The 144,179-nt window shown below is 40.5% G+C and overlaps 2 protein-coding genes and 1 long non-coding RNA gene across 4 annotated transcripts; 1 reads left to right on the forward strand and 2 right to left on the reverse strand.

The window, feature by feature from the left end:
* Window positions 1–8,388: 8,388 nt before the first annotated feature.
* LOC138849868 (uncharacterized) lies at window positions 8,389–67,943 on the reverse strand. The gene is made up of 4 exons (XM_070074930.1): window positions 67,843–67,943; window positions 67,218–67,801; window positions 66,247–66,305; window positions 8,389–9,361 (listed from the first exon to the last, which is right to left on the reverse strand). The coding sequence occupies exons 1-4, from the start codon at window positions 67,941–67,943 to the stop codon at window positions 9,311–9,313; spliced, it is 795 nt and encodes a 264-aa protein (XP_069931031.1). The 3' UTR covers window positions 8,389–9,310.
* A 9,327-nt stretch (window positions 67,944–77,270) lies between these two features.
* TBX18 (T-box transcription factor 18) lies at window positions 77,271–107,907 on the forward strand. Its single transcript, XM_008263171.4, has 8 exons — window positions 77,271–77,997; window positions 79,107–79,311; window positions 81,518–81,619; window positions 84,389–84,560; window positions 93,973–94,140; window positions 97,260–97,324; window positions 103,612–103,706; window positions 104,983–107,907. The coding sequence occupies exons 1-8, from the start codon at window positions 77,682–77,684 to the stop codon at window positions 105,705–105,707; spliced, it is 1,848 nt and encodes a 615-aa protein (XP_008261393.4). The 5' UTR covers window positions 77,271–77,681; the 3' UTR covers window positions 105,708–107,907.
* On the reverse strand, window positions 90,841–94,417 carry LOC103349809 (uncharacterized). Of its 2 annotated transcripts, none has more exons than XR_011388969.1 (4): window positions 94,310–94,417; window positions 94,004–94,208; window positions 92,183–92,271; window positions 90,841–91,230 (listed from the first exon to the last, which is right to left on the reverse strand). It is a non-coding gene; the product is annotated as an uncharacterized lncRNA (long non-coding RNA). The 2 variants fall into 2 exon arrangements; XR_007922895.2 differs by having other exon boundaries at window positions 90,841–91,311.
* Window positions 107,908–144,179: the final 36,272 nt, after the last annotated feature.

Below are 144,179 nucleotides of genomic sequence, written 5' to 3' on the forward strand. Positions count from 1 at the left end.
AGAAAGGAGAGACAGAAAGAGAGAAAGAGAGCGATCTTTCATCGCTGGTTCACTCTCCAGATGGCCATAATGGCCAAAGCCAGGCCCTTTATCTGGATCTCCCACGTGGGTGGCAGGGTCCCAAGTAGTTGGGCCAGCTTCCACTCCTTTTTCCTGTCCATTAGCAGAGACCTGGATCAGAAGCAGAGCAGCTGGGATACCTACTGGTGGTCCATGTGGGATGCTGTTGCAAGTGGTAGTTTTATCCACTATGCCACAATAATGGCCCCCAGTCTCTTGTTTACTGACATTTGCTCTGTTTTTTCCTTTTTGAACTTATTTTGTCTCTCTTGTAAACCATAGCACAAGGAACATCTTTATAGATCCATGTCTGAACATATTTATAGTTATATTCTCGGATTAAATAAATTCTTAGAAGCAGAACTTCTAGAAGAAATTAATAAACATTTTCATTTAGATATGTTATCCAAAAACCAGCAAGATAAACATGAATGCTCGTGTTCCTGAATCTTCACTCAAACATAACGTTCATGATAAAAATAATAGTAATGATTTGCCTTAATAATAGCTTCTTGCTTTTATTAGCAATTAACATTTTATTGCTTCAGTATTTGAATATTTTCACATTGGGCATTTGCATTTAGTTTTTGAGTTATTCATTTATTCTCTTTGGAAGGTTGCTGTTCTTTAATAACTCTCAATGCTACTGATATTGTTTAATATGTAAGCTAAAGTAGGCCTCCATTTCTAAGCCTTATAATTGGGTTTTATGAGTTTCTTCCAACAATAACAAAAAAAAAGTGAATTGTACATTGTTAATGCGTCTGGAAGCCAGGTTCCATTCCCTGTGTGAGGCTTGTTTCAGCAAATCATCCTGGGCCAGCTATTTGAGCTCCCAATGAATCACAGTTTTCTGGCTGGGTCAGCATCTTTCCAGCAATATCTGTGTGAATATTTCCTCTCTTCTCATTGTTACACAGAGATAGCACCAGAGAGGTCAGATGGTAACCTTGCATGAAATTCAAGAGGCTTTTCTCTGCCCTCTATTTTCTAAGCTTCCAAATGGAGATTGTTTTAGTGGTTGAAACCTTTGAACCTACAACTTCAGAAAATAATGTTTCTTGGCATTTTCTTCTCCACAGTTGATATTTCTAGAATTTGTGAACTGGACTGGGATCCTGTATTCATTGTGTTCACCGATGTTCCTTTCTCCAAATCCTTTTCCCCTCACCCCTCACCAATATTTATGCATTCTCATTGGGCAAAGCTGTCAATGTAGATTTAATGTCCACTCATGCCTGTGTGCTAAGGACATGAAGATTTACAATAAAAATTAATTGTGTCAAGGCTATCATCTGCATTTTCTGCCTGAATCTTATTAAAATAACGATTCATGGATGTTTAATAACCACTTCAAGACAAAGGATGACTGCTCTTTCATAGAAGGTTCCCAGTATAATATTCACCTTTGCTCTCTGTTCTCATCACAAGCTGCCCATCTTGTTCCTATTAATATTTATTAGAGGTTTTGAGTGGCCATCATTTTTGTAGACAAATTAAATTCCTATAGACTAATATTTCTGTTTGAAAGTTTGTTGGGGGGCCTTGCGCTGTGTCATAGAGGGTAAAGTCGCTGCATGCAGTGCCAGCATCCCATATGGGTGACTGTTCAAGTCCTGGCTGCTCCACTTCCAACCCAGCTCTCTGCTAATGTCCTGGAAAAGCAGTAGAAGATGGCCCAAGTGTCGCTCCCCCTCTTCGTGGAGGAACGACACAGGACCCTGCGCTGTTCTCTCGTCTGCTCGGCCCTCCCCGGGTTTGCTGCTGGTTCTTCCCGGGTTGGCTACTATCCCTTCCACCTCCGTGGAAGGGCAGTTCCCCCTGGCCGCATTCCCCACTTCCGCAGGGGAGCGGCACACCGCCGGCCGGCTCTCTCGGGGGCTGCACGGGTTCCCTTAGATGTTCCCCATAGATGTTCCCGGTGCATGCCGTCTCTCTCCTCCTTTATAGTCCTCCTCCGCCAATCCCAACTCGGCTGCCCACACGCCGAGTACGCTGCTCTCCTCCAATCAGGAGCAAGTCCTACAGTTAATTGGTTGAACTGGAGGCAGCTGTGCGGAAGCTGTTTACTTCTCTCCCAGCGCCATATTGTGGGAGAGCAGATGCATAGAATAAGTCTTAATTCCAGTAACAGTCTAGTCCGAGCTGCTCCCCACACCAAGTCCTTGGGCCCCTGTACCCACGTGGGAGACCTGAAAGAAGCTTCTGGCTCCTGGCTCCTGGCTTCAGATCGGCACTGCTCCAGCCATTGCAGCCAATTGGAGAGTGAACCAGCAGTTGGAAGACCTCTCTCCCTCTATCTCTTTGCCTCTCCTTCTGTGAAACTCTTTCAAATAAATAATAAATCTTAAAAAAAAAGAAGAAAGCTTGTTGGTTTCTTTTCCTTTAAATGTTCTTCTTTTCAAAGTATTGCCAGAATCTTCCCAGTGTTTTCCACAACAATTTGACTTCGGGAAATTGGTTATATAAATTCCTGATACACAGGATGCAACTCATGGCTGCACCACCAACTGTCAATTGTTATTATGGTCATTTACGACTCTGGAGAATTTAAGTTTCTTAAGATCAACAGCACTTCTTCCATATCTTCAGATGCCTTTAATCCATCATTTTGCCAAGTGCAGTGTCTGCCATGTTATGGACACTCAATTTTTGTTTGTGGATGATCTAGTTAAAGAACAAACAAATGGTGGATGAATGGTGAGCTGACAATATAAAAATATAATCACTGGGTCTGGAAAAGGCTATGTAGGAGATTTGTCTATTTTCTTTCCTTAGCACCATGTTAAAACCAGTTACACTCTCAGAACACTGAAAAGCTTAACTATCCAGAACACATTCCACTCAAATTGTTATCAAATGCCTTAAAATAGAGTAAGCTTATTTATAGAAAGAATTTTATTGGAAGTCTGAAGTTGTGGATATTTTTCTCCTATGCCTAATTTGACATTGAGCAAGGAATTTAAACATGCTGGGCCCATATCATCCATCTATAAAATTCTTAACTGATAGTTAAGGGCTATGGGAAAATATTGGGAAATTTTTCTGAGATTGCCTTGAAACTACTGAGTTTATATAATAATATCATAAAAATGACAACCGACAACCATAACCATCATTAAAAATCAGTAACTATTTTCATTAAAACCATATATTTATGAAGAATTTGAAGAAAAATACATGACACAGTTCAGTTAATAAAATGTACAGTAATTAAATTTTTTAAATAGAAAGTTTCTATAATAATACATGTCTGGAAGCAGAAGAATTCTCTTGCTATAACCTAAAGTTTGATAAACAAAACTGAATAAAAATGAGAAGGATTGCCAAGAATAAAAACTGTTAGAATCTATTTCCTAGAAGTAAAAGTTGAGTTTTGGTGAAAAGTGCTTTAACTATGAGTCTTGAACATAATTCCAGGACCTAGATGACATGAAAAGAGCCTCCAGAAAGGTGATAAGCATTGTGAATCTGCAGATTAAGATGTTATTTGGAATACTTGCACTGAGTAAGATCAAGTTCTGTCTCAGCTTCCTTAGAGGCAGCCGATGGCAGCCCAAGTGCCTGGGTACTTGGCATCCATGTGGGAGACCTGGATGCAGTTCTTGGCTCCCAGCTTTGACTTAGCCCATTCCCAACAGTTGCAGGCATTTGGGAAGTGAAGCTGGGTACGAAAAATTCTCTCTCTCCCTACCTCTCCGTGCCTCTCTCTCTCTCTGACATTCTGCCTTTCAAATAAATAAACAAGTAAATAAATAAGTTTGTTTTAGAAATTCTCTGGATGGTACAGAATAGTATTTTTATAATACAATAATATTGTGCATATCATATAATGTTCTTGCCCTTAGATGGTTTATATTCTCTTTGAGATGAGAAAATTAAATAAAGAATAAGTATCTATTCTGGTTAAAACAGAGTGAACATATAAGTTGTGTTCTATAGGGTGTTATAACATCAGTTGAATAGGTCACAAATAGCACTTCTTTTAAAAAGCAAGTAAAAAAAAATAGAGTACACATGGAACAATGCTAGTGTTTGTGAAATTTTCTATAAATCATGTTTATATGTATTTCTGTATTATATTATCCATTTTTATTATACTGTCAGTTGTTTCCCAAAATGCTTGAAAACTCTTGAATTAAGAATACAGGGCAGATTTGTTTTAAGAACTAACATAATAAAAACCGAGACCTGCAGCACCACTTAGGAGGCCAGGCCTTTGCTACAAAGGTGTGAGCTGCCATTGTAGTTCCCATGTTATTCAGGAGTGGTATCAGCTGGCCCCAGATGCAAGGAGCATAGAGAATTCAGCACAGTCTTTGTGAACACAGCAGCAGGTGGTAATGTTGGGAAATTTCCTTCACCACTTTGGATGGGACAACCCAAGCACCACACTCACACTGAGAGAGAAAATGACAGAGCATATTAAAGTTTTAAGAGCCCTTTGGGACCATGGAGTCCACCCCCTCTTTTTCTATCTCAGACAAGTAAAGGGTGTGAACACCTCCTGGTGTCCAGGGATGGCTCCAGAGCTTCTCTCCCATTCCCTGACCTCCACTCCTCCAGTAGATAATCCTGCCTGACATGCGGGATTTGATGGGATAGAAGTGTGTTGGCATCCTCAAAACTGTGACCTCTCCACTTTACATAAAGCTAATCAGCATGAGGCCTTTCCCAAGCTAAAACTTGCCCATGATTACCAAATGATGTACAGTTGTTTGCAATATAGATAATGTTCCAATAGGGACCTCACTAAATATCCTCTAAAAACTCCTATTATCCAAGACCTCTGGCTGAACTTCAACCTTCTGCTAAGGAGTGAAAAGAGTGGTGCTGTATCCGCTAACTGACACCCCCCACCCCCGACCTGGCTCATATCAAAATTCTAGAATTTTTAGACAAATTGTCCTATTTCATTTGTAAAAAAAAAAAAATAGACAAGGTATGGCTCAACCACTTCAAGAGTGTAATTAATTAAAGATAACTGAGTTGGTTGAATTTAATCTTCAACTCTGCAGTGCCTATAAAAAAGACAGGGTGACCATCTCTTATTAACGTCTTAGTAGCTTTTGGCTTTCCTTATAACAGATGTTTTCCTGTGTTGGTCAGTGGTATCCTATGGATTATAAAATAAAGAAAGAAGTCTGAACAATTGATTGGCAAATTTCCCAAACTTAGGTCAGCTCCAAGTATATGAGAAATGGTGCTACATTAAGGGCAAACACAAAACGAAAATCAGTTTGGTTTTGCAAAACCTTTCTAGTTTGGCTGGATGCTGGCTGAACTCCCGCAGCAGAGAAGGACAAGCAGTCAGTGTGTAGTTCCAGAACTCAACACCAAAGATATGCTTGTGTGTTAGTTACAACACAGTCTCTTTAGATTTGCGATGGAGGTCGCTGTTAATCTAATGCAGTTTTTCTGTATTTGTCATTGGTATTTGCCCTTAGAGTTAAGTGCAATAGAAACAGACTCCAAATGCAAAATTCTCTTTAAACAATGACAAGACTTGTGGCGGGTGTTGTGGATCAGCAGGTTAAGCCACCACTTGAGTCCTATATCCAAGGGCTGGTTCAAGTCCTGACTGCTCTGCTTCTAATCCCGCTCTCTGCCTAATACACCTGGGAAGCAGCAGATGAAGGCCCATATACTTGTGTTCCTGCCACCCACATGAGAGGCCAGGATGGAGTTCCTGATTCCCAATTATGGTTGTTGCAGTTCTTCAGGGAGTAAAGCAGTGGATGGAAGACCTCTTTCTCTGTCTCCCCCTCTGCCTGTGACTCTGCCTTTCAAATACATCAGCCAATAAATCTTTTTTAAAAAGAATGAGAAGACTTAAAAATGCATGCTGACCAATGTTTATCAAATATTGAGTGTAATTGGAAAGTAGTAAAACTTTCTAAAAACCAGACATACAGCAACTCATAGATCTAATGAAGTGTTTGGAAGGTTGCAAATATCATTGACCTCTGCTTTGCAGAGTTTTCAGAACATAACAAGAACTCATTCTTTGGCTACATGTTATGTGTGTGCATTATCTTGGACAGGTTTTTTAAAGTCTGAGAGCTTCTAATTCCTTGTCAATGAAATGGGGATTTTTTTTTTCCTTACAGAAATATATCAGTTGAGTATGCGTGCAAAGTCGCAAAAAATGTTTTTTGAGGATTAAGTAAAATACACATACAGAGTTTCAAACACAGCAACTGGCTTATAAAAGGCCCTTAATACATGAAAGTTGTCACTATGCTTTATGTATATATGACTCTGTCTAAAACATAAACCTTTACTCTTTCTTCTGAAACATGCTGAGAAGCGAAAAGCAAATACAAATGTCATCATTCTTCCCCAGCCCCCAACGTTGTCCCCTTCTGCCTGCTCTCTGCACTCTAACCAGCTATGTTCTCATGGGTAGGGGAAATGTGCCTAATTTTTTGCTTGGGGATCTCTTCAACATGTTTTGCTTTTTGGATTCTTATTCATTTGGCCTCTGCACACCTTTCCAGTCCAATCCTCATGTTGAGAAATGCATCACCTGTGCATTATCTCATGCCTTTTTGGGTTTGAACACACTTTCCCATTGCTTGCAAGGTCTGTCCCTGATTCTCCATCCAACAACAGTTATATAGTACAAGAAGATTTGAAAAAGTCCATGGAAAATCAAATTAAAAGATCAGTTTATTTTGGCACAATATGGTATTGATACTCAAGGGATCACGTTTCAGCCTTTTGGCTAAGATCAAGTGAAACTCATGGGCAATTTTTTCATATTATACATTTCCTAGAGCTTTTTGAAGACTCTGAAAACCACCTGTTTTCCCCACCTCCGCAGCACACTGTCATTCTCTCCCTGAAACTGCAAGTGGTATCTCACAGTAGAGAACATGGGGCACTTACTGTGTGGTGATTAAGAGCACATACTCTGGAGTATAATAAATTCGGGCTCCTCCTTTTCCAGCTTGAGTGCATGACTTAACCACTTCGAGCCTCATCTAGAACACAACATTCTAGTAGTACCTCCTTCACAGTAACATAGGGTTACTGTGAAGACTAAGGAAAATGAGTGCTACTCAGAACTTCACATTCCATGACACGTCTAATAGCTGCTAGTTACTCTCTTTTTTCTTTCTTTGTTTTAGTTAAGCTTTTTTTTTCTTTTTTAAAAAGATTTTTGATCATTTATTTGAGGCAGAGTTAGAGAGAGAGAGAGAGAGAGAGAGAGAAAGGTCTTCCATCCACTGGTTCACTCCCCAAATGGCTGCAATGGCTAGAGCTGGGCCAATCTGAAGCCAGGAGCCAGCAGCTTACCCCAGGTCTCCAACACGGGTGTAGAGGCCCAGGCACCTGGGTCATCCTCCACTGTTTTTCCATACCATAAGCAAAGAGCTGGATTGGAAGAGGAGCAGTCAGGACATGAATCAGTGGCCATATGGGATACTGGCATCACAGGCAGAGGCTCAGCCTACTATACCACGGCACCAGCCCCATAGTTGCTCTCCTTATTTCATTCATTTTAATTTATTTGTTCTTTGATGCTTTATAGTAGCTACAGCCTAGAATGTAGTAGGTAAAAGAGTGAATGAACTGGCAACTCTAGCAAAATCTCAGAAATATATATTTAAGAAGATTTTTAATAACAATATCCTGTGATTCTCTCTAATAATTTACTGTAGCAGCTCATAATTCATACTATGAGATAAGTAAAAATTTTTGGAAGAAAAATGATTCATTTTAAAATGTATTCTTATTGGAATTCCTGTGTTTTGTCGAGTTGTATCTGGGAAAAAAAAAAAACCACAATACTTTTCTGAAAAGTTGCTCCTCTGTGAATTGTGAAATGAATGAATTATTCACATTGACTTCACAGAAAGAGATCTTTCCCTGAAAAAATGTGATTGCAAAAAATACTAAAAGGGATATCAGTTCAATCTTTAATGTTTAGAGCTAGAAGAAACATTCTCAGACTACTTGGTCTTTTTGCTGCCAGTATTTGAAGGTTGTAGGTACTGTGTGGTGCCTTAGTAGGAAGCCAGGTCACTGGACTCATAGACCCCTGGCCTGGGATTGTACTTGATAACTCTGATTTAAAGCTTTTATTGATATTTCCTGCAATGCCACAGGAGTGATGGAAGACAGGTGAGATAGAAAAGTCTCAATTCTTCTATTGCCTTTCATTATTCCAGGATTTCTGATAAAAATAAGAAAATATGGATCCATTCATATTTTATGTTTTATTATTTTACAGTGAGACTATATTATTACCATTTTTACAAAATTTCATTCTTAAATTTAAATGCATTGTCTTTTTGACTGTTTTTAAGTGGTTTATTCTATCCCTGTGACTCCTACTTTAGCATCTCTGAAATGTTCAAACTTGTTTCTTCACCGGCAGATGAGTAGGTGGTTTTGCCTTTGTTTCATGTATGCAGGAGATGAAGGTTTCATTATGTTAAAGATTTGTGTTCTGAACCTTTCTGCAGTAATATATTTCAGGGGAAAATCTGCATTCTTTATGAGTCTGGCCCTAAAACTTCATAGATGTGAATTATCCTCAAAGTCTGGTTATGCATCAAAAGATCTCATTTTTTCAAAATATGGTGTCTAAAATGAAAAGCTGCTAGGGTGTTCATACACTGTGCTTTGAGGAATAGCTTTTCACAGATGGAAGGGCATAAAAATGATGGGCTGTTATCTTGTAGCCCAAAACTTCACTCTCTGAACACATGAAATATTGATATTAAATCAAGCTGTACCTGGTTTTCCCCATATGAATCCTTCCAAGTTCTTGACCTCTGTTCTGTTGCTGTTTCATTTTAGGCAGAATTCCAGTGGCAGGGTGGGGATTTGCTGGGGCAGGGAAGTATGTGGACATCAGTGAAAGACAAATTGAAATCGTATTAGCCTGTTTGCAGATTTTAGTGAATTCAAGGATGGAAAAGAATAGCAAAGATAAGAGTCAGACAACACAGTCAGACAAATAAACGTTTATGCAATGTGAGTTTTTCACTCATTTTCAGTAACATCGTTGACATCAATACTTCTAATATTTACAATTAACAAATTATGAAAGAAAATGAATTCTGTGCAAGATTCCATTAGACTGCAAATTATTTAAGATATCTGTGCTGCTGTAACAAGCAAATCCAAAGCTCATAATGGCTCAAACATTTATTTCTCACTCATGTACGGAAGAAATTAATAATCTTGATTCTCTCGGATTCCTGCAAACACCGAATCAGTCAGGGTCAGGGCTCCTTCAATCCGTGGCTCCATCAGCTTTAGCATGGTTTCCAAGGTTACCATCCTCCTTTGCATCAGTTCGTGTAAAGGGAAAGATCATAATTGATAATGTGAAGTTGTTACGCACCTGGCCCAGAAATGCTACACACCAATTCTATTCATATTGCACTGGCTTGAACTCAGTCACCTGGCTACACCCAGGTGTAAAGTAGTCTGGGATATGTCTGTCCTTTTTCAACCAAAAGGAAAGCTTTTATTAATCATCTAGAATGCCAAGCTAGCATATATATTTTTAAAGATTTATTTTATCATTTATTTGAAAGAGTTACAGAGATAGGTAGAGTTAGAGAGAGAGAGAAGTCTTCCATTCCACTGGTTCACTCCCCAAATGACCGCAACAGCCAGAGCTGAGCTGATCCGAAGCAAGGAGCCATGAGCTTCTTATGGGTCTCCCAAGTGAGTGCAGGGGCCCAAGGACTTGGGCCATCTTCTGCATTCCCAGGCAATAGCAGAGAGCTGGATCGGAAGTGGATCACCTGGGACTCGAACTGGTGCCCATATGGGATGCTGGCGCTGCAGGCTGAGGCTTTAATCCACTATGCCACAGAGCCAGTCCCAGCATACTTTCAATAAAATCATCTTTAGAAAGGTTCTTCAGGGGCAAACATTTGGCTTAGTGGTTAAGATATCAGGATGCCACAAAACAAAGGCAGAATTCAATTATCAGTTGGGGATTCTGATTCCAGCTTCCTGCTAATGTGGATCTTCGGAGGTAGTTGTGATGGCTCAAGGAACTGGCTTCCTGCCATCTATGTGGGAGGCCTGTATTGAGCTCCTGGCTCCAAGATTTAGCCTCAATCCAGTCCTAGCCACTGCAGGGATCTAGGGAGTGAACAAGCAAATGAGAATCCTCTCTGTCTTGCTGTTTCTTTTTCTCTGACTCTAAATCTACATTTAAAAATTTTTAATTAAAAAATTTAATTAATTAAATTAAAATTTTGAGATTGATTTGGAATTTAAATTTAAAATTAAATAATAATAACACATTTTTTTCATAGATAACCTGACAAGATCATTAAATAGGTGGACTATTGACTTGATCAGCCCTCACCCTGACTGCTGATGAGCAACTTAATATGTTATCCCTCTTAGTATTTTTGTTTGTTTGTTCTACTTAATAACTTTGGTTGAATACTGTAACCAATACACAATTCTTCTTAAGTGCTGAAACTTAACTGAAAAGTGATTACTGTTAAATATAAGAGTGGGAATAAGAGAGGGAAGAGATGTGCAATTCGGGACATTCTCAAGCTGACTTACCTCAAACGGTAGAGTTAGAAACATACCAGGGGATTCCAATTCAATCCCATCCAGGTGGCATGTACCAATGCCATCTCACTAGTCCCAGTGATCAATTTCTGTTCACAATTGATCATAATGATAGGACTAAGAACCAAAGGGATCACATAAACAAGAATAGTGTCTGCAAATACTAGCTGATAGAATCAAAAAGGGAGAGAATGATTCAACATGGGAAGTGAGATACACAGCAGACCCATAGAATGGCAGATGTCCTAAACAGCACTCTGGCCTCAGAATCAGCCCTTAAGGCATGCAGATCCGGCTGAAAAGCCCATGAGAGTATTTCAGGCATGGAAAGCCAAGGCACTCTGGTGAAAAAAAAAAAAAAAAAAAAAAAAAAAAAAAAAAAACCTAAATGACAGATCTCCATGAGTGAGATCCCAGTGGAAAGAACGGGTCATCAAAGAAGGAGGTACTTCCACTTTGAAGGGAGGAGAGAACTTCCACTTTGACCATGGCCTTGTCTAAATATGATCAGAGTCAGTGAACTCAGGGGGCTTCCATAGCCTTGGCAGCTCATGACAAGAGCCTAGGGTGATTACTGAGGCCATAAACAAGAGTGTCAATTTGTTAAGTCAACAACAGGAGTCACTGTGCACTTACTCCTATGTAGGATCTTTGTCCTTAGTGTGCTGTACATTGAGATTTAATGCTATAACTAGTACTCAAACAGTATTTTTCACTTTATGTTTCTGTGTGGGAGCAAACTGTTGAAATCTTTACTTAATGTATGCTAAACTGATCTTCTGTATATAAAGAGAAATGAAAATGAATCTTGATGTGAATGGAAGGGGAGAGGGAGTGGGAAAGGGTAGGGTTGCAGGTGGGAGGGATGTTATGGGGGGGAAGCCATTGTAACCCATAAGCTGTACTTTGGAAATTTATATTCATTAAATAAAAGTTTGAAAGCAAAAAAAAAAGATTTATTTATTTATTTGAAAGGCAGAGTTACACAGAGGCAGAGGCAGAGAGAGAGGTCTCCCATCTGCTGGTTCATTCCCCAAATGGCCGCAATGGCCGGAGCTGCACTGATCTGAAGCCAGGAGCCAGGAGCTTCTTCCAGGTCTCCCACAGTGGAAGGGCCCACAGACTTGGGCCATCCTCTACTTCTTTTCCAGGCCATAGCAGAGAGCTGGATCAGAAGTGGCACAGCCAGGACTTGAACCAACGCCCATATGGGATGCTGGCACTGCAGGCGGCATCTTTACTCGCTAAGCCAGTAATCTTTAAAGATTTATTTATTTATTTGAAAGGCAGAGTTACACAGAGAGGTAGAGAGAGAGAGAGAGAGAGAGAGAGAGGTCTTCCACCTACTGGTTCACCCCACAAAAGATCACAACAACTGGAGCTGGGCCAATCGGAAGCCAGTAGCCTGAAGCTTCCTCCAGGTCTCTCACATGGGCACGGGCCATCCTCTACTGCCTTCCCAGGCCATAACAGAAAGCTGGATTGGAAGTGGAGCAGATGAGACTTGAACCAGTGCCCCTATCGGATGCTGGCATTGCAGGGGGCAGTTTTACCCACTATGCCACAGTGTTGGCCCCCTGAAGTTTGATTCTGCCTTAGCAATATCTATAATGATCTTCCTATTTTGTTTAGAAGACATATGAAAAGTGGAACTATATAGACCTGGAAAGAACTTGGGTAAATTCCTCAGATATCTGATCCTTACTTTCCTTCTCTATAAAATTAGATAACAGGAGTGTCCAGATCATCAACTGTTGTGAGGTTCAATGTGATGGCTTCTTGACATGGACTCCACACAGGGCTTGGTCTATTGTGAATACTCAATATATATGAACTACCATCCTCATCCTTTAGGCTATTAATCATTAGAGTTTCTCTCTTATTCTCTGAATATATTCCCTGATTAGGCCTCCAATTATACCACAAGTTTTAGATTCCTATGGCTCTCTGGGTAGCTCTGTTTTTAAGATGTGGAGATACTCCAAGAACTAAGATTATTCACAGATTCAAATTTGCTTTTCTTCCCTCACTGTGTGGCATTAGACATTCTGTCTAATTTCTGTGATGGGATAGAACTCAAACTTTTAGATTAGTGCAAACCTAGCAAAAATACCAAGCAAATAAATTAAAGCAAATGTCCTATGAAGTTATCATATATGAAGACCAAATACTTTCACATTTAAACTTTGCAGTAATATGTGAGGCTGTTATTTTATCCCCATTGTATTTACAGGGAACTGAACTTCAGGGAATTCATATAATTTTCCAGCTTCACATAGATAGGAAAGCAGAGGCTAAAGACTCAAACCCATCAGTCTTTAAAGCCCAAATCATCAAGCTCTAAAAAATCTACATCACATTGGTTACACAGTCCAAACTTTGGTTCTTGACATCTGGTAGAATAGCTACACAGTCACATAGATGCAAAATAGAATGAAAAGGAAGGAAGATTTCTGGACTATTAGTCATGAAAACTTTCAGTGTCAATAACACAGGTAACTATTGACTCCTGTTTGTATGTATGTATTTAAAAGGCAGAGATACATACAGAGATCTCCCATCCACTGGTTCACTACCCAAGTCTACACCAGGAGCCAGAAAGTTCATCTGGGTCTCCCATATTGATGGCAGGGACCCAACTACTTGAGCCGGCACCTACCACCTCCAAGAATGCATATTAGCAGGAAAGTGGAATCAGGAGGAGAGCCAATACTTGAAATCAGGAGCTCTGATATGGGATGTGGGTGTTCCAAGTGGTAACTTAACCATTACGCCAACCACCAACCCCTCCAAGTCCTTTCAAATGATGGTCAACCAATTGCAGAGTACTTAATATCTATTTTGGGGATACACTGTGCTTTTGGAGCTTAATGCTTTCAAGACCTAACACATAATTTAGATGAAGAATTCACTAACTGGCTCCCAAGGGGTCCCAACCACGAACAAGAAACTACTTTATTTTCTAAGGTTGTATTTGCAACCGAATTCTATGTATGCAAGTTTTATAGCTGGATTTAAATTGTTATATTTTGGGCCAGCACCGTGGCTCACTTGGTTGATCCTCCACCTGCGGCGACAGCATCCCATGTGGGCGCCGGGTTCTGGTCATGGTTGCTCCTCTTCCAGTCCAGCTCTCTGCTGTGGCCCAGAAAGGCAATGGAGGATGGCCCAAGTGCTTGGGCACCTGCACCCACATGGGAGACCAGGAGGAAGCACCTGGCTACTGGCTTCGGATCAGCATAGTGCCGGCCTTGGCAGCCATTTGGGGGGTGAACCAACAGAAGGAAGACCTTTCTCTCTCTCTTTCTCACTGTCTAATTCTGCCTGTCAAAAAAATTGTTATATTTTAAAAGTAATTTTTTTAATATTCTTTGAAGTATGTTAGCACAATAAAATAAAATACAATACTGACACTTTCAGACTGAAATTCATTCAAGGTTTAACATCTACCCTCATATTGGCTTATATACAGAATGCTCATTCTTTCCCATGTTCTGTTGCATTAGTGTATCAATCTTTTTTTATTATAAACACTTTAATTTAGTAAATATAATTTTCCAAAGTACAGTTTATGGATTACAATGGCTTTTTACCTCCCAATAACTTCCTTCCCACCAACACCTTCCCATCTCCCGCTCCCTCTCCTATTCCATTCACATCAAGATTCATTTTCAATTATCTTTATATACAGAAGATCAATTTAGTATATAGTAAGTAAAGATTTCATCAGTTTGCACCACACAGAACATAAAGTGTAAAATACTACTTGATTACTAGTTATAGTATTAATTCACATTGGACAACACATTAAGGACAGAAATCCCACATGAGGAGTAAGTACACAGTGACTCCTGTTGTTGACTTAACAAATTGACACTCTTGTTTATGTATCCGAAATCTCCCTAGGCTCTAGTCATGAGTTTCCAAGGCTATGGAAGCCTTTTGAGTTCGCTGACTACGATCTTATTTAGACAAGATCATAGTCAAAGTGGAAGTTCTCTCCTCCCTTCAGAGAAAGGTACCTCCTTCTTTGATGGCCCCGTTCTTTCTACTGGGATCTCACTCACAGAGATCTTTCATTTGGGTTTTTTTTTTTTTTTGCCACAGTATCTTGGCTTTCCATGACTGAGAAACTCTCATGGGCTTTTTAGCCAAATCCAAATGCCTTAAGGGCTGATTCTGAGGCCAGAGTGCTGTTTAGGACATCTGCCATTCTATGAGTCTGCTGTGTATCCCACTTCCCATGTTGGATCATTCTCTCCCTTTTTTATTATATCAGTTAGTATTCATAGACACTAGTCTTGTTTGTGTGATCCCTTTGACTCTTAGACCTATTAGTGTGATCAATTGTGAACTGAAATTGATCACTTTGACTAGTGAGATGGCATTGGTACATGCAATCTTGAAGGGATTGTATTGGAATCCCCTGGCACATTTCTAACTCCACCATTTGGGGCAAGTCCGATTGAGCATCTTAAAAATCACTTAAGAAATCAGACAAATGTTCCAGTGTCACATGAAGCAATAAAAATATTTTGTCCAAACACAGGGTTTTTGTGACTCAATAATTGGGGGTTTTATTGAGAAAAATATTATGTGGTGGATTAAATACCTATCTTCAGCTTCCCACAAGTTTGTGAACATTTTTGAGTATCTATTAGATGAAGACGTCATAACACATGGGATATAAGCAGAAAAAATGGACATGTATTATGTCCGCACAGAGAAAAAGGTAAAGGGGTAATGTAAACACCCAATATGAACCAAAAATATTTACGAAGGAATAAATAATAAAATATAAACACTTTTATAAGTAAAATCTTAAAGAAATATTGCTATAAGGTTAGATTACAACATCTTGAAATTAGTTAATTGATGGGGCTGGTGGGGTGGCACAGTAGGTTAATCCTCCACCTGTGGTGCCAGCACCCCATATGGGTGCTTGTTCTAGTCCCAGCTGCTCCTCTTCCAAACCAGCTCTCTGCTGTGGCCTGGGAAAGCAGTATAAGATGGCCCAAGTCCTTGGCCCCTGTACCCATGTAGGAGACCAGGAAGAAGCACCTGGCTCCTGGCTTCAGATCAGCACAGCTCCAGCCATTGCGGCCATTTGGGGAGTGAACCAATGGGAAGAAGACCTTTCTCTCTGTCTTTCCCTCTCACTGTCTGTAACTCTACCTCTCAAATAAATAAATAAATAAAACTCTAAAAAATTAATTAATTAATTGAATTCATATGCCCTTTATGTATTATTAAATAAAATATTCAAGGAAACTAAAGAATAGTCTAATAATCTGATTTAATATTTAGGATTTCGGTCATTTACAACAAAATGGAGGAATCTGGAAAACATCATGCTGAGTGAAATATGCCAGTCCCAAAGGGACGAATATCATATGTTCTCCCTGATTGGTGACAACTAACTGAGCACCAAAAAGGAAATCTGTTGAAGTGAAAGGGACATTATGAGAAATAGTGACAAGATCAGCCCTTGTCCTAACCGTCGAGGAACAACTTAATACTTTATCACTTTTAGTATTTTTGTGTTCTATTTTATACTATTGGTTGAACTCTTTAATTAACACACAATTATTCTTAGGTGTTTAAATTTAACTGAAAAGTGATCCCTGTTAAATATAAGGGTGGGAATAAGAGAGGGAGGAGATGTACAGTTTGGGACATGCTAAATTGGACTTGCCCCAAATGGTAGAGTTAGAAACGTGCCAGGGGATTCCAATTCAATCCCATAAAGGTGGCATGTACCAATGCCATCTCACTAGTCAAAGTGATCAGTTTCAGTTCACAATTGATCATAATGAAAGGAATAAGAGTCAAAGGGATCACATAAACAACACTAGTGTCTGCTAATACTAACTGAAAGAATTAAAAAGGAGAGAACGATCCAACATGGGAAGTGAGATACACAGCAGACTCATAGAATGGCAGATGTCCTAAACAGCACTCTGGCCTCAGAATCAGCCCTTAAGGCATTCATATCTGGCTGAAGAGCCCATGAGAATATTTTAGGCATGGAAAGCCAAGACACTCTGGCAAAAAAAAAAAAAAAAAAAAAAAAAAAAAAAAAAAACCCAAATGAAAGATCTCTGTGAGTGATATCCCAGTGGAAAGAACAGGCCATCAAAAAAGGAGGTACCTTTCTCTGAAGGGAGGAGAGAACTTCCACTTTGACTATGACCTTGTCTAAATATGATCAGAGATGACAACTCAAAAGGCTTCCATAGCCTTCGCAACTCATAACAAGAGCCTAGGGAGATTTCTGACGCCATAAACAAGAGAGTCCGGCCAGCGCTGCGGCTCACTAGGCTAATGTCCACCTTGCGGGGCCAGCACACCGGGTTCTAGTCCCTGTCGGGGCACCTGATTCTGTCCCGGTTGCCCCTCTTCCAGGCCAGCTCTCTGCTGTGGCCAGGGAGTGCAGTGGAGGATGGCCCAAGAGCTTGGGCCCTGCACCCCATGGGAGACCAGGAGAAGTACCTGGCTCCTGCCATCGGATCAGCACGGTGCGCTGGCCGCAGTGCGGCGGCCATGGCGGCCATTGGAGGGTGAACCAACGGCAAAGGAAGACCTTTCTCTCTGTCTCTCTCTCACTGTCCACTCTGCCTGTCAAAAAAAAAAAAAAAAAAAAAAAAACCAAGAGTGTCAATTTGTTAAGTCAACAACAGGAGTCACAGTGCACTTACTCCACATGTAGGATCTCTGTCCTTAATGTGTTGTTCAATGTGAATTAACGGTATAACTAGTACTCAAACAGTACTTTACACTTTGTGTTTCTATGTTGGTGCAAACTGTTAAAATCTTTACTTAATATATACTAAATTGATCTTTTGTATATAAAGATAATTGAAAATGAATCTTGATGTTCATGGAATGGGAGAGGGAACAAGAGATGGGAGAGTTGCGGGTGGGAGGGAAGTTATTGGGGGGAAAAAGCCATTATAATCCAAAAACTGTATTTGGAAATTTATATTTATTAAATAAAAGTTTAAAAAATTAAGATTTATTAAGAAATAAGTAAATAAGGTAAAATTAAAATATAAAAAGTATTACATAAATACACATGTTAAAGAAGAGAAAATCCCATTAAAAATTATTCTCTTTCTGAGTTTTGACTACTAAAACTGTTTTCAAAAATAAGCTGATTTAGCAGGAGTGGGCAAAAAATTTCTGAGTAGCTTCAGTGTCTGTATGTTAATTGTTCTTGAGTGAGAAGAGGAAACCTACTGCTTGATCTTTTAGAGAAAAGGGTATTTTTCAGAAATGGCTCACAATGGAAGACCAAAGAAGCATACCACAAGGACCCAGAAAGGAAGAATCTTAAGGAAACTATTTCAGCAGGAAATTTCATGCAGTAATATGGTGTAGATGGTTTTGATTTTATTAGCCAATGTTTATAATCATTCATGTTACATATATAAACCAAAATGGAAAACTATAGATAACCCTTCAGTTAAAAATATATATTTTTCAAACCAATGGTTAAGAATGATATACTACTATGGTTTGAATGATCTGTGATTATTTTAAAATTTACTGTGTATGGATGGAAAAAAAAATTTCACCTAATGAATAAGGAAAACCTACGCCTAAGTTATATAGTAATCAGGATAGACCTAAACAAGAAATATGATGATCAAGGAAAGTTGTAAAGCAGCTGTACACTTGATCTAAAATCCCTCTCAAAATGTGACAGCACCAAACTACTGACAGAAAGTGTGTCTTGATTCCAGTGGCCCTGACTCTGCAGTTAATAATTCACACTCTAAATTTAAAATAATCAGGAGGAGTGTGTTGAGGACGACAGACTCCCGGACCTGGATTCCACATGTGTCAGCTATGGCTCCCCAGCTGTTGACCCTGCACACATCCCAAAGCATTATGCATTGCCCTGACACCACATATCCTGGAGTGTTCTCCATCCCACCTCCTGCTTCCTGCTGCCAATCATTCTGGTCTTGGGGTTCTGACAGGCTTACAATCCAGAGCTGCTGGCTAACTGTGGTAGAGCAAGCTTGGAAGATGGGTGGTCACAGAAGATGGCTCTGGGGAGTAGGGGGAAATTATGCTAGATGAAGTCTTTGAAAGTCTTTAGAAAAGACCGCTCTCATGCATTTCTAAAGTCATAAATTGTCACACCAAGCCAATGACCTCATTTTATTGATATTTGTTATTGAAAGAAATATGGATAACAACTTGTTTTAAAATCATTTCATGGTGTAGTAAACAATATCAAATCAGCCCAGAATTCTGGCATCTTACACTGCTTTTAAACATTAGGGAACAAGAAAAGGAGACCTCTTAATTTTCCTTGAACAGAAAATTAGATGGAAATGTACAACTGTCATATCTCTTTGAAAAAAAGGTACTTCCCATTTTTGTCATGAAGCACAATACAATGCGAGGTTATTTTTATTTTGTATGTACACTGTAGTGTTCAACATTTTAATTGCCACTTCCTCAATAAAATTATTGGAAATCTTCCATCTTGCCATTAGCACTTGCAAAATAACTGTTAACAATATGTTATCCAGACACAGAAACTTTATAATTAATGTTGGAATAGTCTTCAAAGTCTGGTGACTAAAATATATCCTATAAAAATTACTGGACTTCATTCAATGCTGTTCTGCTGTTTTAAAGTTCAATAAATGTGTTGAGGGGGAGATATTTGGCAAAGTAAGTTAGGCAGTCTGGCAGTGAGACCCGAGGTGCTGCACAGTTTGGTTTCTGTTGCATGGTAAATGTACAAAAGGCCTCCAGATCTTCAGCACAACCCCTGCATGGCTGAAGGAGATCTGACCAAATGCAACCCCCTGTGGGATTCTGAACAGTCATTTGGGGCTATATTCCCACCTTGTCAATGGATGAGGCGCTGGAGCAGGTTCCATTTAAGCAATAAAACACAACAGGCCATGTATATATCTGGGTGATTATAGCATAACTCAGATTATGTTATAAGTCATGAGGCTGAAGGCCAAGTGTCTTAACTCCGATGAGAAGTGCAATATTGGCCCCGAAACACACTGCCTGAAGTGTCTTATTGCTGTCAAGAAATGGAATTTCTACAGTACATTAAGAAAAGGAAAACACTTAGCACAGTGGATTTAAAATAACCATGGCTATGACATCACTGACAGCTAATCAAAACTCTAATTGCAAACAGAGTTCTGAGGCTATTGTATAAAGGGTCTTAACAGACTCAGGCATGGATACAAAGGAGAACAATGCCTTTGCTATGGGGGGAACTTCAGTAGCACAGAGCCCTGAAGCAAGGATGGGGTGTGCTGGCAGATCTGAGACAAGCTCATTATCAGTGAGTTAACTTTGCAGTTAAATCACCTTGAGCGATTAAGCCAAGAAAAAGCTAGATGCGAACGCTCCGGGATAATTTATTCTGCTTCAGTTGCCACCTTCATTTTCATACAGTGAAATATTTCTTTAAATTATTGAGAAATGAGACAGCATTCATTGAAAAAAAAAAGATTTCAGATGCCCTAGAAGAGATGAAAGGTTATAATGAACTGAGAAGAATTTGGGGGTCACATGTTGCTCATGATCCGTGCAAAGAATTTCTAGTGATATTAAGTTGAAGTTGTCCAAAAGAATTGAAGTCAGTATGTGGTCATAAGGATGCAGTTCGGATTTTATGTCTGAATCTGCCTAACACCACGGAGTAGAGCATGCATTTCAAGGTCCAGTTAACAGCTTCAATAAATTCAGCCATGGCAAAGCACACACTGAGAAGATATGTTCAGAAGGTGCCACAGGGAGGCACATAACATCATAAAGCAAAGCAGAGGCCCTGTCTCAGGAGGCAGAGGATTTGGATCTAATGATTTTCTGGGTCACCATGGATAAGTATTTAATTTTTGTGGGGTTTTTGTTTCTTTCAGGCAAGCTCTCCTGGACTCTGGTTACAGGCATTGTTTCCTCAGACCCCAAATGATGTTGCTGTGTGTTATTTCCTGAAAGTTCATTGGCAATACCATAAAGAGGTCAAGTGTAACTGGGAAATACTGCCTTTGACAGTTCATGGGACATATGCACGAAGTTGGAAAACAAAGTCACCATTTGTTTATGAGCTTATAGATAAGCTATTACTAATCCACTCTTACCAATGACACCTGATCAACAGATTTTCCTTGTTCTTATGGGACAAAACAAGCAGGAGTTTGTCCCATCAAAGAGCATGCTCAAGTTCTGAAATAAATGTGTTTCTCTCTCACTTCTCAATCTCTTTGTGAATATTTTTACATTTATATCCATCAACCATGGTTGTATTAATTTACTGGTAATAATTATACCCTAAGATGAAATATTTCTAATAATTTTAATTGTATATATCTAATAATCTCTAGAGGGCTTGGGTTCTTTAGCAACAATAAAAAGATTAAATGAGTAACTGAATAGAATTAAATAAAGTAAAATTTTAATCCTTAAAAATACTACACGATTTTTATGAACTAGGACAACTATTTTATTATGTCAAAACTTTATATTCTGGGGGCAGCATTGTGGCATAAGAGGTTAAGCTGCTTTCTGAGATGCCAGTATCCCATATGGGTGCATCAGTTCAAGTCCCGGCTGCTCCACTTAGAATCTAGCTCTCTGCTAATGTGCCTGGGAAAGCAATGGAAGATGGCCCAAATACCCAGGACCCTGCAGCCACAGGAAAGGCCCAGATGAAGATCATGGTTCCTGGCTTTGGCATAGTTCAGCCCTGATCATTTCAGCCATTTGGGGGAGTGAACCAGCTGATGGAAGATCTCTCTCTCTCTCTCTCTCTTTGTAACTCTGCATTTCATATAAATAAATAAATGTCTTAAAAATGTTTAGATACTAAGATTTTAAATTTTATTTATTTTCACCTTTATCTGAAAGGAAGAGAGACAAAAGGAGATCTTACATCCACTGGTTAGGCTGGGCCAAAGCCAGGAGCTTGAAGCTCCATCTAGGTCGCCAACACAGGAATCAGGGACTCAAATAGCTGAGCTCTCAGTGGCTGCCTCCCAGGTGCATTGTCAGGAAGCAGAGTAGCTAGAACTTGAACCAGGCACTCAATATGAAGTGCTGACATAAGCCTCTGTGTTGAATATCCACCCTCGGGATTTTAAAATTTAGTTTTGTTTAGCAGTCAATTAAAGATGGTTAAGAGTCTTGTCAGTTTTAATAGTATCTGAAATTCAATGTAGACTTTGATTTAATTTGAAATATGCCACATTTCCAAAGTTGGTTTTAATTAATAATCCTTTAATGCATCTTGAGTAAATTATAGTTAATTATAATCTTTTACAAACATAAGATGAAGAATTTTGATTCTAATATCCATCCAATTAATTACTTAGGATGTAAAATAGTGTCATAATCTCTAAGTTAGCTATGTTTGTACTACAACAGGTTAAGCCACCACTTGTGATACTCACATCCCATATTGGAATGCCAGTTTGAGACTCAGTTACTCTGCTACTGATCCAGCTTCTTGATAATGCATCTTGGGGAGCAGCGGATGGTGGTGCAAATGCTAAGGCTCCTGACACAGATGTGGGAGACCCAAATAGAGTTCTGGGCTCCTGGATTCACCCAGAATTTATTTATTAGATAAATGCAATAAGAAATATTCCACCAATATCACTTATTAACAATGTTGTGTCTATTAAAAATGAAGCATTATACAGAGATACAAGCATTAGGGCCAAAAGAACAGCTAGGAACGAAGAAGAGTTGGTAAGAAACTACATTCTCTTTTATTGTACAGCAATTCAATAAGTATAAAACTGCTTTCAAAGTGCATGCTTCAAATACTTTCCTTTTTTGAATTTTTTTAACTTTTATTTAATAAATATAAATTTCCAAAGTACAGTTTATGGATTACAATGGCTTGTTCCCCCCATAACCTCCCTCCCACCTGCAACCATCCCATCTCATGCTTCCTCTCCCATCCCATTGACATAAGATTCATTTTCAATTATCTTTATATACAGAAGATCAATTTAGTATACATTAAGTAAAGATTTCAACAGTTTGAACCCACACAGAAACACAAAGTGTAAAGTACTGTTTGAGTACTAGTTATAGCATTAATTCACATAGTACAACACATTAAGGACAGAGATCCTACATGTAGAGTAAGTGCACAGTGAAACCTGTTGAAAAGGAAACCTGTTGAAGTGAAATGGACATTATGAGAAATAGTGACAAGATCAGCCCTTGTCCTAACCGTCGAGGAACAACTTAATACTTTATCACTTTTAGTATTTTTGTGTTCTATTTTATACTATTGGTTGAACTCTTTAATTAACACACAATTATTCTTAGGTGTTTAAATTTAACTGAAAAGTGATCCCTGTTAAATATAAGGGTGGGAATAAGAGAGGGAGGAGATGTACAGTTTGGGACATGCTAAATTGGACTTGCCCCAAATGGTAGAGTTAGAAATGTGCCAGGGGATTCCAATTCAATCCCATCAAGGTGGCATGTACCAATGCCATCTCACTAGTCAAAGTGATCAGTTTCAGTTCACAATTGATCATAATGAAAGGATTAAGAGTAATAGGGACCAGATAAACAAGACTAGTGTCTGCTAATACTAACTGAAAGAATTAAAAAGGAGAGAACGATCCAACATGGGAAGCAGGATACACAGCAGACCCATAGAATGGCAGATGTCCTAAACAGCACTCTGGCCTCAGAATCAGCCCTTAAGGCATTCATATCTGGCTGAAGAGCCCATGAGAATATTTTAGGCATGGAAAGCCAAGACACTCTGGCAAAAAAAAAAAAAAAAAAAGACCCAAATGAAAGATCTCTGTGAGTGATATCCCAGGGGAAAGAACAGGCCATCAAAGAAGGAGGTACCTTTCTCTGAAGGGAGGAGAGAACTTCCACTTTGACTATGACCTTGTCTAAATAAGATCAGAGTTGGTGGGTGGGAGGAAAGTTGGGGGGGGCACTGTAATCCAAAAGCTTTGGGAATTTATATTTATTAAATGAAAGTTAAAAAAAATTGAGGCATGAAGACATAAAAAACCTGAACAAACCAGTAAGCAAGACTAATATTTAATCAGTAATAGAGAGCCACCCAACAAGAAAAGACCAGGACTGGATAACTTCACTGATGAATTCTACCAAAAGTTTAAGGAGGAAATAGTCCCACTTGTTCTTTAACTATTCAAAACAATTGAAAGGAAGGGAACACTTCCAAACTCATTGTGAGGCCAGTATTACTTTAATTCCAAAACTAGTGAAAGATACTATAGACCAACACACCTGATGAACATAAAGTAAAAAACCTCCAACAAATTACAGCTAATTGAATACAACACATCAAAAAATCATCCACCCAGACCAACTGGGATTTATCCAAAGAATGCAGGGATGGTTCAACATTCACAAATCAATAAACATGACATAAAAAAAGATATAGTAGACATAGATTTATATGTACAAGAATTATAAACTATTTAAGATGAAATAGTTTTGCTTATTCAAGTTGTAGTAGTACTTTTCATATGGTTAATTTTTTTCCTTTACCTTATGCTACTGATTAAGACTTCCTTCTCTAAATTAGTATAATTTGCATAAAGGACTACACAAACAGAAATAGTATTAATTTTGGGCTTATAAACTAACTCAGTAGTAATGATGATCAGAAATATCCTTCTGTGAGTTTTATTTATTACAGGAGTATTGGCAAAGATTGATTTTCTATATAATGGGCCTAATGGGACCCAACCTTTGCTTGCTCTTAGATATTGTCAAGTATTCTTACGGGAGTCAAAGTTTTGGTCAAAAGCCCAGTTCTTGGCATCCTTATCTCAGTCCCAATGACTGACCTGAATACAAATGATAATCAAAACAGTAAAAAGAATGTGAGCTCACATTCATGGAACACTTACTATCTTTTAAGTACTATGCAAAAAAGTACCTATATTATTTCAATTAGTATCACAACTCTATAATGTAATGCTATTACTGTCCTTGTTTTATAAATGAGGGAACAGATTAAGAGATGGGAGACAACTGTACTAGCTGGAATCCATCTTAGGGAATAGATGACATTTTCAGAGTTAAATACAGTCTTGATAAAGAGACTATTTACAAAATTGTAGATAAAGTTAAGGGAAACCATCCAGCAATGTTAAGGGATTAACACCATCAAGAGATTCCTAGTATCCAAGACTGGAACATTGGATGACTAGCCCAGAGTGGCTGACGTTTTTGATACAAGGACACAGATACTGCCAAACTGTGGCCTGGCAAGCAGTGAATGGAAGAATAAATACCCTGACCTCTCTCCCTACCTTGGATCTTCTGAAGCATTTCTCATTGACAAAAATCAACTGTAAACCAGAGGGAAAGGGAAGATACAGAACAGGGTGGAGAAGAGTATAGAATAGACTGTGAGGGGCCAACAAAATATAAGCAGACCAGTAATTTATCCAGGACATATGAGGGTGTCTTCAAAGAGTTTGTGAAAAATATGAACTATGAAAAAATTGTGCATGTATTTCAAAATTTTCGCACATTTATCTTTTAATTTCATTTTCCATGAACTTTATGAAATAGACTGCACAGCTGCTCTTTGGTGGGAGAAGCAAAATGCAATTGTAGGCAGGCCTCTCACTTTCATCCACTATAATGTCTACAGAGAAGAAAATTCTGAAAAAGAACCCAATGGTATTGAAAGGGATGATTTTTTTCCTTCTAAAAACCCACCACAGGTAGGGGCAATGTGATGCAGTAGGTTAAGCCTCTGCCTGAGGCACAGGCATCCTATATGGACACTAGTTTGAATCCCAGTTGCTCCTCTTTCCATCCAGCTCCCTGATTATGACCTGGGAAAGCAGTGAAAGATGGCTCAAGTGCTTGGGCCCTTGCACCCATGTGGGAGACCCGGAAATAAGCTTCTGATTTCAGATTTGCCCAGCTCAGGCCATTGCAGTGATTTGGAGAATTACCCAGCAGGTGGAAGACTTCTCTCTCTGTCTTTCCCTCTCTCTGTCTGTAACTCTGCCTCCCAAATAAACAAATAAATCTTTAAAAAAAAATCAAAGCCACCAAAGGCACCCTGTTCCAGATGAACCTCTAAACTTTGCAGAGAGCTCCTCCGATGCAGAGCAAGGATTTCTGCAGAAATGATGGAGCATACTTTCCCCACTAGAAGGTAAATTCTATTAGCATGAAGATTCTACTCAGTTTGTTTACTGCTATATCCCTAGAAATGCAATCACTGGGTTGCAAGGATTGTCTTTGACCAAGAGATACTGAGCTAACCAACTTAAAAAAAAAAAACAAAAAAACAAAAAAAAACAAAAAAACAAAAAAACAAAAAACTTCCTGGTAGCACAATGTGATCAATGAAATATTCTAAGTGCCTACTTATTTTCTTATTTCAATTCTCTCATTTCTTTGCTCTTTATAGTTGTGAAATGGTTCCAATCCTTAATCAACTGTTGAAATTTTCTTACAGTGCAGATCTATTGAGTACAATGTGTCATGCATTATAGGACATTGTGACTTTATGTATATTATCTTATTTTATATATATCACACATGCCTCCCAGAGAAGCACCATTGTTATCCAAATTTCACTGATAAGTAAACTAAGTCATATATCTAGGTGTATCTGATTCCCAAACTCTTTGCTCCATACTACCTTGCTGATTCTGATTCTCATCATCACTATTTAAAATTACTGACTCAGGGAATCAGGCCTTTGGCACAGCTGTTAAGATCCCACTAAGTATGCTTGTATCCCATACTGTAGAGCCTGGATTTGAAACCTGGCTCCACTGGTTCCAGCTTCCTGCTAATGCATACCTTGGGACGTAGAAGGTGGTGACTCATGTACTGGTTACCTGCCACCCATGTAGGAGACCTGAACTGAGTTACTGAGTTACTGGGTATGGACATTTGAGAAGTGAACTAGCTGTTAGGAGATTCAGATTCTCTTTATCTTTCACTCTTGCTTTCACTGTTTCTCCTCTTGTTCTCTCTTCCTCTCAAATAAATAAAAGCAGCAACTCAACTTGTGAGCCCCAGTCCCTGTGGGTGCTATGCCTTCATGTCCATCTTTGTTGACTTGTCAAACACCACTGATGTCATGACTGCCACTCATGACCTAACCCCAACTCTGTTGAGATAAGTCAAGACATTGTCATCCCTGTGTCCTGCTGAACTTCTGACTCTTCTCTATTATGTCTCCCACATAAACTGCTTTAAGCCCAAACATCTGCTATCTATCTCTTCATGAGTCCCTTGAGTAATCAACCACCTACTTGCTGAATGTTAGGAGGTTTCCTCTATGGTGCAGACTCCCAGAGGAAGCAACATGCTGCTCAGTTATACTACTTTGGTAGCATATTTGATTAATGTCCCTCTCCCCTACTGTGGCTTCTCTGGATCTATTTTCACATTGAGGCTGTATCTCCTACTGGCTGCTTTCAGATAGTGACCAAGCATGGCAGAAGCAAACGGGCCCAGACTGGCAAGATGTGGAGTTTCTCCAATGTGAGATATTGGCTTGAGGATTCCCCATTAGCCCAGATAAATCTTTCTTGCATTCCAGGACCCTGCTTTCCAAATTTCCTTTCCTTCTCTCTCACTTTCCATAGATATCAGACCTGTATTGTGGTTTGAAGCCTCATCCATCCTTCTCTATCTCCTTTCCCAACAACTTTTTACAAGGTTAATTTTATCTTGGCATCTTCTCCTCAATAGGCATAAACTAATGCAAGTGGTACTCAGGGTGGTCTGAGAAAAGAAGGATTACAATGAAACATGAGGGGCTGGCATTGTAGCTCAGTGGGTTAAACCACTGCTTACAAAGCCAGCATCCAAGTTTCCTACTGATGTGCCTGCAAAGGCATTGGAAGAAGGTCCGAGTACTTAGGCCCCAGCCGCCCATGTTGAAAGACCAAGATAAAGTTTCTTGCTCCTGGTTTCAGCCAGGTCTGCCTCTGAATGTTGCTGCCATTTGGAAACTGAACCAGCCAATGTAAGACATCTCACACTCTGCCTTTCAAAAAAATAAATGAATATTTTAGAAAAAATAGATGAGAACATAAGACTGGCTTACAAATCATTCAAAGGCAAAGAGGATGTCATTCTGAATGGTAGATGGGACATAAATCCCTGGCAAAAATTTTAAGTCCAAATGCCAAATATTTCACTGATGATTCCAGTGAAAATGCATGAGTGGAAGTAAACACATTTGAAAGATTTGGAGTAGCAATGACTATTAGAACTGGGGAGGTAATTAGTTATTTCCTAGTGAGTTTTAATGCCCTACAGGAGGATGATGAACAACTATGAATCATTTATGACAATTTAAAAGTTAAGAATACAAATCAGAACACCACTTTGGTAACCTCCAAAGAGGCCCTTATTTCCTGAAGTGGAAAAGCAGACACAGAGGACCAACAGATTGGAGTTCCAGTAGCTGGGACTCAGCTCTAGAGACTTGAATGCTTACCCAAGGCAAGTCTGTTATGCCAAAGCCCCTGGCTGGGAAAACCTGAGAACACAACAACACAATTCCTGGATAACATAGCATTCATGAAGGCCATGAAGAATGCATTGGTGAGAAAGGCATGAGCATCATAAGAAATTCATGGTGGCTCTCTTCTGCTGCCTATAAATGATTTTAAGGAAGGCAATCAAAGAGCCAGACTTGTTAATGCTCAGAGATGATGGAGCCACAGAGTAATAGAGGCTAGGTGGTATACTTAACCAACAAAAACCAAAATGCTGAAATTACTGTAATCACTGGAAAGATCAGAGGAATATCATGGGGTCTTCATCCACAGTGTGCTATGGAGACAATTAATAGAACATGGGATCTCCAGAGTGCAAAATACACCAATAACCAACAAGGGTGCTGCAACCAGAAGAAAAGATAATGGCCAGTGTTGTGGTGCAGAGTGGTAAGTCAACCCTTGCAACGTTGTCATTACAGAGTACCAGTTTGAACCCCAGTTGCCCTGCTAATGTGCCCTTCCATCCAATCCAGCTTCCTGTTAATGTGCCTGTGTAGGCAGCACATGATGGCCCAAGTACTTGGGCTCTTATTACCCACATGGGAGACCAGGATGGAGTTCCTGGCTCCTAGCTTTGACCTGGCCCAGGCCTGACCATTGCAGCCATTTAGAGAGTGAACAAGAGAATGGAAGATCTCTCTCTCTCTCTCTCTCTTTCTCTTTCTCTTTCTCTCATTATCTCTCTCTACCTCTTCCTCCTTCCCTCTCCTCCTCCCTCTGTGTCACTTTATCTTTCAAATAAATAAATAAATCTTTTTAAAAGTAATGATGGAAGAGCAAAAGGCTAAGGACAGTCACACCAATTAAAAGTTACAGTCTCTTAATAAATTTCTGGAGTTGAGCCAATTTTCAGATACAAACCCCTCATCTTGAAGGGTTCCTAGCAGAAAGAATACAGCAATAATTATATACTATAATGATTTACCCAGTCCTTTCCCAAAGGGATCTATGTCCCCATACTTGGGAGGCTGGATATATGAGGAAAAAGGAATGCCCAGATATATCAAGGACTATTAGACACAGGGTCTGAGTTAAAATTGATCCCTAGAGATCCAAAGCATCATCATAGCCCCACACTGTTATAGAAGGAACTTAGAGATTCAAGGTGATAAATGGAGGTCTGAGTAAAGTACGAGGTCCATAGACCCAGTGGTGAAATCTTCAGCTCCCTAGTTTGACGCAGGAATGGTTATACCAGGAAGTTGCAATTACCTCTGCATTGGGTCCTCAGCCAGTGTAGTAAGAGACATTATAGTGGAAAAAGGCACAGACTAAGATAGTAAATAAAAATAATATCACAAACTATGAGGGAAGGCAGAGATTAGTGCTACTAATCAAAAGATGCAGGGTGGTGGTTCCAATCACATTTCTGTTTAATTCTGCAGTCTTCTTCTTGTAGAAACCAGGTGATTTTCCCCAAACCTTAAGCTTCTTTATTCAGAAATAGAGCAGAGAGTTATTCTGTTGTCATGATTATTGCATACTCAAATTTCATCTTCTGGGCCCTGATTTATTACTCAATTATGGAAACTTGCAAATCACATCAGAGTAGATTCTCTCTCTCTCTCTCTCTCTCTCTCTCGTCTCTAGAGAGAGATCAGAATGGCTATTTTGGGCAGCAGAGATTACCTTCTGAACACACAATACTCATTTGACTATACTCCATCAACAGTAATTTCATGACATTCTCAAAAGTGGCACATTGCTGCTTGGTGCTTTAACTTCTCCGATTTCCTCTACACAGGCTTTTCCCCAACTATATTTGCCAGATATACAATAGCAACCATTTTAAAACTCCACGCATGAGCCATATCTTCCACGAAGCCTCTCCCAAACTATCCACACAACAGATTGGTTTAGTTTTTTCTGTCTTGACACTCCAGTAATATCCTCTGTGGTTATATAATTGCCAATAATACCCAAATTATTTTATAATTGTCCTTTAATACAATTGGGCTTCAAAAATGTCATAGGCTGCCACCGCAGCTCACTAGGCTAATCCTCCGCCTGCGGCACCAGCACCCCAGGTTCTAGTCCCAGTTAGGGTGCCGGATTCTGTCCCGGTTGCTCCTCTTCCAGTCCAGCTCTCTGCTGTGGCCCAGAAAGCAGTTCAGGATGGCCTAGGTGTTTGGGCCCTGCACCTGCGTGGGAGACCAGGAGAAGCACCTGGCTCCCGGCTTCGGATCGGTGCAGCACAGGCCATGGCGGCTATTTGGGGGGTGAAACAATGGAAGGAAGACCTTTCTCTCTGTCTCTCTCTCTCTCTCTCACTGTCTAACTCTGCCTGTCAAAAAACAAAACAAAACAAAACAAAATGTCACGGAAAATGGGATTAGGTGATTTAAAAATTTTGAAAGAGCTGTTTAAGAAAGATTCACTTATTTGAAAGGCATACAACAGAAAGAGATGGAAAGTCAGAGAGCGAGAGTGAGAGTGAGGGAGAGAGATTTTCCATCTACTGTTTCACTCTTCAAATGACTGCAACAGCCAAGTATGGGCCAAGTCAAAGCCAGAAGCTAGGAACTCCATCACAGTTTCCCACATGGGTAGCAGAGACCCAAGTACTTAGACCATTATCCACTGCCTTTCCATGAGTATTAGAAAGTAGCTGGATTGGAAACAGCTAGGACTAGAACTGATACTCCAATATGGGATTTTAGCATCACAAGAGGGCTGATTCTGAGGCCAGAGTGCTGTTTAGGACATCTACCATTCTTTGGGTCTGCTGTGTATCTCACTTCCCATGTTGGATCAAGTCACTGTTTCTCATAGTGTTCATTTCACTCTAACAGGTTTCCTTTTTGGTGCTCAGTTAGTTGTCACCTATCAGGGAGAACAAATGGTATTTGTCCCTTTGGGATTGGCTTATTAGATTAACTCACAGCACCGCAATAATGGCCCCTAAATAACTTTTAGTTCTCAATGTATGCTCCTTCAATTCACGACATTTCTGTAAGTAATGAAACCAGGCCTTTAGCTCGCCTTGCCAGCATCTGTTGTTTTGGTAGATTTCTGAATGTGAGCCATTCTAACTGGGGTGATGTGAAACCTCATTGTGGTTTTGATTTGCATTTCCCTGATTGCTAGTGATCCTGAACATTTTTTCATGTGTCTGTTGGCCCTTTGGATTTCCTCTTTTGAAAAATGTCTATTGAGGTCCTTGGCCCATCTCTTAAGTGGGTTGTTTGTTTTGATGTTGTGGAGTTTCTTGATATCTTTGTTGATTCTGGTTATTAATCCTTTATCAGTTGCATAGTTTGCAAATATTTTTTCCCATTCTGTCGGTTGCCTCTTCACTTTCCTGACTGTTTCTTTTGAAGTACAGAAACTTCTTAATTTGATAGAATCCCAATTGCTAATTTTGGCTTTGACTGCCTGTGCCTCTGGGTCTTTTCCAAGAAGCCTTTGCTTGTGTCTATACTTAAAGGGTTTCTCCAATGTTCTCTGATAATTTGATGGTGTCAGGTCATAGATTTAGATGTTTAATCCATGTTGAGTGGATTTTTGTATAAGGTGTAAGGTAGGGGTCTTGCTTCATGCTTCTGCACGTGCAAATCCAGTTTTCCCAGCACCATTTGTTGAACAGATTGTCCTTGCTCCAGGAATTGGTTTTGGATCCTTGATCAAATATGAGTTGGCTGTAGATGTTTGAATTGATTTCTGGTGTTTCTATTCTGTTCCATCAGTCTAAGCATCTGTTCCTGTACCAGTACCATGCTGTTTTGATTACAACTGCCCTGTAGTATGTCCTGAAATCTGGTATTGTGATGCCTCTGGCTTTGTTTTTGTTGTACAAGATTGCTTTAGCTATTCGAGGTCTCCTGTGCCTCCATATGAATTTTAGCATCATTTTTTCCAGATATGAGAACAATGTCTTTGGTATTTTGATTAGTATTGCATTGAATCTATAAATTGCTTTTGGGAGAATGGAGATTTTGATGATATTGATTCTTCCAATCCATGAGCATGGAAGATTTTTCCATTTTTTGGTATCCTCTTCTATTTCTTTCTTAAAGATTTTGTAATTCTCATCGCAGAGATCTTTGACACCCTTGGTTAAGTTTATTCCAAGGTATTTGATTGTTTTTGTAGCTATTGTGAGTGGGATTGATCTTAGAAGTTCTTTCTTAGCTGTGACATTGCCTGTGTATACAAAGGCTGTCGATTTTTGTGCATTGATTTTATATTCTGCTACTTTACCCAACTCTTCTATGAGTTCCAATAGTCTCTTAGTAGAGTTCTTTGGATTCCCTAAATAAAGAATCATATCATCTGCAATGAGGGATAGTTTGAGTTCTTCCTTCCCAATTTGTATCCCTTTAATTTCTTTTTCTTGCCTAATGGCTCTGGCTAAAACTTCCAGAACTATATTGAATAGCAGTGGTGAGAGTGGGCATCCCTGTCTGGTACCAGATCTCAGTGGAAATGCTTCCAACTTTTCCCCATTCAATAGGATCCTGGCCGTAGGTTTTTCATAAATTGTTTTGATTCTATTGAGGGGTGTTCCTTCTATACCCAATTTGCTTAGAATTTTCATCATGAAAGGGTATTGTATTTTATCAAATACTTTCTCTGCATCTATTGAGATAATCATATGGTTTTTCTTCTGCAGTCTGTTAATGTGGTGTATCACATTGATTGATTTGCACACATTGAACCATCCCTGCATACTAGGGACAAATCCCACTTGGTCTGGGTGGATGATCTTTCTGATGTGTTGTTCCATTCTATTGGCCAGAATTTTATTGAGGATTTTTGCATCTATGTTCATCGGGGATATTGGTCTGTAATTTTCTTTCAATGCTGCATCTTTTTCATGATCAGGTTTTAAGGTAATGCTGGCTTCATAGAAAGAGTTTGGGAGGATTCCCTGTTTTTCAAGTGTTCTGAATAGTTTGAGAAGAATTGGAGTTAGTTCTTCTTTAAATATCTGGTAGACTTCAGCGGTGAGTCCATCCGGTCCTGGGCTTTTCTTTGTTGGGAAGGACTTTATTACTGATTCAATTTCTGTCTCAATTATGGGTCTGTTTAGGTTTTCTATGTCTTCCTGGTTCAATTTAGGTAGGTTGCATGTGTCCAGGAATCTATCCATTTCTGATAGATTTCCCTGTTTGCTAGCATACAACTCTTTGTAGTAATTTCTGATGACTCTTTGTATTTCTGTGGTGTCTGTTGTTACATTTCCTTTTTCATCTCTGATTTTATTGATTTGGGTCATTTCTCTTCTTTTTTTAGTTAGTTGGGCTGATGGTGTGTCAATTTTGTTTATTTTTTCAAAAAACCAGCTCTTCGTTTGTCTGATCTTTTGTAATTTTTTTTTGATTCAATTCTGTTGATTTCTTCTCTAATTTTCATTATTTCTCTTCTCCTACTAGCTTTGGGTCTGGTTTGCTGCAGTTTTTGTGAGCACAGGAATACTCAGTGATTATTGCGCAGTATTTTAGTTCTAGAGGACTTCAAGATAATTGATACCAACTCATACTAAAAAATAAAGTCCTATTGATTTATACTTTTGCTGCTGCCTTGGTGGATAACATTTATCTAAACTTAATAGAAAGAATAGTATTCATTTCTAAAAATTTATTCCTCCAAGTGAAATGATACTACTTATTGTTTATGCATGGTTTCATGTATATCAACCTGAACTGAATTTTATAGCATTTTTCTGACTGAGCTTCTGTTTTTCTCATTCCTCCTAAAGTAGGTTATCAGATCTAATTTTGAAATATGAAAGCTATTATGCAAAATGTACCAGAATTTCCAGGTGCACTTTATGGAAGTGAAGAACTATTTCTCAGAAGCATAAAGCAGTTGCTGAAAAAGCTTTAAAGCACGAACAAATTAGGAGTCTTATGAGTTGAAGAGGGTCAAGCTCAGAAGAGTGGACACTCAAGGCCCATGGTTCTCAGTGTCATATTCATGATAAACTTCCTATTCAGACTTTTTGACAGTCTATGGTAAAAAAAGAATTATAATAAATTTTGTTTTGAATGTTAAAAGTATTATTTTATTCCATATAAACATTTAAAATACACCACTGTTATTTTAAATCCACTTGGCATTTCTTTATTGTTTAATATAACACCAGCATTAAAAATACTGTTAGCTCTCCCAAATTTATAGGAGACCAGGCAGAGAAAAAAGGCAGCATTTATATTCTAACATATTTGATCTGTGAAAACTTTCAGTTGGAACGTCAGTAATCAACTTCTTTAGTGATCAGACTTTTAGAAAACTCACTTCCACGACTGAAGGTCATGAGACTGATGTATAGCAAAACCCATACTAATGATTTGCTGTTAGAAGTCCAGTATATATCTTATGCACAGATGATAAGTGCATTCACATGAAGAACAGAAAAGACTTTAGGAAAGCCTGCTTAGGAACTCTGATCATACGTAGAAGCAGTTTACTGATTTTCTATCATTTATTTCTTTACCAAGCATTTGATAGAACTCCTAAGATGTTCTGGGTTATATGCCAGTTGCTGCTCAGACCAAAAAATAATAATAATTAATGTATGGAGCACTTACACTCTGCCAAACATCTCACAAATATGATCTCATTATCTTATTTAATTCTTACAAAAACACCAAAGGTTACAAGGCCCATTTGGACAAAGAGGGAAATTCAGGCTCAAAGAAATAAAGTAACTTGCACAGTTACACTCAGTATGAAGAAGTAGAACTAGGAATCAAATCCAGACCTATTATTTTTCTGCAAAACTCTAGCTCTTTCCATGACATCATGCTGCTTTTAATTTAATAAACAGGTCAGTAAACTATGGCCTACGTTCAAAATCCAGCTTTCCTGCTTTTGTAACTAAAGTTCTATTTGAATGCAGTTATGCCCCTCTTTGTGTCTGCATTGTCTGTGGCTGCCTTCTCACTACAACAGCAGAGCTGAGCAGTGCAACAGAGACCATATGGCCTACAAAGTCAAAAATATTTATCTGGCTCTTTCATAGACTAAATCTGTAGAACTCTGATTTAAGAAAGTATCTTTGTTCTTGAAAATACTACTCTAAAATTGAAAAGAGATAGGAAAACAAAAAGTTTAAAGCTTTCCTATTATACATTATAACAAAGCCTGAGGCAACATGTCTATCCAGTACTTTATTAGTAAGTGCACTCCCTAGCAAGCAGAGGTGAAAAGAAAAGGGAAGGGAGGGAGGAAAAGGAAGTCGGTAGTAAGTAGAACATTACTAAGGTCAGCCACAGTTTCTGAAGAAAAAATAGCTGGCTGTCAGTTATGTAGGATGTCTCCAAAGATGTTGTTTGGAACAAGTACGTCTCAGAACAGTCCACAGCCCTTAGAGGAAGCTGAGGCAGTCCGTGTAAGAAAACAACAGGAAAGCTTTTATAACTGTACAGATGACATGAGCCATCACTGTGACTGCTCACCTGACACATGCGGCACAAGAAATGGGGAGCAAATCAGGACTGGTGCATAATCTGGCCAAACACAATCCCCTTTTTATTACTATTTTATCATAACAGATCTCTATATTAAAAGTTGAATTTATTTTGGTACAAAGACACTTTTGATAATACATGAAAAAGTGCATTATGAAAAAAACCTATGCATGAATTTCCACTTTTTTGGCATCCACCAAAGTAAACTCATAATTTTAATGCTACTTTTTCACAAACTTTTGAAAGTACTGTTGCAAAAAAAAAAAAAAAAAAAAAAGTCCTCACTTCTTTCCTGAGATAACAGGTACAATTCCCAACCCTGAAAATAGTGGTCAGTTATAAACTTCTAAAAAGACTTCAGTAAAATTGTCAGTCTATGCTCTGATCCTTGATTGTGTGATTGCTCTTGGAGCCACAGTTCAATGCTATCATACCCTACCCTATCCCATTATAGACTTCTTTCACCTCTGGTTAGCATTGTGCTGACTCAGTGGAATTGTATAGACTCTCAGTGCCAAGGGACATGAATCATAAATTGTCTTGCAATAATTGATGAAATTGCCCATACACACTTATCACTGACCACAGAAGCACTGACAGATAGTGTAGTGACTCCCAGAGCTGTCAGACATAATTATTTTGTGCTCTTTGCTTTGTAGTCAAAACCCAGGAGCCTTGTGATAATTAGAGCTTATTATCCCAGACTTGGTTGGTTCACTTCTATGCTTAACATAAAACAGTCAGGTCAAAATCACAGCTTCTAGTTCACTTGGTCTTTCTTTGTATACTGGAGGGGTATCCCATCATCCACGACCAGGCACTGTAACCCAGCAAAGCCCACAGATGCAAGAAGGGTAAGTATAAATCTCATAAATGGAATGATGGGAAGTAAGATCAATCCCACTTCTACCTTACATTAGTTTGCATCATCCAAGAAAAGCCTTCTACCTAACCTATCTCTAAGATGGGATTATTCATACAAATAATTTATTAACAGCAAATGTATACCTTAAATAAAAGGATTCTGGGGAAAACAAGTAAATTCTATAGTTATAAAAGGAATAGGAATAGGCTGTTAGTGCAGCGCAGGTTTGGTACTTCTGAAAGGAAATCAGAAAAGAGTAGTGTTATCCTTGCTCTGTAAGTGAAATTGCTTTTGATTCTTCCTACTGCTGGTGATCAAAGCAAGGCCTTCCAGAAATTAATAGTGGGATTGAAGAGTCTTGTTAGTGATGTGACAGCTGAGAAGGAAGCTACCAAAAGCCCTCATCCACACACACGCAGACACACACATCAAATAATCTGCAATCCTCTTTCATCAACCTTGAGCTCTCTGGTTTATGCAGAATTACTAGGTAAATATTATGGGAATATGGAGATATTTTGGAGATCATTTTGCACATGTTAAGTGTTAGACAGAGATGCTGTTGTCTCTACTACCTCTCAGGATGTTATTTTGCTTCTGAAATGTTTATCTAGACCAAGGAGAGTATGGCTTAGTTTTAGGGTCTCTCAATTAGCCCTTCTGTATGAGGGTTCTATCATCTGCTAGATATATATTTGGAATAAAACCTCAGGGAGGATCTCTGAACTCTTGGACCTACAATGAGAAAATGTTGGGCTAAAATCCATACATTGTCAGACGTACATACATTTCCACTCTACCCAGATAGCAGGTATGATTTAGATATCCTATTATCAGTATCAGCCCAGCCTGCATATCTTGCAAACTTCAAAAAGTCTGGGTGTTCTTCCCCAGAGCACGATTACCCCACCCACAAGGACCTTTATGGAAGGAATTGTATATATTTTCATATGTACTTGAAATGACATTTCAAGTTCTTTTTAAAGAGGAATGGTCGTTTTTCAATAGACTCTGGTTCTTTGGACTGTATCATGTCTGGAACCTGGGTAACATGATTTCTCAATTGCTGCAACTGATGTCAGCCTCCCACTTTCTGGATACCATTTTTTAATTATACAAATACAAGTCAAGTTTCCCCTTATCTTGATCCTAAGAAATTTATAGTTAACTAGCCATCACCATAGCTCTATGAGTTAACACTTGTGATTGCCATCATTTTCGTACCGCCCATTAGAATAATTATGCTCCCTTCCCTTTATTGACTAATGCTGCCACCAGACTCTGTTATTAGAAAACCTGACTGTTTCCACTGATATTGAAAATTTCTCAGAGGACACCACAGCCACACTTCTCAAACATACTGGCGGACCCATTCACCAGTGCATTCCTTGTTGTTTGAGAGAAGGGATTTTTCTCCATTGTCCCTTTTTTTTATTTGACAGGTAGAGTTATAGACAGTAAAGAGAGAGAGACAGAGAGAAAGGTCTTCCTTCTGTTGGTTCTCTCCCCAAATGGCCACTGTGGCTGGCGCTACACTGATCCAAGGCCAGGAGACAGGTGCTTCTTCCTGGTCTCCCAAGCGGATGCAGGGGCCCAAGCACCTGGGCCATCTTCTACTGCTTTCCCAGGCCACAGCAGAGAGATGGTTTGGAAGAGGAACAGCCGGGACTAGAACCCGGCACCCATATGGGACGCTGGCACCGCAGGCAGAGGATTAACCAAGTGAGCCACGGCGCTGGCCCCTCCATTGTCTCTTAGATACATGGTTAGGTGTCCTATCTAATAATTCCATTCTAATATTTCCGCTACACTGATTGTTATGGCCCTTTCTTTAATACCCTACCAAAAAAGTTCCAGTATCACTGCTTGCATATTTAGCATAGGCCATTGCCTTGTCCATTTTACAAACAGCCATCTCAACAAATTATTAATCCCAGTTATTGACATACTTTTCAGAACATTGAATCATGTATGTCCCCATGAATTCTCTTACACTATTCATATGCTGCACATTATCCCAGTAAACCTTCTTGGGATACCCTTCTGATATAGGCAGATAGGATAAAATTGATCAGTTTGTGAGCTGGAAGATCACACCTTCACCATGCCCCTGTGTATTCTCATGCCCCTGCTTGATCCCACCTGCCAACCAGGTTACATAACCACTCCCCTTAGGAAGTGGATAAAAGGCTTGAAACATGGCGGGCCCTTCCCTTTTTTTGCCCTTATTGCCCTTTGTTGCCCTTGTTGCCCATGTTTTCAGGGTGCATGGACTTTGGGCCACCCTGTGGGGAGCAACTTGGACTAGACTAAGCTACTGGAATTAAGACTTATTCTATGCATCTGCTCTCCCACAATATGGCGCTGGGAGAGGAGTAAACAGCTTCTACGCTGCTGTCTCTCGCCAACTTGAGAGATGACCTGCAGGAGCTGATCCTGCTCCTGATTGGAGGAGAGCAGCGTACTCGGCATGTGGGTAGCAGAGTTGGGATTGGTGGAAGAGGACTATAAAGGAGGAGAGAGACAACATGCACCAGGAACACCTGAGGAACATCTGAGCAGCCCCCAAGAGAGCCGGCCGGCGGTGTGCTGCTCCCCCGCGGAAGTGGGGAAAGTGGCAGGGGGAACCGCCCTTCCACGGAGGTGGAAGGACGGCAGCCAACCCAGGAAGAACCAGCAGCAAACCCGGGAAGGGCCGAGCAGACAAAAGAACAGTGCAGGGTCCTGTGTTGTTCCCCCGTGAAGAGGGGGAGCGACATAATGGTGCCGTGACTCGGATAGGAAACCTAGGAGGGAAGAAGCGGGAAGAAGTGGGAAAATACCGGAGAGAGAGATTAGAGAGAGCCTAGGGAAAAGCCGGACTGAAAAAGTGCCGGAAGAAGTTAGGATTGAAAGCGAAGAAGAACCAGCAGCAAACCCGGGAAGGGCCGAGCAGACAAAAGAACAGCGCAGGGTCCTGTGTCGTTCCTCCGCGAAGAGGGGAAGCGACACCACCCATTCCCTGTTTTCCTGCCTGTGTGCTTGCTGCATATGGCTGGCTCCTCCCTGCTTGGTGTGGACCCCAACTTAGTCTCTAGACTTTTATTTTTCCCTTAGATAAAGTCCTCACTCCCCTATGCATTGCTCTCACTGAAAAAAATCCTTAAAACTTACCATGTTGTCTAGTCTATTTGAGCCAGTACACAGAAAATCTTCTCTGAATATGTGGCAAGAACCCATAAAGCTTATTAATTTTGGAAAATATTAATAAGCAGGTCGATTTCACTTCTGCTTGTATTCCCATTTTCCTCCTGATATGTAATGTACTTCTGTGCTCAGGCTGTGAAGCAACCTAACCCAGGTTATTGTCCAGGCATTGAAATCTGATGAAGGAAAACCTTAACAACCAGCATCACCTTCTATGGTATCTACCTAAGGTGAGATTACTGCATACTCTCCAGGTAAGGGAAGTGTCCTGGCCTCTGGCAAGGTGGTAAGGATTTGCTTCTAATGCCCCTCAGAGGGTTCAGAAAATTGGGGACTAATGGTTCTCAGGCACATTCACCCACATGTTCTCCAACAAGCTCTCAGGCTCTCAGTTTTCCCTATCAGGAATGTCACTTAGATATGCAAGAACTATTGAACATGCCCAGTTGGCTTTCCTTGAAGACTTGCCATCTTGTAATCAGATCAAGGGACTGAATTTCAGCCCTGTGAATCCTGCAACTGTAGAAGATGGAAGGTTCTTTAAAACTGCCAAAGTTCCTTTGATACTCATAGAATGGCACAGGTTAATAGTCGGCTGTTTTGAAACTAGAATTTTCTTTTGCGAGGCTTCTTATGATGCGAAAAGCAGCCATATAACACCAAAATCCTTGTAATTATTATTGCTCAAATAATGTTCAAGTACAAAAGACACAATCTTCTAATGCTATATGATACACTTGTAACTCAGTCAATTAACCATAGGTGAAAATTTCAATGCCACAGTTATCAACACAATACTTACACAACTTGCCTTATGTTGTGTTTTCTACAGCCTTTTGACTCAAAACATGATTCCTGAATTAGCTGCATTAGCATCACTTGACAGCTTGTTAGAAATGGAGAATTTTAGGTCCTACCCCAGAATCATTAAATCAGAATATGCACTTTATTGAATTGCTCAGGTAATTCTTATGAACAATAATATATGGAGGGGGAAAAAACAGATCATGAAGCAAAGTTGTTATTCTACCTCTTTTCAGGAGTGTATAAACCTTAAGAAATAAAAGAAAGAGAAAACTGAGACAGAAAGAAAATGCCTTGCCAAATCACCAAAACTTACCAAGCAAACACAAGCTGGATAATTCATCACATGCTGTTTCTCCAGAGAGGACACATGCAAGCACAACACTTGGAACAGGGGTGGAGGAGGCAGGAGGCACAATTTATCAGCTGATTCAGCTGTTTCCTATCTTCCACCTGTTCAGATGTTCCCAAGAGGTGTTAACTTTCAGCACTTGTAGATGTATTACCTGGTCTCTCCACATAGCTCCAGAGCTGCTTTTGGTCCCATTATACCATATCTGGGTGCTGGAGCAGTCAAAATTAACAGACATTGAGATTGGTATTTGGCCTGGCAGTTAAGGTACAGGTTAATACACTACACCCCACACCAAAATGTTTGGGTTCAAGTCCTTGCTCCAGCTCCCTATTCCAATTTCCCACCAGTGCAGACCCTGGGAACCAGCAGGTGTTGGCTCAAGCAGTTGGGTCCAGGCGGCTCATGTGGAAGACTAGGACTGAGTTCACAGCTTCTGCCTCTGGCCCCTGCCCACTGTGGGCATTTGGGTAGAAAACTGTAAGATGGAAGTTCTCACTGTCTTTTTCTTTCTTTCTTTCTTTCTTTCTTTCTTTCTTTCTTTCTTTCTTTCTTTCTTTCTTTCTTTCTTTCTTTCTTTCTTTCCATCTTTCTTTCTTTCTTTCCTTCTTTCTTTCTTCTCTCTCTCTCTCTCTTCTTCCTTCCTTCCCCCCTCTGTGTGCACACACATGCATGCACACATGAGTATCTCTGCCCCTTGAATTAAAAAAGAAGAAAAATTAGGGGCCAGTGTTGTGGCAGAGTGGGTTTGCTAATTCTTGTGATGCCAGCATCCCACATCAGAGAGCTAGTGCCAGTTACTCCTGCTCTGCTTCTGATCCTGCTCCCTGATGATGCTCCTGGAAAGACAGTGGAAGATGACCAAACTACCTGGGTCCCTGCCACCCATGTGAGAGACCAGGGTGCAGTGCCTTGTTCCTGGCTTTGGCCAGGCCTAGACCTTGCCTTTGCAGCTGTTTGAGTGAACCAGGGGATACAAGAGTGCTCTCTGTCTCTCTACTTTTCAAATAAATAAGTAGAATCTTTAAAAAATTATCAAATATTCAAGGAAAGCATCAGTTGAAAAAGGTTTGGTAAACCAAAGCAAAGCTAGAAAAATTATATTAGAAGAAACAGTGTAATAAAAGTAGTAAGATATAAGTTTTAAAAATATCAGAAATACAGTAGCTTTTTATATGCTAATGATGAACTCACTGAAAGAAAAATCAAGGAAGAAATCCCATTCACAATAGCCACAAAAAATCAAATATTCAGGAATAATTTTAAACAAGGAAATGAAGGATCTCTACAATGAAAATTATCAGACATCTATGCAAGAAATCATCAAGAACACATAAAAATGGAAAAGTATCCCTTGTTCATGGATTGGAAGAATCAATACCATTAAAATATCTATACTACATAAAACAATCTACAGAATCAAAATAATCCATATCAAAATAACAATGACATTCTATATAGAATTAGAAAAAACAATTCTAAAATTCCTATGGAAACACAAAAGATTCAGAATAGCCAAGGAGACCCTGAGCAAGAAAAACAGAGCTGAGATCATCACAATATCTGACTTGAAATCATACTACAAAGATGTAGTAATTAAACATCATGGTACTGGCATAAAAACAGCTACATCAATCAATGGAAAGGAACAGAAAGCCCAGAAATTAGTCCACATGCATACAGCCAACTGATTTTTTACAAAAGTGCTCAGACCATACGATAGAATAAGTATAATCTCTTCAACAAATGGTGCTGGCAAAACTGGATGCATATATGTAGAAGAATGAAATTAGATCCATACCTCTTACCACATTAAAAAAATCAACACAAGGTAGATCAAAGACCTGAATTTAAGACCTGAGACTATGAAGTTGCTGGAAGAAAATATAGGGGAATCACTCCAAGACATTTACAGGGAATGACTTCTTGGACAAGACCCCCAAAGCTGAAGCAACAAAAGGGAAACTAAACAAATTGGATTATACTAAACTCAGAAGCTTCTGCACAGCAAAGGAAGCAATCAATAGAGTGAAGAGACATCCAATAGAATGGGAAAAAATATTTGCAACCTACCTATCAAATAAAGGATTAAGTTGCTGAATATTTCAGCAACTTAAAAAACTCAGCAAAAAAAAAGTCAATTTAAGAAATGGGCAAAGGACCTCAATAGACAGTACTGAAAAGAAGAAATACAAATGTCCAACAAATATATGAAAAATGCTCAACATCACTAGCCACCAGGGAAATGTGAACCAAAAGCAAATGAGATATTACCTTATTCCTGTCAGAATGGCTAAAATCCAAAAGACAGAGAGTAACAAATGCTGTCAGGATGTAGACATAGGGAACATTTATACACTTTTGGTGGGAATGTTATTCAGGGCAGCCACTGTGGAAAACAGTATGGAGACTTCTTTAAAAAGTAAAGAAAGCCTTGCCATATGATCCAGCAGTCCCACTACTGAGTATATTCTCAAAAGACATGCACACACTATATCAGAGAGATAACCTACACCACCATGTTTGTAGCAGCACTGTTCATGATAGTCAAAATTTGGAAGCAACTAAGATGTCTACAGTCAGATTAATGGATAAAGAAAATGTGGTATACATACACAATGAAATATTACTCAGGTATAAAAAAGAATGAAATTCTACCATTTGCATAAAAATGGATGCAACTGGAGGACATCATGTTGAGTGAAATAAGCCAGACACAGAAAGACAAATACTGCATATTCTCCATTGTATGTGGAAAATAAAATTTTAAAAAGAAAAAAATGGAAGAAAACAAAAAACAAAAGAAATGCCTGTGTGTATCAGTACCACTGCAAATATAGATCTGCAAAACTTTGTTTTATATCTTTGTCAAACCAATGGTTAAAATGCTATACTACTAAGTTTTAATGATTACATTAAAATGTACTATATATGGGTCAAATGGTCATTTTATCAATCAATCATTGTTTACAGCCATTGTTTATATTTCCAGTGAACTAAGGTCTTTTCATTTTTTATTTGTCAAACTTTTTAATTCTGTGAAGTATTAAGCCTTATACTGTACATGTAAATTTAATATATGTTATCTCAAAAACTGAAAAAAGAAAAAGAGATGAAGGGAGGGAAGGAGGAAGGGAATATCATTATATTCTTAGAATTGTATCTAGGCCGGCGCCATGGCTCAATAGGCTAGTCCTCTGCCTGCGGCACCGGCACCCCAGGTTCTAGTCCCGGTTGGGGCGCCAGATTCTGTCCCGGTTGCTCCTCTTCCAGTCCAGCTCTCTGCTGTGGCCCAGGAAGGCAGTGGAGGGTGGCCCAGCTTCTTGGGCCCTGCACCTGCATGGGAGACCAGGAGGAAGCACTTAGCTCCTGGCTTCGGATCGGCACAGCGTGCCGGCCATAGTGGCCACTTGGGGGATGAACCAATGGAAGGAATACCTTTCTCTCTGTCTCTATCTCTCTCTCTTTGTCTAACTCTGCATGTCAAAAAAAAAAAAAAAAGAATTGTATCTATAAGCTATATTGAATCTGTTTAAAAAAACATTTAAAAAAATCTTAACAATCAGTAAGATGTGCACAGAAAAAGTAGAAAAATATTGCCTATTTATACAAATCTTAAATATTTCTATTGAAACTGTAATTTGATCATACATCTTAGAGCTTCACCCATTATGTGTCACTGTCCTATTGAAAGGACAGCTCTAAAAATTTAAATTGTGCAATATATATTCTATATATGGTAATTCTGAAATAAACCTGGGGCCAGTACTGTGGCATAGCAGGAAAAGCCACTGCCTACAGTGCCAGCATCCCATAAAGGTGCCAGCTTGAGTCCCAGTTTCTCCACTTCTGATCCAGCTCTCTGCTATGGTCTGGAAAAGCAGTAGAGGGTGGCCCAAATCCTTGGGCCCCTGCACCTGTGTGGGAGACCCGGAAGAAGCTCCTGACCCCTGGCTTTGGATTGGCGCAGCTCCATGCATTGTGGCCATCTGGGTAGTGAACCAGCAGATGGAAGACCTCTCTCTCTCTCTGCCTCTGCCTCTGCCTCTCTGTAACTCTGACTTTCAAATAAATAAATAAATCTTTAAAAAAAAAGAAGAAGAAGAAATAAACGTTATGTCATTGAAATATCTGTAGCATTAAAAATCTGGGATATAAAGGGTTAACTTATTTTTTGTAGTGTTAGCAGATCTTTGAGAATTTTGAGTAGAAAAAGACAACTTAAAGCCAAGGGATCAAGAATCAGAAAATCAGATTTGTCTACAGTAACATGGAAGGTGGAGTAAGATAGATTTAAATAATGGTTATAATGGATAAAGATAGGTATAATCCTTTTGGAAGAAAGTTTATTTTTTATCTAAAATTTTTTTTTAAATATTTATTGATTTATTTGAAGTGCAGAGTTACAGAGAAATAGGGGAAAAGACTGAGAGAGAGATCTTCCATCCATTGGCTCACTCCCCAAATGGCCACAACGACAGGTTGTGTCCAAAGTCAAGAGCCAGGAACTCCTTCCAGGTCTCTCACATGGGTGCAGGGGCCCAAGCACTAGGGCCATATTCTGCTGCTTTCCTCAGGCATATTAACAGGAAGCTGGATCAGAATTGGGGCAGCCAAAACTTGAACTGGCACCCCTATAGGATGCCAGCACTACAGGCAGCAGCTTTAACTGCCAAGCCACAATGTTGGCCCCTTGACCTAAAATTCTATGTCAGCAAAACTGTTAGTCAGATGTATGAGTAAGGCAAAATATTTTCAAAAATTCAAGCTCTGAAAAATTTTACTATGCATGTATTCCTTATCAAAAAGCAATGGAGGCCGGCGCCGCGGCTCACTAGGCTAATCCTCCACCTTGCGGCGCCAGCACACCGGGTTCTAGTCTCGGTCGGGGCACCAGATTCTGTCCTGGTTGCCCCTCTTCCAGGCCAGCTCTCTGCTGTGGCCAGGGAGTGCAGTGGAGGATGGCCCAAGTACTTGGGCCTTGCACCCCATGGGAGACCAGGAGGAAGCACCTGGCTCCTGCCATCGGATCAGCGCGGTGCGGCGGCCGCGGCTGCCATTGGAGGGTGAACCAACGGCAAAGGAAGACCTTTTTCTCTGTCTCTCACTCTCTCTCACTGTCCACTCTGCCTGTCAAAACAAACAAAAAAAAGCAATGGAAAGAGATGTTCTACCAAATCAAAGAAGTATATCAAAACATAAGGAACACTAACTCCAGATTTCCAGAGATCCAGGAATATAGAAAGGGGAATGACACTTCCAGGATTCGATTATATCCCAGAAGCAGAGTTGTACCTATAGAGTAATCAGAACAGGTCTTAAGACTCTGAATCCAAATCCAGTTTGAACGTGTTTAAGATTCAACATTTGGGCAGGAGATAATCCACTACGGTTAAAACAATGCAAATACTGAATCTAGATGGCTGACAGGAAGTGTGCAAGTGGAGAAATAAGAAAGGTCAGATGTGACAGAAAACCAGTTCCACCTCCTGAATGTTGAAAGTCAACAGATAATGCTTACAAATGACAAATTAAAAAATTTCAAAATATGCTGTATAAGTTTTTTTTAAACTTTTATTTAATGCATATAAATTTCCAAAGTACGACTTATGGATTACAATGGCTTCCCCCCCATACTGTCCCTCCCACCCACAACCCTCCCCTTTCCCACTCCCTCTTCCCTTCCATTCACATCAAGATTCATTTTCGATTATCTTAATATACAGAAGATCAGCTTAGTATACATTAAGTATGGATTTCAACAGTTTGCTCCCACACTGAAACATAAAGTGAAAAATAATAGATGATTTTTTAAAATGATGATGAAATCAGAGCAGACCTATTGTCATGTTTAATCCCAGTGAGAGTCAAGTTGGGAATTGATAATTTCTTTTTTTTTTTTTTTTTTTTTTTTTACAGAGGATCAGTTTAGTATGCATTAAGTAAGGATTTCAACAGTTTGCACCCCCATAGAAACACAAAGTGAAATATATTGTTTGAGTACTCGTTATAGCATTAAATCTCAATGTACAGCACATTAAGGATAGAAAAAAAACCTATCCCCCATCTACATTTAGGCTATGAATTATGTTGTATTAAATCTTTGACATTGTTTGGATTTGTGTACCTTCATTCATCTTTTTAAATATACATACAGTCACACACACACACACACACATACACATGCCATTTGTTTTTTTAACACCTTTACTGAAATACAGTTCACATATGAGGAAACTGTTCAGAGTTTATAGACATGAACTTAAAATATAAATTTATCTTGAAAACTCATACATGGTTTTTCCATAATCCATATTTTTCATGAATTTTCTGAAAATTCTTCACAGTTTGCATACAAAGTGCACAATTCAGTGGGTTTTAGCATATTCATAGCTATATTAAGCATCACCACAGTTAATTATAGAATTTTTTAATCATCCCAAAAGAAACTCCCTAACAACCTCTACCTCAATTTCTTCAAACTCTAGGCAAACATTAATTTCATTCTGTCTCTACGGAGAGCTATTTTTTGTACATTTTGTATGAATGGAAACGTGTCACATGTGGTATCCGGTTACTAGCTTCTTTCCCTTAGCATAACATCTTTAAGGTTCATCCATGTTGTAGCATAAAGCAGTACTTCATTCCTCTTTTTTTTTAAAAGATTTATTTATTTGCAAGTCAGAGTTACAGAGAGAGAGAGAGGTCTTCCATCCACTGGTTCACTCCCTAATTGGCCGCAACAGCTGGAGTTGCAACGATCCAAAGCCAGGAGCCAGGAGCTTCTTCCAGGTCTTCCATGCGTGTGCAGGGGCCGAAGGACTTGGGCCATCTTCCACTGCTTTCCCAGGCCATAGCAGAGAGCTGGACTAGAAGTGGAGCAGCTGGGTCTCGAACCAGCACCCATATGGGATACTGGCACTTCAGGCCAGGGAGTTAACCTTCTGCACCACATTACTGCTGGCCCCATTACTTCATTCCTCTTTATGGCTCAGTAATTTTCCATACACACATACAACATGTACATTGTAATGGTTATGAAGAGAGGGGTAATAACTCTGAAGCCACAAACCTAAGTGGTTTTCTAAAGATTTATTTATTTAGGGTCCGGCGTTGTGGCGTAGCAGGTAAAACCACTGCCTGAATTGCCACATTTTGCTTATCCATTTGTCAATTGGAGGATATTTGGGCAGTTTCCTTCATTTGGCTGCTACAAACAGTAAATGTTTACATAGAAGTTTCTGGATAGATATATGTTTTCATTTCTCGTGGTTATAGGTGTAGCAGCATAATTTCTGGGTCATATTGTAACTCCATGTTTGGTCAATTGAGGGATTGCCACATTGTTTTCCAAAATGGCTGCACACTAATTTACATTCCTACCAGCAGTGTATGAGAGTTCAATTTATCCACATTTTCATAAGCACACGCTATTACTAACCTGATCTGAGACAACAAAGTGGGTGAGAAATATTTCATTGTGGCTTTGATTTGCATTCTTCTGATGGCTAATGTGGTCAAGCATCATTTCATATGATCATTGGCTATTTGCATATTGTCTTTGGAGAAATGTCTGTTCAGATTTTTGCTATTTTTAATTGGGAATTGTCTTTTATTATTGAGCTTTCAGAGATTATTTTTAATATATACATTCTAGATACAAGTCCCTACATAATCACAATCTCCATTTTGACATACTCTTTGTATTTCAGTTAAATTCATTGTTTAGTAATTAAAATCTTAGAATTAGATGCATTGGATACATGTTTAGTATTATCCTCTCCTTCGTTAACATTTCTATTGGATTAACACATCCTGTACACACTGACACACATATACATGTACATTGTAATGGTTATGAAGAGAGGGGTAACTCTGAAGCCACAAATCTAAGCAGTTTTTTTTAAAGATTTATTTATTTAGGGGCCGGTGCTATGGTGTACCGGATAAAGCTGGATAAAGCCACCACCTGAAGTGCTGGCATCCCATATGGGTGCCAGTTTGAGTCCTGGCTGCTCCACTTCCAATCCAGCTCTCTGGTATGGCCTAGGAAAGCAGTAGAAGATGGCCCAAAGTGCTTGGCCTGCACCCACAAGGGAGACTAGGAGGAAGTTCCTGGCTTCTGGCTTCAGATTGGTGCAGCTCTGGCCATTGAGGCCAATTGGGGAGTGAATAGAAGACGTCTCTCTCTGCCTCTCCTTCTCTCTGTGCGTGACTCTGCCTTCCAAATAAATAAATAAATCTCTTTTTTAAGAGATTTTAAGATTTTATTTAAGATTTATTTATTTATTTGAAAGGCAAAGTTACAGAGAGGCAGAGGCAGAAAGAGAGAGGTCTTCCATCTGCTGGTTCACTCCCTAAATGGGTACAACAACCAGAGCAGGGCAAAAGTCAGGAGCTTTTTCCTAGTCTCTCATGTGGGTGCAGGGGCCCAAGGACTTGGAACATTTTCTGCTGCTTTTCCAGGAACATTACCAGGGAGCGGAACTGGAAGTGGAGCAGCCAGGACTTGAACTGGCACCCACATAGGATGTCAGCACTGAAGGTGGCAGCCTAACCCACTAAGCCTCAAAGCCGGCCACAAATAATAATAGAATTTAAAAGGAGAGAATGTTCCAACATGGGAAGTAGGTCCACACAGCAGACTCACGGAATGACAATTGCTTTAAATAGCACTCTGACCCCCAGAATTAGCTCTTGAGGCATTCTGGTCTGGCTGAAAATCCCAGGGGAGCATCTGAGGCATGGAAAGCCAAGACACTGTGGCAAAAAATGCCCTACATGAAGGATCTCTGTGAGAGAGACCTCAGTGGAAAGAAGTGACCATCAAAGAAAGAAGTACTTTTCTCTGAAGGGAAGAGAGAACTTCCACTTGGCTTACGGCCTTGACTAAATACTGACAGTTTGTGGATTCAAAAGGCTTCCATAGGCTTGGCAGCTCACGTCAAGGGCTTCAAGTGATCACTGATGTCATATCTAAGAGTGTTCATTGTTAAATTAACAACAGGAGTCACTGTGCACTTACTTCCCAAGCAAGACTCTGTCCAATGAGTTGTATTATGAGAATTAACTGTAAAACTTGTTCTCAAACTCTGTGTATGTGTGTTGTGTGCAAATGGTTGAAATCTTTACCTAATGTAAGGTTGGTCTTCTGTGTATAAAGTTAATTGAAAATGAATCTTAATGGAAAGTGGGACTGGGAATGGGAGAGGGAGGAGGAGTAGGAGTGGGAGGGCAGGTATGGTGGGAAGCATTACTACATTCATAAAGTTGCACTTAAGAGATTTGTACTCCTTAAATAAAAGATTTCTTTGGGGAAAAAAAAAAAAGGTGGCCCCCAAAGCCTAAGTTCTAATGCTGCTCCTATTACTTACTAGTTGTGTTACTTCGGAAACTACATCACTTCACTGACATTTCATTTCCTCATCTGTAAAACGGGGCTAATGATTATATCTACTACATGATTAAACCAGGCTAATGAAATAATGACTTCACCACAATTTCAGGTAAAAATAGTAATAGATATTATGTTTATTATTGTTATTATTAGGATGTATACTCCCTATCAAATATTCTAAAATGTTATGTACTTATGTGATTTACTCTCCATAAAATTTATATAAAGTCAGCAGGTATATAGGCAAGGGCTACAAGTAATAATCAAATCCCAAGATGTCAATCTCACTGATACATTTATTGTATTCTATATATTAATTACCACAAATCAGAGAATATTTCTGCTGAATGGTGGCCTTTCTATTTTAACTTGTTGAACTCTTTATTTAGTGGAGCATTAAGCCTGTGATTTTAAATTAAAAGTATATTATAGGGTCCGGCGCTGTGGTGCAGCGGGTTAAAGCCCTGGCCTGAAGTGCCAGCATCCCAGGTGGATACCAGCTCTGGTCTTGGCTGCTCCTCTTCTGATCCAGCTCTCTGGGAAAGCAGCCTGGGAAAGCAGTGGAGGATGGCTCAAGTCCTTGGGCCCCTGCACCCGTGTGGGAGACCCAGAGGAAGCTACTGGCTCCTGGTTTCGGAACGGCACGGCTCCGGCCATCGTGGCCATCTGGGGAATGAACCAGTGGATGGAAGACCTCACTCTCTATCTCTACCTCACTCTGTAACTCTGTCTTTCAAATAAACAAAATAAATTTTTTAAAAAAAAGTATATTATCACAAAAATTGAAAAAGAAAAAACAAAAGGAAGGAGGAGGGTAGGAAAGGAGAAAGGAAAATATCATATTCCTATAATTGTATCTATGAATTACATGAAATCTGTTTCCTTTAAATTAATAAAAAGTAAATAATTTAAAAATTATATAAAGTCAGTATTAGCATAGTTAATATTTTCCTTCTCTTCACTGTTGAGGGTAGACAACACTTAGCCTGGTGGTTAAGATGCTATTTAAGACATTCATATCCAATTTCAGAGTATCTGGGTTCGATTCCCAGCTTCAACTTCTGACTCCAGCTTCCTACTAATGCAGATTCTGGGAGGCAGTGGCAATGGCCCAAGTAATTAGACCCCTTCCTTCATGTGGGAAACCTGGACTGAATTCTTAGCTTCTGGCTATGGCACACGTCCAGACCTGGCTGTCGAGAGAATTTAGAGAGTGAACCAGCAGATGGGAGTTTTCTCTTTCTGTCTATCTTTCAAATCTTTCAAATAAAAAGAAAAGTAGTGGTATTGTTGCATAACCATAAAAACACAATCAATGATTACTCCCCACCTAAATATAATTATTGTATTAAAATATGTGTAGTGCTCACTTCAGCAGCACATATACTAAAATTGGAATGAGAATATTTGTAAAAATGATTTAAATTTGATTTCTTAAAATACTGATTTGTTTATGTTTCTCATAGAGTTTAATCATATAGATTTGGAATGACTTAAAGGAATACTTCGTGGAATTAATAAAGAATACTTACAGTGTTTTTTGGCTTCTAGTTAAGCTCTTAAGTAAAGATTCACATTTTTATTGAATATTATTTCATAGTCTTTCCTCAAACATGTCTTAATGATTTATATTCACTCATCACATTAATGAAATAAATGTTAAATGATTAATTAAAATGTTTGTTTTTAAAGTGTCCAGAGAAAAATATTTCAGAGGACAAAATTTTCAAACACCAGTACAATAGAAGTAAAATAGAAGGAAGCAAAAACTGTTATAATCTGCAGTATTCAATTCTATTGTCTCTGTAAACAGTCAACAAGCATTTTATATTTGCTCAATTATGATTTATAGGTAGAATTAGAGTACAAATTATAAAAACATATTTGGAGGGCTGAAGAAAGTTTGCATAGGCAATTATTATTTTTTACCAAATAGATTGATTTGTAGAAAGGCTGTTTTGCAATTGCATAAATAATCCATCAGGGTACTTCAAAGAGAACATGGAAAGTTGGATTAAAAGAAAAGATTATACTGATGAAAAAATTTAAAATTCATGCATACAATGGGCCTTCAGAAAATTGAAAGGCTCTGCATGGATTTCAAAACCCAACAATTACAAGGATACTCCATTAAGTTCCAGGAAAACGGAATTTAAAAATAATGCAAATTTTCCATGAACTTATGTAAGACCCCTTATATTTACCTGAGCACCAAATAATAAAGGGAACATTATCAATAATTGACAATTATTTAATTTACTTCTAAAAACAACATCTAGAGGTAGTCTTTATTATTATCCCCATTCATATGAAATGAAAAAAGTCAAAGAAATTACGTATCTCAAAGAAACGTCTTCAGTTTTAAATATGTAAGAAAAATCTGTTCTGCTGCTTAATTAGCGAGCAGAGTTGACACTTTTTTTTTTTGTCTGTCCAACAACTCTTCCTTGAGAATTGATCCCTCTTTCACCCCCCAAATAATTCATTGTTATCTATGGGTGAGTTCTATGGCAGTAATTCTGTGTTCACCAAGCCCTCCAGAGGATTCTGAAGTTTGAGAACCACCATTCTATAGAAATTTCTCTATAAATTGTCACTGTCAAAGTTTTAATTCTAAATTCATTGACCTTGGTCTCCATGAAACTTCCTCCCTTAGCAGCAGTTAGTAGAATTCATCAACATCTAATCCTTGAAGCTTCCTCTCCTCCTCCTCCTTCCTTCCCCTCCCCTTCCCCTTCCTCTTCCCCTTGAAAGCCCTAAAGAGATCAACTGAGCTTTCATAATCTGGTTCACTTACAAATGTCCACAACAATCAGTGCTGGACCTGAGGGAAGGCAGGAGCCTGGAACTCAAACCTGGTCTACCAGGTGGATGGCAGAAACTCAAGTACTTGAGCCATCACCTGCCACTTCCCACAGTGCTCATTAGCAGGGAGCTGGACTTGGAAGCAGACCTAGGCACTCGAGTGTGAGACACAGGCATCCCAAGCAATGTGTTAATAACTGGAGTTAAATGTGCACCCCTGTTTTTGTTGTTTTCTGGAACATATTTTCATTTGATCATCCTGAGATGTCCTCACTACTAGATATTAATAAATACATTCCATAAAATTCATAAATTCTCATTTTACATCTCCTCATGCTTTTGATTGTGTATTTCATCAACTTCTACATCTTTAGTGACAGCAAATACGTCACTGACTTTGAAATCCCTCTCTTTGGGCCGGCGCCACGGCTCACTAGGCTAATCCTCCGCCTTGTGGTGCCAGCACACCGGGTTCTAGTCCCGGTCAGGGCGCCGGATTCTGTCCCCGTTGCCCCTCTTCCAGGCCAGCTCTCTGCTGTGGCCAGGGAGTGCAGTGGAGGATGGCCCAAGTCCTTGGGCCCTGCACCCCATGGGAGACCAGGAGAAGCACCTGGCTCCTGACATCGGATCAGCACGGTGCGCCGGCTGCAGTGCGCTGGCCGTGGTGGCCATTGGAGGGTGAACCAACGGCAAAGGAAGACCTTTCTCTCTGTCTCTCTCTCTCACTGTCCACTCTGCCTGTCAAAAAATAAAAAATAAAATAAAATAAAATAAAAACATATCTCACATGTACCTCCCTTCCTCTTCACCAATACCTTAGGTCCTGTTCTCATCTATACTATACTAAATGGTATTATATATATAGCACACAGAATTAGATTGCTGTCTGTTTTTCCATTCTTTTCCCCAACCAATATATCTTTTACAGTGTTGTTGGACTTATTTCCCTAAGATTTGAGTTCTTGTCATATCATTACCCTGCTTAAAAATATTCAAATAAAAAACAAAACACTTCAGTGGTTCCCAATTATTCACAAAGACCAAACCCTTAAATACGACATCTGAGGTCTTAATTGTCACTTTAAATTAAACTTTTCTTTCCAGCCATGTGTCTCAGTCTCCCTAGGCTACTTGCTTTTCCCCAAATATGCCCTGTACTTTCATAAACATATCTCTCTCTCTCTCTCTCTCTCGATGTTATTCTGAACTCTGTCCCCAGGTACAGTGACTACATCAACACTTCTTTCCAGATGGTATCCCACATCAGAATCCAGCAACAGCCTTTCCCATCTCTCTTAACAATTCTGCTCCAATACCAGGCAAAAATAGTAGCCTCTTCTTTCACATTCCTAGAATATTTTGCTTATGTCATTAGCAATACCCCCACTGGATTATATACAACTGGAAAGCAAGGATTGTATTGATTTATCTGTGTACTTCCAGCAACTAACTCAGTGCTCATTACATTAGTAGATGTTTAATAAACAGAGGTTGAATTTATTTAACCCAGTTTTAATACATTTTGTTTGTAGATGGAAACCATCTGGAAGCATACAATTTTTTAGACTTATTTTATTTATTTGAAAGGCAAATTTACAGGAGAGAGAGAGAGAGAGAGAGAGAGAGAGAAAGCTGGTTCACTCTCCAAATGGCTGCAACAGCAAATGTTAGGTCATCCAGAAGCCAGGAGCTAGGAGCTTCTTCTGGATCTCCCACATGGTTACAGGGGCCCAGGGACTTGACCTATCTTCCACTGCTTTCCCAGGCACACTAGCAGGGAGGTATCAAAAGTGGAGCAGCTGGGACTTGAACTAGCACCCATATGGGATTCTGGTGTTGGAGGCAGTTGCTCAAACTGCTGTGCCACAAAATGGTGGCCCCATACATACAAATTTTAAAGAAGGATAGTTCTACATTCCAGACATAAGGACAGCGAAAGCAGGAAGAGGAGGTGTTGACAAGGAAAGCAGAACCTTATATACACGATCTTCTAAGCAGGTAGATGTCGAAAAGCCAACCTTTCCTGCCACACTATATTCAAGTTTCCTGAATGACAACACTATATAATTGTAGCTCTTCATGGTGTTGCCTGTTAATTGTAAAAATGCAAATTTAATATTCTGTTTATGATTATGGGAATAGCCATGTTTTATTAAATAAATACTTTAATTAAAATATCAAAATTTTTAAAAATGATAATCATATAATTTAGGATTGGATTCTTCAAACAAAGGAGCTATCAGATTGGCATCTAGAGTAATGAATCTATTTCCCATACATCCACCCAGATACAGACCAGCTAGGGCTGATATGACATACTAGGCCCACAGGGAAAGGCACAGAGGCTCTGTGCATCTTGTCACCAGCATTACATGGTCTCCAGTCCCAAGTCAGGAGACCGTATGAAACAATTATGTCCACATTCCCTTCCTTTCCCTTTCAGGAAGCTTCTCAAAAGTCTTCACATCATCTCAGCTTAAATCCTATTCTCCGAAATTTAGAACATGACCACACCAACTACAAGGAATCTGCAAAATGTGATTTCTATTCTGGAGTTATGATTCCAACTAGAGATTGTGGGTTCTGATACCAAGAAAGAAAGAGGAAGGGAGACTTCCAGACCACCCACCAGCAGCTTCTTCACCAGTATTTTCATGTCATTCTCCGGAACATTCCTTAATATGCACTCATTCTCAAACTCCAACAGTGACCAATAAAGGAAGCATTTCTGTATCTGAAAGATCAGTGCCCCTCCCACATCAGGATTTTAAAGTGTCAGCGTAGGAAACACCTCAGAGGTCTCTATTCCAGTCATAGTCCTTAAATTGTTACTCATCCATAAAGATTAACAGTCAAAAATTGAGAATAAACAAAGATCTGAGATCTATCTGTTGCTGCGTATATTAGCAATTTGTCCCTGTTATTGTCAAATCAGATTCCATTATGTGAATGGATCAGATTGTTTTTCTCTTCACCAGCCATTGGACACTTGGTTACTACTCCCAGTTTTAGGTGACTATGTGAATAAAGCTGTTACAAAAACTTAAAAAAAAAAAACCCAGATCTACAGAAACTTTACATTTCTGTGGCATTGAGTGTGGTGAACAATATACTCACCTCACTGAATACAATGAGTAGGCCAGTGTGTGCGTTACCTAATTTACTTGGTAAGTCACATGTGATGCAAGCCAAGTCTAAGTACTATATTTCAGTCCAAAGTGGATATGAAAATTGTTAAAAGATTTTATTTATATATTTGAGAGTTGGAGCTACAGACAGAGAGGGGTCTTCCATCCACTGGTTCACTTCCCAAATGGCCACAATGGCCAGAGATGGACTGATCCAAAGCCAGGAGCCAGGAGCCTTCTCTGAGTCTCCCATGCAGGTGCAGGGGCCCAAACACCAAAGGCCATCATCCACTACTCTCCCAGGCCACCAGCAGGAGCTGGATCAGAAGTAGCAGCTAGGACTTGAACAGGCACCCATATGGGGACGCTGGTGCAGCAGGCAGAGGCTTAACCTACTATGCCACAGCACCAGTCCCTGAATTTGAACTTTTTTGTTTTTTGACAGGCAGAGTGGACAGTGAGAGAGAGAGAGAGACAGAGAGAAAGGTCTTCCTTTGCCGTTGGTTCACCCTCCAATGGCCGCCGCGGCTGGCACGTTGTGGCCGGAGCACCGCGCTGATCCGATGGCAGGAGCCAGGTACTTATCCTGGTCTCCCATGTGATGCAGGGCCCAAGGACTTGGGCCATCCTCCACTGCACTCCCAGGCCACAGCAGAGAGCTGGCCTGGAAGAGGGGCAACGGGGACAGAATCCGGCGCCCTGACCGGGACTAGAACCCGGTGTGCCAGCGCTGCAAAGCAGAGGATTAGCCTAGTGAGCCATGGCGCCGGCCGAATTTGAACTTTTTTAAAATTGTTCTTCACAGAGAATCTGAAAAGCACAAGTCTACACTGATTTAAGCAAGAACTGGGGCCAGAATTGAGTGTTCTTGACTTCTGGTTCAGTATCTGCTTCCTGTGTTCCTTAATCCTCTCAGATACTGGCACTGATGTCATCTACCCAAATCTCTGACCACCTGGGAGGGCTCCAGACCACTCCTCACCACAGCTCTCAATCCACTGTGAGTGCTTCTGAAATCTGATTGACTTCTCTTTATCTGGAGTTCAGTGTTCAAGGATGAACCCTGAACACCGGGTTCCCTGGGCTACTTGCCCCCCAGCATTTGCTGTCTCTTATCCTTAACACCATTCTGGATCCTATTCCAAACAGCACAAACTATAGAAAAACATGACCCTAACTCACTCAGCTTTGGAAATCTCCACTGCTTAAACGCTACCACTAGAAGCATTCTAGTAGTATTCTCCCTTTGCTAACACATGTACTCATACACACAAACATGCACAGAAACACAGAGATGAAGAAAGCAATTTGGACCCAGTCCACTCATGTTTGAATCAACAGTCATTGCTAGACTGTCCAAGTTGCTGAATGACTCAATTATTGAATTTTTTTTTCAAAATTTGAGTTTTGGTGATTTTTCCATCAGCAAATTTCACAGACAATTTCACAGGGCAGCTCTATAATGTCAATTTTGCATGTGATTCACATTCCTGGTGTTGAAGCGTTTCTACAGGACTCAATATTTAGGATTTGAATAGGTGAGCTTTCTTTTAAACACACCAGGTTAAGAATAAGAATGTTACAGTATTTTAAACAATGAACATAATTTTTTAAGTACAGACAACAGACAACATGAAGTATTTTATAGCTGCTTTGACACAATAAGATGAGTCTCTCAGTACAGATGAGTCTGCTTAGAAATAGAAGATTTCTAATTTCTTCTTCACCATACTTATCATCTGGAAAATTTGAGTGAACCAATGTTGAACCAACTCTACTAAATGGTATTACAATTCACTATTCAGTGAGAAGGTAAAACGCAAGAGTGTGTTGGGAAAAGAACTTAACAAGAAGGCTGCAACCACTTTAGAAGTATAAAACTCCTTCCACTGGGGAGTTGGGACACTAAAACTTCCATCAAAGCACATGAAAATGACATCAGTGGTCTGTTATCCCCTCATAAATGAGCCAGACCTAGGCAGAGACGTTCAAGCAATGTCAGCCCTTGTCAAACCAATAACAAAGTTTGACATCTGTTAAACCATTAAAGATGCAAATAAAATGTTAGCCAAGACAGAGGAGGGAGGGAGAGTGGTGACAGCATATATTAGGACTAAAAGTAAAAGGCCAGGAGAGAGGTGATTAATTCTCTGTAGCTTGTTGGCTAAATCTTCCCAACTTCCAAGTCACTGGCAATTACTCTGGTAATAAAAGGACAATGGAAATCTGTAATACATGGGTTTAGGGCATCTAGTATTGATATGACTGTTTCCACAATAAGTGGCTATCCTTTGGTTCCTCACTTCCTCATCTTCCTCCACACACTTTATTTTAATTCCATGGAATAAGTCTGCCTGACCTCAAAGAGCACTTTGGCTTTGAACCAGTTCCTATAAGAGCAAAACCAAATATTGGCCTATAGTATTTATTCTAGGTTTTACACATGATTAACCAGTAGCTTCTACTTTCTTTGTCCTTTGAGTCCAGGGATATTCTATCTTCTGAGTTTCTCATGCAGAGAAAAGAAAGGAGTTTCCCTTCTAAACTTAGGGCAGAGACAAAGCTAGGTACTCATCCCATTATTTTACTTCAATTTCTAGGGTGCAAAAAATACTATATTTTCCCAGATTTCTCTGCAGGTCCATGGGGCTTTGGGGTTGACTTCTGGCCAACAGAAAGTTATTTGAATTCACACAGTGTCACCTCCAGGCTGAGGTAATTAAGAATGGTCGTATCACTTCTTGTTTTTTTGGCTAAGATCAAGTGTGAAGAACAGGCATGCTCTCCCCATATATTCTCTTGCCTTTCCACAAGGACTTTGGAAATCAAATAACCATGGATGAAAGGTCTCCCAAAGAGCCAGCTGACCTACTTAGGGGGCTTAAATGAGAAGTAACTTCTAGGGGCCAGCACTGTGGCGCAGCAGGTAGAAGCCCTGTCCTAAAGCGCCAGCATCCCATAGGGGCGCCAGTTCTAGTCCCAGCTGCTCCTCTTCCAATCCAGCTCTCTGCTGTGGCCTGGAAAAGCAGTAGAAGATGGCCCAAGTCCTTGGGCCCCTGTACCCATACAGGAGACCCTGAAGAAGCTCCTAGCTTCAGATAGGCACAGCTCCAGCTGTTGCAGCCGCCATCTGGAGAATGAACCAGTGGATGCAAGACCTCTCTTTCTGTCTCTGCCTCTCTCTTTAACTCTGTCTTTAACAAATAAATAAATAAGGGGCCAGCACCATGGCTCACTTGGTTAATCCTCTGCCTGTGACGCTGGCATCCCACATGGGTGCCGGGTTTTAGTCCCAGCTGCTCTTCTTCCAGGCCAGCTCTCTGCTGTGGCTCAGGAAGGCAGTGGAGGATGGCCCTAGTGCTTGGGCACCTGCACCCACGTGGGAGACCAGGAAGAAGCACCTGGCTCCTGGCTTCAGATTGGCATAGCTTTGGCCATAGCAGCCATTTGGAGGGTGAACCAATGGAAGGAAGACCTTTCTCTCTGTCTCTCTCCCTCACTGTCTAACTCTATCTGTCAAATAAATAAATGAATAATAAATAAATAAATAAAAATAAAAAATAATAAATAAAAAAGAGAAGTAACTTCTATTGGGTTATTCCACTGTTATTCAGGAACTTTTGGATAGTATTGTTAGCATTTATTTTCCAAAAAAAGTCAAAAGTTTCATGCAGAGTGTTATTTTATAAAAATAAATAAGCCAGTCCCAAAGGGACAAATACCATATGTTCTCCCTGATCGGTGACAACTAACTGAGCACCAAAAAGGAAACCTGTTAAAGTGAAATGAACACTATGAGAAATGGTGACTTGATCAGCCCTTGCCCTGACTGTTGATGAACAACTTAATACGTTATCCCTCTTAGTATTTTTGTTTGTTTGTTCTACTTAATACTTTTGGTTGAATACTGTAATCAATACACAGTTATTCTCAAGTGTTCATGAAACTTAACTGAAAAATGATTGCTGTTAAATATAAGAGTGGGAATAAGAGAGGGAAGAGATGTGCAATTCGGAACATGCTCAAGCTGACTTACCTCAAACGGTAGAGTTAGAAACATACCAGGAAATTCCAATTCAATCCCATCAAGGTGGCATGTACCAATGCCATCTCACTAGTCCCAGTGATCAATTTCTGTTCACAACTGATCATAATGATAGGACTAAGAGCCAAAGGGATCACATAAACAAGACTAGTGTCTGCAAATACTAGCTGATAGAATCAAAAAGGGAGAGAACGATCCAACATGGGAAGTGAGATACACAGCAGACCCATAGAATGGCAGATGTCCTAAACAGCACTCTGGCCTCAGATTCAGCCCTTAAGGCATTCGGATCTGGCTGAAAAGCCCATGAGAGTATTACAGGCATGGAAAGCCAAAACACTCTGGAAAAAAAAAAAAAAAACCTACATGAAAGATCTCTGCGTGTGAGATCCCAGTGAAAAGAACAGGTCATCAGAGAAGGAGGTACCTTTCTCTGAAGGGAGGAGAGAACTTCCACTTTGACTACGACCTTGTCTAAATATGATTAGAGTTGGTGAACTCAAAAGGCTTCCATAGCCTTGGCGACTCATGACAACAGCCTAGGGTGATTACTGAGGCCATAAACAAGAGTGTCAATTTGTTAAGTCAACAACAGGAGTCACTGTGCACTTACTCCTCATGTAGGATCTCTGTCCTTAATGTGCTGTACATTGTGATTTAATGCTATAACTAGTACTCAAACAGTATTTTTCACTTTGTGTTTCTATGTGGGTACAAACTGTTAAAATCTTTACTTAATATATGCTCTAGTGATCTTCTGTATATAAAGAGAATTGAAAATGAATCTTGATGTGAATGGAAGGGGGGAGGGAGAGGGAAAGGGAAGGGTTGCGGGTGGGAGGGACGTTATGGGGGGGGGGGAGAAGCCATTATAATCCATAAGCTATACTTTGAAAATTTATATTCATTAAATAAAAGTTAAAAAAAATAAAAATAAATAAATAAGCCTAAGAATTATATGAGAAGTGTAGCTGAAGTCGACAGAGATGAATATGCATCCAATTGAGCTCAAGGAAACCTAACCAGCTGGAGAATGGAGACCAGCCTACACACATTGGTGCATGAGGACTTCTTGCATTTACAAGGAGAGAGGAAAAGGAAGTACCATTCTATGCCCTTGAATCTGCGAGTCAAGGAGTGGACATTCAGAAGGAATGGCCAGAGTCCATTAGCTCTCTAAAAGAGATTTCCACTGCTGTGTAGGGTTGGGGCTGGGGAAGCAACAAGAAGGAGAATCTACAGCAAGAGTTACAGGAAAGTAAGCTGAATGACACCAGCAGGACCCCCAAGTTTGTGTCAGGTCCAGGAGTGGAAAGTTGGGTTGAATATGCAGATAATATCAATAACATTAAGTATAAGAAAAACTGAGCAATTTGGTGGCATTAAGCAGTAGTCTCAGGAGCCCTGAAAGCACCAAACTTCCAGGGAGAAAGTGCAATGAATGCTGAGCCAGCTGGTCTAGGCAGAGGCTCTGGGTTGACCACAGCATGAAGAACTGCTTGGAGGAGTACCAACTTAAGGTGAGCACAGGGAACTGAGCAAGGGAGTAGGGCTGCAGTCCCGATGACCTCACTAGTGGAGAAGCCAAGAAATGACTTTTTGTAAGAATTTACTGTGTTATTCTCACTCTAGGATTTCTCTAGGGAGCAGTGTACTGGTTATGCTTCTAGCCATATTCTGCAATGTTAAAGGACAGGAATCCAGAGCCATACACTTTAACAGGGTATAGCTATCTTCTCACTCCTTTTCACCTCCTTAGCCCTGGGAGAGCTTCAGGGAGTCAGCAAACATGGCCATGAAGACCATGACACAGTAATAATCACGTCTGTTTGATGCCCTTTTGTGGGATCCATTGGGCCTTCCCCCTCACCCTCTGGCAATGGCTGTGCACCACACTGGTGGTTAGGATGACACAGCTCAGTACCTATTGTCTACCCTCCTGAGGCGGGGAAACGCCTCCATGAGCCTTTCTCCTGTTGCTATCACACAGCCTGCATCTTTTCTGATTGACCTTCTGTGCATTAGCTAAGGAAAGGAGCTGGCCATTTGTTCTGTACCATTCAACCTGTACCCTGCAAACAACAAGTACAAGCATGCCTGCGTGTGCCTTATCTGATGGGCAGACAAGGCAGTAGAACTTGACATAGTTGGAGCCCATGTGTGCTGGTGTCCTACAAGTTTAGCAGTCTTCCAGATGATGGGAGAGTATTAGCGTGTCCTCTTTTTCTGCTAAAGTAGATGTTATGAATAAAGGGTCAGGCTTTATTCACTCAAAATATTTATTGAGTACAGAAGTAGGAAACACTGGGCTAGGACTTTTGGTGACACAGATGTAGACAGCTTTCCTGAACTCATGTGGATTATGTCTGATTGAGAAGGTAAGAAATGGTCTGCAGTGATTTTAGATTTATCTGAAAAGCAGACAGAGACAGGCAAAGAGAGATCTTCCATCTGCTAGGTTACCCCCTCAAATGCCTGCTACAGCTAAGGCTGGACCAGGCTGAATCCAGAAGCCAGGAATTCAATCTAGACCTTTCAGATAGAAAGCAGGGGCCCAAGTAGTCGGGCCATCACCTGCTGCCCCTCAGGGTTTGCATCAGCAAACACTTGGAACGGGAAGCAGAGCTGAAGCTCAAACTCAGACACTCTGACATGGGGTAAGGGCATCCCAAGTAACATCTTAACTGCTGTGCCAAATGCCCACCCCAGCTTGAAATAATGTTAATACAAGATAATAGTGTTATGTGTCTAAAAAGGAAAAACTGAAATGCCTTGAGGGGCCGGCGCCGTGGCTCAATAGGCTAATCCTCCACCTTGTGGCGCCGGCACACGGGGTTCTAGTCCCGGTCGGGGCACCGGATTCTGTCCTGGTTGCCCTTCTTCCAGGCCAGCTCTCTGCTGTGGCCAGGGAGTGCAGTGGAGGATGGCCCAAGTGCTTGGGCCCTGCACCCCATGGGAGACCAGGAGAAGCACCTGGCTCCTGGCTTCGGATCAGTGCAGTGCGCCAGCTGGTGGCGGCCATTGGAGGGTGAACCAACGGCAAAAGGAAGACCTTTCTCTCTGTCTCTATCTCTCACTGTCCACTCTGCCTGTCAAAAATAAAATAAAAATAAATAAAAATAAATTTAAAAAATGCCATGAGAAGATAGTAGGTTTTAAGTATTCTTACCACAAAAAATACCTGAGGTCATATACGTGTAAAATAGCTTGATTTAGACATTCCACAATGTATGCAGATATCAAAACATCATGTATATTGTATCCCATAAATATGTGGAATTTTCATTTGTCCATATAAAAATCACAAGGGTTAATTCAAAGGAAGGTGAATTACTCTCAACTGTAAGGTATATTCAGGATTATAAAAAGTTGGTGCTATGTGGAACCGGGGGGACCATCTCAACTAAATACTTCAGGTAGGGGCCAGCTGCATGGTGCACTAGGTTAATCCTCCGCCTACGGTGCCAGCAACCCATATGGGCACCGGTTCTAGTCCTGGCTGCCCCTCTTCCAATCCAGCTCTTTGCTATGGCCTGGGAAAGCGGTAGAAGATGGCCCAAGTGCTTGGGCCCCTGCACCCAAGTGGGAGACTGAGAAGAAGCTCCTGGTTCCTGGCTTCAGATTGGGGCAGCTCCAGCAATTGCGGCCATCTGGGGAGTGAATCAACGGAAGGAAGACCTTTCTCTCTGTCTCTCCCTCTCACTGTCTGTAATTCTATCTCTTAAATAAATAAGAATCTTTTAAAATACACTTCAGATAGAGGCTAAGGATTAATCAAGCTCATGGAGTCAACGACAGAACCAATGAATCTTGGGCCCCACTCTCTTAACCTCAAGTCCTTTCCCAATCTGTTACATCATGATACTTCTTGCCAACTTGATCATGGAGCAAACTTGAGCTGAAATCTTAAGGTCTGCTGTTCTAGATTCATCCAGTCAGCGCATATACAACCTGAGGTTTCTGACCTTAGGAAAACTTGATTCTAGTTGAACAGGTGGACCATGCACATGTACTGCTCCGTACTTGTCTAAGATACCGTTAATCTTAGGAAACACAATACAGGCCGGCGCCACGGCTCAATAGGCTAATCCTCCACCTGTGGCACCGGCACACATGTGGCAGCCATTGGAGGTTGAACCAATGGCAAAAAGGAAGACCTTTCTTCTCTGTCTCTCTCGCTCTCTCACTATCCACTCTGCCTGTCAAAAAAAAAAAAAAAAAAGAAAGAAAAGAAAGGAAGGAAGGAAGGAAGGAAATACAATACAGACACATAGATACAACATTGATATTTAACGTCACCAACCTACAAGTTTTAGAAGGAGGAAGAAGGGTGAGAGTTTAGTGGGGGCAGAGCAGGTGAGAGAGAGAAGGAAGAGAGACAAAAAGAGAAGACCTCCCTGGAGGTCAATTGTCTAAAGAGTTGTAATGGTGGATCCAGGACAGAGAACTTGTCTTCATAAAACACAACACCACTGCTGGGTCTCAGCAAATACTCAGTTTAAACGTTCTACAGGGAGGATGGAAGGAAAGAAGTATGTCTTTGTATTTTGTTCCTGCCCCAACTCCACAATACTTAATACTGACATTCTTTAGTGACCTGAAAATTTTTAGTGCTATCCCCTTCCTCTAAAATAATATTCACACACATCTACCTCCTTTTGGGACTCACTGATGGCATGATTCCCCACACTATGCAGGTGACCCAGACAGCTGCTGAAGAGCCATAGGTGGGCCTGCAGCCTCAAGGACCAGCCCACTGCAACCCTTGATGATTCAGAGAAAGGCCCATCTTACCAACACCCACTTTTCTCTCTTAGCAACTGGCCCAATCCTGTAACCCCTGAAGGCAAGTAGGCAGGTAAAGGAGCTTGGAGTTCCCCCTCTGACTGTCCTGACAGTCATTTGCTCTGAGACAGATGTAGAAGTATCTTTGAATGCTCTGTATCTATGGAAAAGAAGGAAATACCATATTTGTGGTAGTTTGATGACAATAAAAGTAACAATGGCTTAACATTGATCAAAGGTCTCTTAGGCATCAGGCTGTGGGATAGCCTCTGTAAAAGCCTGGGGGTAGATTGCCCCCATTTTATAAAGAAAACTGGGTCTCAGAGAGAAAGAGCACATGTTTTGCCAAGGGTTAAAGCAGAAGCTGAGTGCAGAAACCAGCAATGAACCAATGTCTGATTGCAAAGTTCTTTCTAGACATCGCACTGCCTCTATATAGTGAAACAGATTTCATCTTATGTAACAAAGTATTAAAAAGAAAAAAAAAGAAAGAAAAAGCCCAGGGGCTGGCGCCGCGGCTCACTGGGCTAATCCTCCACCTAGCGACGCTGGCACACCGGGTTCTAGTCCCAGTCGGGGCGCCGGATTCTGTCCCGGTTGCCCCCCTTCCAGGCCAGCTCTCTGCTATGGCCCGGGAGTGCAGTGGAGGATGGCCCAAGTGCTTGGGCCCTGCACCCCATGGGAGACCAGGAGAAGCACCTGGCTCCTGGCTTCGGATCAGCGCGGTGCGCCGGCTGCAGCGTGCTGGCCGTGGTGGCCATTGGAGGGTGAACCAACGGCAAAGGAAGACCTTTCTCTCTGTCTCTCTCTCTCACTATCCACTCTGCCTGAAAAAAAAAAAAAAAAAAAAGCCCAGGAAGAGTATTTGTATGTGTTGGGGTGAGGCAGGGGCAGCTGATCTCCCAAGTGGGGCAGATGTAAAACACACCATTGCTGATGCCGCTAAAATCATCCTCATCACCATTTTTGGTAACATATTGCTTACTAAAGGGAACTGATATGATTTCCCCTTCTGTTCAATAAAGATCATGTTTCACTTTTTACCCTTGCTGCTAGGAAGCTCAGAGACATATTTTAAAGGTGCCCTTTAAGAACTGTTTAGTGCCTCACATGCATATCAGAGTCCTTATTCTCTTCTCATCTTGGCCCTGGATTGTGATCTCAGTTTTACCTAGTCCTAATCTTTTACTCACCATTTACATATTTATTATATGTACTCATAGGAGACTTCTGAAAACCTTGGAGGAATAAAGTAAGGTATGCATGGCATAAAAAAGAAAATAATTTACCTGGGTAGGGCTTTCATCTGTAGCATCACACAGATTCTTCAGTCTTTTGAATTCTATTGCTAAAAAAAAAATCCAAAGAAAAATCAAAACACCATCTGGCTGCCTTTGGAATGACAGAGGTAATTCAGGTCTTTGATCTGCTCTGCACATGGATTGGGAGAGAGAGAGAGGACCAAATCTCCCTGACACAGACAATCGTTTGCTTTATTAAACAAGTGTCTTGTATTACACACAGAGAGTATGCATTATGTGGATGCACACGGAGAACTTATGATGAAAAGTAGATACTGAGCATACTGAGTGCTTCGAGTTTTGAAACATTAACATCACAGCTGTTTCTAATAATTTTTCTCTAAATGCAAGTTTATTTCCACAACATGTACTAATGTAACTGTAACTGCCCCAAAATGTTTCATTCTTTCAAATAAAGTCTTAGAAACAACAGTGCAAGTTACAATCCATATGCACCTTAAGCCACTGCCCCTCTATACAGATTATCTCCCATTCATGTTTTTTGGCAATCTACTGTCATTTAAGATAGGGGCAGTTGAACTCAGCTGACCTACTTAGAAACTTGTGAAATGTGCCGTTCAAAAAAAAAAAAAAAAAAAAAAACGACAGAAAGAAAGAAACCTCACTATAAGTCACAGGCAGAGTGGCGAGTGGCCCAGCATTTTAAATGGAAGTGGCAGTGGGAGAGAAGTTCATTCCTCGCCCACTAGCTGAGGAGATAATTGTAACAGGTAGTGGGAACTTGATCGGGAAATATCTCCTCGTTGGCCCAGGCTTGGGGAAACTTAAAGACTTTTTTTGTTTGTTGGGTGTTCCATTAAAACTCTGGGGTTGACCCAAAGGTCAAGCGCAAAAAACATGTCTGTTAAGATTCCTTGCAGGTTCCTTTTCCTAATTATCATTCCTTTTCAGGTGTTGTTCTCCAACTGTAGGAGGCTTCCTTCCAATGGGCTTTCTACCTGTTTGTGAAGGGCTGGGAGTCGCTCTCCGCCAAGGTGTGGCACTCGGAACGCCGAAACCTTTCAGCCTGGGTTCGGGGGTCGCACAGCTCCCGTGCGGGGCTCGAGAGTTGGAGATCCCAAGGCTGTCTCCCGAGGTCAAGTGGAGGGGGCGGGTGTCAGCGCTCTGCTTGGGGTAGGGCTCCGGACTAAGCCTGAGTCTTGGGGCGTGGCTACTCCGCCCCAAGCCCGGCTTAGGGCTATTCGGCCGATGGTCCCCAGAGGGCGCCGCGTGAGTGCACCCGACACGGCGGCCGCGGCCATCGCACGGAACCTTTGCCCACGAACCCCTTTCGCGGGGCGGGGGTGGGGGTCGCGGGCGGGGACCTGGATTACCCCACACACACACCGAGTCTCGGCGGGCTGCGAACAACCACACAGCAGGGTGGCTGACAGCCTCTCTACCCTCGGCGGAATATGTTATCCCACCACCACCCAGCGAGCCAGCCGGGCAGCGATTATTATCCCGGTTGTAATGCGAGGAGGTGGAGGCCGGGAGGTGGTCGGGGTCACGAAACAAATTACGTGCGGCATCACGCCCGGAGCTGAGCCCTGTCTATTCCACCCTCTAGCCCCCCCCCCCCACCCGCCGCCGCCCCGGAATCCTCTGGAACCCGCAGGGCCGCGGGCCAGGGCGCAGACGGAGGCCCGAAGCCCGAAGCCCGAGGCCCTAGGGTATCCGGACATTCTCAGCGGGGGAAGCGGGGGAAAGTGCAAGCGGCCCGCGAGGTTAGCCAGGGCCCAGCCAGAGCAAGCCGCACACGAGTGGGACGTGCGCGCGCTGCACAGCCCGGCGGCCACGGGGGCTGGCACTCCTCGTGGATGGGCTTGACGTTTTCACTCGCTTTTCTCTGTAATACCTAGTTTTGAAAAGGAATTCTTACTTGAAATATCTACAGGAGCGTCACAGCCCCGTCTGCTCATTCCACTACCTCTGGGTCCCCTGCTTTCCCGGAGACTGACAGTTGGCAGCGAATCCGCTGGCGCACGCGGACGCGGACGCGGACGCGCCGCTCTCTGCTCGCGGGTCGCCGCCGCCTCCCGGGAGCCTGAGTGGCGTGGAGGCGAGGCCCGAGACACAGTTTGCGGGGTGGTGCGGTCTTGGGAGCTCGGGGAGGTTTCTGGGGGTCTTTGATGAGCGTTAGTAGTTCCTCTCCAGGGAGTCCAGCGCTGAGCTTGGCGCTTGGAGCCAGGGTCGGGTCCCGCGAGCCCTGCTCCGCCAGCAAGAGGTGGCGCAGTCCCGGCGCGGACGCCCGCACTAATGTGTAACTCTGGGCGGGTACCGAACCGCAGTGGGCTGAGAGGCCCTTTCAAGACGGACGCCCCCGGGAGATGATGTATTTGTTCTTCGCACTTACTGTGCACTTAGCACCGAGAGGGCTGTTCATTGCACTCAGCAACCGAGACTCGAGGAGCCGCAGCCCCTGACTCTGGCTGCCTAACGCTGCGCTGCCGCCGCTGGAGCGGGTCCTTGGGCCTGGGTTTATCCAATAGGTGGCGAGGACCCTCGGCGACCCGTCGGGACCCACCCTGTCCAGCTGGACACACTCGCTCCCTGGGTGCAGCCAGCCATTTCGCTCCGGAGAGGGGGGACGCGGGCTCAAGGACGCGAGGATCCCGGAGTGGGGTGTGTGCGCTGGGAAGTGAGTTTGCAGGCGGGATCTCAACTGCAAGCGGCTATGCCGCCGCTGTCGCAGAAAACTTCCTAGGATGCTTTCCTGATTTCTGCTAAAAAAAAGGGGGGGGGGTTGTGGGGGAGTAGGGGGTCCACCCTTAGTGGCTGAATGAATCTCCCTTTGGAGTGACTTGAGCTCTCCAGGAACTTCTCTGGGATCCAGAGTTTGGGGTTGTTACTCTGTCATTCACCACCACCACCCCAAGTTTGTCTCCCAGGTCCTCTGATTTTACAAACACTGCACCGAAAGATTCCAGATGATGAATTAATTCGGGGTTCCTTTGGGTTTGGCCATGCCTTTCTGCCCCAACAGGCCCCTTTCCTGGGGCGAGTCCGAACCCCGTGCAGAATGCGATCCCGGCTCGGGCCCCACCGGCTGAGCCCGGCTTGCTCGGGCCGCAGGAGTCCGGCGGCAGCTGAGAGCTGTGGCTGCAAGCGAGCGCGCAGCTCCGAGCGCGCTGCCTCCGGACGCCACCGCAGCGCTGATTTATGTTCTAGTCGCTCGCGAGAACCCCAACGCTTTGGCTGGGTTAATTTTTGTCAATTGTTCCTCATCACACTGAGATAGTCTGTAGCTTGAGGCGAGTTTTATTTATCACCCTGCACATTTGATATACAGTCAGACATAAAAATAACTGACTCTGGAACTCTGGCGCAATATTGGAGCCGTCGGGGAATAATTTGGCTAACTGACTTGGACGTTTCACCTTCTAAACAGAAATGCAACGCTCAGTCAAACTGTAAATCAGATTGTCTTCAGCACTGAGGGGAAAAAAAAGCATCCAAACCAGAAAGAACGGAAATAAAATGAAAGAAAACGCAGATAGTGACCAAAGCAATATGAGTTTCAGAAAGCCACACTGGATTTTAATTTCAGGTGTGGAACCTCATCGGGAATATGAATTCCTGAATGTTTTACCAATGGTATCTACCCCTAGGGATTCCAGGGTGCCCAGAAACAATTGACTTTTTTTTTTTTAAATCTTAGTGTTGGTTTGTTATTAAGTAATATCAAAAATGCTGCTTAAAATATTAATATAACCGAACCAGATACACGCTCAGGTGAAGTCGGGTCGCGGTCCCCGTAATTGGAAAAACCAAGGGGCGCAGAATGCCAGGAGCAGCACCCAGTTTTCAGCAGTTCTGGAGGCAACCTGACACAGGGAAGAGAAGGAAATCAGAAGCTTCCCCCACACTTTCTTGGTTTCCAAGGAAAGAAACTGATCGTCTTTTCTGAGCCTCGGGGATTCCCCGCCCCGGGTCTACGTGGAAGCCCGCAACATTAAACGCTCGATTGCTTACCACCTCAAGTAGACGATGGGATCAAAAGCCTGCCCAAAGATGAACCCACAGCAAGGCGGGAACTGGAAAAGAGGAGAAAACCCGACACAGGCGACCACTCCACAATTGATCCCAAAGGAGGAATTCAAAACACAACCAAATAAAACTTCTGCCTGGGAAGGGCGCATCTGCTATTATTTTGCATTATTTCTCCCCCCCAAGTAATTTTCATTCTAGTGCAACAAAGCGGAGACCAGTCTCACGCTTTTCCACTACAAAAACGGCAGGACTGTTTCCCTGAAGTGAACCCACAGCGACCTTACCTGTCGGCACCTGCCCCACCTTTAGTTTTTTTTTTTTTTTAAGTATGTATTTGTTTGAATTTATTTTTGACCGAGACCATTCACATAAACTTGCTTCTAGCATTTCTCCAAAGAAACTGGAAGGAGAGCCATGCCTCTTAAAAACCACAAAATAAAATTTAAATATAACACTGGGGGTGTCAGGTAGAAAATCAGAGGGATTATTTTAAAACAACTTTAAAAGTGTAAGGGAGGATACCTTGGCAGTTGATAGCACTCGGTATCCATTGTTGATACTGAATACGTAATGTTAAATTATTGTTGGAATCAAAACGTAGTTTCAAAAGCATTAAGTGACATAATTAAAATTAGATCCAGTATTTTGGTTGGAAAAATATCAGTAAGTAGTTGAAACATTTTCTCAAGAGCAAATTGAGTTGGTGTAGTTTTGACATTTGCGTGGTCAAGTTCTTAATGTGGGGGATTTATATCAGCCCCAAGCTGGCTTTGCTCAAATTGATATCTCTGCTTCTTCAGAACGGGAACTCAATAAATGCAGCATGTTCTGCTGATGGGCACCTCCTGTGTTGTGAGTAATCCTTCGCCAATAGATGGCCTGATGGCCTTTTCAGTATAACCAGCTGGGAAATAAAAGAAAAATGTTTCTCTCTCCACATATTTATTTTTACTTGTCGAGAGTTTTTTTTTTATTTTTAATTCACCAAGATGAGTTCTTTCTCTTATAATCTCAAACCACAAATATCTCAAAAAACATATATTTCAAAAATTAAATCTACAGATGTAATACATACTGTGAACCCTATAAAATGCGTTTACAATGCTGACTTAAAGAAAGAAATTTATAACTTTCATATGTACCTTCCTTGTGCAATAGGCAACTGCCATATGTTTCCGACTTCCATAATTCAGTTTTCCTGGACATCTGTAGCAGGTAGTGAGTGCTTCTTAAAGTACATTTTATGTAATTTGAGAAGAAACCCACACTAAAGACCAAAGGTGAACATAAAAAAGTTCAAGTCTCTCTAGAAATGCTAGTTATTCTAAATTTACACCACCTATTAATGCATGGCCTAAGATAGTTTTTCCCCCCCTCTCCCTTTCTTCATATGAAGGCATTTAGAAATATAGTAATTTGGAAATGCAGTGTTGTACTAGTATATGGCAAGGATTGTTTATAAGCAACATTCCCAGAACATAAGTTTGGTAGCCTTCCTCTTGTAATCACCACTCTTTAGTCTTTTGCTCCCAGATTTTCATTTGACTTTTCCTGAAAAGTTAGTTTGGCGATATTCCAGTATGATTATTTAAGATAAAATTTAAAATTGTTTATATTGCAATGGAAAAAATCTTGGCCTCTTTCATTTTTCATCTCTTAATTGTTCAGGATACATACTTTACAGTTTATCAATTAAAAGTGAAAACAAAATGAAAAGTCATTTAGGAACACCATTACTTCTTAACAAATTTTTGCCTATGTGTTTAAATACAAGGTTCACTCCTAAAGACAATCCTAAAGGTAATACTGTTTTTCAATAACTCAGTTCTTTATGCACCATTCCAATGTTATCTCTATATTAATCCATTAAAAGTCCTCTCATTCAACTGAAACTGAAATGCCGCATCTGTCCTCACAAAGATGTGTATCAATTCCAGCCACATTCTTTATTGTTCATACTTTCAAAAGATTATACGAATGTGCACAGAATGCCCACTGTTTAAGAACTGTTGGTGTCCACAGATGTAGAGAAGAGGGTCCGTTTACAGCAAATTAGAGGGAATAATTTTTGCTAAATGCTAAATGTCAAACAGTGATTCTTGAAAGGGCTTACGGGAATGTTAAGCTCCATTTTCAATTCATTTTTGTTAACCTTGAAGATTCATGGTAACTATTGTTTATAGGGAAAAGGCATTAAATGCTTAATAAAAATATGAAGTTGAATATTTTATATATAAATTTAAAATGATCTCAAATAGCACAAATTATTACAATGTTCATTAACAATGAAATATTATTTAATTTTTCTGTTACTTGTTTATGTTCAAATTGACTTATTGTGATAATGGTATCAGAAATGTTCAATTCCAGCTTTGGGCATTCATTTACAGTCAAGCCTTTACTTGCTACCTCCTTTGAGTCATCTTAAATTTAAATGAGATATTAGTGGCAGAGACAAGTGTGACACTGGAGGGCTTTCAATGAAGACGTGAGGGCGGCGGTTTTTCAGCGGGAGATGAGAAAAAACACAAACAAACAAAAAACGGCCCTAGGTCTGGGGGCAAGGCAGATAGCCTGGGAAATGGATGGAAGCGGAATCGGAACCCGGGAGCTCATTTGCCCAAGCGTATGACTTTTCTTCTGGGCACCTCACAGGTTCATGACTCTCTCACCGCCCCTGGGCTTGCTGGGTCAGAGGCCCCCTGTGCTCTTTCCGTTCCCTTCTCCAAGCTACAGGCCCCGTGGGCTGGGAGGAGGGAGGAATGAAGACTAGCCTACCCTCGGAATACACGCTCCCCTGAACCCCAGCGGGAAAGGAGCCCTGAGGGCACAATCAACACTGGAGAAGAAACTGCGGCCCGAGCGACCTCTGGGCGCTGAGGAGCTCGGCAACGTTCTCGCGCATGCTGCGGGGGTTATTTTCGTAGCGGGCCTTGCTTTTGGTTAACCAGAACCAAGAAGAGGCGAGTTGTCGGGAGAGAAGAATGGGAAGCACTCTCCAGCTAGAAAGGAGGTGATGCCTGCGTGCGCCTCAGCGACGGCAGCCAGCAGGCAGGAACTGCTGCTCCTCGGGGCCTGGGTCTGCAGCTGCAGCCGGACCCCAGGCAGCGAGGAAGTCCGCGGGAGCGCAGCTGTCGAGCCCGGCCGCCTGGATTTACTCCCGCAGCCCCTGTAAATGCACACAGGTTATAACTTATTCTCATTAACCCAGGCCAGAGGAAGAGGCGAAAGGAAGAGTAGGTGCAAAGAAGGAAGAGAGTGGGAGAGGTAGGGCAGGAAGGGCTGAGGGAAGAAGCCCCAACTCCCCGCGTGGGGCGCTGCCTGCGACTCCGAATGGTGTCGGAAGTCCACAGTCCCCAACCAGGATGTGGCTCCTTCCCAGATAAAATTACAAAGTAATGCAGCCAAATACGTGCTCCTATCCGTGCTGGGGTTCCTCTCTTGTTCACCGCCACTCCCCCTCCTGTTTCTGCGTTTGGTTTCTTTTAACTAATGGTGGAAGTCTTGTTAAGCATGGGGAGGAAGTCTGAATTCTGTTTGGAAACCAGGCGACCACTTGATGCCCCCGGAGTCCATAACAGACTAGTGCGTGCCAGAGCTCCTCTCTCTGTGCCATGTCTTCAGTCTGAGAAGTCAAACGCAAGGGTTTAACACTTAGGCGATGGTCAAATGTAAAAGAAAAAAAAAAATCAGTCTATAGAGAATGAAATCCTGATGCCTAAGACTTTTGCAATTTAGAACTTAAACTACTGTTCGTAAATAAAAGTATCTCATAAGGCGGGTAAGATGAAATAGCAAAATATGTATAATATAAAATATATACATATTATATACAGATATATGTTATATGTATATAAATATGTATGTGTTTATGTATAAATACATATTTCAACGCTTGTAAATAGGCACAACAAGAGCTGACAGAGAATGTGTTTTTGTAAAGGAATCTCTCAGATTATTCAAATTTCAAAAGCACCAAGCAAAACGAAGAGGCTGGCTCTGCTTTTTTAAAAGTGCAGCCCCTTTGCCCAAGGTAGTGCTGCTCTTTGGGGCTGGGGTGGACGTGGATTATACCTTGTCTTACATCTGAATGCTCTAGGATCTTTTTGCTCTTTCCTCTTTTCCAAGAGGAAAATAAGCTACTGAAAGTAGCTTATTCCGACAATGTTCTCTGAGTGATGGTTTCAAGTGCAATACGGCTGGTCTTGCCAGAGGGCGGACAGCTTATTACAGTATTAAGTGATTCCTTAGCCCTGCTCCTACTGAGAAAAGACGTTTTCCATCCGCAAATGGCAGAAGGCACACATTCCCCGTTACTCAGAACCACAGCACACACACCCCCAGCGTGTCCCAGTGAGCAGGTGCACTCGCGCAGGCACACATGCACACACGAACACGTGCACACTCACGCGCACGGTGCACACCCAGACACGTGAGCACGCTCGATCGCACGTCGCTGAGCTGCCCTCCCAAGAATATGAGCCCGGCCTCCTTTGCTCTTTTAACTTGGAAAGCCCCAGGGCCTGCCTCTGCCCCGACACGTGTGTGTGTCCCGCTTTCTCGAGAGGAGGCCTTGCCAGCGCTATGGCTTCGCCAACTCTGCGAAGGCCCAGACGTCGCCGGTCGGTCAACTCCAGGCTTTCTTTTCTTCAGTGCCCAGAAGAGGCTCGACGCTCTCTACGGGTGCGGCGCGGTCTGCGACCCACTGCGCCACCGAGTTGGGAGACAGCGGGTCCAATTCGGTCTGGAAGCCTAAGCCCCATTCGAAGTAAATCGGAGGCAACTAGCGGCGGTGCGGTGTGGTTCCCAAAGCCCAGCCTAGCCCAGGACCAAGGGGGCGACGCCCTCGTCCTGCCGTGGCGTCCCACGCACATTCCGGTTATTTCTAAGGGCCACAGTCTGTCTTGAGGCGGTGCCGGTCGGTGAAGCCCGACTTTCCTCCTTGGCTGTTGTAGAGACACAAGTCCCGGGTGTCCGCACATCCTGGGGTCGGCACCTCCAGCTGCCAGGGGTAAAAGCAAAAGACGCGGCGGAGGAAAAGAGGAGGACTGGGGTTGTGTGATCCCGAGGGCGCACTGCAGGCCTGTGGAGTCTTTCCTAAATCAATTTGAGCTGCTGGGCAAGTAGACGGTCAAGCACTCATCTACAAAGAAGGCTTCGCATCTGCAGCCCGCGTCTGTCTCTGGCGGTTTCTCACAACAGCCGCTTCCCCTGCTCCAGTCGCGGAGCTTGAGCGGGCCCCAAGGCTGCAGCGACTCCACCTTTCCAAGGCTGCAAGGGCAGTTCCGAGGGCCAGAGGGTCGCTCCTCCTCCGGGTCCCCGAAATCCCGGGCCCGGGGCGGGGCGCCGGAGCCTCTCAGGCTGCTGTTGCGGCTTCCCGCGCTCAAGCCCTTGCGGAGCTCCTGGCGTAGCAGCCTGCCACGTCTGCCCCTCTCCTCATCCCACCTCCCTTCTCGGCCCAAGCCCTCCAAGCCGCCTCTGCACTGTTCCTGCGCCGCGCCTGCCCTCCGCCGAGTTTGAGAAACAAAGATTCACGCTCATTTTTTACGTTATTAACGTGGGCCTGAGACATCGCGAAGCTTCTTCGCTGCCCCCGACAGTTCCACGTCGGTGGCAAAGCCTTTCCTTGACAAATGCAAAGCCACTCTCCCAAGCGAATATGTTTTCTGCAGCATTTAAAGGAGACCACGGCCGCAAGGATAGCAGGGTGGTTCCTGGTCCCAAGGCTGCCAGCCGCCCTGGGCGGCGTGTAAGCTTATCTGGCCACCTCCAGCTAGGTGCCCGCTGCTCCCTCACGGTGGGCCTAGATCCGGAATCACTCGTCCGCAGGAGGTGAGGTAGCAGGACTGGGCCAGTAGCGAAGCTACTCCTAGGAGCTGTTCTGCCTAAGGCGTACGGAGAAGATAACAGGGCAGGCCAAGGTTAAGGGGATCCACGGAGAGACAAAGAGGCCGTCTGATATTTTATACCAAAGAGTAAGAGAACACGCATGATCAGTTTCATCCTGTAATATAGTCTGCGACATCAAATGCCATTTATTATTAATCCTAACAAAAAGTCGAGTTGAAACTACAAAACAAACTGTGCATAAGCATGTTTGCTGTCATTCAATCCAAAAGTGCGGTTTCTTTTGAATGTCTCCTTAAAAAAAAAAAAAACAAGCTGGCTCCTTAAATCAAAGCTGAGCTACCAGCGGTAGAGTGGTAAAGTGTGAAATCAGGAGAAATATGAAATTACACCAAGTCACAGAAAATGTCAAAAATTGCAGCGGGTGGAGTTTTTATGGCATCTTCAAACTAACTTTGCCACATTTTAGAGTTTTCAGGTTAGATCGGTATCTCTAGCGATGTAACAACTAAGATCCTTACGTTTTAAAATAGCTGCCACTCTTTGAAAGAAGAGGGTCTCTGGAAAGAAAATACTTTTCTTGGCTACTTTATGCGAAGGCCTGAGCGATAATATAACACTTTTTGGATACCCTAAACATACTGGATTTAAATATTTTTGAACCTTTCGAAAGAAAAACCCACAGAACTGAATATAAGTCTGGTGCTGAGCCATCCGCAGGGTGGGCGCCACTAAACCGTAGGAATGCTTAAATGAGATCGATGGACCTGGCGGCAGTGAGTTCTGCCACCTCCCAACATGTTTTGAGCTGCGGCAGCACATCAAGTGATGCGGTCGTGGTACTGGAGTTTAAGTTGAAAGATCCTTGACATTCTAACTTGGTGATCTTCTCTACTTAAGCCCAGAAGCCTCAGCCTCTCCGTGTCCCGGCGAGGAAAGCTGGAGACTCCGGGCTGGACTGGGCGGTGGGCGGCAGGGAGACCCACAGGGGTTCAGCGTGCTAGGGGCTGGCACGGCCACGCCAGACGGCGGCGCTTTTCACTCCAGAGTTTTTTGCGACCTTGTAAGGAAGTGGGCGCGGGCCGCGCGGAATTGGCGCCTGCTGATTGGCCGGCCGTCTCCCTGATTGACAGGGCCCTGGGCCCCGCCTCCGCCGCTTTATTGACACTAATGAGCAAGTTCTTCCCACCGCTCTCCTGCCTGGAAGTGCTGACAGATCAAGGCAACAAATTTCAATTACAATCCCTAATTTGTGTCCGCAGAGTGTTTTTTACCCATGCTAGTCCTCTCAGGCGCATCAGTCGAGGCAGATCTTGGAGCAGGAGGAGGAGGTGGAGGGGGTGGGAGCGAAGGAGTGCATCAGTGAGAGCGCGCGCGAGAGAGACCCGGGGAAGGAAACTTGGCGGGCGCGTCACTGGCTTCTCGGATCCCGACACCAGCGCGAGGAAGAAAACGCCAAAGCTGTCCTTGCCCGCGGCGGGGAAGGGGGCAGAGCTCGGTTTTGGTGGGGAGGAGAGCGAGTGCGCGCGTGTGCCCGCGCGAGTGTATATGAGAGAGGGGCGGGCGGGCGCCGGGCGGCGGGGATGGCCGAGAAGCGGAGGGGTTCGCCCTGCAGCATGCTGAGTCTCAAGGCGCACGCCTTCTCAGTGGAGGCGCTCATCGGCGCCGAGAAGCAGCAACAGCTTCAGAAGAAGCGGCTAAAGCTGGGCGCAGAGGACGCGGCCGGGCCGGCAGACGACGGAGGCTGTAGCCGCGGCGGCAGCGGCGGCGGCGCGGGTGAAAAGGGCTCCTCGGAGCGAGAGGAAGGCGCAGCGCTCCCGCCGCCAGCTGGGGCGGCGTCCGCGCCGGGCCGGAGCTGCTCAGACTTGGAGGGGAGCTGCGGCTCCCGCGGCGCCGCGGGTGAGTGGGCCCCTTCCAGCATGAACTTTTGCATAGCACGAACGCTCCCGGGTTCTCGTCGGCCCCACAGCCGGCGCGAGCCCGAACTTGCGGAGTCTTTGGGGTGCGTGCGCGCCGCGTCCTACGTGGCCGAGGCAACTTCGCCACCAGCGCGCCGTCCGTGGGTGTGGGGCGCCGGGCTCGCCGCGCAACCTGGTTGCCCGCCAGACGGTTCCGAGGCTGGCTGCCGCCGCCCACTCGCCAACCTGCGCCCTTAGCCGCGGTTGCTTGGGGCGCCGGCGGCGCGGCTGTGCGCTTTCTGCGTCTGCCTCCCTTGGGGTTCCAGCCAATGGGTGCTCTGGTTTTTTCCCCCTTCCCTAACTTTTTGAAGCCTGAGGTCGGGGTGGGGGGGAATAGGTTGGGGGAGCGATGGCCTAACTTCCCAAGCCTACCCCCCCCCCACACACACACAGCCCGTAACCGGAACGAATGCCCTAAACCATTTGTGCAAACCAGGAAGGAGGCGGCCTGTTTGTAAATGCGATTTCCCGGGGGTCAGCGGAGTCTTCCCTGGGGAAGGCCGACGGCATCCGCAGGCTTGCCTGTCGCGCTCTCCTGGCCTCCTCACTGCTTAACTAGAGGCGCTGGGCAGTCGGAGAGTTTCAGAGCTTTCTAGAAGATGCCTCGGGCCGGGTCCGCCGCGAGACGCCTCCGACGCTTCTGGAGAAGGGAAGGCCCAGGGGCCAGGCGCTAGGCTGCGTGCGCTTCGTTTGCGGGTTGTGCGGGACTCTGCTTTTAGGAACTCGTCTTAGACTCTGCCAGACACGCCTCACAGACTCCGGCGGCAGCGGCGGGGCGCGAAACTTCTGGGCCCTTCCTTGGCTCCGAGTAGGCCTGGCGGGTGGGGTGGACGCGGCTCACGCTCCTCTCCGGGGCTCGGAACTTGGGAGCCCGGCAGGCCTCCCTGGAGCGCCGAGCGGCCCACGGGCAGGCCGAGAACGTGCGTTCGTCGATGGGCCTGTTCCTCAGGAGGATTCGATGACACCAGAGCTTCCCCTCTCTCCCCAGTCCCCGGCGCGCTTCCCCTCTGGAGCCCTCACGGTTCCCCTTCTCTGCCCTTTGCTGTCCAGGCAACTGTGAGGACGGCTTCCTACGGGGCGCTTCGCCTCTGGCGTCCCCCGGAGGCTCCCCAAAGGGGTCCCCCGCGCCCGCCCTAGCCCGGCCCGGGACCCCGCTGCCTTCACCGCAGACCCCGCGGGTGGATCTGCAGGGAGCTGAGCTCTGGAAGCGCTTTCACGAGATTGGCACGGAGATGATCATCACCAAGGCGGGCAGGTAAACGGGCGAGCTGGCGCGGTCCCCACCCCGGTCCCCGGCCCCGGCCTCACTCGTCCCTCGCTGGGTTAGGAAAGAGAAGGGCTTGCAGCTCTGCGGCGGGAGGGGACTCTGGTCAGCGGGCTCGGACGGAGCGGACAAGGCCCTGGGCCTTGATTCACGGTTGGGGATGGCTTTACCTACTACTTTGGAGAGCCATCAGCGAGGAGCATAGGCCAGCCGCACGCTGCTGAGTGCCCGGGCGAAAGTCGGTGTCGCCGCGGATGCTGCAGCCCTCGAGGTGGTTGTGCCGCGTGCGGGCGGCTGTGGATTCCAGGTCACGTTCACATCAGTGCAGGCCTCTCCTTAGGCGCCGGTTATCAGTTCTGAAACAAGGGAAGTCTTTCCAGCGTCCCCTCCTTTTAGATATTTAAAATCCAGCTTGCTCTTCAGCATACTGTGATTTGGTTTTTCAGACTGGAAGCTTTCAGGTTGGTTCTTCATCTAACGATTTACTGGCACCATGAGAACATGGTGTACTGTGCTGTTTGGGTATTAGGCTAGGATGAAAAGTCGCTGGAATTATCCATCGTGCGTGTTTAATCATAAGAACTGCAGGAATAATTGCCCTGACTTTTGGAAGCCGACCTGTTTGTAGATGTACAGTTATGTAGGTTAGGTAATTTTTTTTCCCTAAATGAAATCAACACATTAGCCTGCATTTGCTGAAGGATTTTTTTTTTTTTTAAAGAAACGGGTGTTTTTTTTTTTTTAATGGTAAGAAGTTATATCGGTTTCAGAGTGTGAAATTTGCACATCAATCGTTACTAAAATAAATGGATTTGTTGGCCAGATTCATTTGAGGTAGATAGATATATTTACATTTTAAAATTTTCAATTAGTGCAATGAAATCTATGAATGATATGCTTCCTTTAAAGGAACTTAAAAAGGACACCCAGCTCTTTCAGGGAGTACACATGGTAAAAACCTGGATAGCATAAAAGTATCCAAACTTATTAGAAATTACAAAAACATATTTTATTGAATCCATATGCTCCCTTCTACGTTTTCACAGAGCCTTTATTAATGATCCAAATTCAGTCCTCAACAATACAAAGCAGCAGTGTCTTATAAAGGATATAGTTAAAGACCTCTACTCTTTATCTTACAGGTGCACTGAAATAACATTAAAAAAGCCAGTGTAGTAGTAAATTGTTCTCATGCCTAGTTAGGAATAATGGACTTTCTTTTCTGTGGGAGTACTCTTTAATGGCATTATTGTTATGAGAAAAATTTGGTAAATAACAGTACTAAAATTTGTGTTGTAAGGTTAAATGAGCAAAAATTAGATTACCTGGAAGGGTCCTACACATAAATCACTAGATGAAAGTTAAAAAAAGAGAACTGCTGCATTTGTTTTTATATACAATAGTTTGCTATAGTAGTCCTTGCTGCTGTGTCCTTTTCAAAGAGTAGATGCATTAGAATTTCCGTTGATACACATTCTGGGAAGCCAAGAGCTATGCAGATTTTCACTTGTTTTAATTAGCAAAGTTTGCGTTAAGTGTGGTTTTAAAAAAAGCAGTTTTGAGGTATGGTGGGGGGAGGAATGATTTGGTAAATATAAATTGTGTTTAGTTTCTGCTTTCAATAAAGAAGTTTTACTATACCTTTCACATTTAGAGCAATGTTTGCACTTCACCTTTACCATGCTGCAGACAGGAAGTCCTGTCTCAATAAAGAACATATTGTTTGGTTATAGCATGGCACATTGGCTCCTTGTGGTTTTTTTTATAACCCTTTTAAAATTTCACATTATAATATATTTTATCACTTTCAGAAATTCGTATTTTTCTATTTTACCGTTTGGTACGTTTTATTGTTTATATTATTAAAGTAAATATGCTTATAGATTTTGTTTAAAAAATCAGGTACTTGCTTTAGTGCCGTTACGCCTTCAGTGCTCAGTCCTTTTAGTTTTAGCTATTCTGACACTTCAGTAAACATGGGACACATGAACGCAGAGCGCTACAAATGACATTTACAAACCTTGGTTTTGATCATTCCCTATGTTCTGACTCCTGGAATTCCATTATTACAATGCATGCTATAAATTTGTCCATATTAAAAAGAAATTCAAGATGTTTCTTTGCTTATTCGTTCTCAGTCCTTAATCACAAGCAAAAACAGAACCCCAACCCTGTCTCTCCCCTCCCTTATAAATAGGCGCATGTTTCCAGCAATGAGAGTGAAGATCTCTGGATTAGATCCTCACCAGCAATATTACATTGCCATGGATATTGTGCCAGTGGACAACAAAAGATACAGGTACAGTGATTAGATACAGGATAATAAAGAAAATGCTAGGATTTTTCAGCTAATGGCTGTTTGATGTGTGACAGCTGTGATCCTTGTTTCCAGAGCCCTGTAGAGTTTCCAGTTCTATAATTCAACAATAGCCATGGTTCCAGCAGCCGAGCTAGTGCCATCTTTTGCAGCAAATACGGAAACTAATTTCTGTTTTGCTTTTAATAGATACAGAAATGTATCTATGTATTGTTAAACTAAATATATCTTTTATATTGACTCATTTTAATTAGAATTTTGGTAGGAAGTATTGTATAGAAATGTATTTTCGTCACGATTTTTGGTCTTCCTATAAATTTACTCAGTCTTGTAATGTTCAAAATCATGAATGTTTGTAGGCTCTTTCCCTTTAAAAATTATTTAAAGTTTTCTATACATAAGAAAAATCCCATAATTCATTAGGAGATAAACACATCCCCATTGGTAGTAAATTGTTACCTTTTGTTGTTTTTTGACTGAGTTAACACAATACATTTAAAAAACTCTTTATATTTGTGTTGAGAGAGATTGTACTTATCTTGCCATCAAGTGAACTTTAAAAAGATCCATTCTTCAATTGCAAAGGAAACTTTGCTCTTTTTCTTACATAATATAGCAAATCAGCAATTTTCAGTGACAATCCTTTTTATTTTCCCTTAAGAGTTAAAAATGCTGACATTTATAAAAGGAAGTTTTGAGTCTTTGGAAGATCAGAAGTGCTATTTTAAATTTTGCTCATCTGTGTCTCTTCTTAAAATATATGAATGTTCTCATTTAGTCGGTTTTTAATTTAAATCCGTTTTGATTTTTTAACTTATGCTTTTATGAAACAGGTTTATGGTGTCAAAAGTACAGAAATTTTAATTAGCACAGGGCCACATGAAATGCCATAAAAATGAGTAACAAAAAATAATTTCATTATTGTGTTTTGTCTATAGTATGTTGTATTACTTTTTTAATTAAGTATGTCATTATACAGTTTTGTTAAAATTATATATACACAACTAGAAAGCATTGAAGTTCATTCCTTAAACATACTTTGGGTTAAAACTCATATTCTAATTTGCGTTTTGTACTGAAGAAGATAATGTGATTCTTAATGAGATTGCAAATTACTCGTTTTTAAATTTGTCTCATGTTTCTCTAAATTTCTTCCATATATTTGTATAGAGTTTATTTTGCATAACTGATTTTTTACTTACTGTCTCAGAAAACAAGGGCATTTTATAAATTAATATTTAAAATGCTGGATCAAATTGCAAGACATAAATTTGCTTTCACTTGTATTGCTTTCCAGGAACAAATTTGGCTTTAGCATTTATATTTAGAGTGTTTTACAAAGGCTATGTAACTTGTAGTGTGTATGGGGTTTTGAACTATTCAATATGTATAATTTTCAAGGTTTTGATAGAGCATATTACTCTCTTTTGATGGTTACATGATTAATATAGATATTGCAGTTTCTTATTGAAATTTCTAAGATTTCCATTTTATTTTCCACCTCTTTTAGCATTGTTAGACAAATATTTGTTTTTGGTTATTCTCTTATGTCTGAGTGGTATTTGGTCAAGTTAAAAATGATTGTCACTTATTAGAATATAAAATTAATATCCACAAAAGCCCACAGTTAGAAATTTATTTACTGAAATTACACCATACCAATTAGAGGAAGGTTTTAACAAATTATTCTTAATTTTGTGATTATGCATTTTTCCCAAAAGATGAATTAGAGAATAGAAGCCATGTTGAGCTCAAAAGAGAATGAAATATATGACAATAGTTGAAACAAAGGATCTCACCATAGAGACTGAAAATGTTTCATGCTGTTTAAAAAGAAATTTATATATTACACAAGTAGAATTTCCAGATACCATCAGCAAAGTATTGCTTTAAATTCAATGTGACATTTTAACACAAAATGGAAGCAAAATATATAAGTATATAATTTTATTTATAATTATTCTTCATCAGTAACTAATTTCTAGTGTTTAAATTAGTTTGATTTCAAAAATCATTAATACAGTGATACTTCCAAAAGTTTGTGGAAAATGGAATTAAAATATGAGGCTTATTTTGGTGCAAAATTTTTTGAAATGTGTACATATATAAGGAGCCTTCAAAATGTTCATGAAAAATGAATTATGAAAATACATTTTATGATAATTTTTTACTCAATGTATTGTTATAGCACTAGAAAAATGATTCTAAATTATGATAAGACTTCTTCCAGATCAAAATAGAAGTTACTGGAACCTTTGACAATTTCCTGTTGTCAGTTTACTGTATCCCATCAGCCCATACATAACTTAAAATGGGAATTGATCTTAAAGTAGGACGCTTTAAAATATAACTAAAATATTTCTATATTTCTATTATTTTCTTAAAGGTGAGCTTGACAACTTAACAGTTTGTTTATGTCAGTTGAAAATCCAGATGAAAGTGGGAAAATATCAGAATGTGGGTGGAATGTCTATTGTGAATGTGGGGATTTGAAAGAAGTAAGATGTTTGCATTTCTGTTGCAACAGTATGTGTGTTTTTCACTAAAACCTTAATACACCGCTTCCTCTGAGAAGGACACTGCAGTCTTGGAAAATTTTTGAAAAATGTTTGGAATCTTCCTGGATGTAAAAAGGAAATTTATTTATTTTAGACCTTTGAACAAGGACGTACATTTTGTCTGATTTTACTGAGTTGGAAATTCCAAGTAATGAGTAGTCCATATGCTGAGACCCTCGTCATTGCCTTCTAGGTATGTTTACCACAGCTCTAAATGGATGGTGGCGGGTAACGCAGACTCCCCTGTGCCACCCCGAGTGTACATTCATCCAGACTCGCCTGCCTCCGGGGAGACTTGGATGAGACAAGTGATCAGCTTTGACAAGCTGAAGCTCACCAACAATGAACTGGATGACCAAGGCCATGTGAGTAGATGGCCTCTGTAATGTACCACCTTTGACTGGCACAACCTGATCTATGGTGCGCCTGAATGAAGGAAAGGCTATTTTCAAAATCATAATATTCCTTTGCTGGTTGATCAGCATGTGCATGATTTGTGCAAGAATCAAGGTTATGTTTGCATCAGAGAGTATGCCTATGGCTGGAGTATCCCCGTGAAGCATTTAATAGGTTAACTCTAGATAAAACTGCATTTGTATTGGAATGTAAGAACCCCAGGCCGAGACTTTTTTAGTCAAAACATTTGTGTGAAATCCCATGAGGTGCTAATTATTATACTCTGAATATGAATACTACTGGGGAGTTGGGTAAACAGGGATAATGATTTATTGGCCCTGCCTTCCTCCTGCTCTTTTCCCAGCTGAGGCTCATTGCTTCTCAGTAATGGCCCAGGCTGAGGCTGTTTGTGTGTTCCGTGTGTAAGCTCCCAATTGTTTTGTAATGACATCTGATGTGTCAAAATGTGTTACAACAGTAATTCCTTTTAGTCTTGAAACTGCTGAAACATGATATGTATGTCAAAGTTCAGGCATTCCAAAAATAGTCATTTTTAACACTTTATTAATTTTTATGGAGTATTGTTCCTAGGCAAGATTGCTACATTATGGTTTTAGTAAGTGAGTAACTGATACATACTGATTTCTGTTCAAAGCTAGCATTTCTGTTAGCTTCTTCTATTTGAGAAGGGTTTTGATGGAGATAGGACTGAAATACATTTTGAAGAATACATTATACGTAAATGGAATACCAACTTATTCATTTTTCAAAGCAGTGACATACAGATAGTGTATTTATGAGCAGTTCCTTTAAAACAAAATGGAAACTCATAAACTAATACAAAAAATGACATAATGTGATTTGAAAGTTGCTAGTCAATTCACTGTAATGAAAATATTCAAGTACAGATTTCATGGTGGTACAAATGCATTATCTAGATTTTTGCCACTCATTGAGTAAAATCTCACATATCCAGTGTTTTTGTTCATTGATTGTTGCCTTTTATGATTTACAACAGAATCAGAACAGTAATACAGTGTTTTTTTTTTCTGAATCCAACTTTATGCTCTATATTTTATTTTATTTGTTTTTATTTTATGTATGATTTATTCTTCAAAAGGCTTTTAAATCTTGCCTCAATCAAAAGCCCACTCAAATAACAGAAGCTAACAGAAATTATTATGTTATTATTTTATTAAATTATTTATTTGAGAGACAGAGAGAGAAAAACAAAAACTGACAGGGCAGCATCCGGGTTCAGGAAGCAGAAGGCAATCCAGGTCTCCCACGTGGGTGGCAGGAACCCAGTTACTTGAGCCACCACAACAGCTAATCAGGGTCTGAACTGGCAGGAAGTTGGAGTCAAGAGCTGGAGCCAGGAATCAAACCCAGGCACTCTGATGTGGAATGTGGCTTAACCACTAGGCTAAATGCTCCTTGAGCCCTGTGTTTTAGTGCATTGTTTTGTTTTCCTTTTTATTATTTATGTTTATTTTTGTAATGTAACATAGTCAAGTTGAAACAATTATTTTTCATTTGACTTCAATGAAAGAACACTGTTATTTTTTCTGTTTCATTGAGGGAGCTGTTAAAAGCACATCCATTGAAGGGTCCTTTATGTTTTTAAATGAAAAATGTTGGACTAAATGCTATTTAATGTTAATTTGCTATCAAAACCTTAAGTGTACTGCGCTTTACTGAGTTCTACAGTTTCAGAATATATCTTTTGAAGAGATAATTGGGTTTAGAAACTGTATTGTTATTCATAAACCTCAAATTAAATGACAAATAATACAGTCACTTTATGATTTTAATTATTGAGTTCAAATGACTGGCTTTATACTTGTGTTTAATAACTAGCACACCTAATATTGGATCTAGATCTAGTAATTTGTCCATCTAGTAAGTTGATCTAAGTATTTCAGCTTTGTAGTTTCAGAAGTCTTTACTTGAAAGAGCATTCCCCAGATCGCAGGCTGTGTGTGTCTATGTTTTAAGTCACAGCTTCATGAGATTGTGGAGACTGGCAAGTCTGAAATCAGTAGGGCAGGCTGGAAAGCCAGAGCCCCAGGGAAGAGCTGATATTACCGCTCAAATCTGGAGGTGGTCTGCCCTCAGAATTCTCTCTTCTTCTGGGGTCCTGAGTCTCTTTTCTCGTAAAGCCTTCAGCTGATTGAATGAGGCCTACCCTCACCATGAAGGATAACCGGCTTTACTCAGAGCTCACTGAATCAGTATTAATTTCATCCAAAAATGCTTTCCCAGGACCATCTAGAGTGATGTATGACCAGATGGTCCTGTGGCTTAGCCAAATTGACATATAAAATTACCTATCACAGAGTATTGGTTTGAAATATGAAAGAAGAGGTCATAAATTGAAGTTCAGTTGCTTAAAGCTAAATAATTGTAGTATTTCACTATTAGGAAATTAAAAAAAAGAAGAAAACAAGCACATGCTAGAGAAGTGTGGCTACTAGTGAAATTCTCCCTTTAATGTTGTGGCAGGATGTGCTAGTTTAATAAAAGGAAATAATTAATGTGGGGGAGACAGAGAGAGAGATCTGTGCAATTTAGAAGTAAGAAATAACCTTACAAATGGTAAAAATGTACATATGATCATTTGATTCGAGAGGAGGATGTAAGAGAGAAAATGCTCTTCCCATTATTTATTTAAAAATATCTTTGAAGACTTTATAAAATGTGGTAAAAGATGCCAAGCCATGGTCTCTTCCTTTGATGAGTTTCTAGCGTAAGTGGGGGAGAAGATGTGCACAGGTTACCATCTTGCTAGCTCAGAGGAGTGCAGGTGCCACCTTATTCCAGGCGGGCGAGACTGGGAAGGCTTCATGAAGATGTCGGCAGTTGTATTTATTTACTCAGCTTGATGACCCCAAAAGAGGCTACATTAGGAATTTGTTTTAATTCTGTCCATGATAGTGACTAAGGTTCTAAGTAGATAGGAGTACCATTAAGTTGTAATTCAACTGTCCCTTTCCTGACGCAGAGACTACTCAGGGACTCATCTGTCTGCCCTCACTTGTTTGAGGTTCCTCCCCACCCTGCAATTTTTTTTAAAGATTTATTTATTTATTTGAGAGGCAGAGTTACAGACAGAGGGAGAAACAAAAAGAGAGATCCTCCATCTTGCCAGTTCACTTCCCAAATGTCTGCAATGGCCACAACTGGGCCGATCTGAAGCCAAGAGCCAGAAGCCTCCTCTGAGTCTCCCATGTGGGTGCAGGGGCCCAACCACTTGGGCCATCCTCCACCAACCTCCCAGGCCACGAGTAGGGAGCCAGATTGCAAGTGGAGTAGCTGGGATGCTGATGCTGCAGGTGGAGGCCTAACCCACTGTGCCACAGCGCTGGCCCCCCAAACCATGCAGTTCTAAAGCAAGTAACGTCAGCCTCTAACTAAAAAATTTGGGGACCCAAATGAGAAATGATTTCCTAATTTCATTTGAATATTGCTTTCATTTTTTTTTTTTGCCTCTTCTCATGTGGAAGTATGTGTCATAATGTCTTGATAACCCTATGTAGACCTGAGGTTTTCACTAATAGCACAAAATGATTGCAGGGATCAAATCCTTCCAGGACTGTGACTGGGCATAGGACCGTAGGAGACAGGAGATGATGTGCGTTTTCCCCAAAGTGACTTCCAGTTTCCAGATTCCACAGTTGTTTAGAGAGGATTAGTGGTGAGAATCCAGAGTGGGAATCTCTCACCCTTCCTCAGCTACACTTTGAATGTTGTGAAGACTTTGTAAGTTCTATCAGACCCTTGGAGACTCTGTAGCTCGGTTTTTGATGGCTTTTGTGGGAACCAAAGCTTGGTGTTGGTTGCTATGCTCGGGTTGGAGTTCCCTCTCACCATGTGCATGCTTTCCTATTCACCTGGAATTTGCTGTTTGAAGGGAAACACTTTGGTGGTCATTTCCCTGAAAGAGGAGGTGATGCACCTTAAACCTAGCAGGACTCATACACGGGACGCTGCAGTGCTCTGGAAGGCAGCATGGCCAGGCGTCCAAGCCCAGGGCCTGTGGGAAAGCCTGCACTCCCGGCTGCTGAGGACTCAGCAATACGGATGGCCGCCTTCTCTTCCCTTTTCTTCATAAGAATCAGATGGGGAAGCGACATGCTGAGGTCTTCTTGTGGCGCCAGCACCCTGGGTTCTAGTCCTGGTTGGGCTCCTGGGTCAGATCGGCGCAGCGTGCTGGCTGGCCATAGTGGCCATTTGGGGTGTGAACCAACAGAAGGAAGACCTTTCTCTCTGTCTCTCTCTCTCTCACTAATTCTGCCTGTCCCCCCCCCCCAAAAAAAAAAAATCAGAGAACTCTGAGTCAATCAAATGAGCTGATGCACTTGGAAGTACATATTTGTAAGGAGTGTTTTCTATACAGCATCATGCATGAGAATAAAAAACTACCTTCTGTGGAACTTGTGATTGGTTCTTTGAACCTAGTTATAGCCTTAACCCCTACCATTATTTTAAAGATTTATTTTATTTATTTGAAAGAGTTACACATAGAGAGAAGGAGAAGGAGGGAGGGAGGGAGGGAGAGAAAGAGAGAGGGAGAGAGAGTTTTCCATCCACTGGTTCACTCCCCAATTGGCTGCAATGGCCGGAGCTGTGCTGATATGAAGCCAGGAACTGGGAGCTTCTTCCCCGATGCAAGGGCCCAAGGACTTGGGCCATCTTGTACTGCTTTCCCAGACCATAGCAGAGAGCTGGATCAGAGGTGGAACAGCCGGGACTCAAACTGGCACCCACATGGGATGCTGGCGCTGCAGGCGGCAGCTTTACCGGTTTTGCCACAGCACGGGCCCCAACCCCTACCATTTAAAGCGGGTTGGTACCTGGTATCACCAAAAATTCAGGGATCCAGGGTTTTGCTATCTATTTCTCCTTGGTCCTTGTCTTGTCTTATTACAACAGAGGAACTTAGGTCATCTGGAAAATTTCCAATCAGCAGGGAGTATTTCCTTGTGGAACTTTCCTGTAAGACTCTACATAGCCACCTGTCTGTCAAACTTCAGGCACTTGAAACTCATCTTATTACACACAAATAATATTATGCTGCTTTTGCCTCACTTCTAGTGCCTTTTAAGTAGAAAAATGTACATTAGCTTGTTCATGAGAAAGCATAGATCTTTTCGACTCTCTGTGCTAATAGACCCCCTCCAATTCTCCATTAAACAGAATAGAGAGTGTAGATCATTTCCACAAGATGTAACTGTGATTTTCAGTGGTGGCCTTCTTGTCTGTAAGGCCAGTGGGTCTCCTAGTTCTACTTATTGCAAAACATGATTGACTACTCATCGTTATAAATCTGAGAGTTCATTTCAAAGCAAATAATGCTACCATATAAAGAACTGAGACTTGTTTAGAATTGCCTAAAAAGTTTTCAGGAATACCCTGAGCTCCTATAGTTGATATTTAAAATATTTTCTCTAATCTTCAGATTACTATTGGCAGTTGCTCCTTAATGTACAAATATAGGCACACATCAGGCATTTCTATACCTTACCCAGTATACCCCACCTGAAGTCATTTTTGAAATACAGTAAGGATATAAACAAATAAAAGAAATCAAAATGTATATTACCAGGGTTTGGCATTGTGCAGCAGGTTAAACCATTGTGTAGGACTCAGGTATCCCATATTAGAATGCTAATTCAAGTCCTGGGTACTCTACTTCCAATCCAGTTTCCTACTAATGTGCCTGGAAAGGCAGTAGATGATGACCCAAGTAGTTGGGTCCTTGCCATCCATGTGGGAGACCTAGATGGAGTTCCTGGCTCTGGCCTTGCCCTGGTTGGGCTTTAGCTGTTGTGAGCATTTGTTGTGTGAACCAGTGGTTAGAGTATCTCTTTGTCACTCTGCCTTTGAAATAAGTAAATAAATCTTAAAAAATAACTACATGGAGAAAACTGCCTAATAGAAGTCTATGTGAAACAAGAGCCTGCTTTTCATTGACTCATACACAGAGACCCAAATAAATATTTTGTTTCCTATATTCCAGCTTAGTTCATTCCAGTCTTTGAAATGGGATGTACACTTATTTTTGTTTAATGTAAAGTCACTTTTTTCTTTCTGCTTTGGAATTTGTTTCTAAAAGGTTGCTGATTTTCCCTGGAAGTTTGTAAGTGCTATTGTTTTGTTTATTATTATTTGTTTACCATTGACATTTTGTTTCTTAGTTTGTAGAAGAAGAAATCTCCTTCACACTTTGCTGCTACCCAGTATATCAAGTGTATGCCAATTTTGTACTGAAGGAAGTTAGTTAAGAAATGAGGAAGGGGAAAAACAGGGTTTAACAGTTTTTATTAAATAATTGGTCATTTGCTGTTTTATGTTCATATTTAAAGAGCATGTTAAGGTAAAAATATAGAATAATTTGAGAAAAGGACCAGGACGGTTATTTTTCGGAGTCATGTGGTAAATGCAGCGCCAGGTGGGGTTAACCTCAATGCCTCTACAGGCCGAGAACCTTCTTTGTGTTTCCTTTGCTGGGCCTGTTCCAGTGGTGATGCAGGCACACAGACGTCATGCTGGGATGATGGCCAAGGAACCCAGCTTCCAGGTCCAGCCCTGAGGATTCAGAGGCGTCTCGCTTCCTGTAGACCTTAACGTCTTCAGCTATAGATCGGGGTGTTAGTGTCAGTTTTGTGCAGACTTAAGTGTGTCAAGTGTAATGTCATGCAGAATCCTCATGTTAATCTGAAATATTTTCAAGATACTTTTCAGCCCCACATATTTTTCAGACTGAGGATCAGTGAACATTATGCTCAGATAATATACTGAGGAAATGAAGATAAAAATATTTCATACTCACTGAAAATCTGTCTAGAGTACAGTAAATGTTTGAATCATTGGAATTCAATGTTGCTTCTGTGTTTTTCAAATTTTTTAAGTGTCTCACAGCAAGTCATACATTTTATGTTACGATCTAGTCCATACACATCCACACAGATAATGGAAAATATTTTGCAAAACCATACTTATTCTTACTACAAGCAGCATACTCTATGTTTGATGATTTTATTTAAAAAAATTCTGATTACAACTCTCTAAATTGATCTCATGAGTTACTAACGGTCATTGAAACTCTGCCCTTTTGTTAGACATGGAAAGAGACTTTTCCAGGGGCTGCAGAACCCTGTTCATGTCCCTAGGTGATGATGTGGGCTCTTGTCTCCTTTCGTTCTTCTTTCATACTCATGCTACTCCTCAACAAGCATGTCTGCTGGTCACACTCAGTATATCTGGCCTCTGTCCCATTGAGAGAGGGAAAATTCAAAAAAAAAAAACAAAGCCCTGACCTCAGTGTTTGTTACTGGCAGAGGATAAAGACATCCTGCTGTTGCAACAGGTGCACTCTCCAGGTGCAGAACTGTTGATGTCTGGCCTGACCAAAGATTCCAAATTTCGCTTATTGTACTGCTCATAGACTAAAAAACATCACTCAGGTTAACCCCTGAGTTTTCCTGAGAATTTTATTTTCCCTCTAAATTCATTACACCCAGAAACATCAAGTCAGATTTTATCTCGGGGAAGATACAGATTTGTTAATTAACTCATTAATAAATACCTGAATATGGAATCCCAGCAGCCGGTAGGAGATCCCATTGGATGAGTCTATTTCTTCACTCTATCCCTCTCAGTCTTGAAAGCATAGAACTTAGAAAGAAGAAAAAAATTCACCCATAATACCAACATCCAGAGATGATTACTGTTCATGTCTTTGCTTGGGTCTTTTTATTTTACTCTATTTTTATGTAGTTGTGGTAAATTTATAAATAATTTACTTCTTCTTTTATCATTTATCACTTAGAAAGGAAGAGCAGGTGTTTGGCACACTGGTGAAGTTACTGCTTGGGTCACCCATACCCCTTATAGGAGTTCCTTGGTTTGAGTCCCAGCTCTGCTCCCAGTTCCTGCTTTCGCTAATGTGCATCCTGGGAGATAGCAGGTGATGGCTCAGGTGCTTGGGCTGCCACCCAGGTTAGAGACCTAAATTGTGTTCCAGGCTTCTGGCTTTGGCCTGGCCCAGCTCCTGCTGTTGTGGGCATTTGGGGATTGAAACATCAGATAGGAGCTCTTGCTTTTGTCTAAAAATAAAATTTTTACAGAGAAGTATTTCATTATGTGTTTAAAGATTTCTTAGTAACATTAGTAACATTGTATTCCATTGTGTGGATTTTCATTTACCCAGGAAATCTACTCATATGGGGCATGTAAGGGGTTGATAGTTTACCTGCCGTCATGTATAATGTGACGCACAGCTTTGTACATGAGCAGCTCTTCTGAATGTGCAGTGTTTAGTTAGGATAGATTCTCAGGAATAGAATCACTGGCTAGGAGGTAGTTTACTCATATTATCAGATTCCCCCGGAGTCTGAGAGGACCAGCTTTTCCATTCTCTGGAGTTTGAGTCTTGGGAGCTTTGTTACGATGGCGGCTTTCATACTGGGCTCTCCTGACTAGAAACTTTGTGAGGTACACACAAAGCAGATCCTTAATATTCCCCTTACCCTTGAGTGGACATTTAGGGTCAGAGATGGAGGGAACATTTTCTTTTAAAAAATTTTATTTTTTATACAAGTTTCATGTATTTCATATAAGCAGATTTAGGAACACAGTGATACTTCCTATGCAAACTTCCCTTGTGCCCACACACTAACCCTTCTTCCTCTTCCCTCTCCTATTCCTTCCCACTCTTAGTTTTTACAAAGATCTACTTTCAGTTTACTCAATGATCGTAAAGTTAACCCTACACTAAGTAAAAGAGTTCAACAGATAGTATATAAAAAAAAAAACACTGTTCCTCAACAGAAGAGACAAGAGCTGTTAACAATTATCAAAATTCAGACTGTCCATTTCACTCCAATATATTACATTTTAGGTACTCTATGTGTAGAGGAAACATTTTCTCTGAAGAAAATCTTGTGTGCAAAAAATTATTTTTAGAGAATAGGTGTTGGTACAATTTAAATAACTGTTTCAATCTCAGGTTTTTTTTTTTGTTTTTTTTTTTTTTTTTTTTTTTTTTTTGGTTTGGATTCTGTTCCTTTTGGACCATTATACACAAAATGCTTAAGAATTTATTCTTGTATTTTCCACAACAAAACATTTGATAAGTTCACATGGTTGTACCAGGGTTTCATTGACATGGTGATTTTTAATTTGTATTTTTATGTGCATTCTGCAAAAACTTTCCTAGCCCTTCCTCTCCAGTTCTGATGCAGCCTGTTAAATTGCCACTTCTGACTCCTTGAAAACATTAATTTCCCACAGGAATTTCTTTTACACATTAAATATTTAGTCGTGTCGATTGGGGAGATGAGTCTGATAAATCTGGCCTTTCTTTCCTTGATGTAGATTATTCTTCATTCTATGCATAAATACCAACCTCGAGTGCATGTCATCCGTAAAGACTGTGGAGATGATCTTTCTCCCATCAAGCCTGTCCCATCCGGGGAGGGAGTGAAGGCCTTCTCCTTTCCAGAAACTGTCTTCACAACGGTCACTGCTTACCAGAATCAGCAGGTAGAGTTGTCAGAACTGGTGTCTTTCTTGACATTTCATTTCAGCTATTAGTAGTAAGATATCTTTTTCTGTGTTATCAAAATGTAATTATAGAAGAAAAAGTTTATTTTCACATTAACCTTTGACATTCCCATATATACATATTATATATATATATAAATATATGTACATGTATAGTAATAACAATTCTTTTTCCGTGATTCTCCAAGTAAGGATACCCTAAAAAGTGCTTCTTTAGACAAGATTATGTCTTGTCGCTGACAGCACAGGCTTACTTGCTGTTTTGAGATAATGAATTGTGATGTCATAATTAAAAATCAGCATGTTTATTGCTAGGAAATACACGTGTTGCATATTAAAAAGTGAATTGTATCATGGAGCATGAGATTTAGTAATTCATTTTAATTTAAGATTATAGCCAATGAATTATGAGAAATATTTCAGAAGAATTTATCCTGTAGAATCATTTTGGCATCTTTGCAAATAGTACTATTTTTTTCAAGGAATGCTTTTATTGTGAGAGGGTGATTTACATGCTTATTGTCTGAGAGATCAATGATTGTATAGTCTGAGAGATCATCAACTTTTATAAAGTTGAAAACAATTTAAGAAGGGAAATGTTTTTCTCTATGTATAATATATATATGTTTCTTTAAGGCTATGTTTACATGTGTCACCTAGGTGGAGGACTGGATCAGAAACAAATGTTTAATGCAATTTAATATGCAATTCCAGGAAGTTTCCATAAGATGCAGCTATGTAATGGAGGATAATGTGGTCTGTGGTAGATTTAAAAAATTCCCAGTGATCAGCAGAGTTGTTTTAGGCCTCTCTACCTCTTTTGCATTCTTATAAATCTCGGTTAAAAATGTAAGGCTTTATAATCTTCACTGTGCTTTCTGTTGTAAAACTGCTCAGGAGCTTTGGATCCTGTCCAGTGTGTCCTCCCTTAGGACTCAGAGGCTCAGCTGCCCTCCCTGGAGTGAAGATGCCCGTTCTCACCAGGGCTGAGCTGTTCTCTCATACATTGCCACTCTGTGATACAGGCTTTTAGGAAGGAACATAAAGGGTAACTTTAGAATTTGGAAGATACTCTTTTAAAATATATTTTATTTCAGAATATTCAAAAATTTATAAAACATAACTGAAATTTCCCCCATTATTAAAATCCCATATTAGTATATTTGTCACTAAAATGAACCACACCTAGCTTTCCCTATTTTTTAAAATCCAAACTCCTTTAACCCTTCTAGTCTTCCTAGGCTCTAGGAAGATACCCTTGAAATATATTAGGTAGAAACGGAAAGGAAAACCTTTCTCTCTGTCTCTGTCTTGCTCTCTCACTGTCTAACTCTGCCTGTCAAAAAAAAAAAAAAAGAAATATATTAGGTAGAGATGATTTCTTGGGAAAAAATTAATTCACAAAGAGAAAATAGAGATATTTAATATGCTTTTTAATTGCCTGAGTTCATCTTTTCTATATCTTGTGTACACACAAGTTAATTGTGTTGTGTGTTATGTATGTATTTTTTTAATTATTAATTTGGAAGTCAGAGTTACAGAGAGAGGGTGAGAGACATAAAAGAGAGAGCTTCCATCCACTGGTTCTTTCTTCAGATGGCCCTAATGGCCGGAGCTGGGCCTATCTGAAGCAAGGAGCTTCTCTCTGGTCTCTCACGTGGGAGCAGGAGCCCAGGTACTTGGGCCATCATCTGCTGCTTCCCCAGGTGCGTTAACAGGGAGCTGGATCAGAAGTGCTGCAGCTGGGACTCAAGTTGGTGCTTTACCTGCTATGCCACAGTGCCAGACCCATCTGTGTATATATTTTTTCCCACCCTCTGTGATACAGTAAGTGCTGTGCAATGGGGTTTTGGCATGTGTTGGTGACTAGCAAACACTGACAGGTTGATTAAGAGGATGGAAAATTAGAAGGGAATTTTACAAAATCCAATCATACTCACTTTTAAATTTTCTGACTACTGGGGCCAACATTGTGGCACAGTAGGTAAAGCTGCTGCCTGCAACACCAGCATCCAGTGTGGGTGAATGACTGAGAATATGTGTAAACTGTATTAGGGACGGCAGATCACTTTACAAAGAGGCCTTTCCATGCCCTAATGTTGGCCAGCAGATTTCAGACTAAGTGCTGCAGTCAGAAGTTTGTTCATTAACTTTACAGATTTCATTAAGCCACGGTATTTGGGAAACAAAACACAATGTGCCTCTTAGAAAACAGGCTGTTAATTTCTCTGACAAAGCAGGGATTTGGTAATAGAAACAGATGGGATTATTATTTATTAGAATCAAGTTCAGGATGGCATAACTAAAAAAACTTAATAGAGATGATTAGGCCATTTCTAAAATTATTCCCCTCAATATCTTGGCATCTTAGTGGGCAAGAAGCTGGTTATGAGTCAGCAAATTGGAGCTCTAGTTAACGTTAAAACATACTTATTTCTTCTGCATGTATGATATTCAGTGCCAGAAGGACCTTCATGTATTAGTTAACTCTGGTTACTCATTCTCTGTAGCACTCTGACCAGGTTCAGACTCCACAGATAAAAGATGAAAGAAAAAAACTTTGAGATGAGAGTCACAAAGAAGATTAGAGGAGATGTGAAAACAGAGAGGCAGAAGAATAATGGAGTGTGTGTATTACCTAATTCTGAGGAAGAGAAGGCAGCACAGAGTCTTAACATTCAAACATGTAAATAGCTGTTAAGTACGAGTTGGGAATTAGGTGTTCCCCTGCAAGGGAAACAGATCTAAACCATATCACAGAATTCATTGAGAATTCTCTGGTTGTCAAACATACAGTAAGTAATTCACAGACCGTTCAGTCTTCTTTATCAGGAAAGTAAAAGCAAAACATTCTTTTCCCGGTGGAGATTAAAAAGGAGTGAAGTGTCTTCCTCATAATAGTTGAATATTCTGGATGATTTCTGAAATTTTCTTTAGCTTTACTGATAAAATATTAAATACTCGGAATAGAGAAACAGTAGACTCCATCAACAGTTAATTTTTGAATCATACGCAGTTCTGCAATCATTTCTGCTTTCAATAACCTTTACTTGATGTGTATGTGAGATTTGATATGATTTTTTTTTTCTATTCTACAGATTACTCGGCTGAAGATAGATAGAAACCCATTTGCCAAAGGCTTCCGAGACTCTGGGCGTAACAGGTATGTGTCAATGAAGAACATTCCAAATATGAGAAACATATTTGATATTTATTATGAATTTTCTATTACCAAGTAAACAGTTCAATTCACTGATATGGTGTTGAAATCATTTCTGATTTTTGCTCATATAGTTGTACCTTGGAGGTTATTTATTTTTGGATGTAGTGGTGTAGCCTGCCCTAACATGAATTTTCATGCATGATGTGGGGGTGAAGATGGAAACTCTTAGGGTGTACTTTGTGTGTTGTTTCTGAAGGAGCCTTGAAGAAGCCTGCAGTTACAGGCCCAGGGGCCTCAGTATCCCAACTGCCTTTAGTATTGGTCTAGTATTTCCATAGTGATGACACAACTGTCTATTGATTCTGTCTGGGGAGTATCATGGGGTCTCTTGTTAATTCAGATGTCCAACTGGAATATGAAACACTACCTATTGCCAAGAGAGCTGATGTTCTTTAGTTTCCAAATTTGTCTTGGCTCTGCTGACAACCACACACTTGTTTATTTTTTCTGTGTTGTGTTTTACTGTGTTTGTACTAAGTAGGAGAGCTACAAAAATGAATTCCACTCCATTACTTTTATCAAAAAGCAGATCATCTAGTCTGTGTGCCAAGAGTTCTTTAATTTATTCATATGAATTGATTCCAATACAGTTCAGTGAAACATTTTCTAAAATAACTGTTAGAAGTAATAGAAAGTAATAACAGAATAAGTTCTCAAAATGCCTTTTTAGGGTAATAAGGTTTTGACTTAAAAATTTTAAAAAGATTTTTTGTAAGTGTTTGAGCAATTTTTATGACTTTACTCCCCAAATTATTCTAATGCTCCTTGAAAAGTTGGCATTAAAGCTGACACACGTAGGCTGTGTCTAAATGAAATTCAGTCTTCACTTCTAGACACAATTTCATTTGAAATTTTAGGGAGAAAACAGTGAGATAATAGTCCAGATTTTTAATTTTTAATTCTTTCAGCTGATTAATTGGTCAGGGTATATGACAAAATCATTTTCTCAGAATACACTCAATGCTCGCAGAGACTTAATGTCATCTTTTTTTTTTCTTTAACACAGTGACATCATTTACACATCATGAGTATAAGAAATAGAATGCGACTAGAATGCTAAAGAAGTAGAGTGACATTTAACTTAGTACTGGTTGATTAGTAAGACTAATAGAAGGGTTTCCCTCTCAAATTCTTCTCTTGGTGGGAAGCTTTGCTGGCACAAGGGTTTTCAAAAAGTTCATGGAAAATTGGCATCATTGAAAAAGTATATATGGATTTCAAAAACTTTTGCACCCCCAAACTGTTGTCTTTTAATTGTATTTTTCTATGAACTTTTTGATGACTCTTGTAGTGCAGTATAGTTGTCTCCTGTATTAAATTATTTTGTCTTTTTCTCTGTTTGTTTCAATGTAGAGAAAAAAATTTGCATAGCTTTGTTAATGTTACAGTAGTTACTGGTTAACTTGTTTTTCAGAGGAGTTTCTGAAAATTAAATGCAAGCTGAACCATAATTTTGTAACTTGAAATGGTCACTTAGTGCAGATTGCTAAAGGGAACCTTCAGGTTGATTCCGTTTCTGCCTTGACAAATGCTTTGGTGATTTTTTTTCTTTTTTATTATTTTGGCTATAGCAGAATAGTCTTTATCCATTTAAGAATCTTCTGTGCTTTTAGTTCATTTTTTTTGAAGAGAGAAGGAATTTATTAAAACTCACAAAAATTTCAGGAGAGTAAGACAGATGTGGAGAGGGTGCACCAGAAATGATGTCCAAGCTATCTGCTCTTGCAAAGACCTCACTGTTGATGGCACCGGAGGTCATGCTGCTTGTGCCTTCCCAGTTCCTTTAGTAAGCAATAAATTAAACTTTTAAAGCATATTTTAGATAGATAGTAATAGTGAGTGAGCCTTCTACAAGTGGAAATGGGATGATAGATGCATATATCAAGTTTTTAGGATGAATTCTGGATATGTGAGTACAATAAAAGGACATTTGGTTATTTAAATTTGATGAGTGGAAAAACAATCAGTGGCAATGGTGAAAATAAACTACTAAGCCTGTTCAGTATGGTAAGATCAAGATGCTAGGTTTGATTTGGGTTTTACCTACCTTTTGCCTGTTTCAAGGATATATAGGCATGGCATCTGTGGTGTTTGCTACTGTTTCTTTCCTGGTTCTAATAGTGCTAATGTTTTTAATAGAGATGTGGTAAATAATGAATTATATTTAAACATGTAATAAATTTTGTTAATATTTAATTTTTAAATTTTGTTCCAAGTGTTTAAATAATATCTTAGTACAGATACGTACTAAGCACGTTGGGCCTCTATGTAGTTTTCTGGCTGGTGAAATAAAGTTTCTACTTTTTTTTTCTCACTGAAATTATTTTTCTTGCTTATCACAGATGGGTTCTTCATTGCTCACTTTGGAATGCTAAGTATCTGTCAGCTAACATTTCCCATTTTTAAAAATCTGATTTTAATATTTTCCAATGATAAACACAGAGAAGAGGGAATTTAGTCCGTTTTAATTTGTGATCTCTGTGTTATTTTCTCTTAAAAATAGCCCTTATTATATGTAAGATGTGGTGGATGGTACAGTGCTTTTGGGAACATGGAGGAAATTGTAATATTTTTTCGTGTACAGTAGTAGGGAATAAAACCCACGAGAAAGGTTCAGTGTATTCATTTAATACTCCTTGTTCTGCTGTGCTGTTGTTACTCTTTTTAAAAACAAATTTTATTTTTATTTTTCTCCATAAATGAAATAAACAAATTATGTAGGACAAGAAGTAAACATGGATTTGTGTGATTGTTTAAACTTTATAAAATGATTTGCTTTAATTAAAAATTATCCTTCCCTGGCTATTTACAGCTCCACAGCCTATTTTATAGGAATCAGTAGCTTCGGCCCTTGAAAGCTCTCCTGCAAGACATTTGCTATGTGAGAGAGAATTTATGTGCTGAGAATAGTTTCATTCTTCAGTTAGGCCTTAAGTTTGACCCTATAAAAGTTTTTACTCAGGAAGGTACAAAAATTTCTTCTCTTTAAATACTTCAGGAAAAACATAACCATTTTACTAAATAAACTTGGCCATTTGATAGCATAAATTAAGGTGGTGATAAAATGTGGAAATTGTTCAAAGGCATCTTGTATAAATTATCGCCTTGGCTACACTCCTGCAGGAGGTGCCTTTTATCTTTTCTTTGACTAGACGGGAAAAGTCTCCATTACTGGAGAAAATGAAGGCTTTTTAACAAAAGTCCAGATTCAGCTAATAAATATTTTATAACTGTTTCCTGCAAAATATCTGAAATCCTTTCTGGAACTTGCAGTGTGAATTAGCAGCCTCTGGAAAAATATCAGTAGTTTAGAATCAGATCGCTTGTAGAAATACCACCTTTGGAGCATCTCTTTAAAGCTTAGATTATGTATTTGTGAGCATCAATAACTTCTGCCCAGAATTTGGCTTACAAATTTACATTTGAAGCATAATAAAGTTTGCATTGTAAAGCAAATATTATGCAGCAGTGCATATCCCTATGGTTAACAAATTTCAAAGTCTAGTGGATACTTCATAATTATCTTAGTATCCACTTTGATGTCTTTAATATTTAAAATTACCGACATCAAAACTCACCTATGTGGTAGTAAAAAAAAGCAGTTTTTAAAAATAAAAATGTTTCCTGAGTCTTTTGCATTTTGAAACATCTTGATGCTAGGAAGTAGTGAAAATTTTGTATTCAAATGTAGGGTAACCAGCTAAACAGCACTCACCATTCATAATTTCAGAGTTAAATACAAGGATACTTCAAAATGCTCCTGAGACAATGAAATTAAAAGATAGTGTATTTTGCTGCAAAAAAAACCACAAAACACTGAAATTGTCTTGTACAGCAGGCAACATGGCATTTTGAGGCTAACCAAGCCTTCCTCACTCCCTAGAAATCTGTATTTTTAATGTACAAAGTATATTATTGATTGGCATGATCTTGGATTTTGATTGTAGTTTGACCACTTATAATGGCCATAAGATGTCTGATTTGGAAACATTCAGAATGAAACAATTTCAGAGCTGGAAGGGGTCTCAGAGCTTTTGCAGTCTAACTGTCACTCTATGGGAAACTGAAATGCAGGCAGTGAAGACATTGATTTAAGGTCACACAATGAGATTTAGTATGTTGCAATCAACAGTCCAGTTCTCCTGAGCTGAATCTATTGTCCTTTACACTAAATAATCTTCTGTGTGGCACATCATTTATATCAGGGGCCAGATTCTGTTCTCCCTCTTAGGTGGCTCAGGTAAAGCAGGTGCAGGTTCCTCTGTGCCCTGCCCACACTTTGATATCCAACTCTAGCTCCTCGGGGGGTTGGGAACCTCTCTCTGAAGCCCTCCCATGGTGGCACCTCTGAGTCTATGACTTAAGAGGTGAGTCACATGCATGTATGGTCTCATAACGAGATGTGTTCGTGTATGCAAGCTTGTGCAGGCACATACTACTCCTCACACATGCACAGCCTTCTCCTGTCATGCTCTTCATTGACTGAAGACAGAAATCCATAAATTAACAGAGATGTACCCTGCACACTCAAAGGAAGCAAATTCTGTAGGTAAAACCTGAGAACAGAAGGGCGAGTAGTGTGTGATAATTTCATCAGTACAAATCTGTTCCTCTGGGGTCTGGAGAGCTTTCACTATAATATGTAAGTGGTGTGGTATTTTGGTATGGTTACTCTCATCTTGGTTTATAGTTTTAACCTAGATGACGTAGCACCTACAATAAGATACTAAGGCTCTCTGACAGTCACAAGAGATGTCTGAATAGCACTTAATGCCTCAGGAAGTGGTGTAAGTTAAATGAAAAGAGCAGTGTCACCTAGACTAACAAATTGCTTATGGACAAGTGGTGAGGTCTCAGGTGTGACTGTCTCGAACATGAGCTAGTTGAGTGAGAGGTTTCAGTCTCAGAACCCAGAAGAATTAGGTACCTGATATAAAAAAGAGAAACTCTGAATCACTGTGATAGGAAGGGACTCAGATACGTGTTTAGAGTAGTTGCCCCTATTTTAAAATACATGTATAGCATGTAGCCCATACCCAGTTTGTCTTGTAATCTATTAAGTGTGTGTCTGGGCTTTAAGATAACATTTTTAAATAAAAAATTTATTTATTTACTTGAAAGAGTTACACAGAGAGAAGGAGAGGCAGAGGCAGAGAGAGAGAGAGAAAAAGAGAGAGGTCTTCCATCTGCTGGTCCACTCCCCAATTGGCTGCAATGGTTGGAGTTGCATTGATCAGGAGCCAGGAGCTTCTTCCAGGTCCCTCACACAGGTGCAGGGGCCCAAGGACTTGCACAATCTTCTACTGCTTTCCCAGGCCATAGCAGAGAGCTGGTTTGTAAGTGGAGCACCTGGGACTCGAATCAGCACCCATATGGGATGCTGGCACTGCAGGCAGCAGCTTTACCTGCTACGCCACAGCGCCAGCCCCATGACAACATGTTATAACATGTTTGAACGGCAATGGTAGTTCAAATAGTTTGTGGAAATGGAATTAAAATATGTTTTTTGCTTTGACACATAATTTTTTTGAAATACATAGTGTTTCCATATTGTGCATTTTCCATGGACTTCTTAGAGACCTCTTATACTGATTTCATATACCAGATAGCCCTACACACTGGCGGGAGAGACAGGTGCTGCCCTCTCCTGGCCCTTCTTGCTGTTTTAAGCAGAGTTCAGCCTGCTGCACTGGGTGGTAGTGGACATTGTGTCCCTGAGAGAGGTCAGGTTTCTTTGGATGGTTGATCTCCTGAGCTGTCTGCCCAGCCACCAAATGATGGGAAAGGAACCAGTGTTCCTTAGAAGATAGGTGGTTTTGCAAGTCATCCTTCGGTGACTACAGCTTCCTCACTAGAGGGAGAATTTATGTGGCTGGAGAGAGGGAACATTCCAGATCACAGCAGAGCCTGGGACTCACAGCAGCCTGGATAGACTCTCTCCACCTCAGTCCTTAGGCCAGGGGGACAGCTCTTCATCCCCATGTCGGATTAATTTTCTGAGACTATTGACAGGTGTCTTGGGTAGTTTGTTTTCTTGTGCTCCTGGTGACCGAATGGTAACCCATCTCCAAAGCATTTCTTTCTGCTTGTAGCAAGCTCCTAGCTTGCTAGTGTGGGGCATCCTGACAATATGGCTGTTGTTTTCTGAAATGCCTGTACTGGTGAAAGCTCCAACTGTTCTTAACTAAATTTCATTTGTCCACCCCCATCCTGACCCTTCCATTTAGAATGGGTTTGGAAGCCCTGGTGGAGTCATACGCATTCTGGAGACCTTCATTACGGACTCTCACCTTTGAAGATATCCCTGGAATTCCCAAGCAAGGTAATTCACAGAGTCTGCTGAATGTACATGGAGCTAGTTCCTGCCCAGATGCCAAGTGCTAAAAACTGCAGAAGTTATTATTTATTCCTGTAATGGCAACCTCATCACCATCACCCTACTATAGAATTCATCTGTTTTCTGTATGGTATCCTCCCTGGGCTCATCTCTGAATAGTTCCCACAGCCTCAGAGCTAATGTTCTCTTAGCGGGAGCTGCACAGAAAGGGATGGCTCCTTCTCTCATGTCTACTCAGTAGGTAGGACTCTCAGCTCACTCCTGTAGTCAGGCTTTTTACCAAGATCCTGCTCAGCTTCCAGTGAGAATTTCACATGTTGGTTTTAGATAATTATCATTGGTTAGATTGGGCATGTAGATTATTTTGAGAAGCTATATAAAACACCATTGCTGCAGCAATGAAGGTTTTACAACCTATTCACCTCTTTGGAATTCCCTTCTCTCCTAAGTTCTGTCAGATTTGCAAACATCAATCTGCCAGGGAATCCAGAGTGGGGAGTCAGCCACCATCAGTGTTATTGATTGGACGCAGGGTCAGCTACCCTCTCTTAAGTTTCACGGGTCTGTTTATTTGCTGGACCTCTGTTCTTGTGTTAGTACATGATTCACCAACATGTTTTCCGGTTGGAAATTTGATTTTTGAAACAGTAGGCTATTGCCCTATTGCATTGCTAAAACCTGTATGATGGAGTCACATTGATACACACAAGCATTCAGTTAGGAGCCACAGATATGTTTGAGGCAGTGCATGCCTTGGACCAGTTTAGCTCTTTCCTTTCAGGTGCTTTCTTTTCTTTGCAAGAAAAAATTTTGATCCAGAGTAAATTTTGCTGAAAGAAAGGGTAAAAGCTGGGTAGAAGAGTTGGTTATACTTTTGAAACAAGATACAGAAGGAGATGAAACATATTTTAAAGTTGCTGGCCTATTTAGTATTTGTAATATTTATTACAGCAAATAAGATAATTTTGAGAAACCTAATTGAGGGAAAAAATGGAAAAATCCTATGTGGTAGTCTCCTATTCTGTAAAAAAATATATATAGAGAGAATATGTCCTAAAATATTGTGAGGACCTGTGTTTAAATTATTTCAATCTGAACTCAATTAAATTGTAAGTTTCTTGAAACCAATACCATTTTCTTTTCATCTTTGTAGCCCTCTCCCCACCCCCACCTTGTAACAAGCTGTGTCTTATCATATTTTCAGCATTAAAAGGAAAAGATGGCTGTGGAGTCGTTCTTTATATTTCAACTTCTTTTCTAGGCAATGCAAGCTCTTCCACCTTACTCCAGAGTTCTGGGAATGCTGTCCCTGCCACCCACCCTCACCTTTTGTCTGGCTCCTCTTGCTCCTCTCCTGCCTTTCATCTGGGGCCTAACACCAGCCAACTGTGTAGTCTGGCTCCGGCTGACTATTCCACCTGCGCCCGCTCAGGCCTTGCCCTCAACCGATACAGCACATCCTTGGCGGAGACCTACAACAGGCTCACAAACCAGTCCGGCGAGACCTTCGCCCCACCAAGGACTCCTTCCTATGTGGGCGTGAGCAGCAGCACCTCCGTGAACATGTCCATGGGTGGCACTGATGGCGACACCTTCAGCTGCCCACAGACCAGCTTGTCCATGCAGATTTCGGGGATGTCACCTCAGCTCCAGTATATCATGCCTTCACCCTCCACCAACGCCTTTGCTACTAACCAGACCCATCAGGGCTCCTATAACACTTTCAGGTTGCACAGTCCCTGTGCTTTGTATGGATATAACTTCTCCACATCCCCTAAACTGGCTGCCAGCCCTGAGAAAATTGTTTCTTCCCAAGGAAGTTTCTTGGGATCCTCACCGAGTGGGACCATGACTGATCGGCAGATGTTGCCCCCTGTGGAAGGAGTGCACCTGCTTAGCAGTGGGGGTCAGCAGAGTTTCTTTGACTCCAGGACCCTAGGAAGCTTAACTCTGTCATCATCTCAAGTGTCTGCACATATGGTCTGATGCAACCTCTAAGTTAAAATACATTTGAATCTGTCTAATGTATTTTCTTCCTTCTTTTTTTAAAGCAAGGTGGAAAGAAAGCTATCTGTAGCTTGTAAAATGTACATATAATAGAAAATGAAGGCTCACTGAGATTTTTTACTTTCTCATGGTGAGATTGTAATTATCTTTGGTATGTATGTAGACTGTATATACATGGCATGTGGAGTATCGCAGCCTCTATTATTTCTCCTTGTTCATCCTCATTCATCCGGGGGCACAGTGTATTGGCATTCATGCAGTATTTTTAACCATCATTCTCTGACTCATTTCAAAACTTGGCAATGATACTAACCAGATGAAGACTTATAACTTAATTTGTCAGAAAAATGTTCTAAACAGTTCCATACTTGAGTGTTGATAACCAGCAGTAACCAGCATATCGAATTTTGTGATTTATGTTATTCTTGGACACAGTGTGAAAACCAAAAGTACAAAATCCAGTTGGAGTCTTAGTCTTAGTTCTGAGGCATTTGTAATCATGAAGGATTAGCTTTTGCATTCCTGCTTGTTTTTATTTACCACAGATATTATATGACCTTGGGTCTATAAAAACTCATAACCCATAATAATTGCTATTTTCTTAAGGAAGGTGGAGGAGAGGCTTGTGAATTTTTTCACTTTCCATTGAGCATATAAGTGGTACTTACTCATCCGCAGAGAATGAATTTCCAGTGTTTTGAATTTTTTTGCCAGTTTATTTACTTTATCAAATAGACCATTAAAAATGTTCTATAAACATTTTTTAAATCTGGTTTTCACCAGGGAAGGAAAATGTGATATGAATGATATGGCAATAAGAAAATAAATCCACCTCAAATTCTATGATTCCAAAGAGAAATATCTCTTTTTAAATCTAGAGGAATAATACTGTTAACCATCCCTTGATTTATGTATAGTTTGTTTTTTAATTTAGGGTACTTCTTCAGCTAGCTTTGAGCTTCCTGATCTACACTCTATATGTAAGGAAAAAGCATTTATGCTACTTATGTCTCCTAACTCTTGCAGATTGAGATCTCCCTCCTGAACCTTGTTCCCTGACTGAGTCTTTCCCCAGATAGGTTCAGGGCCTTTATGGTGTTAAATAACCCAGTAAGGAATTTAAGGGGGTTATCTTCAGCAATCTGTCTTTTTGGGGTTGTAGTACGAAGGCCAAAGCCCATTACAATAAAGGCCCTCTTGGAGGACTAAAGAGGAAGATACTAATTATGATAGAGGCGCTATAAAACTATTAACCTAACCTGAGAACTGCAGAAATGAAAACGTTACTTTTTCTAAATCCCTAAAGTAATGTATCAGTGGCTTAAGAGTTCAAAACAAGTAGCTTTGATAGCACATTGCAAGTTAAACAGAAAAGGGTAAGAGGGGGTGATGAGGTGCATTCCCCTTCTATCGAGAAATCAAAATGATGTGTTTCCCCTCACCTCAGTATCTTTCATATACTCAACAAGTGAAAAGACTGTGCTTTCCTTAAAATGCTAAACAGGATTGTTCTAACGAATCCTTAGTTTAAATGATTTAGCTCCTGATTTCCTTCTTTACTTTAAAATAGTGTGAGTGTGATATATTTAGGGGAATATACTGTTTGAACAGAATTTGCACAGGATGTGACTCTAGAGAAACTGATAAATTGCCTTATGGGTTCCGCATTGGTTCATCAAACTAGTATCCATTTTTAAATTTAATAATAGCATGAAGGGACATAAAATATCTGCAATAGGTAGATCCATTTAAGACATTTGTATGTGATACTAATAGCTTGACAAAGATTTGGGAAAAGGTTTTGAGAATGAGTTTGTCCCAGTCTTGATGCTTGATAAAATTTAAGGAAAAAAGAGGCCTTTTCAGCTTGTGGAAACATGGAAAGAATATCTATATACTTGTATGTACTAATTAGGAGAATATCTTCCTTTTTGTTGTTGGTAACTTGAGATAACATCACAATGTGAGTGGAATTTCTTACAAATTTTTGGGGGGATAAAATTCAGCAGTATTGTATAAATGCTGTTTCCATTGGGTTTTACTGTAAATATCAATCACCATGTCATTCAAAGACTAGCTTTTTATCATTATATTAAATGGCATACGTACATTGATAATTATATGTCTGTATTTTATTAAAAATGCTTAAGAAACTATATTAAAGTGTGTTATTAAGCCATTTTGTGGATTTTGGAGGGTAATTATTTTAAGTGTCTGTAGCTATTGTTCCAGGAATAAGCACAGAACACATACACCAAATATAAATGAATTCTAAATCATGAGGCAGGAAGAAATGGGCCTGCTGTTCACTTTCCACATGTTGGATATAATTTCTTGGTGTGTTGACCATGTCACTGAAGGTGAAGGCCCTGACAAATGTTGAACACATGAGAACTTGAATGTGAAAGGAGGAGGATGGCGGGGCGTGTTTTGCTTCACGTCCAGGGGAGAAACACAAAGATAGATACAAGAATGAGCTGTTGCACCACTGACCAGTGATGACAGATTACTTCTAGGCCCCTTGACCAGAAAACATTCCAAGGGACATCGAGATGGGGTGAGGGTGCTGCTATCAAGACCAGTCACATTCTGAAAATTAACACTTGCTTCCAAACTAGCTTCCTCCCAGAGGTCAACAGCTTTTCACAAGTGGGGCACCCAGTTGCTGACCCCTGATTGCTGGAATGTAGGAGGTCAGGAGTCCTTGGTGGCCCTGGGAGGAGGTTGGGGCACAGTGTAGCCTATATAGAGAAGGACCACACTCATTCTCCATGTTAATTAGAGAAATTTTGAGCAAAAGGAACCATCGCTTTTAAAATGCAAAGAACTCACTATTACCCAACTCCACTCAAACCTATTAGTAACTGACACCTTATTGAAAAATAGATAAACAGAAACTTTCCAGAGAGCAGGAGGTTTGATTAAGAAGGAAATAAATAATTGTGGCAGGGCAGTTCTGGAAAGATTTCCATGGAGACGAGAAAGTACAAGAAGAGAGATCCTTAACTAACCTCTGCAGATTGCCGTGGAACTCTGACACAGAGCCAGTAAAAACAATCATTTCACGAGCTTCCTTCAGGAGCTGAGGTATAGTTGGTGAATGCTACAAGGAGGCTCTCTGTGCTTAGGTTTATAAAGAACCCTGATTTCAAAGTGTACACGATGTGGGGTTTCCTCATGAAGAACTCATTGGGTCATGTAGATGAAGGTTTTCCCAAGCTTTGCATTGGGTATTTAACAGTTTTTAAATTATTACTAGTTGTATTTTAATCTCATTGGTGATCCTTTTAAAAAATGTGCTCAAATAAGTTGAGAGTGAGTTAACTGTGTATGGTTGTATAGATACACATGATTACAGCATGCTAGAATCTCAACGCTTGAAAATTAACGTCAGAGATAGAAATGAGCAAATAATGCATATCCAAATATAGAAACATTCAATAGATGTATAAACTTAATATCCCTCTACGTGCTCACAGATTTTCAGGTAGTTTTTGGGATTTTGGTACCGTGAAAGTGTCCTAATCTTGGGAACTAGGGAACTGGGTTTCCAACTATGGATTTCTTAATGATTTTTTTGCAAAAACTTAACCACTTTAGGTATCAGTTTTCTTATGTGTGAAAGAAGTGGCTGGCATGAGAATCTTCAGTATTTGTTTTGGTTTGAGTAAATATCTAGCTTAATACTAAGGAAGTAGTTTTATAAAACAATTACCACTTTCAGAATATATATCTACTTTTGGATATGAAAGAACACTATTAGAATGATTTTAAATTTATTGAATTGCTTATAATTTATCTTTTAAATGGAACTATGCTTTACTCGGTTGTAATATGTTGGATATATTTTAGCATTTTAATAATTATATTTGAAGGAAGCTGTACTTAATAATGCCTTTACAATGAACAGAAAAGGATATTAATAAAATTCTATTTCATGGTACTCTTAATTGCATAGCATGAAAGTACTTCATTTTGGAATAACTATGACAGTCTAGTAACATAGAGATCATTCTAAGCCCATTCACAGTACATTTAAATCCTTCAGTAAACACTTGAACTTGTCTTTTCAAAGGTTTTATGCCTGCTGAGACTCAGATACAATAATATGGAGAAATTTATTACTCTGCAACTTACTGAGTTTATCCAAGGCTGGATCAACATATACATCCTATATCCATGTTTTCAATCATAGAAATCATGTTACTGGAGTTATTTAATAAGGCCCAGAAGTTTTTTTTTAAATAATAGCTTTATTTAAATAAAATTCGGGCTGGTGCTGTGGCTTAGCCAGTAAAGCTGCTGCCTGCAGTGCCGGCATCCCATATGGGTGCTGGTTCTAGTCCCAGCTGCTCCACTTCTGATCCAGCTCTCCACTATGGCCTGGGAAAGCAGTAGAAGATGGCCCAAGTTCTTAGGACCCTGCACTCATATGGGAGACCTGGAAGAAGCTCCTGGCTCCTGCCTTTGGAATGGCGCAGCTCTGGCCATTGTGGCTATCTGGGGAGTGAACCAGTGGATGGAAGACCTTTTTCTCTGCCTCTCTCTATCTCTTTCAAATAAATAAATAAATAAATCTTTTTTAATTTAATGAATGCATTTTTAATTAGATATAGCTTTAGGAATACAGTGGCTCTTTCCCTCATGTCCCCCGCCGCTCCCCACTGCCTTCCCACGTTCCCATTCCCTCTCCCATCTCCTTCTTCATTATGGATCATTTTTAGTGTGACTTTTTTATATAGAGGACCATCTCTATGCTAATCATAGAGTTCAACAATTTACCCCCACACCCACACAGAATATATAAAGAACAGTTTGGGGAGAGAATTTACAGTCAATTCTCATATTGCGATTCAATAGGGACAGAGGTCCCACCTGGGGAGCAAGTGCGCATTGACTACTGTTGTTCCTTTAACAATTAATACTCATTTTATTACGATGTCAGTGATTACCCGAGGCTCTTGTCGTGAGCTGCCAGGGCTAGCTATGGAGGCCTTTTGTGATCATAGACTCCGTCGTTATTTGGACACAGCCATGAGCAAAGAGGATGTTCTCCTCTCCCTTCAGAGAAGAGCGTCTCCTTCTTTAATGACCTCTGAGGTCTTGCAGAGATCCTCCGTGTAGGGTTGTTTTTTTTTTTTCTGCAGAGTCTTGTCTTTCCATGCCTGAGATGCTCTTGCAGTCCTTTCAGCCCAACCAGGAGGCCTTAGGGTTGATTCTGAGGTCAGAGTGTTATTTACTGCGAAAGTCATTCTAGGAGTCGACTGTGCGGACTGCTTCCCATGTTGGCCCCTCCTTCCTTTTTTAATTATATTATTTTTACTGGGTATTTGATGTTATTTATGTCGTCCCTTTTAAACTTAGGCTGGTCTATCTGTTGCCTTTAACATTTAAGTTGATCATTCTAACATTGAAGATGGTGTTTATACCACCAATTCTTATGGGTTTGGAGCCCCATGATTAGTTCTTAAGCTGTACCCTTAGAGGTGAGTCTATATGCTCGTATGCATAACTATACTTTTTTTTTTTTTTACAGTTTTAGACTACCTCCTTCATCTCTTATTCCCTCCTTTTTTTAAGCTGGTATCTTTTTCCATTTGCTTTAAAATACATATAATTAACTCTGTTACATGGAGAGTTCAGCCTACAGTGGGAGGTAGATGAGAGAGAGAGAGAGAAAGAAAACAGAGGAAAAAGAAAAAAGAAAAAAAAAGAGAACACCAAATCAAAGGGATATATACAGTAAAAAGTAACAATAGTTAACTGTCTCTCAACAATCAGGTCAAGGGTTCTTGAGGACATTAGTTCTGAAGATGACTGTTTCGCTTCTATACCTTCCATTTTAGCTGCTGTTAATTCTCCTGAATCAGGGAGAACATAAAGTGTTTGTCTCTTTGGGACTGGGTTATTTCACTGAGTATGAGGTTTTCCAGCTTGCTCCATTTTGTTGCAAAGGACCAGATTTCATTTTTTTTTACTGCCGTGTAGTATTCCATATTGTACATGTCCCACAATTTATTTATCCACCAGTCTTCAGTTGATAGACATTTAGGTTGCTTCCATGTCTTAGCTATTGTGAATGGAGCTGCAACAAACATGGAGGTACAGATAGTTCTTTTGTTTACTGATTTCATTTCCTTTGGGTAAACTCCCAATAGTGAAATGGCTGGGTCATATTGCAGGTCTATATTCAGGCTTTTGAGGTATCTCCATACCGTTTTCCACAGTGGCTTTACCAGTTTGCATTCCCACCAACAGTGGGCTAGGGTGCCCTTTTCCCCACATCCTCTCCAGCATTTGTTGTTTGTTGATTTCTGTATGATGGCCATTCTAACTGGGGTGAGGTGAAACCTCATTGTGGTTTTGATTTGCATTTCCCTGATGGCTAGGGATCCTGAGCATTTTTTTCATGTGTCTGCTGGCCATTTGGATTTCCTCTTTCGAAAAATGTCTGTTAAGGTCCTTGACCCATCTTTTTATTGGGTTGTTTGTTTTGTTGCTGTGGAGTTTCTTGATTATTTTATAGATTCTAGTTGTTAATCCTTTATCAGTTTTGTGTAGTTTGCAAATAGTTTCTCCCATTTTGTTGGTTGCCTCTTCACTTTCCTGACTGTTTCTTTTGCTGTAAAGAAACTTCTCAACTTGAAGTAATCCCAATTGTTTATTTTGGCTTTGACTACCCATGCCTCTGGGGTCTTTTCCAGGAATTCTTTGCCTGTTCCAATGTCTTGAAGGGTTTCCCCTTTGCTCTCAATTAATTTCATGGTGTTGCAGCGTATATCTAGTTCTTTGATCCATGTTGAGTGGATTTTTGTATATAGTATAAGACAGGTGTCTTGTTTCATACTTCAACATGTGAACATCCAGTTTTCCCAGCACCATTTGTTGAAGAGGCTGACCCGGTTCCAGAGGTTGGTCTTAGCTCCTTTGTCGAATATGAGTTGGTTATAGATGTTTGGATTGATTTCTGGTGTTTCTATTCTGTTCCATTGGTCTCTCCATCTGTTTTTTGTACCAGTACCAAGCTGTTTTGATTACAGCTGCCTTGTAGTATATCTTGAAGTCTGGAATTATGATGCCTCTGGCTTTATTTTTATTGTATAGAATTGCTTTAGTTATTCGAGATCTCCTGTTTCTCCATATGAATTTCAGCATCATTTTCTCTAGATCTGTGAAAAATGTCTATGTTATTTTGATTGGTATGGCATTGAATCTGTGTATTGCTTTCGGAAGAAGGGACATTTTGATGATATTAATTCTTCCAATCCGTGAACATGGCAGATTTTTCCATTTTTTTGTGTCTTCTTCTATTTCTTTCTTTAATGTTTTATAGTTTTTGTCATAGAGATCTTTGACATCCTTGGTTAAACTTATTCTAAGGTACTTGATTGTTTTTGTGGCTATTGTGAATGGGATTATTCTTAGAAGTTCTTCCTTAGCCATGGCATTGTCTGTGTATACAGAGGCTGTTGATTTCTGTGCGTTGACTTTGTATCCTGCTACTTTACCAAACTCTTCTATGAGTTCCAATAGTCTCTTAGAGAAATCTTTTGGATCCCCTATATATAGAATCATTGTCAGCTGAAAATAGGGATAGTTTGACTTCCTCCTTTCCCATTTGTATCCCTTTAATTTCTTTTTCTTGCCTGATGGCTCTAGCTAAAACTTCTAGGAATATATTTAATAGCAATGGTGAGAGTGGGCAACCCTGTCTTGTGCCAGTTTTCAATGGAAATGCCTCCAACTTTTCCCCATTCTATGTAATGCCGGCCATGGGTTTGTCATAAATTGCCCTAATTATGTTGAGGAATGTTCCTTCTATACCCAATTTGCTTAGAGTTTTCATCATGAAAGGGTGTTGTATTTTGTCAGATGCTTTCTCTGCATCTATTATAAGATAATCATATGGTTTTTGCTTCTTAATTTGTTAATGTGATGTATCACATTGATTGATTTTCAGATATTGAACCATTCCTGCATGCCAGGGATAAATCTCACTTGGTCCAGGTGAATGATCTTTCTGATATGTAGTTGGATTTGGTTGGCCAGGATTTTGTTGAGTATTTTTGCAAATACGTTCATCAAGGAGATAGATCTATAGTTTTCTTTCTCTGTTGTGTATTTTCCGGGCTTAGGAATTGACGAAACTGGGTTATTTGGACATTTTAGCTGTTATGAAGAATGATGCATAAGTTATTGTGTGGGTACAATGGTTTTGCTTCTTTTCAGTATGTACCTGGGAGTGAACTTAAAGAGTCCTTTTGAGGGACTGCCAGATTGTTTTCCAACACATTGACACCATTTCACCTGCTTATCAGCAAAGTGTGAGGATTCATCCTCAACACCAGCTATTACCTGTCTTTTTTATTATATCCAGCCTGGTGGGTATGTAATGATATCTCATTATACTTTAATGCACATTTTCCTGAAGAATGATGATTTTTAATGTCTTTTCCATGCTTTATTGGCAATTTATGTATCTTCTTTGTAGAAATGTCTATTCTAGTCCTTTGCTCATATTTTAATTGGATTGTCTTTTTATATTTTTCTATTAATTGTTCTTTTTTTCAACTTTTTTTTTTTTTTTGACAGAGTGGACAGTGAGAGAGAGAGAGAGACAGAGAGAAAGGTCTTCCTTTGCCGTTGGTTCACCCTCCAATGGCCGCCGCGGCTGGCGCGCTGCGGCCGGCGTACCGCGCTGATCCGAAGGCAGGAGCCAGGTGCTTCTCCTGGTCTCCCATGGGGTGCAGGGCCCAAGCACTTGGGCCATCCTCCACTGCACTCCTGGGCCACAGCAGAGAGCTGGCCTGGAAGAGGGGCAACCGGGACAGAATCCGGCTCCCCGACCGGGACTAGAACCCCGTGTGCTGGCGCCGCAAGGCAGAGGATTAGCCTAGTGAGCCATGGCGCCGGCCCTTTTTTTCAACTTTTATTTAATAAATATAAATTTCCAAAGTACAACTTTTGGATTTTTGATTAAAGTGGCTTCCCCACCCCCTCATAACCTCCCTCCCATCCGCAAACCATCCCATCTCCCACTCCCTCTCCTATCCCATTCTTCATCAAGATTCTTTTTTAAACAAGACCATAGTCAAAGTGGAAGTTTCAGATTCTTGGTAATTGTGGTAGCCAGAGAAATACATTTTTAAAATGCAGGGGTACACGTTTCTTTTTTTCCTTAAAGATTTATTTATTTACTTGAAAGAGTACACAGAGAGGAAGAAATGCAGAGAGAGCGAGCGAGAGGTCTTCCATCCGCTGGTTCACTCCCCAGGTGGCTGCAACGGCTGGAGCTGTGCCAATCCGAAGGCAGGATCCAGGAGCTCCTTGCGGATCTCCTACACGGGTTCGGGGACCCAAGGACTTGGGCCATCTTCTACTGCTTTCCCAGGCCATTGCAGAAAGCTGGATCAGAAATGGATCAGCTGGGACTTGAACCAGTGCCCATAAGGGATGCCGGCACTGCAGGCAGTGACTTTACCCACTACGCCACAGCATCAGCCCCAAGGTACAAGTTTTAAAGTGAGAAATTATCCCCCCTTTCAACGCACCTGGAATGTTCTTAGGAAAATAAATGATTCCTTCAGTGTCTTAAAGAAATATAAAAGGATTCCAAAGCTTCATGGTCTTTTTTATTACCATAGAAAATAGTTGTTTGTTCCGCCAATAAATATTTACTGAGCATTGACTGTTTGCTTTGCATTGTTGTAGACATTTGGGGTATACCACAGTGAACAACACTATTAGTGTCTCCAAAATGCCTTGTATAAATTGAAATGCTGGTTTTCTGTTGGGAAAAAATCTTCGTGCTGCAGTATATCATTTTGGCAGGAACAAAAGTGTTCCCTCCCGACTTTTCTATGCGTTGGTGCCCTCACCCTTATTAAGATGTTACATACCCCAGATGGTCACTGCAAAATGCCTGCTTCTGTGCCAGGGTACAGCAGCATTATCGCTTTAACTCAGAGTTTGTTTTGTGGTTTTCTTTGGAAACCCTAACATTGTTTAAAATTCATTTTTTTTTTCCAATTTGGCTCTGTTTACAGAACTGTAATAAGATATTTCTCAATTAACACCAGGACAGGAAATCTTGCTTGTTTAGGGTTTTTGGAAAATCTTTGCACGTTTTTCTTAAAGGAATTTGGTGAAATTAATTGCAGAGATTTACAGATTTCTTTTTTTTTATTTGCTTCAATAATTTCATGGGAAAATTAATTGAACCATGTGTTTTCCAAACAAAATGGAAGCTCTCACTCAGCAACAGTAAAGTTCAATGTTTGAAGCTGCTTCTATCAAGGAATGTTACAAAGTCCCAGCAGTCTCTTGCCTTGGGGAAAGTTGACTCACAGTGAATGAACATCATATGGATCCCTTGTAATGTTTGCTCATTTTGATTTTCTGTTTAGTGACCTTGGTACATGGAGAAGAGAGGTTGTAGTAATTGTATACGTTTGGATCCTTGCTGTCTACTCAGTTTTACCTTGAGGATTCTGAGAGGGCAGGGGCACAAAAACAAAAAGGTAGAACTGTAGAGTCCTCAGAGATCAGGTAGGAGAGTGGTAAATGTCAACTAAGATCACAATCAGAGATCACTTCCCAGCCATTACGATGGCTGTTATAAAATATAAACAAAAAATGGAAAATAACAATTATTGGTAAGGATGTGGAGAAACTGAGATACTTGTGCATTGCTGTTGGGAATGATACATAGTTGCAGCCATTATGGAAAACAATATGGTTGTTCCAACGAAAGTTAAAAATTGAAATGCATATGACCTAACAATTCTGTTTCTTGGCATATACCAAAGAATTGAAAGAAGGAACTAGAACAGGTATTTGTGCATCTATGTTCACAGCAGCATTATTAATAATAGCCAAAAAATGGAAGCAACCCCAATGTTCATCGATGGATGGATAAACAAAATGTGCCACATACATACATTGGAATATTATTTAGCTTTAAAAAGGAAGGAAATTCTAGCAACGTTGCAACATGGATGAATCTTGAAAACATTATGCCTAATGAAATAAGCCAGAGTCAAAAGGACAAACATTATGTTTTAATTTATTTGAACCACTGAAGTAGTCAAATTCATAAAAGCAAAGGTAGAACGATGGTTACCAGGGGCTGGGTGAGGGGAGATTAGGGAGCTAAGAATTTAATTGGTATAGAATTCAATTTGGGAAGATGAAAAAATTTTGCAGATGGATTATGGTGATGGATGCATATCAGTGTAAATGTAGTTAATTCCACAGAACAATATACTTAAAATGGTTTAAAATGATAAATTTTTATGCTAAACATATTTTACCATAATAAAAATTAAAACAAAATGCTAGTATATTCATAGCACTGAACTAATTCTACTAAGAGAGACTTAACTCTCATAACTTTTAGAAAATAAATTGCACAGGGGGATGGCGCTGTGGTGCAGTGGGTTAACGCCCTGGCCTGAAGCACTGGCATCCCATATGAGCACTGGTTCGAGTCCTGGCTGTTCCACCTCCTATCTAGCTCTCTGCTATGGCCTGGGATAGCAGTGGAAGATGGCCCAAGTCCTTGGGCCCCTGCACTTGCATGGGAGACCCGGAAGAAGCTCCTGGCTCCTGGCTTCGGATCGGCGCAGCTCCGGCCATTGCGGCCAATTGGGGGAATGAACCAACGCATGGAAGACCTCTCTCTCTCTCTCTCTCTCTCTCTGTAACTCTGACTTTCAAATAAATAAAAATAAATCTTTTAAAAAAAGAAAATAAATTGCACAATTATGTGTGCTTTTATTCTTCCATTCTTTAACAAATTTTGAGCATCATTTATGAATCAGACTCATTCCAGAAATTGGGAATATTGACTCTCTGCAACAGCAGAGGCTGGCCTAGGGCTAAATCCAGGAGCCAGGAGCTCAATCCAAGCTTGCCATGTGTGTGGCAGGGAGCCATCACCTGCTGGCTCCCGGAGTGTACATTAGCAATAAATTGAAACTAGGAGTGAAGCTGAACCCCAGCAGGCACTCTGATATGGGATGCAGGTGTCCTAAGTGACATCTTTACTGCTGTGCCACCACACACCTGACCAGGAAAATCCTTTGTGGTTGAAAGTTGAATGGAAATGAAGTTAATGTGATGTCTGATTGCAGTTGCTTCCTCCTCATGCCCCACCTCTGCTTTGTCTCTGAATTACTCCAAGGCTTTTCGTTTCTAAGAAAATAGTGGCTTTGCAGATGTCTTTGAGGTGTTGTCATGGACCTAAACCAGTTGCCCAGATTCTTGACTAAGCTCGGTGAGACAGACCCCTCCAATAAAAACCGAGCAGCTCTGCCCCTGGTCTTTGGACACTTGGCAGAAGCACTGATGACAGTTGCAGGAACATGATGCACAGCAGTATTCTTTACAGCAGTTTAATCTGTGTCATCAGATCCCCAGAAACCATGATTAATAGCAGCTCTTGAGTTTGTTCTCAAGTTGTATATTTGGCAGTGCTGAACTTTGATCTACAGTCTCACTTTAAAGGATCATTTTCACACAAACTTTTCCTGCTATCCTTCCATCTCATTGAGCCCTACACAAATACCATGCAGGGGGACATTTAACGCTATTGCTGTAAGCCGTGCATGACACTAATTTAAGCACTTAGACCATGGGTGTGTGTGTGTGTGTGTGTGTGTGTGTGTCATGTGCACACAATGAGTAGTCAGCATCACACCACACAGAGCAGTGTCATCACCAGGAAGCTGCCAATGGAGGTTTCTCAAGGTCAGTTTTGATTAGAAACATGGAATGGAAAATTAATGCTCCTGGGAACTATGAGTCCAGGACTTAGTCTCCAGTCAGATTATTTTCCTTTCATATAGTTAGCTAGGCTAAATTAGCTTTTTCTCGTTTTCCTCTTTTCTTTGCCTCTGTGTTTTTTTTAAAAAAATTATTTATTTGAAAGGCAGTTACAGGGAGAGAAAGGGAGAGACAAGCTTCCATCCATTGGTTCATTCCCCAAATGGCTACAACTGCCCAGGGCTGGGCCAGGTGCTTCATTCATATCTCTCACGTGGGTACAGAGGCGCAAGTTCTTAGAAAATCTTCTGCTGCTTTCTTAGGCACATTAGCTGGGAGCTGGAGTGGAAGTTGAACAGCCAGGACTTGAACTGGCACCCATATGGGATCCTGATATTGCGGGCGGCAGCTTAACCCACTAGGCCACAATGTTTTCCCCTGCCCTCTGCATTTCAATGTAGAAAATACTCTCTCTGTTCTTTTTATAATTCTCTTTCCAGAGCATTACAACCCAAAAGGAATATAAAATGAGCCACATATACAATTTTAAAATTTCTAATGGCTACATTAACTGAAAAGGAGGTAAGATTAACTTTAATTTGTCTAACCCAGTGTATCTTAAGTGTTATCATTTCAACATGTAATTAATATAAACAGTAATGAAAGATTTTACATTCTTTCATTTTTATCCTGAGTCTATAAACTCCAGTGTCTATCTTACTCTAACAATATATCTCAATTCAATATATATATATATATATATAGCCCTTCCAAAACGATAAAGTCGGGTTTAACACAAAAATAGTTTACGTGTTTTTTGTTTTTAAACTTCAATATTAAGATTGAGTAAAATTCAGAAGGTAGTTCTGTAGTTACATTTGACATATTTCAAGTGCTTGGTCCCCCTAGGTTCCTCTTGGCTGCCATGCTGGACAGCACACTTTTAGTCATCAGTGAGAGAAATAGCTCTATGATTTGGGAATTTTAACTTCATTCTGCACATGTAGTTATTCCTGAGTTATTGATACAATGAGAAATACAAGCACTGGGGTCCCTAAGGCCCGTCTGGGAACTGGAACTGCAAGGGTAACTTTTCTTTTGAAATGAAGGACTGAAGGGGCTGCCATTGTGGCATAGCCACTGCCTACAATTGTGGTGCCCCGTGTAGGCACCAGTTTGAGCCCTGGCTGCTCCACTTCCAATCTAGCTCCCTGATAATGGCCTGGGGAAACAGCAGAAGATGGCCCAAATTCTTGGTCCCCGGCACCCATGTGGGAGATGTGAAAGAAGCTTCTGGCTCTTGGCTTCAACCTGGCCCAGCACTGCCCATTGAGGCCACCTGTGAGGTGAACCAGTGGATGGAAGATCTCTGCCTCTCCCTCTCTCTCTGTAACTCTACTTTCAAATAAATAAATAAATATAAGTAAACAATTAAAGACATGGAGCAGAGATCTTCGGAAGTATTTGAAATGTGGTGGCCATCCTTAGGAGCTTGTTAGCAGTCTACTAACAATATGAATGAAAGATCCTTGAAGATGCAGTGTAGGGCAGATGCATCATAGTTGTTTAGTAAGTGTCAACATCCTCTACTGTTCTTCTTTATCTAACCTATTAGCTATTTAGTACTTAGTAAAAGGAGGGAAAAAAACAAAGTGGCTAGTTGTGATTCAGGACGGGTTCTTAATAAAGGTGGTCATTGGATGATTTTTGGAAGAATTTCTTTCGTACTCCATCAAAATCATTATTGATTTGTAATAAGCATTAAGTATATCCAGTGTGTTAAGGTTGTATGTATTTGGGAAGAAGGCATAGTTGAAATTGGATTCTGGACGTATCTGACACTGCAGTAGAAGTGTTGAAGGCTCTGGCTGGGGCACATGTTCTTGAAGCAAGTGAAGTTGTTCAGAATTGTATGGGCTGGCTGGTGGAGCCATTTTCAGTTTGGTTCTCTATTACTTGGTTCCCAGAGAGTAGTGCCTTTTCCCAGCCTAAATTTTCTCAGGATTGTCTGTATTTGAGCTCTCCCTCTGCCACATGGTTTTAGATATAATACAGGCTTTACAAGAGGGCATTATGCCAAGGTTTCTAGGCTGAAGGACAAGTTAGCAACTTATGCTGGGAGTATGCCTGATCTGATGCAGTGGTTTATTAATGATGTTCAAAGTAATAAACCACCATCAGCTGTAACAGTTACAGGAACTGAGATTCCATGAAAGACTGAAGTAATGAGAATCTAGTAAAAAGTAGAGTTGGCTTAGATAAGGGAGAAAAGGGAGATATCAAAGGGGAGATCAGACTCCTCGTCTGTTTAGCTGACTCATCATAAACCAAGAAAACTCTGCTGGGCCCCAACACCTTCTTTCATTCTGAAGTGAAAATGGGTTGGATAAAAAAGATTATCACTATGGCTTCTGTAGGCAATGATCTGTTTCTGAGTTTGTAAAAAGAGAATAAAACTGTGCTTTTCCCAAAGTGTCTCATTTGTGGATTTCCACATTGGGATGATTCTATAAGTCCTCGAAACCTGTGAACCTAAAATATTCTACCAGCCTGAAAGTCACTTCTAGAGATTGAATCAAATTCAGTATAGCATGGAGATTATATTAACATTTTTAATGACTTTTTCTCCGTTGGCAAATTAGTTTTTTTTAGGCATTAAAACTCTATAGTCATTGATATTGTGGAATACAATACTTTTGTTCTAAATTCTTTGGAATTTGTTCCTTATATTACTTCTGTGAATCTTTATTTTCCTGAATAAATAACCTGAGGATTTTTATCAGCTAATTTCTTTTCTAATCAAGAAATGAGGAATGGGCATTTTCAGACACAGTTACACATCTGTGGCTTAAAATGAAGGAAACTGGTTTTTGAGGGCTTATTCTATTCTGTGTCCTATACCCCTGCCTTAATCTGATCTGTGGTGGTCAGTTGACTGAGGACTCAACTAAGAGATCTCACACATGTGCCACTGTGGGTTTTGAGGAGAGAAGGAGGGAGAAAAGGAGAGAACAGGGAGAGGGAAGGAAAGAAGGGAGAGAAAAAGGGTGAAAGGAAAAAGAAGGAGGAAGGAAGAGAGAGAGTTTGTGTGTTTTAAATGGGCAAATACTTGCATAATGTTTTCTATGTGCCAATTAGATTCTAAAAGCATTAACACATTAGCTCCTATCAACAAGTCTCCATAATGGGACTAATTGTTGTCACCCCTATTTAATAGATGTGGACACTAACAAAGAAAGTTTAAATGTTGTGCCCCAGCTCACATGGCCTGTAAGTGGCAAAGTCAGGGTTTGTACCTAAGGGTTCTGGCTCCATGTTCTTCATCACTCTACTATCCCACCACACTTCACTACGTTATTGGATTGCAGGATTCCAAAGTCCTATTTAAGTGTTTTCCAAAGCATCTCGGTAGTGAGGCTCTCAGAACTGGAGAGCTGCAAGGCCAGTATTTAGTCCTAGTTCTCTTTGTCTAATACTCTTGTTATATATCACATACATAGCAATTTCACGGCATTTGTTCAATAAATGAATGTTGGAAGGGGTAGGGAACAAGTATTTATCAACACTGTTGTATGTAGAATGGATTCTTGGAATGTAAATTCTTAATTTTCAGTTGTGGGAAGTGATCTCCTTATCCTCACAACACCACACTACACACACACACACACACACACACATCATTACTTAGTTTCCAGCTGGCATTCTAACCAAATCCAATGGATAGGTGTCAATTTCTTTCACAGATGCATCCCTGGAGAGTTTCTTGCTGAGAAAGAATAAGTGCAGTTTTCATGGATTGCTGAAAGGTATTTCTTATTTTACATCCTTTGCAGCAGTTGCCCAGATCCCAGCACAAACTCACAGAGCTAGCAGAGTAGACAGGCAATGACTATCCAAGAGAAATCTTCAGACTCTGCAGTCGAGTGGGGCCCTCCACAGTGACGGAGGACAAAGTGTGAGAGCCAGAACACATGAGCTTTTGAATGCAGCCTGTTTCTTTCCCTGCAGATCCGTAAAATCAAAGTTTGAGGCACCACAGGAGCTCTTTTAAAGTGTCCTGGCCAGCTTGCTGCAGCCCAGATGTTGTTCCAGTCACTGCGCTGCAAGCTCCAGTAATCGCATGACTTGAGCTGCTTGTCTGCAGACCTGCTTGCCTGCACTGGCACTGCTCCGTAGATGTTACAGATGCCACAACTCATTTCTTTGAAGTCAGTGTGTTTTTTAAAAAAACACCCCTTTCGACAGATTTGGCCCAACTTCTCATTATATAAGCTGATCTGTCGGAACATCTGTCACCATTGTGGCTTCAGCCTCCATCCTCCACTGAAGTGTAATAACTTGACATTAATAAATAATGAGGTAGTGGTGAGTTTAACATACATATTATGAGGCATTGAGGCTAAAATGGCAGACTTTCATCTTTCAGGAAGACTGAAAGCCTAGATTAACCAAACAAGAGAAACGTTAAAAGTTCAGATAAAAACTTGCAACTATTGCTTGTTTAAAAATATTACGATGTACCTTGCAAACTGACTGTCTTTTAATAATACAAATTGGCACAGTGTTAGTGGGAAAAGCTGTGGCTTTTTTGCCATACACATATAAGCATAAGGTAATTTCCACTCTATACCCACCTCGTTGCCCCTTCTCTAAATGCCTATTCTGTCCAGAGAAAGTACAGATATTTAGCAGAAATAGCCATTCCAGTACAGCCTGGTGTTGTCCTCCACCAAAACGAATATTAGTACTGTCATTGTGGTATTATGCACTTAGGTAGCACCAGCACATGTCACTCTCTTGGTGCTGAGAGTTTGATTGCTTGGTATTCTTCTGGGTGAGTCATCTGTATTCCTGCTATGTGAATACGCCTCTGGGTATAGGCCGGTGAAAGCTCTTTGTACAAAGAGAAAAGGAGGCAGAATCTGGGTATTCATGAGCATAAAATCCAACATGTTTGAAATTCAAATATATTTCTATTTGTTCATGACCCAAGATAACCCCAAATCAAGGCAAACACATGTTATCAGAAAAATGGCAAAAGGGATATGGTTCCAGCCTTTGTTCCTCAGTGCACACACATGTATGGTTTGCGTACACTTTACTCTGTACATGTGTGCACATTCTTTGCTTATCTTGCATAATGAAACTATAAAGCCACCTATCTGGGTTAGTCTTTTTAGCTCCAACTTCGTGTCATACATATGTATGCCTAATGAACATTTAGTAACAAAATAAACAGTGCAGAGGATGGCTACTATTATTTCCACTCAGAAAGGAATGAATGAAAGGAGATGGATGAGTTGCCTGAAGCCAGCTCAACGAGGAAATTGCAAAGTGAAGCTTGGATGACTGAATCCCTCAACTGTGCCTGGATTTCTTCAGATTTGGGCATAGAACAGTTATCTTTGATTGTCTTAAAAATAAGATCGGAGTTGGCGAACTTAAAAGGCTTCCATAGCCTTGGCAACTCATGACAAGAGCCTACGGTGATTACTGACGCCATAAACAAGAACGTCAGTTTGTTAAGTCAACAACAGGAGTCACTGTGCACTTACTCCCCATGTAGGATCTCTGTCCTTAGTATGTTATACAATGTGAATTAATGCTATAACTAGTACTCAAACAGTACTTTACACTTTGTGTTTCTGTGTGGGTGCAAACTGTTAAAATCTTTACTTAATATATACTAAATTGATCTTCTGTATATAAAGATAATTGAAAATGTATCTTGATGTGAATGGGATGGGAGTTGGAGCTGGAGATGGGATGGTTGCGGGTGGGAGGGAAGTTATGGGGGGGAAGCCATTGTAATCCAAAAGCTGTACCTTGGAAATTTATATTTATTAAATAAAAGTTAAAAAAAATTGGCTAAGATTAAAAGAGAAACGCAGGTTTCTGAGAACTTTCATTTCAAAGAGAAGATAGTACAGAAGCCAAAAATAAGGGTACCAAAAAGTGAGAAGACCAACCCATTTTAGTAGGCAGTGGTGACAAAATGGAGAACGACAGGAGGTTTCTTTGCCAGTGCAAAGCCCGGTGTGAAGTCTCCTTGTACCCTTACTTATTTATTTATTTACTTATTTAAATTTTATTTGAAAGGTACACACACACAGGGCAGGGGTTGAGAGACAGACATACATAGAGATGTTTCATCCACCTGTTCATAGCTTTAATTTGCAACAGTCAGGGCTGGGCCAGGCTGAAGCTGGGAGGCTATAACTCAATCCAAGTGTACCACATGTGTGGCAGGGACCCCGCTACTTGAACCATCACCTGTTGTCTCCCAGGGTGTGTATTGGAAGCATAGTACCCAGGAATCAAACCAGGCACTCTGATATGGAATATGGGCATCTCAAGTGGTGACTTAACCACCAAACCAAATGCCCATCCCACCTTGGTTGCTTTAAGGAATGCTTCCACCATAGTTAAGTGTGGTTCTCAAACAATTCCATTTTATTTTCTTGGCAACAGTTCAGCATTATCTACCATTAGATAAGAATGTGACTCACAGTGGGGCTGCAGGTTGCACTATAAGACAGTTGCTCATGGCCAGTCTCATCCTTTGAGTTGACCAACCTGAAAATAATGGAGGATGTGTGTGTGTGTGTATACATATATATATATATACACACATGAATGTGACATATAAAGGGTCTTCAGAAAGTTTATGGAAATGAATGTTATGAAAAAACTGTGCGTGGATTCCAAAGAAGTTTTTGTACCAAAATAAACTTTCAAAATGCCTTTTTCTGTGAAGTTTTTGAACTATTTGCATTTATTTCCATTTTAATGCAAATGCTCATGAAGTAACTAAGTTATTTTAATGATTTGTTCCCTTCAAACTACGATGATGTATAAATATTTATGAAAGTTTTGCTTGACTCAACACAAAGATGTTAGTCATTTTAATGTGCCTATACTTGGAGATAATTTTTAAAATATTGGAAAATATTGATATTCACTTTTGTCCCTGAACTAAGGTTCTTTTAGTAAGAATAACTGAGATGTCAATATTTTATCACCTTCTGTTTCTATTTTTTTAAAAGATTTATTTTTATTTATTTGAAAGACAGAGTTACAGAGAGAGGTAGAGACAGAGAGAGAGGTCTTCCATTCACTGGTTCACTCCCCAGATGGCCGCAACAGCCAGAGCAACACCAATCCGAAGCCAGGAGCCAGGAGCTTCTTTCTGGTCTCCCATACGGGTGCAGGGGCCCAAGGATTTGGGCCATCTTCTACTGCTTTGCCAGGCCACAGCAGAGAGCTGGATCAGAAGAGGAGCAGCCGGGACCCGAACTGGCGCCCATATGGGATGCTGACCCTTCTGGCCAGGACTTTAACCCACTGCATCACAGCACAGGCCCCATCACCTTCTGTTTCTTAGAGATTCATGACTTGATAGTCGAACTCAGAAAGGAGAGTAAAATATTGTAAAAATATTGTTATATCACATAAAAATATTGTAACATTTTAAAATCCAATCTGCCTAGAGTTGACTTGTTTAAAAAAATTTATATATAATTTCATAGGCTATGGGCTTAGCACCACATCGTTGACGTGCATATTTTTTCTAATATCTGTTACCAGAATATCTTATAACCACTTTCCTTTGAGTTTGGGCTCTTTGGGACATACTGGAAGTTGCTTACCCAATGATCATTCTTCCTTCTTCCTTTCAAAACCTCAATTTTGGGGATGGGTAATTATTAGGCTTCCTAAGACTCCCTTGCAGCTGTTGGTGAGCATGTGAATTCTTCAAAACCTAATATACAAATCGATGTGTTTTAGGTATTTTTTGAAACAATTTTTGTTTTTTTTAGTATAACTGAAAGCTTTTACTACTTTTTTCCAGATCTTTTTTCCTCTTACTCAAAATACAGATACAGTCATAGGTAGAGACATTTTGTAGGCATCCAATTCAAGGCACAGTAAGAAAATTTTAAACTCGAAGATTTGAGTCAGATACAGCAGACTTAGTATCTCAGGCCATGAACTCTGAACTTTTTCCAGGCACACAACAGAGCCACAGACAGGTTTTCAAGCACGAGGGTGGCAAGATGAAGGGGAGTCGAGTGCCAGTTGTAGGAAATGAAGATTTCTTATGTAACTGGACATTGGAGGTATGCATGTGAGGAGGTGGGGCTTTAATTGAAAGACTCTATGTCGCTCCCCCTCTTCATGGAGGAACGACACTAAACCCTGCCTAGGCTTCATATCCGAGTCACGGCACCATTATGTCGCTCCCCCTCTTCGTGGAGGAACGACACAGGACCCTGCGCTGTTCTTTCGTCTGCTCGGCCCTCCCCTGGTTTGCTGCTGGTTCTTCCCGGGTTGGCTACTGTCCCTTCCACCTCCGTGGAAGGGCGGTTCCCCCTGCCACATTCCTCACTTCCGCAGGGGAGCGGCACACCGCCGGCCGGCTCTCTCGGGGGCTGCACAGGTGTTCCTTCAGATAGATGCTCCCCTTAGATGTTCCTGGTGCATGTTGTCTCTCTCCTCCTTTATAGTCCTCTTCCACCAATCCCAACTCTGCTACCCACACGCCGAGTACGCTGCTCTCCTCCAATCAGGAGCAGGTCCTGCTGCTTATTGGTTGAACTGGAGGCAGCTGTGTAGAAGCTGCTCTCTCCTCTCCCAGCGCCATATTGTGGGAGAGCAGATGCATAGAATAAGTCTTAATTCCAGTAACTTAGTCTAGTCCGAGTTGCTCCCCACACTCTAAAATACAATTCTTGACCATATCACAAGCTATTCAATCAGTAACTAAAACTAGATTGGAGTCTATGAGATGTCAAACTAAATATTAATGAATATGGAATCTGACTTTTTAGCCGATGAACAACTCAGCTGCAGAACCAGTACATGTAAATGTTCTGTTTTTACCTTCCTGGTTTCTATGTTCTCCTCTTCCCTCTGCTTGCTTTTCCCTCTTCATCCCCTTACTTTCTCCTTCCTTTTTCCCTCCCTCTTTCATATCCTCTCTTCTTGTGTTTGTAGCTTTATTCTAATCCAGGAGTGATTGACTTTGGACAATTTGGAGTTTCATTGTGTGTGTGTGTGTGTTTGCGTGTGTGCGCGTGTGTCTGTTTAACCAGGAAGCTCAGGTAAAATCACTGGAGAGGACACATTGAAGAGCTCATCGCCATTCCAAGGGCAATAGTGTCCAGGGATAAGGAGTTCACTAAGTTCAACTTGCAGTCCCCAAACCTGCTTTTTTGAGGTGTGATACTAGGAACCTCCTTTGTTAGAGGGAAATGTAACATCATGACCCCACAGTGACAAAAGCATAGCAAGCTAACTGGTTCTACTCTGTAAGGTCACTCTGTTCTTTACAGTTTTGAAGGGAAATAGCCTAGATGTGCATTAATTAAACTGAATACTACTTCCTGCTCTCACCCTTCTTCCTCCAGATTAAGGAAAATCACTAATGTGTGTGTTCCTACTGCATATTTGGAAGACATTCAGCTCCTTCATGGTGAGCATTCAGTTTATTGCTATTTGGGAGGGTGGGCTTGGAAAGTGAGAACATTGCTGTTGCTCTTTCTGTAGACAGTCAGAAACAAACAAACCAAGAAAATCTATAGGCTCCTAACAGATGGGTTTTAAAAAGTAGGTCATGTTTTGAGCCCACCAACTTTGATGACATCTCTGTAACAGAAACTGGATTCCTAAGTGTCAGGACAATACAAATGAGGTTCTAAAATGGTCTCTGGATCTGTTACAGCTTCCAAGTACAGCTGGGAAAAAAGTTGTGGAGGGAGGTCTCTAAGGATTTGGGAAAGTAAAAAACATGCTGGGAAACTCTGAATTCATCGTTTGATCCTTTTTCTTCCCTGATAGAAGAGATTGGGACTGATTCAGTCCTAAGGGAATTAGATGCTAAGGAGATTTTAGGGAAAGAAGGTTTGTGTGTGTGTGGAGGAGTGGTGGGGAGCAAGAGAAGACCATTTTTCTGCTTTTCAATGAGATTCTGAAAGCATTTGGAGACTGAAGTACACAGATTGTTACTGCTTTACTTTAATATAGTCTTTTCCTTGCAACTGAAATGCTAGAAGGATAAGGTGTGCATCCTGTGAAGAGGGATGAAATGCCACCCATCTTCCACCTGGCTTAGGATGTGTGTGCCTGAGAGCTTTTTTTTTTTTTTTTAACATAGATTATGTACAGATCAAGTTAATGAGCATGAAACTTAGACTAAAAAAGTTATAGGTCTATGAGAACTCACAGGACTAAGATGAAGTGTCCTTGTGTATTTTCCACTCTGTAACCCTGGAGAAGGGAAATAAAATATCTTCTTAGGTCCAAATATCTGTGGTTTCCCAGGCTTCATGCCTCATTGCTGAGTGAATACAACAATTGGAAACCAGGAGGTACATTTATACATCAACACAGTCTTGCCTCCAATGGAATGAAGGATGAAATGGCCTCCCCAGATTACCCTTTGTTGATTATTTGGCTGACCCACATAATAATCCATCAGAAATCTATTTGCCAAGCTCACTTCTACCCCTCCAACCACCCCAGTTAGAGATACTTTTCCATTACTTTTTTTCTCTAAAGAGTGCTTGTGCTTTCTTCTTCCCTCGTCATCCATCTGCTTTTGAGATCCATAAATATTTCTCTTTTTTTTGCAGCTTCTTTCTTTTTTATTTCTTTGAAAGGCAGGTTACACAGAGAAGAAATAGAGATCTCCCATCTGCTTGTTCACTCCCCAAATGGCCACAATGGCTGGTTCTGGGCCAGGCCAAAGCCAGGAGCCAGGAGCCATGAGCCAGGAGCTTCATCAGGGTCTCTCACTAAGGTGCAGGGTCCCAAAGGCTTGAGCCACCTTTGGGTGCTTTCCCAGGCCATTAGCAGAGAGCTAGATGGGAAGTGGAGCAGCCAGGATTAGAACAGGTGCTCATATGGGATGCCTGTGCTGCAGATGGCAGCTCAACCTGCTGTGCCACAGTGTCAGGCCCCTTTTGTAGCTTCTTTAACTTTAATGTCAATTTTGGCTGATAAAAAGATGCAACCTTTCAGGCTATTGATAGGTGATCTTTGCAATTATTTTCTGCATGCTGATTTTTGTATTATTATCATTTTTCAAAATTGATTATTCAATAGAATAGGTCCTCCATTTATGAATACATTTATGTCATCCTTCCCATCCTTTCCTTTCTAGTCAACCTGATGGATGTCAAACATTTCTTGTTTACAGTGGGTAAGAAAAAAAGGCAGCATGAAAATATGACAAGAGCAATGATTATTATACTTTGTTAGATACACACACATGCCAAACCTTGATAGTACTTCAGTACACTAGAATTTTTCCTGACAATTCCTATCTGACCTCTTCACTCTTTACTCTTACACAAAACTCTTTTTTTATCAGTGTATTTTTATTATATTTAAGGACTACAAATTTCATGCATCTTATTTATACATATTTGGGAATATTGGTGATTCTTCCCCCCAACCTGCCTCCCACCCATACACTCACCCTTCTTCCTCCTCCTTCTCCGTTTCCCATTCTAATTTTTTTACAGAGATCTGTTTTGAGTTAATTTTATACTCATAATATCAACTCTACACTAAGTAGAGAGTTCACTGAATAGTATGAAAAAAAAAAAAGAACAGAAACAATCAAACAAACAAGAAAACATTGTTCCTCAACAGTCAGGACAAGGCTGTTCAAAATCATCACATTTCAAGGTGTCAGTTTCACTTCTATAGATTATCTTTTCGGTACTCTGTTACTTACCATGGATCAGAGAGACCATACTGTATTTGTCTTTTTGTGACTGGCATCTTTCACTAAGTATAATGGTTTCCGGTTGCATCTATTTTGTTGCAAATGACAAGATTCAATTTTTTCACCACTGTGTAGTATTCCATAATGTATATTTACCCTAATTTTTTTATCCAATCTTCAGTTGATAGATATCTGGGTTGAATCCATATCTTAGCTATTGTAAATTGAGCTGAAATGAACATGGAGATACCAATAACTCTTTCATATGCTGATTTCATTTCCTTTGGATAAATTCCCAGGAGTGAGATGGCTGGGTCATATGGTTAGCTTCTATTCAGATTTCTGAGGTATCTCTATGCTGTCTTCCACAGTGCCTGTACCAGTTTACATTCCCACCAACAGTAGATTTGGTACCATTTTTCCATATCCTCACCAGCATTTGTTTGTTGATTTCTGTATGAAATCCAGTCTAACTGGAGTGAATGAAAACTCATTGTGGTATTGATTTACATGTCCCTGATGGCTAGCAATCCTGAGCATTTTTTCATACGTCTGTTGGCCACTGGGATTTCCTTTCTTAAAAAAATGTCTGTTCAAGTCCTTTGCCCATTTCTTAACTGGATTGTTTGTTTTGTTGTTGAATTTGTTGAGCTCTTCATAGATTCTGGAAATTAATCCTGAATCAGTTGCATAGTTTGCAAAATTTTCTTCCATTCTGTTGGTTGCCTCTTCACTTTGTTGAGGATTTCTTTTGCAGTGCAGAAGCTTCTCTGTTTGATGCACTCCTATTTGTTAATTTTGGCTTTGATTGCCTTTGCTTCTGGGGTCTTTTCTAAGAAGGTTTTCCCTATGCCAATGTTGTGTAGGGTTTCCCCAGTGTTCTCTGGTAATTTGATTGTATTGGGTTGTAGATTTAGGTTTATGATCTGTTTTGAGTGGATTTTTGTGTAAAGTGTGAGGTCTTATTTCATACTACTGCATGTGGAGATCCAGTTTTCCCAGAACCACTTGAAGTGACTGTCTTGGCTCCAGGGATTAATTTTTGCTCCGTTGTCAAAGATAAGCTGGTTGTAGATGTATGGATTGATTTATGGAGTTTCTCTTCTTTTAATTGGTCTACATGTCTGTTTTTGTGCCAGTACCACACTGTTTTGATTATAACTGCCCTGTAATATGTCTTGAGATCTGGTATTGTGATCCCTCCAGCTTTGCTTTTGTTGTTTAAGATTGCTTTAACAATTAAGGGTCTCCTGTGTTTTCATCTGAATTTGAGCATCATTTTAGATGTGAGAAGAATGTTGTTGGTATTTTGATTGCAATCATATTGAATCTATAAGTTGTTTTTGGTAATATGGGCATTCTGATGACATTGATTCTTCCAATCAATGAAAATGGAAAATTTTTCCACTTTTAAGTCTTCTTCTATTTTTTTCTTTAATGTTTTGTAATGTTCATTATAGAGCTCTTTGACATCCTTGATTAAATTTATTCTAAGGTATTTTAGATTTTATGTAGCTACTGTGAATGTGATTAATCTTAGAAGTTCTTTCTCAGCTATGGCATTTCTGTATATACAAAGGGTATTGATTTTTGTGTGTTAATTTTATATCTTGCTAATTTACCAAACTCTTTTATGAGTTACAATAGTCTCTTCATGAAGTCTTTTGGGTCCTCTATATATAGAATCATGTCATCAGCAAATAGGGATAGTTTGACTTCTTCCTTCCCAATTTGTATCCCTGTGATTTCCTTCCCTTGCCTAATGGCTCTGTCTACAACTTCCAGGACTATATTAAATAGCAGTGTTGAGAATGGGCATCCTTGTCTGGTTCTGGATCTTAGTGGGGATGCTCCCAATTTTTCCCCATTGAGAAGGATTTTGGCTATGAATTTCTCATAAATTGCCTTGATTATTTTGAGGAGTGTTCCTTCTATACCCAATTTGCTTAAGATTTTCATCATCAAAGGATTTTGAATTTTATCAAATGCTTTTTCTGCACGTATTGAGATAATCAATAGTTTTTGTTATTCAGTTTTTAATGTGATTTATCACTTTTATTGATTTTTGGATGTTGAACCATCCCTGCATACTGAGGATAAATCCCACTTGGTCTGGGTGAATGATCTTTCTGATGTGTTGTTGCAATCAATTGGCTAGTATTTTCTTGAGGATTTTTTCATATATGTTCATCATAAAAATTGATCTATAATTCTGTTTTTCTATTGTTTCTTTTTCTGGTTTAGCAATTAAGGTTATTCTGGCTTCATGCAAGGAGATTGGGAGACACCCTCCCTTTCAATTGTTTTGAATACTTTAAGAAAATTTGAATTATTTCTTCTTTAAACGCCTGGTGGAAATCAGCAGTGAAGCCACTGGGACCTGGGCTTTTCTTTGTTGGTAGAGTCTTTATTACTGATTCAATATCCATCTTGGTTATTGGTCTATTTAGGTATTCTATGTCTTCATGACTCCATTTTAGTAGATTGTATGTGTCCAGGAATCTATCCATCTTTTCTAGGTTTCCTGCCTGATTAGTTGGCATACAGCTCTTTATAGTAACTCCAGATGATTCTTTTTATTTCTGTGGTATCTGTTGTTACATTTCCTTTTTTAATCTCTGATTTTATTAATTTGAGTCTTCTTTCTTTTCATTTTTGGTTAGTTGGGTCAATGGTATGTCAATTTTGTTTATTTTTTCAAAAAGCTAGCTTTTCATTTTGCTGATCTTTTGTATTGTTTTGGGTTACAATTCTGTTTATTTATCCTTTAATTTTAATTATTCCTTTCCTCCTACTAATTTTGGGTTTGTTTGTTTGTTTTCTAGGTCCTTGAGATATATTGACAGCTCATTTATTTGGTGACTTTCCAGTTTCTTGATGAGGCACCCATTGCTATAAACTTCCCTCTTAACACTGTTTTTGCTATATCTAAATTTTGATACAATGTATTATCATCTTCATTTGTTTCCAGAATTGTTTTTTATTTCTGTTTTCAATTTTTCTATGACCCACTGTTCATTCAGGAGCATATTGTTCAGTCTCCATGTGTTTGCATGTGTTTTAGAGATTCTTGAGTTGTTGATTTCCAGTTTCATTCCATTATGATCAGAGAAGATGCATGGTATGATTTTGACTTTTTTGAATTAGCTGAGACTTGCTTTGTGGCCTTGTATATGATCTATCCTAGAGAAAATTCCATGCACTGATGAGAAGAATTTGTATTCTGTAACTGTGGGATTTTGTAGATATCAGGTAGGTCCATTTGTTCCATAGTGTCGATTAGCTCTGTTGTTTCTTTGTTGATTTTCTGTGTGGTTGATCTATCTATTGATGAATGTGGGGTGTTGAAATTTCCTGTTACTATTGTGTTGGAGTCTATGTCTCCCTTTAGATCTGTTAACAGTTCTTTTATATAGCTAGGTGGTATATATAGTCATATCTTCCTGTTGAATTGATCCCTTAATCATTACATAGTGCTCTTCTCTGTCTCTTTTAACAGCTTTTCTGTTAAAGTTTATTTTGTCTAATATTAGGATGGCATCACCTGCCCTTTTTTTGCTTTCTGTTGGCATGGAATATTTATTTCCATCCTTTCACTTTCAGTCTGCATTTATCTTTGTTGGAGAGATGTGTTTCTTGTAGGCAGCAAATAGATGGGTCTTGTTTTTTAATCCTTTTGTTTCATCTGTATCTTTGAACTGAAGAGCTGCAGCCATTTACATTTAAGATGACTATTGATAAGTAAGAATTTGGCCCTGCCATGTTTTCATAAATATTCCTATTGTTTACTTTGGATTTCTTTTGTACTTTTACTGGGTGATTTTCTGCCTTCACATTTCTTCATAATAACAGCTATCTTTTTGTTTTTGAGTGTAGCACATCCTTAAGCATCTTTTGTAAGGCTGGATGAGGGGTGACAAATTCTTTCAATTTCTGTTTTTTATAGAAGGTCTTTATTTCACCTTCATTCCTAAATAAGAGCTTTGCATAGTTCAGTATTCTGGGCTGACAGTTTTTTTCTCGTAAGATTTTGGACTATGTTTCGCCATTGTCTTCTAGTCTGCAGGATTTTTGATGAGAAGTCAGCTGTGAGTTTAATTGGAGATCCTATGAAGTAATCTGGAATTTCTCTCATGCACATTTTAGAATCTTCACTTTATGCTTTACTGTGGAGAATTTGACTACATAGTTTTGTGATGAAGATCTTTTGTGGTCATGTGTGTTAGGATTTTTGTGTGCTTCTTGTACTTAGACGTTCCTTTCTTTCTCCAAATTAGGGAGGTTTTCTATAATTATTTCACTAAATAATCCTTCTAGTCCATTCTCTCTTTCCATACCTTCAGGAACTCCTAAGAACTGGATGTTGGGTCATTTGATAGTATCCCATAGATCTCTAACACGGTTTTTAAGTTTTCTAACTTTCTCTCTCTCTCTCTTTTTTTTTTTTTTGGTTTAACTGAATGATTTCCAGAGATTTTCTTCTGCTACACCAATCTGTTGTTAAGCCTTTCCACTGCATTTTATTTGATCTATTGAATTCTTCATTTCTAATATCTTGTTTTGATTTCTCTTTAAAATCTCAATTTCATGGGAAAATTTTTCATTCATGTCATTTATGGTTTTCTTTAGTTTGTGGATTTACTTCTGATATTTTTGAGTAATCCTATGATCAATTTTTTGAATTCCATTTTTGGCATTTCCTCAATGTCTTCATCTTCTCATTCTGATATTGAAATATTGTTTTGTTTTTTTGGGGGGTTCATGATATCTTCCTTATTATTGTTTCCTGAATTTCTGTATTTATTTTTAGGCATTTGTAGAATTAATTGATTTTTCCCCCTCTGATGACTTTGAGCTATTCCTCTGTGGCTTAGTGGAATATTTGCACTTTCAGTGAATATGCAGAGGTGTGTGGTGGGTGTGGCCTGAGAGCTCTTATCATTGCTCCCAGGGTGAGGCAAGTATCTAGGCAGCACCCAAGTTTGGTGTGGTGGCTCTCCTCTGTTTAACTGAATGGAGAGGAATGATCACCTCTGTTAGTGTGATCACTCCCTTACTCCCTCACCTCCTCTCCTCTAAGTTGAGAAATGCCCAGGTGTTAGCCCCCAGTGTGTTCAACACTCATTTGCACACTGTGTGAACCACAAAATGATCTGCACAGTCCTGCCTTTGAGCATGGTTTCCTCTGCTATGAGCTGCTCTAGGCAGCCAAGGAGCTCTGAGGGTATGCAGTAGCACTCAGTGGTTATCCAGAAACCCACCTACACTCTGCCTCCTCTCATAGTCACAGTTTTGTCTCAGTCTCGGCACCCAGGCCTCTCATGGTCAAGGAGTACAAGAGGCACCACTCTGCCCTGCTATCCTGTCATGTCCCCAGAGAGACTGAGGTGTCCCCAGAGCCGATCCTCCCAGCTAGACTCAAAGTCAGTGGGGAAGATGGGTTTTCTCTCTGGTAAAATCCTTGGATCACATGTGTACACAATACCCGCTCACTTCACAATTGTGCCGGGCACATGCAAGAGTATGGGACATACAGGAGTATGGATGCAGGAGTGTAGAAACCCTTATACAAGAAAGAAAATCAATGAATGTTGGTAGTCACACAACTTAAAATTTCATGAGCTTTGACTTTCCTACCTGTCCTGAATTATGATTTCCATCTGACATTTTGATGTACTTCTTTTTTTTCTATAGGCTCAGCAAAAAAAAAAAAAAAAAATCATTCCATTTCTGTATGGTATTCTTACCAGAATTTTGTCTTAAATTTGCTAGGCCACATCCTTAAGTATCATCTTTGAAACATTGGGTGGTTTTATAACCCTTCCAAGAGTCAATTTCTTTATCAGTAAAAAAGAGAATGATAACAATACCTGCTTCATTAAGATGCTGTGGACTTAAAACATCTCATAAGTGTAAAACACTGATAACAATGCCTGAAAAATGATCAGTACTGTTCAATCACAGCATCACTATGTTAAGTAGCAGTGTATATGCTGATCAATGGGATTTAGATAAAGCAGAAGTTTTGGTGACATCAGACATGAAATAATGACATTGGAGTTCTATAGGCTAATTAGGAGATTTAGTCAGGGGGGAAAAGTTGCCATGATACCAAGTATACAGTATTGAACTTATTATACTCAAAACCACTGTGTTTTCATTATAAAGGGGTATTTGTATATTTATTTTCATTTAGGATATTAAAATAGAGTGTATTAAAATAATACCTAGTATAGCTTATAATCTAAAAGTAGGTGGCTCTCAAAAATGAGAGTTAGAGATACATATCCTATTACCAGTTTTTCTTATATGTCCCATGGTCTTATTTTCTTGGGGTCTGACAGATGTATTGCAGAACAAAACTGTACAGATCAATCTGTTAAGTGGCTCCCTCACCAGCTCCTCCCACTTCCCACTGCCTCAAGTTAGGGTCAACAGGAAAGGGGACGTATCCATTTGATATAGCAGATCTTTTTTTTTAACTTTTATTTAATGAATATAAATTTCCAAAGTACAGCTTATAGATTACAATGGCTTCCCCCCCATAACGTCCCTCCCACCCGCAACCCTCCCCTTTCCCACTCCCTCTCCCTTTCCATTCACATCAAGATTCATTTTCGATTCTCTTTATACACCACCCTGAACGCGCCTGATCTCATCTGATATCGCAGATCTTTGTCACTGCTTTGCTTGATAGTCTGCCCTTCACGATATAGCCTCAAAATGGAAAACCAATCAACTTGTAAAAACATTTGGCTGCCATGTCTCAAATAGATTTGTTTCTGAATGGTGTGTCATTTTTGCTAACATTGGTATAGAACTTAAGGCTGCCCCAGCCTTACTTATTTTTATAAACTAAATCAATAATAATAAAAGTTTATTCTGCTAAATGATTTAAAAATTTCAGTGTAAAAGAAAAAATACCCAAATGTGATCATTAGCCATTGCCTATTAAGATATTGACACAAATATAGATTCTTTGCAGAATTAGAAATCCAGGTCTACCACTTTTGGATGCTATCGATGATATTTGGAAAGCCCTATTTATTAGGTTCAGCTTTTAATACATGAAGTAGATCAATAGAATCAACATGAATGGTGATTGACACTCAATTGAATAAACATTTATTGTTTATTCAACATTTATTGTTGTGGGAAATTACAGCCTCAGCTTCTTTTTTCCTCAAAAAAGGCATTCATTTAAGAAACTAAGTGACAGCAAATGAATTAAGGAAGAGTTGACTAAACAGGTGAACTATGATAAATTCTAGGCCTCAGAATTCATTTGACCTTTTTTTGAGGTGCTTGACAAGTCACTCTTAGTTTGCTCTCACCAAGTTCCTGTGGTTGGGGAGCTCTACATGTTTGTAGCAAAGCATTTGGTTGTATGTGTTTGTGGGGAAGGCAGAAGTGAGTGAAGTGAAAAACCATTCTTTCATAGGTACTTTTTTTCATAAAAACTCTGAGCTATGGAAATGATTATGGTTTATATTGCATAATCATCATTTTCATGACAATCCATGACTGTGGTTACCAGACTATGGCAATATACGTATGGCTCCCTGACTTCCTCCTTCTGTGCATCAGGGCAAACACAGCCCCAGGCATTCAGAATGCTTGTCTGGAAACCGATGATTCCCCCAATCTTGGAGGTCACTGGTTTATATTGCCTTTTTTTTAAAACCATAATCATGTAATACTTCAGTGCTAGCAATGTGCATACACTATGTGTTAGGTTAGATAAAACATACAAATATGCATGCATATCAATACACCAACATAGACATTTGCAAAATTTCATAAAATAGGTTCATATTCAGCAAGTGTACTAAGGTCTACAATAGATCGCCAGTATAGATTGTTCAGAATGGTATCAGTACGTTTCAACAAACTCCAGGTGACTAGAACTAGAGGAAATTGAAGAGGTCATTTAACTCAGTGTTTGTCAAAACGAATTCTAAGGCACAATATAAAACTAGAACTGTATTTCACAATCCATACTTGTACACACACAAACACACACAGAAGTAACTGAAACAAATTCTCATGAAGCAATTTGTGACACAGTGTAGTATTTTTTTTTTTTTACCCTGTTCTGTCTTGTCCTGTTCTCTTCTATCTTCTAACAGTTTCCTAAGTGTGTTTGCCTCGTGTCGTAGTGGAGCTCCCTGTAATCTGTGAGCCAGAGTCCTGGCTGCTCCACCTCCAAACCAGCTCCCTGCTAATGGTGCCTGGGAAAGTAGCAGAGGATGACCCAAGTCCTTGCCCCTGAACCCATGTGAGAGACCTGGGTGGAGTTCCAGGATCTTGGTTTTGGTCTGGCCCAGCCCCAGCTGTTGTGGCCATTTATCTCTCCCTTTCTCTCACTCTGTAACTCTGCTTTTCAAATAAGTCAATCTGTAAAAACATTTTTTAAAAAGTTCCTTAGTGTGACCCCTACTAAAATGACTTCATGTCCCACCCATAGCTACATTTCAGCTTAAAGCTATTGTTTTAGACAAACCCCTTATTTACTTGAGGAGAAAAGCAAAACTCAGAGGGCACCAATGAGTTGTCCAAGGTCACAGTTATTGCAGAGCTGGGACCAGAGTCCAGGTCTCCAGGTCCAGAGGGTTATGCTTGTGTTCTTCTCTTGGAGAAAGCTTCTCCCTTCTGCCTACCCCTGACCAGAGTTGCCCCCAAACAAGGCTATCTAAGCCAGCCAGCATCTTCACTGAATGCTAAATTGTTTCTCATCAGATCCCCCTTCCCAGGAATGCAGGAACTTAAAGAAGGACTGTATTTTCCCTTAGGCTAGACAACTTGGTCTCCAGGCTGACCAAACTGTAGCCTAGAATGTGAGGTGAGCTTGCCCTTGCCCCTTCATTTATCTTCCTTTAATCAAACAGACTAAACGTTTTCATTGGAAGGAGATGATTGTTATCCTTGGCTTTCTTGTGTCTCCAACAGTATTTTTCTTAGGAATGTGTTAATAGCTACAAAAATTTTAACACGTCTGCAAGTGCCTCTCATGTTAGGAGATTCTTCTCAGTTGTGGGAAAAGTGGTTGTCAGTTTGCTTGGTACTTAAGAGAAATCAAAATGTTTCTGACAAGTCAATTATGCTCTCACTTCAAATATTCTGTCTTTTCTGAATATGCAGCCAGAAGCTGAGAGGGAGAGATGTTTTTCTTGCCAACCCTGATTCCTTCAATACCCCTTCACTCCTGAGACAGTCGGATCTAAAGAATGGCTAACTTCAGGGCCAGTGTAGGAAAAGATTTGAGAGTTTCTAGTATCAAGATCATGTGTTTTTCTACCCTTTTGTAAATCGCTTCTGCTAATCAAACTTCTTCACTCTAAGGTTTTGTTTGAAAAAACAAGAAGATTGAACTAACAAATAGGAAATACATTATGCAGAGAGAAGTTCCAGAGGGAATGACAGCCAAGTATGCAAATAAAGGTAGGGGATTCCTAAAAATAGCTATTCAAATTTTTGTTGCTTGTTCAAAGGTCATTGATTTCATGGGATTTAAAGGTAGGGAAGAGGAAGAAGTTGAATTCACCTGAGATTACAAACTCCCCAGTGTTCTACTGAGAGAGTTATCTCTGAACTTGGCATCTCTTTTGCATTGAGAAAGCAATTAAATGCAGACTTTCTTCTCCAGTAATGCCTTCTAGAGAGGATTTTCTCTATTGTTTCTTTTTCAAGTATCTATGTCCTTCCCTTCCAACATCTCCCTCCCTGTCTTGTGCTAGAGAGAAGGGCAGGAGTTGGATGGAATGAATGATTTCCTTCTCCACAGCAAGAAAGACTTTACTTTTAGATAACTTTGGAAGCCAAACAAAGTAGTACTTGGAAAAGTGTGCGTCACCAGGCAATAGACAATTCTGGAGGGATCTGAGGAGTATTACCAGTTCATTGAGACTTAAATTTAAGCTTTCGGCTTTAGAAGGTGAGCTTCTTGAGTTCCACTTTCACCTTCAAGGACTGAGCAAATAACACATGGCTAGTATATGCTCAATAAATGTTTAATAAAAATTTTAAAATCCTAAATGAATTGATATGGATAGGTTTTCCTGGAGCTATTTAATTAGCATGGGCAGTGGATTTCTGGTGTGTTCATTTCATTCCCAAAATCAGGGTTAAGGCATAGTTACACATAGAAATATATGTAGGGCCAGCGCCGCGGCTCACTAGGCTAATCCTCTGCCTTGCGGCGCCGGCACACCAGGTTCTAGTCCCGGTCAAGGCGCCGGATTCTGTCCCGGTTGCCCCTCTTCCAGGCCAGCTCTCTGCTGTGGCCCAGGAGTGCAGTGGAGGATGGCCCAAGTGCTTGGGCCCTGCACCCCATGGGAGACCAGGAGAAGCACCTGGCTCCTGCCTTCGGATCGGCGCGGTGCACCAGCCGCGGCGGCCTTTGGAGGGTGAACCAATGGAAAAGGAAGACCTTTCTCTCTCTCTCTCTTTCACTGTCCACTCTGCCTTTCAAAAAAAAAAAAAATATATGTAAGTACATGTGTGCTGTTTCAAGCCAAGAGTTTGTTCCAAAGAGCAAAAAGCATCTCTGAATCAAATGTTTGCATTCTAATCATGAGATGAAGTTCTGTTCATGGACTCTCGGCTCATTCGGTATCCTTGAGAGATATAGAAACAAACAAAAGACAACAGTATATTTTAGAAAGGCTTTCAAGTATCCACTAGTTCCCTTGCAACCTGGCTCTAGAGCCTATTTCAGCAACTTCTGTGGCCTTGGGCAGGCCAGGAAATAGTTTAAATTTGCTCAGGCTCTAAATTATAGACTATGCATTTGCAACTGTTTTGAACTAGTCAGCAAAGTTATAGTTTTCAACAAGTTTTAAAGGAAGCATTTCAGTTCACAGGTTAGAGTGTTTTAGATTATGCTCTTGCAAAATAAAATGAAATTTAGGTTTTTTTTTCCTTCCCCGAGGAGTGAAGAAATTGAGCAATATCTAAGAAAAATGAATAATGCTCATCCTGTATTAAATTATTCATCAAAACCCCTAATTTGTTTTTTACTTTTTTTTCTTTTGTCAGCTCTCACTGGCTCAACAAATTGTTACATCCTTAATACATTAGGAGTAGACAAGTGAGACAAGTGACATTTGTAAGATGTATATTGGTTTGAATTTTTATTTTCAAGACTGGAATCCCATGATACATGGTGATTTTATTATTGTGTTGATAAATGTGTACCCAGAGCACACATTCATTAGACTGTAGCACTTTGAATTTAATAATTGAATACTATCTCCTAGGTGTTTCATAATTTCATTTGAACCCTTTACCACATCAATCTATAATATACTCTTAAATCTTTTATAGCTTTGCTCATCTTCATGAACTGTAACTCAGCTTTATGTTCTAGCATCTCACGTTTGTTAGTGCCTTATCAGCCTTTGTTGAATATATGACTGAAGATGTGAGTTTGTTTAGTGGTTGTTACTATTCCTGCAATTCTAGGTGACTCCAGTAGGTGGACAAAGAAACCGCTGTAATTTGGGTGAGAATCACTGAAAAAGAAAACAAAAACTAGAATGAGTCAAGTTACCATTTTTTTTTAAATTTGACTGCTCATTAGAATTCTTTTACAAATTAGATATGTTGGTAAGAGATTGAATAAGTTTAGAGGAGGGCTAAAAGAAGTTTTTTTTTTTTTAAACAATCCAATATATAGGCAATATATAGGCAGAATATATTATGCGACTTGTTTAAAAACTACTTAATTTTATCCTAGTTTCCTCTTTATCTTCCTAAAAATATGAAACAAGTCCTAGTTTTGACTTGTCTATACAGATTATTCTTAGATTCCTCACAAGCTGCTTTAAAGTTAAAAGTCCTTGAGCAGTTTTCCCCTGCTATGATACAAGATCTGTTGCTTCCCAATTACAAAAGGACATTTCGCAGGAACAGTGCTTTCTCCACTCAGCATCTGTTTTCAGACTGTGCTACTTTGTCTCTACTCATTCCCTCCTTGGAGAAACACCAGAGTTTTTGTTTTCAGTAATTCTCCAAACTTTCGAAACACAGTTAAAAGTGGGCCAGTGCTATGGCTCACTTGGCTAATCATCTACCTGAGGCACGAGCACCCCGGATTCTAGTCCCGGTTGCTCCTATTCCAGTCCAGCTCTCTGCTGTGTCCTGGGAGTGCAGTGGAGGATGGCCCAGTTGCTTGGGCTCTGCACCCGCATGGGAGACCAGGAGGAAGCACCCGGCTCCTGGCTTTGGATTGGCGCAGTGCCAGCTGTGGCAGCCATTAGGGGAGTGAAACAAGGGAAGGAAGACCTCTCTCACTGTCTATAACTCTCACTCTGTCTCTCTCTCTCTCACTGTCTAACTCTGCCTGTCAAAAAAAAAAAAAATTAAGAAAAAAAGTGATAGCTTTTCCTTGTGAAGGTTGGGAACCTTATCACCTAAATATATTTTGAAGGGAAAGGTCTCTGGATAAATTTTAATTTTTTCAATATATTTTTCCCCAAGTGATTTCATGGAAGAGTAAAAATAGGTCCTCTAGTATTATCTACTTGCTCTTTGCTTGTAAATTTTCTAATTCAACTTTTCCCTGAGTAAATTAGATTATTTTACTTGATATGGTTCCTTATATCAAGTGTTAGTTATAATATTATTTTGTACTAAAATATGCTGAGTAAAAATTCTCTTTCTTTGGACCTCAGCTTGAGTAAATCATAATATCTCTGAGCCTTAATTTTTAAATTTTTGTCTAAATTTCCACAATGTGTCACTTAGTGTATTAAGTTTTGGAATACAGTGATACACAGAAGACTCCCACAGAACTTACTTATTGGAAATACATAATTGAATTGAAATAATATCAGCCTCACAGAATTAAGAATTAATTAATAAGAATTTAAGAATTAATTCTAATTCTTAAGGAATTAGAATGAGATAATTCATATGAAACTCCTATGTGAACCACTACATCATTAATGTAATATTTCATAGTATATTAAATTGCAAGATATTTTAAAGATTTAAATACAGAAAGGGAATGTGAATTTATAAGTTATGTGCTTGTTTTTATGGTGAAACTGAGCAGTGAGAGAGAATGTGATCTTCCCCAGGCCAAGTTATTTGAGGTGGTGCTAGTAGGTTTGAACCTTGCTTTTCCAATTCCTATATTTGTGCTTTCTCACTTTCTCTAAATAGTTAAGACTCTGGCCCATTCTATTCATCTCTATTAGTTCATTATAAATGAGTAGATGTCATTCTTATTTATGTATATATGCTGTGCGTGCTTTGTTGCACTAACAAAGCAGTATCCTTCCAGAAGCTCCTTATTTTAGAAGCAGGTTGGGTACTGGCCACACTAATTTTTTTAAAGATTTATTTTATTTAGTTGAAAGACAGGGTTACAGAGAGAGGTAGAGCTAAAGAGAGAGAGAGAGAGAGAGAGAGAGAGGCCTTCCATCTGTTGGTTCACATCCCAGACGACTGCAAGGGTCAGAGCTGAGCTGATCCTAAGCAAGGAACCAGGAGCTTCTTCCGGGTCTCCCACATGGGTGCAGGGACCCAAGGACTTGGGCCATTTTCTACTGCATTCCCAGGCCACAACAGGGAGCTAGATCGGAAGTGGGGCAGCTGAGGCAGGAACTGGAGCCCATATGGGATGCCAGTGCTGCAGGCTGGGGGTTTAACCCCCTGTGCTACATCTCTGGCCACTAATTTGTTTTTAAGTTTGCAATTTGCCAAGTAGAAATAACTTTTATAGTGCAAATTTGTTTCACATTGTAAAAACCAACTGCTGTTCTTAATGTTTCAAAATGTTCAGAACAGGGTGCAGGAAACATGGGACATCCAAATTCCATACCTGAGTGCCTACAGTTGAGTTCTAGCACTTCTCTCCCTTCTACCCTCCTGGTACTGTGCACCCTAGGAGGCAGCAGGTGATAGCTTAGGTATATGTGTTCCTGCCACCCACCTGGGAGACCTGG

This window comes from Oryctolagus cuniculus, chromosome 5, assembly GCF_964237555.1.
Source record: "Oryctolagus cuniculus chromosome 5, mOryCun1.1, whole genome shotgun sequence".
Taxonomy (NCBI): Eukaryota; Metazoa; Chordata; class Mammalia; order Lagomorpha; family Leporidae; genus Oryctolagus; species Oryctolagus cuniculus.

Excerpts from the sequence above, each read along its gene's own strand:
- LOC138849868 (XM_070074930.1), bottom strand. The coding sequence starts at position 67,943 with ATGTCCGGATACCCTAGGGCCTCGGGCTTCGGGCTTCGGGCCTCCGTC. Across the intron at positions 67,802-67,842 it reads GGATTCCGGGGCGGCGGCGG|CTCCGGGCGTGATGCCGCAC; the intron begins GTGGGGGGGGGG and ends GACAGGGCTCAG. Across the intron at positions 9,362-66,246 it reads CAGATGAAAGCCCTACCCAG|GAGGATGGTAACCTTGGAAA; the intron begins GTAAATTATTTT and ends ACTGATGCAAAG.
- TBX18 (XM_008263171.4), top strand. The coding sequence starts at position 77,682 with ATGGCCGAGAAGCGGAGGGGTTCGCCCTGCAGCATGCTGAGTCTCAAG. Across the intron at positions 84,561-93,972 it reads AACTGGATGACCAAGGCCAT|ATTATTCTTCATTCTATGCA; the intron begins GTGAGTAGATGG and ends TCCTTGATGTAG. Across the intron at positions 103,707-104,982 it reads CCCTGGAATTCCCAAGCAAG|GCAATGCAAGCTCTTCCACC; the intron begins GTAATTCACAGA and ends CTTCTTTTCTAG.